Here is a 144179-nt window from a genome sequence, read left to right as displayed (position 1 = left end):
TTTTATTTAACATATCATTATAAAAATATTATACTTATTATTATAGTTATTAACGTAATAAGGCCGATAAACAACAAATAACGGCCAATCATAAGCAGCCAAGGCCGTTATTTGTTATCGGCCGTGTTGCGTTCTAGATTTTTCGTCATACTGCAGATTTTTTAGAGCAATAAACACTACTATTTAATAACAAATTTTATTGAACAATAACACAAGTAAGGATAAAAACTACATAATGTCTTATACTAAAATTCATTTTTCATGATAATGAACATGGAAATTAAAAGTGCACTTGTTGTTCTTAGAAATCTGTAATCCTTCCCAGGGATTTACAGATTTTATAGAAGAAGATGATGCTACTGAAGAATGGCAAATATTTGTATCCACTAAAGACACATTATTTTTGGAGCTATCATGAAAAAGTTGATTTGTTATTTTCATTCTTTTGGAAACTGATTTTTCTATGTAAGTTTCTGCCACTGTTGAAGACTCCCATCCTCCTAGCTCCTTTAGCGATAGTAAATCACCACCATTTTCGGCGAGCATGGTTGCTGATGATCTACGAAATGAATGCCCTGTATAACGTTCTGGATTCTCCAAGTTCAAAAATTTTGCAATTTTCTGCGGTACGCTCCCGATGGTATGTATACCGACGATTTGCTTAACACACTTGCCTTTTCTTGTAACCAATGAAAAATTTTGGATTGTCAAAGTTACGAGGACGCAGGTTGATGTATTTTTGTATAAACCATAGGCATCAAACGGAAGGCCCGTTTTGGAATAAGAAATTTCCTATCTTTCTTATTTTTAGTATTTCTTAATGAGACAAGAATATTTTTCTCCGAATCTTCGAAATCATCAACTGTGAGTGACCAAAGCTCGCTGCGCCTACAAGCTCCAAGAATACCAAGCACCAATACAATTTTTTCGAGTAACCAGGTGGAATCATCGGCATCCAGTAGAAAATTATTTATGTCATTCTCCGACAGAACTTTGGCTTTTTTTGGTGAATAACCTTCGTTTTTGCGCCTCAGAAACATGAACAGTTTACCAAATCTATGAACAAATATAATTTAGATGAGTATGATTAAATATCGAAGAATATAATGGCTTTTTACCTTGATATGTCGATGTTTTCATATACTCTCAACGCAAGCTTCAGCATGGATATCTTTGTCCACAGTGATGTAGGAGAATACATTTCAGACATTCTTTTAGCATAAGCCAGCAATACCGCTTCATTTACGCTGTTTATACTTCTATCCTGCCGCCACTTCAAAAAATTGTCATATTCCTGCTGATATCTCTCTCTGGTTATAGTCGGAAGTATAATTTTGAGTAGCCGCAGCCGCTTCCTCCTGTATTTCCAACGGAATTTCTCGCGACATCTCGCTATGGTCTATTTTCCCAATTTTTGAAAAGTCCAACTGACAATAAATAGTCATTGTTGCAGGTGACAGACGTTACGATTACCTTAGAAACTTAACGGCCGCCGGCCGTTATGATAACGTCCGGCGGACGTTATATGCATCTTTTCCATTCTGATTTTGCTTATGTTATAATAATATAACAATATAGTATGACGAAAAAAACATATTATTCAGTACTTGAATATTGAATATTGAAATTATCCTGTTAAGCCCTTACACTAGAAGAAAGTAGAAACTCCTTATAGGTTAAACTGAGCACGCAACAAAGATCGCCGCGCACAATAAGTTCTACGTCAAGCCCAAGTCTTCCAACCTGTACACAAAACGACGATTATAAAGTAACGATACCATATAAGTAACAAAGTAGCGAGTAACTAAAGTAACTAAAGTAACTAAAGTAACTAAAGTAACTAAAGTAACTAAAGTAACTAAAGTAACTAAAGTAACTAAAGTAACTAAAGTAACTAAAGTAACTAAAGTAACTAAAGTAACTAAAGTAACTAAAGTAACTAAAGTAACTAAAGTAACTAAAGTAACTAAAGTAACTAAAGTAACTAAAGTAACTAAAGTAACTAAAGTAACTAAAGTAACTAAAGTAACTAAAGTAACTAAAGTAACTAAAGTAACTAAAGTAACTAAAGTAACTAAAGTAACTAAAGTAACTAAAGTAACTAAAGTAACTAAAGTAACTAAAGTAACTAAAGTAACTAAAGTAACTAAAGTAACAAAGTAACTAAAGTAACTAAAGTAACTAAAGCAACTAAAGTAACTAAAGTAACTAAAGTAACTAAAGTAACTAAACTAAAGTAACTAAAAGTAACTAAAGTAACTAAAGTAACTAAAGTAACTAAAGTAACTAAAGTAACTAAAGTAACTAAAGTAACTAAAGTAACTAAAAGTGACTAAAGTAACTAAAGTAACTAAAGTAACTAAAGTAACTAAAGTAACTAAAGTAACTAAAGTAACTAAAGTAACTAAAGTAACTAAAGTAACTAAAGTAACTAAAGTAACTAAAGTAACTAAAGTAACTAAAGTAACTAAAGTAACTAAAGTAACTAAAGTAACTAAAGTAACTAAAGTAACTAAAGTAACTAAAGTAACTAAAGTAACTAAAGTAACTAAAGTAACTAAAGTAACTAAAGTAACTAAAGTAACTAAAGTAACTAAAAGTAACTAAAGTAACTAAAGTAACTAAAGTAACTAAAGTAACTAAAGTAACTAAAGTAACTAAAGTAACTAAAGTAACTAAAGTAACTAAAGTAACTAAAGTAACTAAAGTAACTAAAGTAACTAAAGTAACTAAAGTAACTAAAGTAACTAAAGTAACTAAAGTAACTAAAGTAACTAAAGTAACTAAAGTAACTAAAGTAACGAGTCCAAAATAACGAGTCCTATTACAAAAAGTAACTAGTAGTTACGAGTCCATATAAGTAACTAAAGTTACTACGCAATGTAATTAAACTACTACGCAATGTAATTAAATATTGGGCCGATCGGCTCAATAAAAATGTATTATTTTTACTTTTGTAACTAAATAGTTGACCGCCTAAAAATTACATGTCGTTGCGTACCCTAATTACCCTAAAAAAACTGACAAGAGAAAATCAGAAAAATGCATACTTCATTTAGAAATATGTAATAATTACTTTTATTCAAATATGCGATAATTCTTTTGAGTAGTGTATTTTGATTAAAAAAAAATGTAAAAGTGGACAACGCTATCTAAGCTTAATTATGTGACTAAACGGAACTATAAAATACAATACCATAATGCGTTTACTATTATTCTAGACAATACGACATATTTGATGAGAAAAAAAATATAAACATATTATTTAAAACAGACTATAGATTTCATATATTAGTCATCGTAATATACCATTAAGAGCAAAATATTAATTTTCAATCGTATTAAGCGCAGTATTGAAACTGTGCAGTAAACTGTTAATTTACTTTATACCCAACCAGAGACAATACAGTGCAAAGTCGAAGACAGTAAAACAGAGCAAGTTCTAAATTAACTGCCAAAGTCGTAATAATTGCCAGCAGCAGTTCGGGGATAAATTAACACAATTTTGCGACGCATATAAATATATTTGCGAGCTGGTGTCTGGACACAATTCCGACCGTTCCAAGCGTCAGAGGTCGTATGATTTGTGGTGCGCTAGGATATTATTAGGACTGGACCACTGGTCGCTGATTTATACTTTGTCAGAGTCCTATAATGGAATTTGCCGCACGTTTAGTTAGAGTTGACTACATTAAAGTAATATTGTCAAAGAAATTGAAATGAATTGGCTAAATAATACACTAGACAATTTTTTATGATTAGATATTCAGTTTTGGCCAAGAAGATATCTATATTTTTTGCATGATACCAGCCTTGTGTATATATTCTAAAAGTTACTCAACCGGTAGGACAAAATCTGCTGCCAGCTGGTGGACAAATCGTGAAGCTTTAAATGAATAAGACATGTGATTAAAAGCGGAGTCAAAAATATCGATTAGTTTCGTCATTTTCCTCAGAGTAATGTGATAATATGTTAGGATTCCTGCAAACTTTAATAGGGAATCAGCTGATTAAGAAATTCAAACAAAACTTTTATTTTATTGTTGATTGTCGTTTATTTTTGTTGTTATTTTAAGAAATTATTATTTCGATATGTTGATACATTATTTATAATTTATGATAATGCTAATTACTGTTAATTAATATTTAAAAAAGTTACATACCTATACTTTAATTTGATTTGATGCAGGTCTATAAAGGAATCATTTCATTCTTAGATTATTTTATTCTAAATTGAGTGTTCTACGAATTTTACGATATTTTATTGAAAACGTAAAACTTTACATTCTTGATTAAATTTCCAAAAAATTATTATTTTCAATTTTTTTTTTATTAAAACTTGGCATTTGCTTCAATAATATTATTTGACATTTAATATAAACATATTGTACTAAATACACCATCTAAATCTTTATTACACCAATTAAATCTTTATTAATGTAAAATATGGTCAGAGTTTTAAAATTAAGTTTGCTTTAACTTTGTTTGATAAGTGAAGAATTATAGAAACTGAAAATATCATTATTTTAACTCACGCACAAAACCCGCGTTAATTCATAAAACTTCCTAAAAGAAGTATACATGTCTAACTGTAATAATTCAAGTTCATTTCCATTAAAAAAATGTATCAGGAAAATAATTTAATTAGATAATGAAAGATTTATTTTTTATTCTGTGATCTTCAGTTAATATATGGTATTTTGAAACTAACTGGTATATCTTTCTGCTAAACAAAGCAATTAACAGTAATAATTGATAAGTTCCGGTTGAAATATGCTACCAAGTAAAAAATATGGGCTAAACTTTATCAATAACAATAATAGTCAATTTCATATTATTTTTTAGGCCAGTAAGCGAGGGTTTTAGGGTCCGAATTCTAAACAACTGCACCGATTGACGTGAAATTTTAACAGTGAATAGAGATATATGTAAGAAATAAAAGTTACATAGTAGCGATCTGTGCTTTCACCCTGGGGTTGAGTGTCACCTCTTCTCGGGGGTGAAAAATAAATCACCCATTTTAATTGCAAAAATCAATAAAGGGATGAATTCTAAGCTAAAAATGTTCTATAACATTTTTTCAGAAAATTAATATTTTCCTAGTTATTTAGGATTGAATATGTTGATTTTTTATTTAAAAACTGTATATTTTTCTGCCATATTTTATAAATAACTCAAAAACCTCGCGTTTTACCGCAAAACTCGTTTAAAGCAAAAATTAATCTTTTGGAATAACTAAACGATACATTTTTTGTTGATTATCGTAGGTGTAATAATAACCGAGTTATCTCTCTGTAAGGGTGATTTTATATTTTTCGAAAACTAACCTTTACCGTAAAATAATGGCGAAAGAACACATTTTTAGAAGAAAATGAATTTTACCTTTTTTAAAGTGCTTGGAAAGACCGTTTAAATTCTTTTTAAAAAAGTTTGTAACTCAAAAAATCGCGGAGTTATAATAAAAATAATATGGCCACCTTGTTTTTTCTGAAAAAAAATAACAACAAAATCTATGACCAAAATTATAAAAATAAAAACTAAGCGTAATACATGTACAGTTGGCTATATTTAGGTACTAACAATCGGCTTTGCAAATTCGAGCAGTTTAGAATGCCTAAATATGGAAAAAAAAAAATGAAAATAATGAAAATTTCTATTTTTTATTTTTTAAAAAGATTTATTTATTTTGACATATCTCAAAAACTACGTAAAAATGCAACAGAGTAAAATTGAAGGCCTTTTTTGCAATATTTTTGTGCTCTTTCTATTTTTCTGTAGATCTCTTTATTTCGTTTTTTAGTTTGACTTGCGTGTGAAGACCACCTTGTTTGAGCCCTTAAAACCCAAAAATCTCGTAAAAATGAATAATTCAGGATTGTTCAACTATAGAGGTTAATTTGTAGCTCGTGTAATTTCCTACAAATTTGCAGTTTTTATTTTTATGATTTTAGTCATAGATTTTGTTGTTAATTTTTTTTCCGAAAAAATCAGGTGACCATTTTATTTTTATCATAATACCGCGAGTTTTGAGGTACAAACTTAAAAGATCTTGAAAAAAGCATGCAAAAGGTCTTCTCAAGCACTTTAAAAACGTCCATATTCATTTTCTTCGAATTATATGTTCTTTCGCCATTATTTTACGGTAAAAGGGTTGCAATTTAGTTTTCGAAAAATATAAAATCACCTTGACAATGAATGTTTGTTCACACTTCAATTCGCAGACGATCAAATAATAGTTGCCAATGACAAAGATGATATGCAATATATGCTAAGAAAACTTATTGAAGAATACGGAGAATGGGGCTTGACAGTTAACATAGCCAAAACAAAATATCTATGTATAGGCGCACAAGAAGAAAACTTGAACTTGGACAACGGTCACGAAATTAAGCAGTGTCAAGAGTATGAGTACCTGGGAATTACATTTGATAACACTGGAACTGACGGCAGAGAAATAGAGAAAAGGATTATCAACGCGAAAAAAATAATCGGATGTCTAAATGGAATCTTATGGAGCAAATCAATAACAAAGCGAAGAAAATTCAATATATATGAAACCATGATAAAGAGCAACCTCCTGTATGGAGCAGAAACATGGAGAATAACTGAGAGATACAAGAAAAGGATAGAGGCCGTAGAAATGGATGTCATTCAAAGATCAATGGGAATTTCAAGACAACAACGAATAAGAAATAATATTATAAAACAACAAATGGGGGGTATAGAAGGTACGATAACACAGGATATGGAGGAAAAGCAGCTGATCTAGTACGGACATGTAGAGCGAATGAAGGACACTAGATGGCCCAAGAAAATAATCAATTGGTAACCAAAGGGCAGAAGAAAACAGGGAAGACCGAAACTGGAATGGCAAAAAAGCGTACACAAAGCGATGAGTGAAAGAAACCTGTCAACAGAGGATTGTACGAATAGAACAGGTTGAAAATTGGGTATCGGACATGGTAGAAAAACGTTCTAAACCGACTAATATATATAAAATCACCTTTACAAAGTGATAACTCGGCTATTATTACACCTACGATAATCAACAAAATTAATCGATTTGTTATTCCAAAAGCTTCATTTTTAATTTATATGAGTTTTGCGATTAAACGCAAGGTTTTCGAGTTATGTATTGGCAGAAAAATATGCAGCTTTTAGATGAAAAATCAATATTTTCAATCCTAAATAACTCGGAAAATATTATTTTTGTGAAAAAATGTTATAGAACTTTTGCTTAGAATTCTTCCCTTTATTTATTTTTTTTCAATTAAAATGGGTGATTTATTTTTCACCCTCGAGAAGGGGTGACACTCACCCTCAGGGTGAAAGCATACATCGCTACTATGTAACTTTTGTTTCTTACATATATTTCTATTCACTGTTAAAATTTCACGTCAATCGGTGCGGGTGTCAAGAATTCGGAGGTAATACCCTATTTTTATCCTTGCTTACTGGCCTATTTCTAAAATAATTCATATTTATTAGTAATAGGTAGTTTTACATTTTTTCAAAAAACTTTGATTAGAAATATTATTATTTGACTAGTTTAATTTGATTAATAAGACTAGATTAATTTAATTTAAAATAAATTTGTTCAGATTTTTTTTAGTATATTCTAGTACCAAAAAACCAAAATTATATGATAACGCACTTTGTTGAAACGAAGTTGAAGGAAGATATAGTGTATATATCACAATACTTAATCGAACTACTACAGTAATTAGAAGAAAAACAAAAAGAAAAAATACCCAAATACCTTCACCTACTACTCAACTACATAATAAATGAATATAATCTCTTATAAAACACTACACAACTACTTCTTGTATTCTACACTGATTACAGTTGAGGGTTGGAACCTTTGGTGTTACACAGCAAAATAAAACACTAAATCACCACAATACACCAAAACACTTTTACTTTTACACTGGACGCGCGTTTCGCTAACCATGTTAGCATCATCAGCAGATGATTATAAACTAAAATACAATCTACAATTGGAGCGTTTATATACTCGCTCAGTGGCTAGATCTTGCCACGTCCACTCTGTGCCCTGTTATTTTATAATTTTCTAAAAATATTCATGAGCGAGAAAAAATGTCCGGATTTAATTTGACCTCGTGTGGTATTTGGTAAGAAAATTCCACGCCAAATTGTGTATGAAAATCAAATAATTAAAATTTGATTAAAATTTATTTTTCGATTTTTGGTCGAATTGATTATTTAGTTACTATGATAACTAAGTGACACCCAAACCTAAAAAGTTTCATTTATCTATGCCTAAAAACTATTTCAGTTTTGAAGCTGTCAAGCGGCACGACAAAAAAAAATGTTTCGCTTCGGTCAAGAAAGCAAAGAAAATATTCGCCAGGAGATTAAGCAGTTGTCACCCGCGAATACTAGGAAATCGAAGTCAAGCGCATTCGAACGCAAGCGAATGAAAGCAGTTTACAAACTTTTGCGCAGAACAATCGTATGATTTCGACAGAGCGGATATACCTGTGGAAGAACTGGCGCTTATTCTTGAAGACTATGGGTTCAACATGCGAAAAATATGTGTGTTATCAAAGTTTTATGGAACTCCACAACCAAGCAGTTGCAGGAATATTTTTTCGAAAGGTATAATGGCAAATTTAATCCATTCTCTGACATAGAATTTGTGAACGCAAGAGCTGCAAAAAATGCTAAGCGTCGGAAGCTACATTTAATTCAGTCCATTCCAAGTCCTACATTTTTGCTATTAAGAAGAAAGGAGGTGTCCAAAGAATATAGAAAACATCTCAGCTTTGTAATTGAAATGTATCAAAATTATCATGTAAACAAATAAAAACCAGACTCTCAAAAAGATATTCTGTCATTATAAACGTCAAAAAATTTCCAGTATAATTCGCTGTTCAGTGCCCACAAAGAAAAGGTGATTTGTCAAAAAACACGTTTTTAATGGTTAAAAATTACAAATGTGTAATTTTCACTAGTAATACCACTAGAGGTCAAATTATTTCCGGAAATTTTTTCGAGCCCATGAATATTTTGAAAATTATCCCGAGTCGAAGACGAGGGATAATTTTCTAAAAATATTCATGAGCGAGAAAAAATGTCCGGATTTAATTTGACCTCGTGTGGTATTTGGTAAGAAAATTCCACACCAAATTGTGTTTGAAAATCAAATAATTAAAATGTGTTTTTTGCTTTTTGGTCGAATTGATTATTTAGTTACTATGACAACTAAGAGACACCCAAACTTAAAAACTATTTCAGTTTTGAAGCTGTCAAGCGGCACGGCTTAAAAAAAATGTTTCGCTTCGGTCATGAAAGCAAAGAAAATATTCGCCAGGAGATTAAGCAGTTGACACCCGCGAATACTAGGAAATCGAAGTCAAGCGTATGGAAGCAGTTTACAAACTTTCATCTCAGCTTTGTAATTGAAATGTATCAAAATTATCATGTAAACAAATAAAAACCAGACTCTCAAAAATATATTCTGTCATTATAAACGTCAAAAAATTTCCAGTATAATTCGCTGTTGGGTGCCCCAAGGAAAAAATTTTCACTTATAATATCACAAGAGCTTAAATTATTTTCGGAATTTTTTGAGGGCACGAATATTTTGAAAATTATCGAGTCGAAGACGAGGGATAATTTTCCCTAAAATATTCGTGCCCGAAAGAAAATTTCCAGGAATAATTTAAGCTTGCGTGGTATTCGGTAAGAAAATTTCACACCTAAATTTGAAAAAAAAAATATTAATCCAACATGATATTTTAAAATAATTTCAATTTGTTAAGTTGGCCAAGGTATTGATGTTTTTGACATATTATGTGTTTTGTCATGTTTGTTTGCGATTCTGTCATTAAGCTATTACTAGTTTTAAAACGTCTGTACGTAGAGTAAGAAGTGTATAGCGAAATGTCGCGATTTGGAAAAGTAAACCAACAAGTCATTAAAGAAGAAATTGAAAATATAAAACCAGATAACACCCGAAAATCAAAATCAAGTGTATGGAAACAGTTTGTTGAATTTTGTGATGAAAAGTAATAATTACAAAAAATTTCCACTAAAGTTTCGTGGCGCCTCGAAAAAATTTCCGGAAATTTTTTTAGTTGCCATGGTAACTAGTCAACATTAAAGCATGTTATTGGTTGAAAAGTAGAGGTGTGAAATTTTCACTAAAATTTATCCATCGCCATGGTGATTTGTCAAAAAACACGTTTTGATTGGTTAAAAATTACAGGTGTGGAATTTTCACTAAAATTTATCCGTTGCCATGGTGACTTGTCAAAAAAACACGTTTTGATTGGTTAAAATTTACAGCTGTGGAATTTTCTTTAAAATATAGGGTGTTATAGCATTACTTGATAAATAAGTCAGGAGTTTTAAAAGAAATGAATATTTTTTATTATAGTAGTGAACAATAAATTTTACAAACACAATCCCATATAATTGCATTATGAAAACAGTAAGATTCACTTCAAATTCAGAGTTTTGTTTGCAAAAAGGTTTGAAATGCACTCTGTTCTTCATTAGACAGACTGCAAACACGTCATAACTAATGACTTCGAAGCACACAAATGCTGAAAGCCATAATGCAGTAATTGTCCACCGCAACCGTAATGAATAGGAAATAACGTCGTAAATGGATTGTAAAGCCATAAATATAACTGAAAGAGTCTGTGAAAATATTTTTAATTAAGTATAATCTAAAAACTTCTTTTGTTGATAATATTATTTTTATTATAAATGCAATTAATATCTTTACTTTGTTTTAGTATTTCGAATAAAGAAAAAAAATCTCAAAAAGTAATATTTACAAAACAAAAATGAGATAATTTTTTATTAATTCCCTGTAATTCATATGATATTATAATTACTGTCATATTAAATATTTGTTAAGGAAGGAAGCTAAGTTAACCTCATTATCGTTTATTACATTTTGTAATTAATAATCCTGAGACACACAAGGGACTTCCCCTCTATACTGCATAATAAGCAAGAAAATCTTTGTCACAATGACAATGTAACACTATTATAAGAATGAAAGTGTGAAAGGTATATTAAACATTATGCTGAATCAAAATATCCAAATATTTCGTTTATTAAAATAAGTAATTTGCGCTATTTTAAACGAAGTGAGAATCATAGGCTCTAAAATTATGACAAAGGAATAAATTAATTAATTAAACAGGGTGTTTCAGGCTGAGAATTCGTTAAAAGCTTCTAGAGAACTACAATATCTAAATCGGGGATTTTTTGCACATAATTGTTTTACAACAAGATCTATCGATTAAAAAAAAATTCAATATGGAATACCGGAGGTTGACAGCAACTTTCTTATTTTAAATGAGTACCCTTATTTTTGATGTCAAACGCTTTATATCTAAGATTATAAACCATTTTCGAGAAAAAAAATTATTTAAAATTTTTGGAGGAAAAAACTACCTGTCAAAAAAATATATAGCCTAAACGTCAAAGTTAATGATTACCACAGCCAGTGTGACATAAAGAGAAGACATGTGACTATCAATTTCAAAAATGCAATTGTTTGATTGTCATAATATTGGCCGTAGCTCACATGTAGCAGTTTAAGCAGAAAATCGTGGTTAAGAAATTACTCGACTTTTTGAAACACCCGTTTGATTTTTTAAAAAATTTCAAAACATGTAAAAAAACCAAATAAATTATGCTTGTCCAAGCGTTTTCCCGAAAGACTAACCGTTTTTTGACAGTTCACTCACAATCAACGGCTTTTTAAATAACAAATTCTGTAATATTTGAGGGGCGTTTTCACCCTCTTGGAATTTGAGATTCGAGAAACCCCTCCTTGTCGAACCTCTACACCCCACAGTCAATCCGTTTAGCAAAAATCAGCTTTAAACGTGAAGTAGTTTAAGCAGAATCGTGATTACTCAATGGTCATATTTTATGAAACACCCTGTATAAATTTATAAAAAATCTTAAAATATGTAAAACAACAAAATAAAATATACGTGTTTAAGAGTTTTTCCGAAAAACTCACCGGTTTTTAAATAAAAAATATTTTAATATTTGAGGGATAGTTTCACCCCCTTAGAATTCGAGTTTCGAAAAATCCCTTCTTATCGAACCTCTACACCCTAAAATCAATCCGTTTACCAAAAATCAGCTTTTTACGTCAAGCGCTTTAAGCGGGATCGTGATTAATCAATGACCAGATTTTTCGAAACACCCTGTATAGATTTTTAAAAAATCTTAAAATATGTAAAAAATCAAAATTAAATATACGCGTTTAAGCGTTTTTTTCGGAAACTTGACCGTTTTTTAAATAAAAAATATTGTAATATTTGAGGGGTGGTTTCACCCTCTTAGAACTGGTTTTTCGAAAAATCCCTTCTTATCGAACCTCTACACCCTAGAATCAACCTGTATGGCAAAATTGAGCTTCTTACGTTGAGTGGTTTGAGCAGGATCGTGATTAATCAGTATGTCAGTCTTTAAAGGATTTTTTATATTAGTATATATTATTATTTTATATATTTTATAAATCATAATATTTGATTATATATTATATTATAAATTTATTTATAAATCATAACACCTAAATATGTTGTTTTTTTATACAAACTCGTATTTTAAGATAATATTATTTTAAAAAATTGGAGGTTTAACCTATAATCTTAAAGTATACAACTTCAAGTTTTGATAGATTATTATCCTGATTTTTAATTTTATGTTTAAAAAATGAAAATTGCTTAACTGATAAAACAATCACTCTATTTCGGTTGAAAAATATAAAAATATGCTCAACTATAACATTATAGAATTAAATTAAAACGCTTTTTGTTAGAAATAATTCATTCAAAAATTTCTAAACCGTAATCAAAGCCGTGTCTGCAATAATGGTGTGCTTAAAATTCTTCGTAGAAAAGAATTTTAAAAACTTTAATAAAGAAGGAATGTTTTTGTGCTTTTTCCAAGAAATCCGGAAAATTTACATTGGAACACAAAGGCATGCATGATTATTACAGGCAATCGTGAGTGGAATTCAATAAAAACGTTTCTCGCGTTGAATGCCTCCGCTAGAAAAATATTTATCGCCTGAAAAAAGGGGGTAAAATACGGGTTATTTTAATATAATTTTTGGTATTTCCGGGAGAAAATATATTAATATACAGGGTGGTCCGAACTATATTCCGGAAACTTCGGCAGCATATTCTGCAGATAAAAAAGTTCGTATAAATATATGTCCTAAAATGCTTAGTTTCAGAGATACAGGGTGTAGAAGTTCCATTTTTATTTCGATTTTTTCCAAATAATTTAGTAACGTCAATATTTGGATAAAAATTGCTGTCAAAAAAAAGTTTTTTGACACGAGAAATTTGATTTTGATGTTAATGTGACTCCTACTAGTAGAGGGCGCCACCTACATGTGTTTTAACTGTTTTGAAGCGTAATAACTTTTTGTCCGTATCTGTATAAAACTACCGAGGGAAAAATATATATCTCCGTGACTTTTTACGTAAAAAATATTTCTTTGTAAAAATCGCTACAAGCAACCGTTCTCAAGATATTTAAAATGGAAATAGTCAATACATGTCATTATTGACAAAAAGTAAACACGACGTTGAGTAGAAAGTAATTTCACTGAAATAATAAATTTGGGAAATTTTTAAATTTTTAAACTAATCATAAATTTTTCTGCAAAAATGATGATAAAACAGTTTCTGTTGAATTTTTGGCACAAAACATTTCAAATTTATGACCTCAGTCTAATAACTATTTAGGCAACATGTTTAATTTATGTCAATAATGATTGGTATTGATAATTTCGATTTCAAATATCTCGAAAACCATTATTCGTAGCGATTTTTATCAAGACCTTTTTTACGTAAAAAACGTCATGAATGCATATTTTTTTACTCAGTAGTTTTATACAGGTACGGACGAAAAGTTATTACTCTTCAAACCAGTTAAAAAATATGTAGGTGGCGCCCTCTACTAGTAGGAGTCGTATTGACATTAAAATCCCAAATTTATCATGTCAAAAAACTCCCATACATGAATTTTCATCCAAATATTGACGTTACTGCAGAAATTATTTGGAAAAAATCGAAATAAAAATGAAACTTCTACACCCTGTATCTCCGAAATTAAGCATTTTAGGACATACACATATACGAACTTTTTTACTTATTTTTATCTGCAGAATATGCTGCCGCAGTTTTTGGTCAAATTTAAAGTGTTATATTTTTGTTATTTTTAGCCCTATTTTTATGAATTTTTTAGCACACTGTATATAATTATATCAACTTTAATTTGTAAACTCAGTTTTTTATAAACTTTAGTATTTGGCATATTATACAGGGTTAATCGAGGGGTTGTTTTTTTACCCTGACTTTAAAACATCCTGTGCAATAATTTCGTATGTAAATTTCCCTAAAATAAAATTTTACCGTCAGAACAATGTCTCCTGAGCATTTTGTTTTTTGAATCATGTCAATACATGCCTTGGTTAATTTTTAAGAGCGAAATGAACTGATCACGATCAATTTGCTATTTTTTCAACTATCATTATATTTTGATGTAATTTTTTAATATGACGAGATGGTTTTGGTGATTATTGTCGTAACGTCATAATACGCTGCGTTGGATACTCCATACCAAATTAAAAAAAACGTTACTAACAGAACTAACGATATTAAAGAAAACATCATCATCATACAAACAGAAAAACAAATATAAAATGTAAAACTACTCTAATACTTTTTATTGCCTCCCTTGGTTGCTATAACACTAAGATTGATGCTGCATATATCATATTGCGATATGTTTTCTCATTCTTCTTTAAGGACCAAGTTCATTTAATGAACCTAGTACCGCTGCGTAACCTCTAGACCTCCTATCGAGCATTTCCCAAACGTCGAACATGATGGGCAGTTCATAGTAGTATATAATTTACAATAATCACCAAAGCCGCCTTGTCATATTGAAAAATAACTTCAAAAAGAAATGATAATAGAAAAAATTGCAAATTGTTGGTGGCCAGTTCATTTCGCTCTTAAAAATTAACCAAGGCATGTATTGACATGATCTAGAATACAAAATTCTCAGGAGACATGGTTGTGACCGTAAAATTATATTTTAGGAAAATTTACACACGAAATTATTGCACAGGGTGTTTCAAAATTGGGGTAAAAAAAAGAACCACTCGATTAACCCTGTATAATATGCCAAATATTAAAATTTATAAAAAACTGTGTTTACAATAAATTAAAGTTGATATAATTAATTATATACAGCTTGCCAAAGAATTCATGAAAATAGGCCTACTATAATACTTTAAATTTGACCAATAATTTCTCCGTTGCGTTTTTTTGCATCTGAATGTATATGTTGGAGACAGATGCCGAATTCGGCCTATGTTCGAAATAATTAGACATATGGCAATTTCTCCATGGTTATAAATAGTCTTTATATAACTTCTTTGCGGAGGGGGTGAATCTTTTTTTGGTATAATATAACAACAAAAAATTAACACCCTTCGCATAGAAGTTGAAACCAATGCAATCAAAACTCTTCCGAGTAATTTTGTAGATATAGGTATGTATATTTAATTATAATCGCTATATGTCTAATTATTTCGAACACAGGCCGAATTCGGCATCTGCCTCCAACATATACAGGGTGGCGCACCTCATTCGCCTCGGTTGATTATACGAAAACGGAAAGTTGTAGAAACAAAATATTTTAGAGGTATATGTGGGGAGACAATGTGCACAATTTAAAATTATTTTGAAATATACCGAGTATTTCAGAACTAAGATCCATACCAAAGTTATATTTTTTCTTATGGAACACACACACCCGGTATTTTATCTCATTTTTGGATTCTTGGGCCCAAAAAAAGGCATTTATTATAAGGGTTAAATATGTTTAAAATCTTTAGTTTTTGAGATATTTAAAGATATTTAAATTTGCATGCTACAATAGAATAGACTATTAACACCCTGTACATTACTTTTCAGAATTAATTCTTATGCGGAGTTTAAAGGTAGAGAAATAAACTTTACTGAAAAATGGTATTGGTTTCTCAAATTTATACAGGGCTATCAAAAGTTGCTGATCTATTTTAAGGATATATTTTATATAAAAACCTTGTTATTTCAAATATAATACCCTGTATTTTTTTTAAATAAATCGAAGCAGATTTAAATGCTCTTTCAAACTATATTAGGATTTCCTATACCTATCTAGCTCAGATTTTAAATAAAACGCGATTTTTAAATAAAATTGTAGGTAATCAAGATGGCTGGTGTCGCCATGGCAATTTTCTAGTGACAGTTGGTAACTATTTTCAAAGTCGACATTAAATTATGAACATTATAATAATAATACTAATAGCTCCCGTATATAGCGTTTAACGCCTTGTGAGTTAGCTTTGTATATGGTACAGCTTGCCATACTAGAGCCGTTCGGTATACAAGGAAGGTAATGTGGCTAGCACTACGCTTCAACCGCCTATTATTACCTCAGGATTGTGAATCCCATCATGTGAAAGTACTTATTTAAGGCTGAGGTACCCAAACTATTTATACTGTAATAAAAATAGTCGGCGGATTAAATGCCGGGTGTAGGATTCGAACCCACAACCTTGAGATTGGTAGACGAGAGCCTGTACATTTACGCCACCGGGCACCTTATGGACATTATTTACATTATGGACATTATTATTTATAATTTATAACAGTTTACTTACATTTACCTACAATAGTTTAATAAGTAAGTATTCATTATTTTTATCAAGAAAAATAAAGCAGTATCTGCTGGCGGAACGAATAGATATGTTACTAGTGACATTATTTTGTGAGGAAAATTGCTTCTTGGCCTCAAGGGCTTTTGCTCAAAGATATCCAAATAGGAATCTTCCTGATAAGAGTTTCTTTGAAAAACTTCTTGTCCTATTTCGCCTGGTAGTGTGGTTTATAAAAAACCTATTAGGCATAAACCTGTCGTTGGAAGTGAAGAAAATGAATTTGCCGTAATTGGCTCTGGTAATTTTAGAAAATTCATGTATCTACAAGTCATCGTAAAATAATTCAAAGACTACTTCTTCGTTTTTCTTAATAGAATAATACACATATTTAATAAATATTATTTATTAAACTATTGTAGGTAAAAAAGTAAACTTGTATAAATTTAAATAAGTCCATAAACTAATTTCGATTTTGAAAATAGCTACTGTCACTAGAAACTTGCCATGACAACACTAGCCATCTTGACTACAATTTTATTGAAAAATCGCTTTTTATTCAAAATCTGAGCCAGATAGGTATAGGAAACTCTAATATAGTTTGAAAGAGCATTTAAATCTGCTTCAATTTATTTAAAAAAATACATAGTGTTGCATTTGAAATAACGAAGTTTTTATGTAAAGTAAATATTTAAAATAGACCAGCAATTTTTGATACTCCTGTATGCATTTAAGGAAGGAATAACATTTTTCTGTAAAGTTTATTTCTCTACCTTTAAACTCAGCACAAGAACTAATTCTGAAAAGTAATGTACAGGGTGTTAATAATCTATTTTATTGTAGCATGCAAATTTAAATATCTGTAAATATTTCAAAAACCAAAGATTTTAAACATATTTAACCCTTATAATAAATACCTTTTTTTGGGCCCAAGAATCCAAAAATGAAATAAAATACCAGGTGTTCCATAAGAAAAAATATAACTTTGGTATGGATCTTAGTTCTGAAAGACCCTGTACATTTCAAAATAATTTTAAATTGTGCACATTACCTCTCCACATATACCCATAAAATATTTTGTTTCTACATCTTTCCGTTTTCGTATAATCAACCGAGGCGAATGAGGTGCGCCACACTGTATAATCCATGACGCTAAATTTGTATATATTATTTTTGAAATACGTTCGTTTTGAATGTCTCTTTTGATCTTTTTTCTGCAATTTTCAGCCATAAAATACAACATATTTGGTTTAAATGTGGTGCATCATTTTTGTTATGTTATTTTTATATATTAAGACATCTGTTACATTTAAATATCTCTAACCACTCGTATTTTATAAATAAAATATATACTTCTGATGAACTTAATGCAGAATATAAGCATATATGTAGGGTTTCTTGGCCCCCCTTTTCCGCTACTCGCATTTTTGTTTATAAAAATATACTTATTTATAAATATTAGAAACAGATAGGGGAGAGTGGGGCAAGTGGTTTTTATTTTAAGAAATAGAAAAACGTTTATTACATAAATACTAACTTTAACTGTATTAAGTAGTAATCTACCTTAAAACATACACAAAAAATTAAATATTTGGTTAAATTTTAGATTTACAAAAAAAAAAGTCAAATGACTCACTTGCCCCAAGGTATGGGGTAAGTGAGACACCCACAGACTTAGCTAAGTTTTTGGACATGATTGACAAATTGACACTTTCCGGATTGGAGTTCTTTTGAAGAATGACCTCAACAGACGCTCTTTTTAAATTAATAGATTCTTCTTAAAGAATATTATCGGCCGCGTCGCTTTGTTGATTGGATTTTTTTTGAAGAATATTTTCAGCCGCTTCAAAATCGCTCTATTCTATTTCCATTATCCTATTTCCATTATTCGCAATTTTATGTCTATTTGTGCAGTGAACACGGATTTAAATCTGCCTAAGTTTCTAACTTTATTGAGCCCTTGACGAGTTAATCGTGACTGTATGGGTGTTCTCGGAATATTGAAGACAACACCTGCTCTTTTTAATGACATTTCCTAATTATGAACAGCTTCTAAAGCACAGTGCAGAGCATCCTCTGAATATGACCCTCTTTGTGTCTTACGCACTTAGTTCCGAAATATCTTCAACCAGCGAAAAAGAACGAATTATTTGTTTATAAACTTAAACTATTGTGGGGCAAGTGAGTCATGAAAAAGACTCACTTGCCCCAAGGTGACATTAACAATTCGAATATTTCTTTAAAAAGAAACAGGTACATTTGGCAACGTTGTACATATCAGACGTTATTACAGAGATAGAGGGTTATGTTATGAGCATAAAGAAATGTCCAATTATTGCCCTAAATTTATGAAAAAAATCTAGATAATTCGCCTTAAATATTACACCACATGATGTGGAATACGAAAAATATTTATATTTACGTTAATTTTAGCAATTTTTAGCTAGATTTTCAATAATACTATGCACTTGTTGATAGGTACGTAAACTTTACTGATTGTTGTCGGCTATGATGCCAAATGTATGAATTATTTCGAAAGACGCACTTGCCCCCTGTGCCGCACTTGCCCGACTCTCCCCTAAAAATAGTGTATATATGGTGTAAATTTTATAACAAATGTTCAACTATTAGATCTATTTAAATTGTTTCGTGAAAAGCGTGTGTTGTTTAATTTTTGTGAAATAAGATATTGTAATTTATTGAAAAAACCTCTAGGTTTTCCGCCACTAGAAAAAAAGTATTTTTTTTCTAAACCAACGGAGACTAATCTGTCAGTGGTATTATACTAACAAAACAAATTTGCCTAACGGACAAAAAATGCTTAACGTTTCAGGAAGTATCTCCTTCCGTCCTCAGAAGTAAAAAACAAGAAAACAAAGAAAAATATATTTAAAATATCTAAACACAACTATTCAAGAACACTTTAAACAAAATATAGACGAAGATGGCTGAAAACGTCTACATGGAATATAACAATGTATATTGACAATAATTATGCCCAAAAAAATGTAATACTGTTAAATATTCATCTGTCACGTACACTGAATATCAAGTGACGATGACACCTGTCCATCACTCAACTATTCGTACTATTAATGTGCAGCGCTGTCACGCACCGCATTATTATGCATTAACCATTCTCTAGCTTAATGCAAATATAATTCTCACTAAATAGAATATTTGCATCTCGGTTCTACCTACTTGGCCGTAGTTACGCCAGTTAAATCTAGACGCTGACTGAACAGTTTATGAACTGAATTACTCAAATTAATTAAAGTAATTTTAAGATATTAGAGGAAACTGTAATGACGAAATTATGCTATATTCAAAGTATTATACTACGTAACTGGGTTGACAGAATTATTTTACTGTGATTTTAGATGGAAAAGTAGAAATACTAAAGTTCTTTGAAAAAAGTTTATATAAAAGTTTTTTATTTGAAATTATTCATATCAAAAAATATATGTTTTTTCATTATTCTATTTTATTTAAATCTGGGTGTTTTTCTAGTGGCTTATACCGATAAACGAATTTTCCAAACCATAAAAAGATACTTAACATTTTAAGAGGTGTTTCTCCCCTCATTAGAAGCAAAGTACAATAGACATAAATAAAAACTTTGAAAAATAATGTAATACTAAATGTGGCCAGTTTAAGAACCCTTTCGTTTTTTAGCACAAACACACATATATATATATATATATATATATATATATATATATATATATATATATATATATATATATATATATATATATATATATATATATATATATATATATATATATATATATATATATATATATATATATATAAAAGTATATATATACATATATATATACTTTGAAAAATAATGTAATACTAAATGTGGCCAGTTTAAGAACCCTTTCGTTTTTTAGCACAAACACACATATATATATATATATATATATATATATATATATATATATATATATATATATATATATATATATATATATATATATATATATATATATATATATATATATATATATATATATATATATATATATATATATATATATATATATATATATATATATATATATAGAAAGAATATATATATATATATAGGAAAACCTAGCGGTTTTTTCAATAAATTACAATATCTTATTTCACACAAATTAAACAACACACGCTTTTCACAAAACAATTTAAATAGATCTAATAGTTGAACATTTGTTATAAAATTTTACACCATATATACACTATTTTTATCTGTTTCTAATATTTATAAATAAGTATATATTTTATTTATAAAATACGAGTGGTTAGAGATAGAAATTTAAATGTATAACAGATGTCTTAATATACATATAAAAATAACATAACAAAAATGAAGAACCACATTTAAACCTCTTTGTTGTTGTTTATATATTTGTTTATATGTTGTATTTTATGGCTGAAAATTGCAGAAAAAAGATCAAAAGATATTTATATATATATATATATATATATATATATATATATATATATATATATATATATATATATATATATATATATATATATATATATATATATACTAGCGTGTATCAGCGACTTCGTTCGCGTCGAATTAATCATTTGTAATGGTGATGATAAAGCAAAGCAATAATTTCCATTAACATGTAGAATGTAGAATGTTTAGGAGGGGAGTTAATCACCGCGACCTTATAGATCTATTGTGTGTTCCCCTTTCTTGAGTTATAACGAGTTATAACTCATCATACAGTCTCAGGGCTTTAAGAAAAGCCAGTATCTGAAACGGGTCCACAGAGGCCAGCTCTCCATGCTCGACATCAGACGTACCAAGGTTCATGGCACGAATGGTCGTCGTCTCGGCGTACTCAGTGATAAGGTGTTCTGGTGTTTCCCAATTTTCCCCACAAAATTTGCATTCGCCGTTGTTTCTCAGTTTCAGCCTACTGAGGTGTTCGTTGAGGAGACAGTGTCCTGTTAGAAACCCCGTGACAATCCGAAGATTGTTTTTACTTAAATCAAGGAAAACCTTTGATTTTTCTCGATAATAAGTTCTAAGGAACTTTTTCGAGTGTCTTAGACCGTTGGAGGACACCCATTCCAAGTTACGGATGGAGTCTTCCAGATTCTTCAGTTCCGCTTTCAGTTGGTTCCCGTTTGAAAAACAGAACGGTTCTGGTCCAGTTAGTGGAGTGTTCACTCCTTTTCTAGCTAGATCATTTGCTTTTTCATTGCCTTCTATCCCTTGGTGAGCAGACACCCAGAGTAGGAGGACTTTATTTTCTTTGCTTAATTTGTTGAGCTTCTCCAGGCATTCTTTGACCAACTTCGAATTGATGGTTACTGAGTTGATCGCGTTAAGTGCTGCTTGACTATCGGATAGGATGGCAATTTTCTGTTTTCGATAGTTCCTATCTAAGATAAATTGTACGCATCTTTCGATAGCGCAAATTTCTGCCTGAAGGATACTGGGGTAGGTGCCCATTGGTTCGGAGTATTCAGTTTTCGGCCCAAATACTCCTATCACTGTCCCTGCTTTGGTTTTGGAAGCATCAGTATACCACGTGATGGTATGGTCTTTCCATTAACATACAAACTGGATAAAATTTTCTCACATTTATGTCAGCATGAGAAAAAAACAATATGGCGATATTATTATATAACTTGGTAATATTTGGGGGTAGTTTCATCTCGTTGAAATTTGACTTTCGAAAAATCAGTTTGCCAAAAATAAGCTTTTTACGTCAAGCAGTTTAAGCAGAATCGTGGTTAAGAAATTACCCAACTTTTGGAACACCCTGTATGATTTTTTAAAAATTTCAAAATATGTAAGAAACAACAAATAAATTATGCTTGTCCAAGCGTTTTCCCGAAAGACTAACCGTTTTGAAATAACAAATATTGTAATATTTGAGGGGCGTTTTCACCCTCTTGGAATTTAAGATTCGAGAAACCCCTCCTTATTGAACCTCTACACCCCACAGACAAGCAGTTTGCCAAAAATCAGCTTTAAACGTCAAGCAGTTTTAGCAGAATCGTGATTAATCAATGGTCATACTTTATGAAACACCCTGTATAAATTTATAAAAATCTTAAAATATGTAAAACAACAAAATAAAATATACGTGTTTTAGAGTTTTTCCGAAAAACTCATCGGTTTTAAATAAAAACTATTTTAATATTTGTGGGATATTTTCATCCCCTTACAATTCGAGTTTCGAGAAATCCCTTCTTATCGAACCTGTACACCCTAAAGTCAATCTGTTTTCCAAAATCAGCTTTTTACGTCAAGCGCTTTAAGCAGGATCGTGATTAATCAATGACCAGATTTTTCGAAACACCCTGAATGCATTTTTAAAAAATCTTAAAAATATAAAAAACAAAATAAAATACACCTACGTGTTTAAGCGTTTTTTCGGAAACTTGGCCGTTTTTAAATAAAAATATTGTAGTATTTGAGGGGTGGTTTCACCCTCTTGGAACTGGAATTTCGAAAAATCCTTTCTTATCGAACCTCTACACCCTAGAATCAACCTGTATGCCAAAATTGAGCTTCTTACGTTGAGTGGTTTGAGCAGGATCGTGATTAATCAGTATGTCAGTCACTTAAGGATTTTATATATTAGTATAGATAAAACAGTTGTTTTACGTTCTAATAAACTAATATTAAATAAAATCAAACTACAAATTGTCAATTGAAAAGCATAATTAAAAATCATGCTAAGTGTCAAAATAACAAAAACATGGTTATAGAATAATTATAGGCGCACAGGTGAGCAAATTTTTAAGTCAAAAACACAATTTTCTTTTTTTTTTTTAACTTAGAATTTTTCTTATTTTTATGGTCTGTAATTATTATACAGGGTGAGTCTTAAATAAGTGCAAATGTTTTCAGGTCAGGTAGATCAATAGACGAAACATATACCGTATGATCGAAAAAAAACGGCGTTCAGTTGGCTTGGAAATGACGATCCATAACACATTTCCCATATAATTTCACATATAAAATGACAGCGATCTTCATTTCACAGCCATCGCTGACGCCGTTTTTATTCGATCATACGGTATTTGCTCTTTACCGTTTTGCAAATAAATCCAAAACAATCGAGATATTTTACTGTGAAATTTTTTCAAAAAAATGATTTTTTGGTAAAATTTTCAGAACCACCCAAGTAGCATCTATCTGACTTCGAACTAAATCTGACCTGAAGCGACTTCAGACTTTGTGCAAATTTAGGTCGGGTGCTCGTGATACGACCTGTGATGTCGCTTTCCTATTAAAAGCGACGTCGTTGGATCCGAGTCTGTAAATCCAACGATCTGTCGACGTACAAAATAACAACGTACCATTTTTATTAATTTCCCAGCGTCGTTCCACGTTGGCTTGCACGACGTACATATACTTGAACTAGCCCGACGTCTACCCGTTGTCCGAATAGGATACGTCCCACTGATAATCCCTAAACTAACGTCCAATTATATTTTGTTGTATTTTATGTTCAGATTTATAACCTAATTTACGTATCTCTATTTATGTCCGTAAATACAACCCATTAAGTAGCATTTGCGACCTAATGACATCATGAACATAACCTAATAAAAGTTTTTGTAAACAAACTTAAATTTTTATTATGCCTAAGAAAACACTAAAAAGGCATTTAGACATTTATCTACATTTTACAGAAAGAGGTCGAGGCTGCTGCAAAATAATAATAGTAGTAGTGATGTCTTGCCTCCACCCGTAAATGCTTTTTATCCGGAAGAGATGCTGCATTACACTGGTGCATCTTAATTTCATTTTTAGCTTAGGATACCAGCAGACCCCATCCTCCTCCGACATGTGAGGTTAGGCTTAAAAAGTGGCTGCCCATTTTTCTTAACGAGAAAACAAAAACTAAAATATAGTTGCACAAATCCACAAATCACTGATACGCAAAACGCAAAGTGAGGTTACGTGGCGTACGTTGGAATTATATACGTCATAATACGATTGCCGGTCGTCCGGTTTGATGACTTCGGTCGTGTGAGACGACTAATGTTGGAGACCCGGTCGGAATTGGTATATTGGTAGTTCATATTAAGTCGGACACAGAAATCCGCCATTCTTAACACGTATCCGATTGTCAGCCATTTTAAAATCGTTTTTTTAAAATTTATATTCACATTTCGATTTCTAGTAGAATAATATTGATAAGGTTGAGTTTGGGGGGAACCACAGGACAGTTTTATGATTAAACCAGCTATTAAATTAAAAAAAATATTTTGGGAGTTACTTACTTTTTTATAGATATTTTTATTTCATAAATCTACCTAATTTTGAAGGCGCTCGTTGTTTTCCGGAGTATTTTAATCAGATATATCAAGAAAGTGACTTTCGTTAACAAAACTGATGTCTGGATTAATGATTCAGAATTATTATAATATGAAATTAAATAGGCACTTATAGTTATATTCGAGGAGTGATTATGAATCCATTTATAATTAGGTAGTTTGGTTAGGTTTTTATGTATTCTTGGTAGCGAATATGAAACCAAACATAACGTAAGTGCTTAGCAACGAATTTTAAGGGACTAAAATCCAACGTAATATGACGTTGGTAATTGGTAGAATTACATTCCCTATTAGGTCAGATACCGACGTCGAGGCGACCCGAATCTGTATTCCCCATTTAGGTGCAAATAAGGGTCGTCAGGCGGTCGAACCGACGTTGGTACCCGACGGATATCAATAAATTATGTTTTTTAACTAAAACTAAAAAAAATAAAAAAAAAAATTCAAAAAATTCAAAATTTTCAAAAAAATTCCTCATGTTTCTGGGGTTACTACCCCAAAAAATATTTGCACTTATTTAAGACTCACCTTGTATAATACTATAAAGGATGTTCTTAGTAAAAATGCATTTTATACACATTCTATCATTCTAAGAATTTTATTCTTCACTAACTGTTATGATATAGTATATAAAGACCATTTTGTAAGAAACAAGCTAAGTTAAAAAAAAAAGAAAATATATGGTGTTTTCTGAAATATTAAAGAAGCGATTGGGCATACATTACTCATATCTACAGATGTCTTACCAATACATTTATTTATATTTGACTGGATTAGAGAGGTAGTACTAAAATATCTAGTATGATCTAAGGTCATAATAGTCAATTTACGTAATTTTTCGTAATTCTTGATTTATTTGTTGTTAGTCGTTAATAAAATTAAAAATTTTAAATTTCTTTGACATAAAATGTAATGAGTTAAAAATTGCAATTAAGAAATAGGAAGTTTTAGTAAATATTACAGATATTTAAAAGAGCCGCAGTCTGTTTCAAAATACCAATACTTGAAAACTAATTGGATAGCCAAGAGCAAATTTTATCAACTTTGAAAGAATGTCTTATTTAGTAAAATTTTATTGCAGCCTTAACGTATTAATTAAAATGTTTTAATTATTTTGCATTCCATTTGAAATTATTTAATTTATATACACCTAGGTAGCTTTTATAATTAAATTACAAAAAGATGCTTTTGAATTGCAAAATAATTTAACAGAAAATGTTGGTTGGGTAGAAGGTTGGTTATTTATTATAAGCATTACACTAAAGTTTATTAGAAATGTAAAAATATAATATGTCGACAGTAGTAATAATAATTATTTAATGTTAATACTGTATGACGAAAAAAAAAACCGGCGTCCAGTTGGCTTGCAAATGACGATGGCATTCCTTATATAATTTTACTTATAAAATGACAGCGATTTTCATTTCATAGCCATCGCTGACGCCGTTTTATTAGATCGTACTGTATAAAATAATTCTACTCCTTTAGAGATACTAAAATTATCACAATTATTTTATGTTAATAATTTAAATAATAAAAATATTTTGAATCAGAATAGAGAGTTAAAAGACTATTTAGTACAAAAATCTAGAAAGCTTATTAATCTATACAAATATAATTTATTGCATTCTCATTGATTCTAGATATTTCGAACATAACAGCAATTTGATTTACTTTAATTTTTTGAGAATCTTTAATAAATGTTTAAAAATTTAATCCACAGCTCTAAGGGAAATCTATATACTTCATATATTAAAAAGTCAGTTGCAAATGAACGTCAAGAATCTATACAGATTGTTAACTGGACGGTTACTTATTGGGGAACAGAATGGCAACACTGCCTATATTCCAAATGAGTACAAAGCCAAGCCGCGCCGATTCGTCCCGTCGCGTCGCGTCGTCTCTCGACGAGCGGGCCGAGGTTGCTATATTTCAACCATAAAGCTCTTGCCGCGAGTAATAAACAAATTAACAACCTGTATAGACAATATTTTATTTAAAATTTAAACTTGAAACGAAAAATGCTTGAAGTTTAATATAATATAAATGGTTTAATTTATTTTTAATTAAATTTTACTGAAAATTTATTTCTAAAAAGGTGATATATTTTATTGACTAATTTTAGACACGAAACTATATTTATACAATGGTTAATTAATTGACGAAATATTTGTTATAACATATTATCGAGAATCAACTATTTGGTTGATGAAATGAACAAAATATCTATGCAAAATATTTGCGGAAAACATTATTAAATTACATCACGTAACTTTGTAAATCTACAATGGAAACCAAAATACTTGTTAAATTAAATTGATCAGTTTATATTAAAATAATTTGATCGGTTATTGACGTTAAATAACAGACTGGTATGGTGTGGGGTTAACGATACATTCAAATTAATCTAATGAAGGTATGTTATGCAATATAACGTTTTTTTATATTTAAATATTAGGTAAATTATAAATAACTTGTTTTATTTTAAACAGCATCTACACTATGCGAGAAACAATTCGAAACATGCCAAGGTCATATTTCGTCGCCCAACTTTGACGCATTTCGAGTTGTCTTGACCCACTTCGGTTTGCCTCGACCTACATTCGATTCTAAAAAGCGCCTGAAAACTACTCGTGAGGAGGGCGAGAGGGGATTTTTTTAGCGTTTTATGTTGCCCTATTCAATTTTGTTTTGTTTTGAGCTATTTCCAAAACGTGTCGGTATCTGTACTCGAGGCAGAGTGTTTTTTTTTTCATAAATCTCAGTGAAATAAGTAAACCTAGACGTTTCTAAAATAGCTGTTGTTACGATGATATTTCGTTAATTACATCTCGTTTTATGATATGTTGATATATATTCCACAGAATTAATATTTGAACACGCGTTTATTATATGTATAGTAGATATTTACGAACAAAACTTTTCACTTAAACTGCAGGAAAAATATTGTAATTAATATTTTTATGATTTAATTATATTATAATGAATTAGAATATAGAATTGTATATGATGTGTTTGTTTGCGGCCTTAATCAATTAATTTAAGAGTAGTATTGCTTGCTGAGTAATGCTGGTAACATTATCAATATTATATCCGCTTGGAAAAATTATAAATTGACCCGATGTCAACAAAAGTATGGTCCACGGACATTATTTACAAGCAATGCTTTTTTATTGTTTTAAGAGAAATCTGTAAACGATATTTTTATTAGCACCCAGCATGGTTTGATATAAATCCATTCAACTAGTATTTATTATGCAGGGATTTAGACAATTAAAACCAGAAAAAAAACAAATTCGTAAATTAAACTTTGCTACAGACTGCAGTATAAATGTTATTTTGCCATAACCAGAAATAATAAATAATTAGACGATTTTTTAAATATTTTTTGTATATTTTGATTATGAGGCGCAATACAGTGGATTATAAGCCGATAAATGGTAGACCGCTAGTTGTAGAGAATGTATAATGTTTAGGAACCGCGACCTTACATTATACATTCTCAAGTTTCTTTAATTACCGCGACCTTACAGATCAATTGTGTGTTTCCCTTTCTTGAGTTATAATGAGTTATAACTCGTCATACAGTCTCAGGACTTTAACAAAAGCCAGTATCTGAGACGGTTCCACAGAGGGCATTCTCGACATAAGCCGTACCACAGTTCATGGCACGAATGGTCGTCGTCTCGGCGCACAGAGTGATAAGGTGTTCTGGTGTTTCCCCATTTTCCCCACAGAATCTGTATTCGCCGTTGTTTCTCAGCTTCAGCCTAGTGAGTTGTTCGTTGAGGAGACAGTGTCCTGTTAGAAACCCCATGACAATCCGAAGATTTTTTTTACTTAAATCAAGGAAAACCTTTGATTTTTCTCGGTCGTAAGTTCTGAGGAACTTTTTCGAGTGTCTTAGACCGTTGGGGGACACCAATTCCAAGTTACGGATGGAGTCTTCCAGATTCTTCAGTTCCGCTTTCAGTTGGTTCCTGTTTGGGAAACAGAACGGTTGTGGTCCAGTTAGTGGAGTGTTCGCTCCTTTTCTAGCTAAATCATTTGCTTTTTCATTACCTTGTATCCCTTATTGGTGAGCAGGCACCCAGAGTAGGAAGGCTTTATTTTCTTTGCCTAATTTTTTGTTGAGCTTCTCTAGGCATTCTTTGACCAACTTCGAATTGATGGTTGCTGAGTTAATCTAAGATAAGTTGTACGCATCTTTCGACAGAGTAGATCTCTGACTGAAGGATGCTGAGGTAGGGTGCCCATTATTTCGGGGTATTTAGTTTTCAGCACCTAGAGTAAGTAAAAAGACTTAATTTTCTTTGCTTAATTATTCAGCTTCTCTAGGCATTCTTTGATCAAATTAGAATTGATGGTTACTGAGTTGGTCGCTTTTAATACTGCTTGACTATCGGATGAGATGGCTATTTCTTGTTTCCGATAGTTCCTATCTAAGATAAGTTGTACGCATCTTTCGACAGCGTAGATCTCTGACTGAAGGATACTGGGGTAGGGTGCCTATTATTTCGGAGTATTTAGTTTTCAGCCCAACTACTCTTATCCCTGTGCCTGTTTGCTGATTTAGCTGCTGTGGCTTTTTATTGCTCAATAAAACTCAGTTAAGAATACTCAGTTAATAAACGAAATCTACAGAATTAAATTCCTAAAATGGCAATAGAACCACCAAAATTACGCAGCAATAACCCAAAAGTGTAAAAGGGCCAAGGAAAAGTTCTAATCAAAGTATTACGGTACATTAAAACTAATCTGGAACAAAATGGCATGAAACAGCATCACAACGAAACACGTGTGGGTACAAACAAAAAAAAATATTAGAGAGTTACGGTTACAACGTACGTATCAGCTATATTGAAGCTGCATATGATAATGTCTTACGGCCAAGAAAGTACGACATAATAATAGTTATTTATGGTACTAGCGTGTTATCTTACATATAAGTCATGCTGGGAAATGTTTATTGTGAGCCCTCGAGGCCGCAGGCCGAGCGGGCTCATTTTCTAAAGTGACTTATGTTATATCACACGAGTGCCATACAAAATTTTATCCAACAGCAGAACTGTTTCATGTCCAATCTCTAAAGAATAATTGATTTAAAAGAATCAACCAGTTCTACTTTCATTGCTGCGAATTAATAAATTATCAGGGTGAGTTTATGTCACTAGGCAATAAATTGCGTTTTTTTTGTAAATAATAAATAGCACTGATATTAGACGTCCGTCGTTTAGATAAATCGCCATTTTTTAACGATAAAATAGTGAATTATCAACCAGCAAATCATATTTTAAAGAAAAATGATTGAGGAAGATCTTCCGCAAGTACTTGTGCCTACAACACCCTGAGCAATACACTGACTATTGTATGAGAAGATCATCCGCTATATTACTGGCAAATGCAGGAGTGAACATGACAACGTTAAAAAGACACGGACGATGGCGATCTGTAACGGTTGCGGAAAGATATATCGAAGAGTCCATCAACAATAAAATAGAGATTGCGAAAAAGATTCAAGGTGCTGTAAGTATTCCAGAACGAGCCGTTGTTGTAATGACAGAGCCTATTTCAAGCAGTGGAGGGATAGCATCTGGAGGCATACAGTGTTTTCTAATTTCTGAGTCTACAAAAAAAATCATTTTCATTTAATGTTAATGTTAATTTAAATAAATAATTGAATTAGTAATTTATGTATAAAGCTTAATAATTTCTATAAAATGGCGTTGGACTTTGAAGTTATAACACACTAGTTTATTATAACTTCAAAAACTCACGCGTGTGTTATTATTTATTTTATATGCATGGCATACATGTGAGTAATGTCTGTATAAGTAGTTGCTGTTGGATAAAATTCTAAATTAATATACGTATTGTCAATTTTCATATAATACTAATAAATGTACTTATTGTTCACGAATGTATATAATAAAACGTGTATAGAATAAACCACACTCTTGTCGATAACAGTTGGTCCTGAAATTGAGCAATTAAAACAATAACTTTACATTTGATTGAAGGAAAGTTATACAGAACTTTTCTTTATAGGTAGCTGTTAACAGCAACTCGTCAAACTCATTGTTTATGAATTTAGTTTGAACATATCTATAGTCTAATTATTGTAGTTATGAATTTGTTTACCACACGAATTTAGTGCTTTTTTATAATAGTTGTTGGTCTGCTCGTTTAATGACAACTATAACAATAAAACAGAAACTTTTGTTTAAGATTTTCAACAGAATTAAGAAATATTTTTATGAAGCAGTTTTATATATTTATTCCATTTGTTGTAATATACAGGATTAGTTTTAAATAAGTGCAAATATTTTAGGGATAGTATATTTTGATCTCAGAAACACATCTATGAGGTTTTATTCGTTAACATTTTTTTGGAAAATTTGAAATTTTTTGAAAAACGGTTTGGATTTTTTTTGTTGGAAAAGTGTCATCATTACATCGCAAATTATTTCACAAAACTGGCAAAAACTGAGTCAGTCTGCTGCTAATTTGTAGTCGTAGAAAAATAGCGTAAAAAACTCGTTCGAAAACTTGTTTGTACACTCGTTCGACTTGTGGCTCTTGCCTGCGGCTCGAGCCAACAAACTGTCGAACTAATGTACAATAGGTCGTTTTCGAAACTCGTTGTTTAATATACTATTAAAATACCTAAAAACCGTTGACGTTCTGTTAAAATGACATTATATCAAGTTAAACTTCAAAATTAACAAGTACTACCTGGTGACACTTACTTAATAAGGTAAAACCAAAAAACTTCAGACGTTCTGTATGATTATTTTTTAATTTGCTTTTAATTTTTACATATGTTATGTTGATTTATGTTACATTCTTTAAAATCAAAGAAGCGATTGCCATGCATTTCTAACCGCTACAGATATCGCTCATGCAATACATTTATTTTTATTTGATTGTATTAGAAACGCCTTTTTTATGTTTATTTTAGAGACTATAGCTTCTTTCATTATAATTTATTAAATTAACTCAACTTAAGTCAACAGTAATTAAAAATATTGTTTTTTTTTTCAAACAAAAATTTTGTTTTGTATGCGTTTCAAACCAACCGCTTCCTTGATACTCGTTTTATTCTAGAATGTCTATCAAATTGCGACGCTGCGAAGTTACGTTTGTCTTCAAATATTAGCGGTTGTAACAAAGAAAAGACCGAAGAGACAATGCAGAGTCGCATGACAAAGGTAGAGCAATGCCTTTGTTTAGTATAAAATTGGTGGCATGATTCCCGTCCCTGTGTGAAAGAGTTTGGGCTCTATTCATTTTGGTTCTATTAACTTCGTCTCTATGTATGTGTGTCTAATTCTGATATCCAATTAGGTGTTTTAAATATTTGGGTATAGGGAGCGACCCAAATTAAATTATCATCGATTTTCAATTGAAAGGTTACTGTGACCCCATTTTCTTTGATTATATGGTATATTATATTCACATTTTACTTTTAAAAATGGTTTTAAATAAAAATAAAATACAAGATTAATGCGTAGAGTAAATATTCTAAATTTACTAATATATTTTTAAAATTCTTTTTGAAAATTTGACTAGTAGATAAAATTCCTTATTTAATTGTACATGTAGAAATACTATAAGATTAATAAAGGTAGTAAAATATAAGATTGTAGAAAAGAGTAGTAGATTACAGCTGATGGTATGTTTCACAAACCGATTAAATCAAAATTTATGTCATTATTAAGTTTTTAGCCTGTGTGACCATCGACAGACTATCATGTCTTGATATACATAAGTACACTATCGGACAAAAGTTTTTAAAATTGTGTCTTTTTTGTTAACGCAGGGACTGAGGCCATATGATGCATATGCATTGTTAAAATTAAAGATACTTAAATAGTTATTATTTAAATGAAATAATCACATGTCTCACGAAAACTTAGGATTTTATTCAGTTAAATAAAAAAATATAGGGACAAAAATAGAGAAACTAAAAATTAATATAAAAATTACCAGTACATAGTTGTTGCTAACCTAATAAAATTAATAATGGGTAGAGTAACCGTGATTAGCTTACACTTCACGACATCGCTTTGGCATAAAGTCCAATAGTTTTCTTATGGTATCTGCTTAAATGGAATTCCAGACCTCTTACAAAATTCTTATCAAATCTTTCTTATTGCTAATGTAACTTTGTCTTACCCCGCGATCTAGTTCCTCCCCACAGGTATTCGATGGGGTTAAGGTCTGGACTTTGGGCAGGAAAGTCCATACCCCTAATTTGTTCAGACAAAAACCATTCTTGTAAGACTTTCGATTTATGCCTTGGATCATTATCTTGCTGAAATATCCTGGTTAAAGGCAAATTATCATCAGCAAACCGAACCATCACTTTCTTTAAGATATCCAAATAAATAAACCAATCCATTGTTCCTTCTATTACATGCAGTGGTCCCATGTCATAGCCCGAGAAGCATCCCCACACCATGCAAGATCCACCACCATGCTTTACAGTGGCCTTGGTATACTTTGGATCAAGTATTTTTCCTTCCGGGCGATGTATCCACGATATACCGTCAGATCCAAATATATTGAATTTGCTTTCATCTGAAAACAGTACCTTTTTCCAGTCATTCGTCGACCAGTGCAAATATTTTTTTGTAGAGGTAAGTCGGACCTTCTGGTTCTTCTTACTGATGAGTGGTTTTTTGGCTGCTCTTCTGCTAAATAATCCTGCTTCCCTTAGCCTTCTTTGAATGGTCTTAGAGCTTATATTGACACCAGATATTTCACTCAAAATTTGATGTAGTTCACTCACAATCTGTCTCGTCTTCATTATTAATTGAGCTTTACCAGGATTTTAGATAGCTGTCACGTTTGATGTCACAATTTGTTTATCGAATGTGTTTTTGTAGTAGTGGTGAGTTTTTAAGATATTTTAATAGAGCTTATAGTAGGAGAGCTAGCAACGTCGGAAAAACAAGTATTTTAAGACGTCTGGCTCTTTGATATATCTTTTACTATGCTCTCTAGAACAGCATGCGGCCCGTCTGGCGGCCGGTAAACGTTGCCTTCCCTACTGCGCATCGAAAAAAGATCCTATATTTTTATTAGTCGTTTAAATTTTTTTTGTTTTTATTCACTCATCTCTATAAGCGAAAAGTTCATACCAATACCGAAAAGATCCACCACCTCCTCTTAATTTATGAATTCCTGCTCTTTCTTCTTGTTTGTTTATAACCTCCTCCTCCTCTGAATATGGGGTAACCTCCTCTCTCGGAGGAGGTATCCCATAAACTCACTACTAATATTTGTTTTTTTTTCATTATCAGAATTATTTAATATTTTACTATCAGAGTATAAACGAAAATAAAATAAAAAAGTCTTTGCCTTGACCCGGATTCGAACTCTGAACCATCGGTTCGTGGTCGGAAACTCTACGCACTGCGCTCTGGAGACATGTTCGATTTATATTCAATACTAGAAGTTATAGGACTAAATTAATAAAAAATATAGGATCTTCTTCCGATGCGCAGTAGTGAACGCAAAGTGGTATCGGCAGCCAGACGGGCCGCATGCTGTTCCAGAGAGCATAGTAAAAGATATATTAAAGAGCCAGACATCAAAATACTTTCTCGAAAACGTTGCTAGCTTTTAGACTATTATATTGACACCAGGTAGACATTGCTGCAGTTTGGTTTGAGCAAACCAGTTTTCGCAAATTAACCGCGAGTCTAAACGGCCCTTTCAATGCAAATTTCCTTTTTTTTAGATTTTTTTTTAATTTGAAGGGAACAACAAATAAATATAAAACTTACTTTGCATTCTTTTATTGAAACAGTCATTCTAAAACTATTTTAAACAGTTCCAATTTAAAATCTCGTTTTAAAAAGAGTTTAAAATAAAGTAATTTTCTTTTACAAGTTGCGGAGAAAATGTTTAATTCGAAAAATAATTTGTTTTAATTTCCTTCAAGGAAGTTTCGCAAAATTTAGTTCTAAGATTACATTTTTAAACTACAGTAATTGTTTTCAACAAGACTATTTTCTTATTTCGGGTTTTAGAAAGAATATGTTTTTTTCATACCAGTAACAAGTTACAAGTTTTAACATAAAAAGAATACAGTACTACAAAAAATAATTAGTGTTGAAATTAAAATTAATATTATTAATACATTGACGTTAAAGTAATTATGTTTAAATTAATCGAATATTTTAATTATTCAATCTTAGATTACTAAATAATGCCATAATAAGAAAGAACTGATATTATCCAAACTATCAATATCTGGTATTAATAACTTAGCGGAATTGAGTTCTATAGTTTGGAAATTTGATTGAAGCTCATTATATCCAGCTAATAGCAATTGAGTATGATGCATTGTGCGCTTAACTTATGCTTGATGTTTGTATCAAATATAGTTAGTTAATATTATAAATTGTATTAGGGAAACTAGTATTTATTATTAAGATAGTTATTATAAATATTTAGTATTTATGCGTATAGTAATATTTGTTTTTTTTTTGGACAATTTGGGAAAAAATCATGTGTAAGTAAGCCAGTTCGATGTAAACCTAAGGGAATCAATCAGGTTACATCGGCGTAAACATGTTTTTATAATAAACATTATTAATTAGACAATTAAAATTAGATCGACGTAATATGAGGATTCAAGGTGAAGTTCGTCGCAAATATCGACGGTGTATGCAACAAACCCTTTGATAACGAGAAAATGAATATAAAAAAGTATGCTCAACACAGCGAGGGTAGTAAGATGGTGAGTTTATAGTCACAATTTAATACGTCAGCGAGTTAATTAGTTGAGTTCCCAAATCGCGCAGTCCCAAAATGTTTCTGTAAGTATTTCAGCATACTCTGTCTTGGCATTTCCCAAATTGTCATTTGAATATCTGTTCTCTAGAAGCAAACTATGTTAAGTCCAAAATTATCATATCTGAGGAATTATTAGGTAGCGTAATACACTCCCAAATACTCTATGCGGCTCCATTCTGGCACACCGTAACGAGTAATAAAAGCAGAACGAAAAAACTCGCGGGGATCCACAGACTTCCTTCCATCAGAATTGCAAGTGATTACAGAACAATCTATACAGAGGCAGTAGGCTTAATCGCAGGCGTCCCATCCATAGACCTATTAATAGAGGAAAGGAAGGAAATTTACAATGAAGTACAGAAACAAATCGCGAGAGGGGACCTACTCGACAGTGGCAGGAAAGATGGGTGAGAGGAATAAAAGAAAGATGGACATACAAATTGATTCCTGATATTAGGTAATGAATATCCAGACCATGCGGAGATACTGATTACTTTGTCAGGCAAGCTCTATCGGGGCATGGTTGCTTTATGATGTATCTATACTGAAAAAAATAATGTTCATAATATTAATGAACATTGATTATTAACTGTTGTTTCATTGGGATAATGATTTTTTTTTATTATATTAATGATTTGTTAATCATAGATCAAGTCATAGATCGATGCCTGATTTACTAATAGTATGAATCTAATTTTATCAATACAGGGTGTCCCAGAAATAACTGCAAATATTTTAAGGGGTGGTAGATCTGGTCAAAAGTAACATTTTTTCTCTTTACCTTTTTTCAAAAAAAGTCCAAAATAACCGAGTTATTTTACTTTGAAAATTTCAAAAAAAAAATTTAAAATAAAAGCTAAAATTTTGAGAACCACTGGATCTTCTCTGGATTTTCTTTCATGTAAATTTAAGCTACTGCCTATGTTGCCATATTATCAAGAAATTATGTTTTTTAACTTAAAATTAAAAAAAAAATCCAAATTTTTTTTCAAAAAATTCCAAATTTTCATTTTTTTTTTTAAAAATACCTCATGGGCGTGTTTCTGAGGCCGAAATATAGTATCAGTTGAAATATTTGCACTTATTTTTGGGACACCCTGTATAATGAAAATCTGGTTATTAAATTAATGTAAGATTTTCATTAATATAAAGAACGTGTTCATTGTCCCAATGAATGCGTTCTTTATTTTAATGCTGAAATTTTAATGAACATATATTCATTATATTAATGTACTAAATCATTGATTAATGAGTTGTACATTGTGGCAATGAACAATGTTATTAATACAAGAAACACACTACATTATATTAATGTACGCGGTTATTAATATCAGGAATAAAATAATAGGACTTAAATGGTGGCCATCTTGATCGGTTACTTCGGCACTTTAATAACGTCTGTGTGGTTGTGTTACTCAGTGAGGCTTTAGTTTCATTAGAGCGGTAAATGTTTTCTTCAATATTTTAAATATTTTAAATAAAAGTCCTATCGTATTGTAGTTAATTTGTTGTGTTGTCAAATCAAATTCCGCTGTGTGAGATCTCTGGTGCGGGTATTCATTAAAACAGCGGTTTCAAAATATGTTTTAGAAGATAAAAACAAAAAGAACGAAAAAAACATAGCAACAAGTCGAGGCATGAAACTGATTATGGTAATAAGGAATTAGGTAGATACATTATATTAATGAAATCTGTTCATTGTACCAATGAATGTGTTCTTCAAATTAATGAACACTGTTCATTGATTTAATGAACTTAAAGTTCATAGAGTTAATGAATTACTTTTCATTGTGCCATTGAAATCATTCATCGACTCAACATTAATGATTTAATTCATTATATTAATGAAATTTTTCATTTTATTTATGTCGACTTTTGGTTCAGTGTAACGGAAAGGAAGAAACGCGAATCAGATAGTTGCAACTACTGTGGAAATATTGATGATGCAGAACATAAACTGTTTAGATGTACGAGATAGGATTACATTTGTAATGATTATAAAACTCATACCGGCTCAGTTTTCAATGCGGAAAATATGATAAAATATCTCACTGGGACAGAAGAAATGTGGAAACTAACTGCAGGGATAATAAGACACATATTGGAGAAAAAGGAAAATGATATAAGAAGACAGTAAACAGATAGCTATCATGGCGAAGTAATGCGGAAGCGGTTTCCACCATGATCAGTGTTAGGGAAGTGTGTTTTACTGTTTTACTGTTTTAGCTCTCTATTTATAGAGGTATAAAAGCTGAGAGCATAAAAGCGGTAAGACAGATAGCAAATATAGCAAAAGAAACAGTATAAACAGTAAAACAGACGTCAAAAAGTATGACACAGAGATTAAGCTTAAGAGAGTAAAAACAGTAAAAAAGCAAAGACAACAAAGCAGACAGCAAAATCAATAAAAGTTTTCTGTCTGGCTCAAGTGTCCACATACCTACTAATCTAGTTAATGTTAATCATCTAGTCTGCCTATCATATTTTTGATTACAATCCTTACATGAATCTAAAGTTGTGATATTTATTCTAAGATAATCTAACCTAAGGTATTTTGAGGTAAATTATACCTATACTAGCTACTGTAATTGACATTCTTAAACCACGGGTTAACTCTCTATCAAACGATTTTTACAAATAATTTGATGTGTCATTTACATACAAATGTCGAAATTTCAGAAATCGTAAATCGTGTTATCTAATTATTATACTACTAACTAATAAAGGAGGAGAACCATTAGATTCTGAAAAGTGTGAAAAATTCTGCTAAAGACTGTTCAGTCATCGTTCACCGTTAAGTCATCATTATGCGTAAATATTAGTTTTAGGGTGTGTCTGAGATCAGTTCATATTGTTTAGAAAATTTGAAGCACGTTTTTCGCCATTTATTATTCTTTTCTTGAAGTTATCTTTTAGACTGCTGAAATTACTATTTCCAAAGCATCAGAAACTTGCTCTATTATTTAATAATACTATCAATTTGTATTTTACATCGGAATATTACATCTTTGCATTGTATTTAGTTCATATACGGCGTCCACGGGCCCAAGAGCATTCTACCAGCGTCTCTTCTTCGAGAAAATAATTTATAAGCATAGCAATGAGGTCTTGTTCATTTTGATTAAATATTTGAGGCATTTTTTCAATAAAACAATTTTGTTTGACAGCAACAATCGATTTTTAATGTTGACATTGATCAATGTCCGCCAATAAAATTATAATCCCAAATCAAATGACAGTGACACTTACTAAAAAGAATATTTATGCAGTAATTTATATGGTGACGTCACTAATCTCTTTCATCTGGTTGTCAATTGATTGGGAGAGTTTGACAATATATGACGTGACCTTGAACGATGGCTCACCATTCTATACATTCCTAATGTAATAACTGTTTACACCTTTGAATAAGAAGACTAAGGAAGGAGCATATCAAAAATCTTAGGTACACCGCGATGGGCCTCAAATATGGCCGACTTAAATTCCGGTTTATCAGTGTCGTTCTAATTTTATTTAAAAAATGTAAAACTATGATGTAGGGTAGACGTGGGGTAGACTCAATAATTTGTTGTTTTATTTTACGTTGTGAATAAATGTTGGTAGTTATTAAAATTGTTATAAAAATATATAATTCTAATAAAAATAGATAAGTTATAATAAGTATTTATTAACACAAACATCCGATACGCTACTGAAGCAGGTAAGTCAAATTAACGTATCTAAATTCCTTGACATCTAATCTTTGACAAGTAATAAATAAAAGCTAAAATGGAAGAAAAAATATATAATTTAGTTAATTTAAGTGAATTTCATAAATGATCGGTTTACTACACGTATGTATATTATATAGTCACTTACTAGCGAAAAGTTGTTCCATTATTTCACTCAATTTTTGCCGAGATCTACCGCACGCTACACAACCAATATTTTAGAGTCTTTTTCGATAAATCGCGATAGTGTCACTGTTAATTTAAGTTCTGCCACAATTTCCATCTAGATTTACTACCTTTATACAACTATCAGTAGTAGAATAAATAATAAATAACATAAAATAAGCTCCGTAAAGACTGACAAATCCACAAAATTTCAAATCAAATTCAGATGTGTCAAATGAATCGTCAAACAGAACTGTCAAGGATCCCCACCCTAGAGAGCTTTTATGGTGGCTTTTCCGCCCACCATGCATGAATACATGGATAGCATTATGCTCCTTCCTTAGTCTTCTTATTCAAAGGTTTACACAAGACACTTGCCGTGCATAACCATTTATAATATGAATAATTTGAAAAATAAATTACCTGGTATTTTATTAGCTATCAGTGATGGACAATATTATCAAAATATTTTATATATTTTTATTAAATTTTAAATATTTATTTTTCTATTTATTGTTAATATTTATTAGAACCTAACATCGATAAATTTTAACTATGGAAGTAAAATATTGTTTTCATTGTCAATTTAAACCGCAAATCTAAAATGCAATATTATTTATTTATGGTGGTAATTTTATTTACTCGAATATAGTTCCGTTATGGCCAGGTTGGGATTTAATGTGTTTTCATTTGGCACAAAAATGACATAAACATAAAAAAACAAAATAATGGGTATCGTGTTTTTTACAAATAAATTATTGTGCAAAAATAGAATTTTTTTAAATAATTGTTATTATTGACATGTTATAAATTTTTAACAACTGCATTTCTAAAGCTTAACACTGAGTTTAGTTTAAAATGTCTTTGTTGGTTTATACAGGGTGGTCCAAATTATATTCGGGAAACATCGGCAGCATATTCTGCAGATAAAAATCAGTAAAAAAGTTCGTATAAATGTTTCTCCGAAGACGCTTAGTGTCGGAGACAGCGGCGGCTCGTCAGGGTAGCCGCCCTAAAATTTTGGCAGAATTTAAGCGGTTTATTACATTACATTATTTACTATTAATGTTGCCAATACATAAAAATACTGTTAATACACGGAAGTGTGTTTTAATAATCAATATTATTTTAATATTTGTGGTCTTGTATATTAAAATATTCACTATCGCTGGCGTACGCTGACTGTGCCGCTGCGTTAGAAAACAAAATAATTTTGACCGTTGGAGTGCCCTTGTTCGGCGATTTCTGCATCGTCTACTATCAGAGTCAATGCACGACGTACGGCAGTCTTCTGTCTCTGTCTAACTTATCGTGCGGTAGCGACGCGACATAAGTCGGAGTTGTATCGTATTAAGGCGGGGCTTAGGCGAAATATCCGGTCGCCTTCGCATGAAGTCGTGGAGGCTTAGTCAGGGGCGTAGATAGGTGTATGCTATGGGGGTGGTACTATGATTAAGTCGCAAAAAAAATCACCGTCGGAATTTTTTTGTCGAATTAAAACGACGGCGATTTTTTTGTCTTCAAAAAGATATAAAAACATAACACAAAAATTAAAATATAGATTTGTAAATAACATAAACAAAAATGAAACAACGACGTTTATTAGTTAATTTTCTATAAACTATAAATAAAAAACTCTAAACTATAAAAAAATTATAAAAACTATAAACTATAAATAAAACTACAAAACAAAATCAAGTTTTCTAGTACGCTGTTTGGAAAACCTATCAATAACAGCATCAACATTTTTTTCAATATCTTTATGGATATTGATTAGAGTTAACCCCACTAATCTGTCCTGGCCAATAAGAACACTTTGTGTGCTTTTAATTAGGTCGAACATATTATAAACGATAAATCAACATAATTAAAAGCATACAAAGTGTTCTTATATGTCGGATATTAATTTAAAAAAATCCTTTCATAGCGAATGACTATTTCAATTCTCGAATCTCGTCAAGCGTCAGGGGGGGGTACTGTCCCCCTTATCTACGCCCTTGGGCTTAGTTGTTAAGGGTATATTCCCGACATTTCATAAGGGGATATATAACATTTCGTTAAGGGGATTTTCATATGATTCATTATACGTAGCATTTAAACCTTTTATACGAAAATTCAAAAAACGTTTAAAGCAAATTGGAAAAAATTTTTCGGGCTTGTCCGAGATTATTCAAAATGATATAACTGGTTGTATTTCAGAACACGCCACAGAAATAAAAGAATCCAAAATAAAAAAGCGCGTTATTTTATTCGGTGCATGAACAGATATTAGATACAGAAAAGTCTCAGTATGCTATTTCAATTCGATATGTTAATAAAAGCGGCTAAGTCAAATATCTTCGCGAATTTTATTTTATGAAATATTAGATTAGATAACATTGTTATACATTTAGAAATAAGGTTTGCAGATAGGTACTCGTAGGTCTCAATTATTTTTATTTATCTCTTGCAGACCCGAAATTTAAAGAATCCTGTAAAAAAATTTCCAACGCATTTAACATCTGATTTAAGAAATTTGTTATATTGATACATTTCCGTCGCATTTAATAGTGATTTAACAAACAAAAAATGTTAATGACCAACGTAAATTAATGAATAAATTGCAGGTATTAATAATAGATAGGATAATTCCGATTATAAAACAATTTAAGGATTCCTGGAAATTCTGGATTTAATCCTGGAAATATATTTCCAAAGGCTTTCAAATTGTTTGTTTTGTTTGTTACTACACGATTTACAAGTACTTGGGTTGAGAGACATTTCTCATGTTTGAAATGCATTCAAATTTATAGTATCTAGAGATTCCATGAAAAATAAACTTTTATCGTCACTTTCAATATAAAAAGATCTTTTCACAGCTCTTCAATGATGATTTTACTGATATAATAATAAATAACTTTTCTATATTAAGAGACCAACTCATCAATTTAATATATAAAACATAATTATTCTTTCTCTCAATACTACCAATTTTTAAGTTTGCGTAAATAAATAAAAATAAAATAAAGTTCTATGATGTACTCACTCCATAGTGATTCCATAGTAATAGATAAAAAAAACATATACTTATACATTATGTCAATCATTACGTTGAATGCTGTCATTTTTGCTTTAGTTTTGTCCTAAATATTCTTGAGTTATGTTTTTAACCCAGAGATAACATATATTTAAAAACTGGGTTAGGGTATTATGTAAATTAGGGGGGGGGCGCAACTAAAATTTTGTCGCCTACCCAGTCACTCGGATCACGAGCCGCTACTGGTCGGAGATACAGGGTACCATTTTTATTCGATTTTTGCCAAATAATTTCTGAAGCAACGTCAATATTCGAATGAAAGTTGATGTCTGGGAGTTTTTTGACATGAGAAATTTGATTTTGATGTCAATTTCACTCCTATTTGTAGGGGGCGCCACTTACGTGTTCTTTAACTGTTTTAAAAAGTAACTTTTAGTAAACTCTTGGTAAAAATTGCTACGAGAAACCGTTCTCAAGATATTTAGAATGGAAATGGTCAATACATGTCATTATTAACAAAAAATAAACATGTTGAGTACCTAGATAATTATTTGACTGAAATGATAAAATCGGAAACTTTATATATTTTTTATAAACATGAACAATTATGATAAAACAGTTTCTGTTAAATCTTTGCCACAAAAACATTTTAAATTTATGATTTTAGTCTAATAACTGTTTAGTCAATATGTTTTATTTATGTCAATGCCGACAGGGATTGAGAAATTCGATTCCAAATATCTCGAGAACTATTACTCGTAGCGATTTTTAACAAGAGCCCTTTTCTACGTCAAAAACGTCGTAAATGTACATTTTTTTACTCAGTAGTTACTCATACAGGTACCGAAGAAAAGTTATTAGTCTTCAAACCAGTTAAAAACAAGTAGGTGGTGCCCACTACAACAGAGGCGGATACAGGAGATTATTTTAGGGGGAAGGGATTTATTTTAGCAGGGTCGAAATAAAAAGTAATGTAGAATATGCTTTTTAGAGCGCCATTTTTAACCCAAAAGCGTAATATTTAAGCCAATTTATAGATTTTAGGGAGGGCCTTGGCCCCATGGGTCCCCCCTCTGTATCCGTCACTGCTCTACAAGCAGGAGTCATATTGACATCAAAATCAAATTTCTCATATCAAAAAACTCCCAGACACCAATTTTCATCTAAATATTGACGTTACTTCAGAAATTATTGGGAAAAATCACAAAATAAAAATGAAACTGCTACACTCTATATCTGAGAAACTAAGCATTTTAGGACATACATTTATACAAACTTGTTTACTTCTTTTTATCTGCAGAATATGCTGCCGAAGTTTCGGGAATAGAGTTCGGACCACCCTGTATATTAATTTTTTTTCTTATTAGCAATATATCTTAATATTAATTATTTGAGTATTGAAGGACTATTTGAGAAGTAACAATTTTTAATTAAAATTTTATTTACTGATATAAAAACTAAGTTTACTAGTTTTATGATGCGCAAATAAAACCTCAATTTGCAGTCAAACTTTCAGTTCGCTCTTAATGCTGGCGTAATTGAAAATATGAGTTTATGTAACTTTAAATTAAAAGCGAAGTATAACTTTTAACTAGGTAAATTTAGTATACTTCAAAACCAAGAAATCTACTAGTATACTTTTGAAAAAAGAAAAATATTTTTGATATAACCTGCCAGATGTAATTTTTTAATAAATATACATATACCGTTTGAATTCTGCACTGACTGCAATTTTTTTCCAATTCTAGGACAGCATAAACAAAGGAGTTAATTAATAATAAAAAAAGCGGTATATATTTCCATTTGTTTGTTACAGTTTTTTTTAAATTCGCAACATTAATAAATAAATAAATAAATCTTTATTCATCGTTGGAGTATACAAACAGATATAAATATAAATATATACTTCTGCAACTCATAAGACTAGTCAGAGAAAAAGTAGAAAAAAGAGAAAAAGTACTTAAATTACACCTAAAAATCTAAAAATTCCTTTACCGAATAGAATACATTATTCAATAAGAATCTCCGCAGTTTGTTTTTGTAATTATCCTGATCCAAATTGGGCACAATTTTAGAAATCTTATTAAAACATTTTATGCCTAAGTATGACGGTGCATTCTGACTCACAATCAGCCTTGAGTATGGTAGATGTAGATCACTGGCAAAGCTAGTCTCATGAGAATGATAATCACTGTTTAATTGAAACTTATTTCTGTTAGTATATATATTCAAAATTAATTGATAAATGTACATGTTAGGAAGTGACATTATGTTATGCATTCTAAATAGTGGTCTGCAAGATGTGTCAGGTGATACATTAAGCATATACCTTAAAATCTTTTTTTGCATGTTGAAAGCCTTTTGACAGTGAGAGGAGGATCCCCAGGATATCAGACCATACTGAAGGATCGACTGTACTAGGCCAAAGTAAACAAGTCTCAGTATATCCATACTAACATTTGTACGTAGCGTTCTAATTAAGAAACACTGCTAAGTTTTGTACATAAAATATCTATGTGAATAGACCATGTTAGTTTTTGGTCCAAATTAAGACCCAGAAATTTCACTACGCTATCATTTCTTATTGACTGTCCTTCAACTGTTACATATAGGCTGTAGTCCACACTAACATTTTTTGGGAGAAATCGTATAAGAGCTGTCTTTTGAGAATTTAATATAAGGCCGTTATTAGTGCAATATTTATTAAAATTATTAGAAATCTTATTACATTTTGTATCCTCAAATTATTATTTTGGGATTTAGCGTATTGTACTTTATTTTATAAATTTGTAATAATTGTTTATATTTCAATGTATAGAATTCATTGTTTAAGTTTTTTTCAAGTTCTTTCATTTCACATAACATGCTATGTAACTCCTTAATTTCAGGGGATAACCAGTTCTTTCTCTTTCTTTTTATGTTATTTCTCATTATTGGAAAAGTACAATTATAATGAAAGAGCAAAGTATTATAAAATGCAGCAAACCCACCCTGAAAAGTTTCAGCGATATATGTATCCGCCCATTGCTCATTTTCAATAACATTATAAAAAATATTCATATTTGTCTTATTTAATTTTCTACAATAAATATATGAATCTGTCCTTAATGTTTGATATTTAAAATTAAATTTACATAACTGATATCTATGATCTGAATAAAAAACTGACGATACAGCTAACACTTCACAGTCCAGCACATTAGAAAATATATTGTCAACAAAAAACAAGTTGAGCTCGAGCCCTGTACTCTAGTAGCTTCATTAATATGGGATGATATATCATATTCTAATAATAAATTTAATAAATCTTTTTATTACCTGACTCCCCAAATAAATTGATGTTTACATCACCACACATTATATACTGATCATTACTATTATAAATGGATCCTAAAAGGTCATTTAATTTTTTTAAAAATTCAGCCACAGGACTGTCAGGGGTTCTGTAGACAGACAGTACATACAAATTGAATTTCAATATTTCATTTTTTAGTACCAAAGCACATGCCTCAAATTCTTTTTCAATAGATTTTGTGTACACTATTTTATGAGCTTGAATATTTGATTTAACAATTAAACAAACACCACCGCGATTATTTTGCCGACAGAAAGCAGATACAATTTTATACCTCTCTGGACATACAAAGTCAAGTTCACTATCCTTACACCAGTGTTCTACGAGTGACACAATATCTGGGTCCTCTTGATTGAGTGTTATATTTAGCGCACTTTTTTTTCCCTGCATACAAGCTATGTTCAAATTCATCACCCTTAATTTACATTTCACGTCAAATTCTGCTTCTTCAAAGATTTCGTAAGATTTCTCTGTTTCAAGAGATTGGGAAATCGTAGTCTCGTTTGTGTTCGTTGTGTACTTTTCTATATTTGAGTTTTGCGTTCTAAAAAATCTTGGTAATTAATACTCTCTTTAAATCTTGTTAGCCTTCGTTGGTATACAGGGCAGCTCTTGTCTCGTGCTGAATGATTGAAGTCACTCAAATTAAATTTGTCACAATTTCCACACTTGTATTCGACTACATTACAGTTTTTAAATGAATGACAACCCCCACATTTATGGCAACATTCCTTTTCACTGCAATATTTTGCCACGTGGCCAAAGCCACAACAGCTAAAGCACATAGCGAGGTTGAAATGCTCTTGTATATACACTGTAGTCAAGTCAAAATTAATTTTCCCTTTTTTCAGAAACCACTTTGCAATGTGTGGTGATGCTTGAATTATCCAATTTTCTTTTACTGGATTTTGTAGGTTCTTTTAGCTACAATTTTTATTTCTTGTGCTATATCTGTGATTGAAAGTTCACTGTTGTATTTCTGTAGTTCTTCAATAAATTCTTCATTCTGAATGCCCTTCTCTATACCGGTTATTACAAACATGGGATCAGTTGTTAATGTTTCCCTATATTTATTTTTTTATTTTGCCGTATTGCCAGTTTTAATTGTTCTTGCTGGTTCATTAAAGCTTTCAACTATCACAGCTCCACTTTTAGTTTTCTGTACTCTTTTAAAACCCTCTTTTAAGCCATTCGGTTTTAACTCTGACTTTAAAATCTTTATGGCTTCTTTGGAGTCTTTTATGTCATCTATTTGGATAACAATTTCGTGTCTTTTTTAGTTTCTGGGGTTTTCCATGAGATATCTTGGATTTCATTACTGGTTGACTTTGATTGATTTGATTTTTGATTTGTATTCAAAATGCTAGCATATGTATCCTTATTTTTCTTTTTATTGACATAGTTCCCTCCATTTAAGTTAATTTCTCGATCGACCTTTGTTGTATTTCCTGCGTATGCAGTTTTTAGGTTTTTAATTTTTTTTTTCTTGTTGATTTAAAATATTCTTGTTTTCCAGTGTTCCATACCTAACGGCGAGGAGAGTTATATATTTGTGTAAATTATTGTGAGCCTCTTTAATGGAGGAGTAACAGTTTTCCACCGATTCTAAGTTGGACGGAGGCCTTTTAACGGCCTCATATATTTTGTCCATTTTCACAAAAATTTGCATCAAAAAATTTTCATTATAGATATTACAGGAATCAGTGGAATACACTATAGATTCGCCAAATTGCCTCTTCTTGTTTATTTGTATGTCGGGACTGGATTCAGATCTCTGTATTTTTGTAATTGGTTGTTCTTTTTCGGAAATATCCTTTATAGGACTTCTGCATACAGAATGTCGGGGTTTAAAAACTTCATCCATTTCAATATCGCTGTTTATAATTGTACCACCTTGTATCTCCCGTTCAAATTTATCAATAGTACTTTTTGCCGCTTTGTTTTTATCAGCTGTACTGCATTCCTCTTGGTTCGTTTTTATGTCGGCTGTAAATGTTTTCAATTTTGCTGGTAGTATACTTGCCGAATGGCTCCTTGTTTTCCTAATTATTCTTTCTGCGTTTTTATTTTTATCTTTTGCAGTTTTACACTTATCACCACCACTCTCTACTTGCATACTTAGTAGTAATTATAACGCTTTTTATACTACACGATATTAAAGAGCGATAAAAAAACACGTCCGTATCGCATCAGAAAATCGACAACAATTTAATAAATAATAAATATATTCATCCTAAACAATATTTATATTAAAAATCCTAAGTACGGGGTCAAAGGGGTAAGTTTTTGGAGGAAAATATCCTTGTATCTTTTGAGTTGTCCACCCGGTTTCCTCTTACTGTCTACAAGCTCACCGTAAAGGCCGCCACACACTGGCGTGGATGTGTGTCATACACGAATGTCATACGTGTATGCATGTAGTAGTGGCGTATGCATGCATTATTAAAAAAGAGAAGCAAATTTAAAAAACATCATCAAACACGTACCCAATGGGTAAAGGAATGGCTTTTAAAGCTCAGTTTCTTAATCGTCAGTGTTGCTGACTGATATTCGAGGAACTTCTTGATCTTTGCAAAATAAGAATAAATCATAATACCATAGGTGCGTAACGTATATTTCATCTGTTCCTGTTTCTGAACGTTTTGATTCTTCGATTTTTTTAATTTCTCTTCGGAAACTTCCACGAATAATATTTATTTTAGCCTTAACGCTTTTTTTTGTTGAGGTTGGTTCAACCTCTTGTTTTTTCAGTAATGTTCCATACTCTGCATCTTTTTTTGTTCTATTCATATATTCTTTACATTTAGTTTTCCACAAACACGGGAAACTTTTATAAAGTTCAATAAACTCCCTAATAAAATCTTTTAAATAGCTCCTTAAATCAGACATTTGGAAGGAAATAGCACGATTGATACAAATCTTAAAAATTTGGGCGAGGCACTGGATCTAAAAATAAACTAAGAATGATAAGAATTTCGTCCACACACCGACATACATGTATGTATGTTGATGTTTGCGCGTTGATGAATTCAATTCCGAACAGAAAACTTGTGCGACGCACATGTGTGTCAAATTTTAACCACACACTAGCGAATATCAACGCACAAGCATGAATGAAGTTCTTGAATGACACACATCCATGCCAGTCTGTGGTCGCCTTAAAGCAGAGATTTTGGTAGGCGGTTTTCTGGCCTTCTACACACGTGACTATAGCCCATCTTAAGCGGGATTTTGTAATCATGACAATGCTCTCGCAGCTAGTTTTTCCCAAGCACCGATACGTTTGAGACATGGTGAAACCATTTGATTCTTAAGAGTTGTCTAAGGTGTCTCTGATGCAACTTGTTTAATGCGTTCATGTGTCTGCGGTACGGCACCCAGGTTTTGCTTCCATATAACATGGTGGCGATTATTATTGATCGGGACACAGCAAGTGTCGTTTTTTGCTCAAGTCGTGATTGTAGAAAACCCTGTCTTTAAATTTCCGAAATTCTCTTGAGGTGCTACTAATCCTGTGTTGAATGTCAGAGTAGATATTGGCCTTTTCCGAAATCAAACTGCCGAGATAATTGAATTTCGCTGCATATTCCAATAGTTCTCCGATTTTTATAGCATTGTTGTGATCTTCCGGGGGAGTGCACATGATTTTAATTTTATCGATGTTCAGCCTAAGGCCCAAAGTCACGTATGCCCAGATACATGCTCGTATGCACAGGTACATTTCTTGTAATTGCTGTAACGTTTTTGCAACTTGAGCGCGTATCAATAGGCGTCATCAGCGTATTGAAGTTCTGTGATGAATTTTGTACCACGTGTCTTTTTATGTTAAACACACCGCCGTCGAATCTATATCTAATGAAAATAATCCATATCTAATTCATTCCTCTTTCCTGCAGTTTGCTCTCAACTATAATGGAGAGTGCTGCCATGAATATGCTGAATAGGAGAAGCGCTAAGACACTTCCTTGCCTAACTCATGTATTTGTTAGGAAGGGATCGCTCAGTGATCCATGATGGTGACACTCTTAATTTGTTGTTGTTATGGAAGCTTTTACACACTGTAAGAAATTTGTTGGGTACTCCGAACTTTTTCATAATTGCCCAAAGTGCATCTTTGTTTACAGAGTCGAAGGCTTTTGTTAGGTCGATGAATACAACATAAAGTTTACACTGCTGCTCTTTTACTTTTTCCTGTAGTTGGCGGAAGAAGAATATCGAATCGACGATGACGCGGTTGTTGCGAAAACGCGTTTGCGAGAATCGTCAGAAGACCTTCTAGACCGTTAATTATTCAAATTAAAGAACAAGGTAAGTTTTGCAAATCTAAGATTTGTCAGCATTTATGGGACACAAGGCACAAATTAGATTTAAACAATAAAAAAAATTATAATAAAAGAATCTATAATTATTAAATCGAAGCATGCAAGTAGTAGACAAGTTATATTTCAAATCGGAGTAAAAACATCTTTCAAAAAAAACTTACAAGACATACGGGTGTTCCATTAAAAAAGTGAAGTTATAAATTTTCTTTATCTTTCTGATCGTCTTGTGTTTATTTTTATAAGATGGTATGAAAGCTGGTCTTCATCATCTCTACTTTTCTTAGTGAACCATTGAAGAAAACACAGGACTTGGTCCTAACGTACGAAGAAGAAGAACAAGAGAAAACAAGAATTACTCGCCAAAAAAAATATAGGTACTCAATTATTTTTTTTTTGTTATTTTCTAACCATGTATTTATTAATAGCAATTTTAAATTACCTAAAAATCAATTGATTCTGTCTATAGTTTTTTTCCCGCTCCAATCAGGTTGATAAATTGCTTAAAACCAACGTAGCTGTCAGTTACGTTAAATGAATAAATTTAATGGAGTATCAAACTTTCGAAAGTTTTATGGATTTTTTCTTTAGGGAAATGCGGAGGCTAAAGCAATTTAACGGTTTTTATTTGTGATTTTCTTGATGGTTTGTGTGGGTGTTAGGAATATTATACGTTGACAAAAAATTAAAGCGGTTTTATTTTTAGTCCTTGATTTATATTGAAATTTAAATAAAAGATGAAATTTTAATTAAAAAGACTTTTAACGATAACTATAAACGACAAAAACAAATATTTTAAATCTTTGAAAATGCTAGGACCGAGGCTAGGACTAAGTGCTAGACAATTTTATTGTTGAAATTTTACACAACGTTTTGACTTCATATTATGTATTATTAGTCGTTATACAGTATGTCCCGGATTTGTCTTTTTCTTCATAAAAATGTTTTGCTTGTTTTAAAATGGTCAATCCCGTTCTAAGAATCAAAACGTTTCTATGGTAATATAATTTCATTTTCATTCTTTGGTAGATTGTTATTGATATAATTTTAATTAACGACATAGTTTTTTCTGTTTTAAATGTTAATAAAGCACAACACATTTTTATTTAGGTCAATGCTACAGAAAGGGTGATAATATTTATCGGAAAATATGATACTTTAATGACAGCAAAAATATGACGTTAATCATAATTAATAATAATCATCTGTCAAAAAATTAAATCGAAATTATATTGCCATAGAAAAGCCTTTTGACTTTTAGGACTTCAATTATAATCATAGACTAATGTCATTTCGCTTAGTAGATTGGGTCCGTCATTTAGAGCCACCTGGTGATCCGGAAGAAACTAATGGAGGGTTTTAGCATAACAAAATTTTAGCGTCCCGTTACTTATTAACGCTAACTAAAACGGTAACGTTATTCAAGGGCAAAATTATTCTTTGTAAAATATAAAATAATAAATTATAGACTTTTTTTTAAATTACTTTTTTACTTAAAATTATGAATACATACATTTTCTGGCCTAACACCAACAATAGAGCACATAGCGCCTATTTTTTTGATTGAACAATCTGGTAAAAATACTATAGACTACTAATTAACTGTAACTAAAAATACTATATATTTATATTACCAGCTATATGCACTTACTTATTTATGATTAAACTATTTTTTATTTGGTTCATAAATTTATCATTTTTAAAATATCAAAATGACTAATAAAAAAGTTTAGTATCTAACACGAAAATGATGATCGACTATAAATATCAGAATGCACCTAAATTGCGATAAATCACCCAATCTGGCCACACTGTGCGGATCTGCGGATTGTAAAGTTGTACGGTCCGGCTAAACGCAAGTGTAAAAAACATATCGAAAATAGAAACAAGTAAAAATATTTATATAGAGCATTCGGAAAAATGTACGACAGACCTGATAAGCCGAGACAAAAAGATTATTCAAACTGTGATGGGCATGCAACAGGACATTCGTAGCCGAATAGGCACGTAAAGCTGATGGGATTGATGGAAAGCATGCCATTAAAAAAAAGAGTACGGGCCCGTAAGGTAGCTTGTAATATGGTAGATCAAATATACAGGGTGGCGCACCTCATTTACCTCGGTTGATTATACAAAAACGAAAAGATGTAGAAACAAAATATTTTATGGGTACATGTAGAAGATGGCTGGTGTCGCCATGGCAATTTTTTAGTGACACTTAGTAGCTATTTTCAAAATCGACATTAGTTTATGGAGCTTATTTAAATTTATAACAGATTAATTTTTATTTAATTTACCTACAATACAGTTCAATAAGTAAGTATTTATTATTTTATCAAGAAAAATGAAGCAGTGGGTATTTACTGGCGATGGCGGATGGAATGGATATGTTACTAGTAATTTTATTTTGTGAAGAAAATTGCTTATTGGCCTGAAGAGTTTATGCCTAAAGATATCCAAATAGGAATTTTTTTGACAAGCGTTCCTTTGAAAAACTACTTTTCCCATTTCGCAGAGCTGATAGTGTGGTATATGAAAAACTATTATGCAGAAACCTGTCGTAGGAAGTGAAGAAAATTAATTTGCCTTAATTGGTGCTTTTATAGAAAATACAATATATCTACAAATCATCGTAATATAAATCAAAGAACTACTTCTTCGTTTTTCTTGATAAAATAATAAATACTTACTTAAATAATAAAAGTAAACTGTTACAAATTTAAATATCTGCTTCGACTTATTTTAAAATATACATATGGTGTTGCTTTTCAAATAACGAAGTTTTTGTGTAAAATTATAAATTGCTGATCTATTTAAAATAGACCAGCAGTTTTTGATACCCCTGTATACATCTTATGAAGCAATCAAATTTTTTAGTAAAGTTTATTTCTCTGGCTTATCACACAAGAATTAATTCTGAAAAGTAATGTTCAGGGTGTTGACAAACTTTTTTATTATAGCATGCATATTTAAATATCTTTAAATATCTCAAAAACCAAAGCTTTTAAAGATATTAAACACCTATAATAAATACCTTATTTCATGCTCAAAAATCCAAAAATGACATAAAATACAGGGTGTTCAGTAAGAAAAAAATTTACATTGGTATGGATCTTAGTTCTTTGACACACTTTGTACATTTGAAAATAATTTTAAATTATCCACATTGCTTCTCAACCATAGACTTAAAATAAAATATAGACTACACTATTTACATCTCAACGCGGACAAACAATCTTTTTTGTACACATGTTTACTTCTGGGTACAGTCGACCGAGCCTTCCTCATCCAGCCTATGTTGTCACGTCTTTAATATTATCAATATTTTTTTTCTTGTTATACACATATATTGAGATATTAATACTACATTTTAATAAAGTAGGTTTTAATATTCCATAGATGTATTAAATAGTCCTTATACTACTAAATTATAAGTCGGATACTGTTTAAAAAGAATAAGTTCTTTACAATGTGACAACACCGATTAGAGGCGAGGGAGCCTATTCATTCATTTATTACCTTGTAGTACGTGTTGCACGTGTGCGGTAAAGCTTTGTTGCCGCTGTCTCCCCGGCTGTATTAATGCATTTTCTTGATAATCCATTTTCTTCATAATCCATTTTCGCATTTCAACGCATTTTCTTCATAATCCATTTAAGTCTTGAAACGACTTTTGACCAGTAGGCAACTCTCAATTTACCCATTGGGAGTCAGTGGCGTTGTTCTAGAAAGGCGCTTATTTAGATAATATTTCAGTAAAATGTAAAATCTGAATTTTTTCTCTTACATTACATTATTTACTTACTTACATTGTAACAAAATCATAATTATAACCCTGTTAATAATTAATAATGTTTTTATTAAAAATTCATTCCTGTATATTCTAAAATTATCTTCAGAATCTAAAATAACATACAAGAATTTTAAAATGATATTACATTATGAAACAATATTTTTTAATATACCGGGTCGTCTCAAAAGTGGCTCACCCCTATAATTTTTTTATTTTTTCAGATAAAAAAAACAGATTTGTATGTTAGTAGGTATATGACATAAATTAGGATTTATTGACGTATTCAATTGTTTTTGGTGTCTTCCTGTTTCACCGAAATGATTACATCTTTTGATTTTTAAAGGCACCCTCGGTATATTGCTACTTTATTCGATAAAAAATAACACTCTGAATAGAATGATATATCATATGTCAACTTTTGACATTGTCGTTTAAAAACAAATCCTATTTTAAATTTCAATCCAGGGTGCCATGGTGTTGTTAAAAACACTAAGTTTTAATTAAGGAGCCTTGGAAAAATAGTTTTGATCGTCTAATGGGTTTCGTGTCTTGTCTAGGCCGATTAAAAGATGTACAAATCGTATTTTTAATCATACATATGTCAATTTTTTCAAATGGAACAAGGGTGACTCATTAGTATATTTGGAAAAAGCATTTTCTTATGAATATATTGATACCACACACTTGGTACTGTATGATCGAGAAAAAACGGCGTCAGCGATGGCTATGGAATGAAGATCGCTGTCATTTTATATATAAATTTATATGGGAAATGTCATCGATGTTCATTTCCCAGCCAACTGGACGCCATTTTTTTTCGATCATACGGTATTTTGAGTCAAATTGTCGTTATGAACCGCGTGTTACAATTACAATTAAACCATATGCAAAAATGTCAAAAGTTGACATATGATATGTCATTCTATTCAGAGTGTCATTTTCTATCGAATAAAGTAGAAATATACCGAGGGTGCCGTTTAAAAATTAAAAGTTATAGTCATTTCCGGTGAAACAGGAAGTGACCAAAAACAATTGAATGCGTCAGTCAATCCTAATTTATGTCATATACTAACATACTAAATCTTTTTTTTTATTTGAAAATATAAAAAAATTATGGGGATGAGCCACTTTTGGGACGCATCAGGTACAATAAAGACAGTACCGAGTTAAATAAATGTAGTTTTCATTTTATCCACTTTCTTGCTTTAATGGAACAGATTTATGTTTTCTCTAATTTACATAAGACATCACTTAACCAGAAAAAAAAATTACAACAATCATATTTTTTTTTCTCTCCCTGTCGCCGATTCTATTATATCTGTGGAATAGATCCTGTTTTGATTAATATTAGGGGTTGTAAATGTTTGACTAAAATTAATAATTTATTATTAATTTCAAAAATTACGTAATTTCGATTATAAAATTTCTTCTATAACGTGTATTTTATTATTTCTTTCATTTTTGGACTCTAAGACGTTTTTTCTAAACTTTTACTTAAAAAAACTGTCCTAAATCTTAATAAAATATAAAAAAGTTTAAATACGATATATTTTTAATTTAATTATAGCTTCATTAAAATAAAAAAATACCCCTATGATACGGAGAGTTCAGGTGTACTTGAGAAACGAAAGACAGTGTTGTGTTTCTCGGCAGAGTCGTCAGGGAACGACCGTTACGACAGAGACAACCTATCTATCGCTCGTGTCGCACTCGTTATAACCTAAAACAATAACACAACAATAACAAGATATTGTCTGACCGCATGTTCCAGCTATTTATGAATGAGATGCTCAATCTATATTTTATTTTAAGTCTATGTTCTCAACATACACCCATAAAACATTTTGTTTCTACATCTTTCCCTTTTCGTATAATCAACCGATGCGAACGAGGTGCTCCACCCTGTATATCACATCAAAAAAACGTGTATTCTGAAATCCAGATTCTGTAGTCAATTAAAATATCTATTTACCAATTTATCTCAATTTTTTTAAATCCAAAAGATCGTTACTAAGTCCATTAAATTGAAGCGTTAAATATTCTTAAATAAAAAGCAGCTTAGCAGTTTAAAATTAAGCCTTCGCATCGATAAAAACTGTCTCTTAAAATATTTAAACTTTTCCTGAGATTTTCTGAGAAAAAGAATAAAGGAATAAAGCAAAATCCTCCGACAGTGGGCAGGTAATAAAGTTCTGAAAGGTTATTCTTTCCGTTTCGTGGTTTGCGTTCCCTAAATCGAAATGTCTGTTTCTCGTTTAGGAGGGACTCGAACTCGTTTGGGCGAAAGTTTGTTCCGCATGCAATAAGCAGTTAGAATCGATAAAGGCTTGTTTCAATTTGGGCATAGGAGAAATCACGGGTGTTTTTTCACACAGTTCAGGAGAACCGTCTATTTAAAATCAAACATACCAAGTGATCAACAATAATTAAAAGAGTTGGCTATTCTTATTTTGCTCATATGGTTGCAATAAGTTTAAGGGATTCGAATATTAATCGGCTGTTTTAATATGATTATTTTTTTGACGATATTTAAAATTATTTCTCATAGTAATGTGGGTCTAATCAAAACGAGATGAGAAACAAATGGATTTAAACTGAAGTTTTTCTTTTCGAATTTAATTTTTGAATAAGTATTACAGTTGGTGGTTGGAACCTTTGGATTTACAATAGGAAAATTAAACACTAATTCACCACAATACAACAGAACAATTTACTTTTAACACTGGGCGCTAGTCCTGTCGGCATATTTTTAAACGGCGTCCATGATCGCGATTCGGTTCTAAACTCCAGACGATATCGCGAAATTTATTAATGGGATGCTCGTAATCAGCATTCAGGATCGCAAATTTTGTTTGTCAACACAAATTAAGCGAGCTAAAAATATTTTTTTTTCAAGCGGCCACCCCTTCCAATAACAACCACACATATTGCTGCTTAACTTTGGTGATCGTACGAAAAAATAGACGTGGACGTGCTGTTGATTCATAAAATTTTCGATTATTACAAAGGAATATAAAGTAAAACCTAAAATCGTGTCGAGAAATCAAGAGAAAATAGATTCCCAGATGACACTATTTTATGTTCATCTAACTTACACGCTTATGCAAATTACTTAAAACAAAATTGAGACATAATATAATTTTCGTAGAACTCAATATAAATTTCTAATACCAACTTTTTTAAAAAAAATGTGTCCTTAACTATAAAAAATATTCAAAAAGGAACTAAGTTACAATTTTCTTGATCTTTTACTATAAAAAGTCAAATATTACCTAGAAAGAAACTGCACAAAGTGTAGTTTTTATTTCAAATTTTTGAAGTAAAGCTGGCCATGCATTTTCTAAGCATTGGGTAAAATGTCCTAGAAATTTAAAACGTTACGTAACTTTATTCATTTCAGCCATTTTTTGGTTTCGATTTATAATCTGTTTTTTTTAAGTTAATTTGTTTTGAGTAATTAGTCTTGTTAATTTCTGTAGCTTACCTCAAGTTCTTCCTTTTTAACGAAATGTGTACTAATAATTTCTTTATCTATTAACTTATACTCGTGGTTTGGGGGCAAATTTTTTTTTGCATAATATTATTTAGTGCTATATTCTTTGGTAGACATCTGCACTTGCAAATTTTGCGATCTTGAATGCTGATTATGAGCAACCAATCAACAAATTTCGCGATATCGTCTGCTGTTGATAAGAGGAGTTAAGGCAGTTAAAATTTGGAATCACGATGCTATTTACTAGATTCTATAATTATTTCCATTTAATTCCATTTATATGATTCTAAATAATTTGTAAAGTGTTAACGTTGAAATTAAGCGTAAAAACCACTTCAAAAATTTTGGCATTTGGTCGTTACATTGAATTACACCAGCAGAAAAAAAATAAAAATGTAAATAAAAATAAGATGTTTCAACTCAGAAACTGTAAGTTAAAAGACCAGTGAGGCCTCTAAGGATAGAGCTAGTGGAGCTCTATATTCTCCCCATTTAAACTGTATTTCGAAAATGCATAGTTTCAGAGAAATTTAATTTAAAAATTTTGATTGTCGATTTTCTAGATTCCCTTAATACTTTTTCCACTTTTCTCACCTGGTACGGTTAGAAGATGAGTTTTTGGTTTAAATTAATTGTGGTGTGACATTTTAAACTTAAACATTTTTACAAGCAGACAATGCAATCGAACATTGTTCTTTTTAGAACATCTTTTAGTGAAAAGTGTAGAAGATAGCTTAATAGCCGTTGCAAAAAATTCACCGCAAGCTTATTAGGCTATTTTGAGCGGCAAAGCGGTAAACGTTTATGTCCCTTAATTGCTGTTAAGGAAGACAATTTTGTTAATGTAAATAATAACTGTTTATACATTAAAATAAAAACACTAAATCACCACAATACACCAAAACACTTTTACTTTTACACTGGACGCGCGTTTCGCTAACCATGTTAGCATCATCAGCAGATGATTATAAACTGAAAAGTTTATAATCATCTGCTGATGATTTATAATAATCTGCTGATGATGCTAACATGGTTAGCGAAACGCGCGTCCAGTGTAAAAGTAAAAGTGTTTTGGTGTATTGTGGTGATTTAGTGTTTTTATTTTGCTGTTTAACACCAAAGGTTCCAACCCTCAACTGTAATCTTTATACATTGTAACGTTTTTAGTTCGTTACATGTTTTTTATATAGGATATATGATGTCTGGCGTATCGTCACCGGATTCCGTATCGTTCAGGCCTGATAATTTGTTTGAGGCGCTTGGCGTAAATTTTGGCGTTCTCTAGTCGACAACCCTGTTGTCGTTTCACTGCTCTGTGGACATCGTTTCAAGGTTTCGCTCTCCGCTATATAACCTCACTTTTTGGTTTGCCGTTCGATCGCCATCAATAACCCGGCTTTTAGAAATAGTAATTTAAATCTTGCTGCTTAACTTGAATCAGCTGCTATTTCGAAGCTACAGGTAAAGATGAGATATTATCTTTTTAGATTCGTTATTATTACTGAAGTAGCGTAATATGGTAAAGAATATAGCGAATATAGCGTAAGTCCCATGCTGCTTTACTCCTATTTTTAAGGCTAGTCGATAGTTACGGCTGTATTGATTCATGGTGTCCTCACCTGGCTCCCTTTGTTGAATTGGCCAACAGTAGAGCCGAGAGACAGTGCAGAGGTACAAGTCCGGCCTCACGCTGTACTGTTTGAAGCAGGATTATCTCAAGAACAAACAGCAACAAAAGTTTAGATTTAAGTTCTTGTTTTATGTTTTACATTTTCAATATTTTCAATCTTGAATAATATCATACAGATTTTAAGCTTAGTGGTTAACCTTTTTATGTCAGTTTAGTATTTAAAATATGATTTAGATCTTAGGTTTCATTACGAACATATCTTGTAATAGTATTACTTTCTGTATATGTCTATTGCGTGATTTTAAAGATGAATTACCGGACATAGATTCTAGAATCTACGGCTTGCAAGATCTCATATTTAATATCTCATATCTCATATATAATATCGTATAAAATATAACAAATTAAATAAAGTAATGCTATCTTCTATATATTTTCTAAAGCTTTATCTATATTGTATTTTTCCATAGACTTTTTCATAGAATATATTTAATATTATTTTTAACATAACTTTACTTGACATATAACCACTATAATTACTAGAGTTTAACAATGTTATTTACTATCAACAGAGTCCATGAATAAATATAGTCATTAATTTTAAGTAATATACAACTGTGTTTCCTTTTTCTGTATATGCCTGGCGCCCAATATCTATATCTTTTGTTTATTGTTATTAATTAGTTTTCTTTCCAGTCAAATACAGTATCCACGACTGCTCTCCGATGAAAAGCTGCCGTTCGCAGTGGTAATGTTAAAAAAAGGTTATAATATTTATAATTAATTTATTTTTGTTTCCTAAAATACTTTGATTAAAAGCAAATATGTGAAAGTGGGCAACGCTGTGCCGGTCAAGCTTAATCACGTGACTAAATTTTTTTTTATATGAACTATAATATATCACTGTGAGGTTTTGGATCACAAGCGATACTCTGTATTTGGGAAAGCAAGGCTAGAACTGGAGGAATTGTGCTCCCATCCTATCTAGGACCTACACTAACTGTTGAGGAGCACAGGGTTAGAAAACCGGGTGTAGACATAGGAAGGAGATGAAAACAATAGACTTAGAGGTCGCATTTATAGCGTTTTTTAAACCACTACCACTGCGAACGGCAGCTTTTCATCGGAGAGCAGTCGTGGATAAGGTATTTCACTGGAAAGAACACTAATTAATAACACTAATAAATCGAAAATAGAAATATTGGGCGCCAGGCATAAACAGAGAAAGAAGACACAGTTGTTTATTACTTAAAACTAGTGACTATGTTCATTCATGATGTATTCTGATGGTAAATAGCATTATACAATTTTAATATTATAGTGGTTATATGTCGAGTAAAAAAAGCTATGTTAGAAATAATATTAAATATATTCAATGAAAAGACTATAAAAAATACCATACATGTAAAGTTATAGAAAATGTATAAAAGGTAGCATTACTTTAATTAATTTGATATATTAGATTCTAGAATCTATGTTTGGTTATTCATCTGTTAAAATAGCGCAATAATAATATCTATAGAAAGTAATACTATTACAAGACGTAATGTAATGAAACCTAAGATCTAAATCATATTTTAAATACTAAATCGACATGAATGTTCTTAACGATCTAACCACTAAACATAGTCTGTACGATATTATTTAAGATGTACGTTATTATGTTAAGACTGAAAACGTTTTAAATGTAAAATGTAAAACTAGAACTTAAATGTACACTTAGCTGTTCTTTATGCGATCGTGCTTCAAACAGTAACGTGAGGTGTGAGGTGAGCGCGCATCCCTGTACTGTCTCTCGGCTATCCTGTTGGCCAATACAACAAAAGAGGCCAGAATGAGGACACCATGAATCAATACAGCCGTAACTATTGACTAGGCTTAGAAATGGAAAAGAAGCAGCATGGGGCTCAAGCTACATCCACGCTGGGGCACTCTATATATAAGATAAACCATCCCTACATGGGACACTCGTCCACAGGACATCCGTACATAGGGCATCCAACCATAGGACCCTAAAATACGAAACTCGTGTTTAAAACCTACCAAAGTGTAATAAACACAATAAACCTACCTCGAATTACTTCCGAGGGCTCAATAATAAACAAAGAAACTGTCCTTTCTTCCATGTAACATTCTGGAGGACAAAAGAAAAGGAACGCCAACGTGCCAGCAAAATACAAATACAAGTTAAGTTGGGACATCCAAAACTCTACCCTAAAAATATACAGTAATAATATCGAATCTAAAAGGATAATATCTCATCTTTACCTGTTGCTTTGAATTAGCAGCTGATTCAGATTATGCAGCAAGATTTAAATAATTACCATTTCTAAAAGCCGGAATAGTGTGTTGGTGATGGCTACAGAGCGGCAAAAGCAAAAGTGAGTCCACAGCGCAGAGAGCGAACCTTGAAGCGATGTTGACAGCGCTTCCACAGAGCAGTCAAACGATAACAGGGTTGTGGACTAGAGAACGTAAAAATTACGCCAAGCGCGTCAAATAAATTATCCGGCCTGAACGATAGGGAATCCGGTGATGATACGCCAGACATCATATATCATATACATGTAACGACCTAAAAACGTTACACATTGTTTTGGTATAGGACGTCCTCTTGATAGCGATGAAAACAAATCAAATTTTCGAAATTTGCCCGAGGTGTGTGAATACACTATATTTTGACTTCCATCATCTTCAAAAACTGTTTCGCAAGGAACTTCGAGTAGTGTAGAAAACTTGAATTAGTGTACTGAATATAAACTACGCAAAACAAAAGTATATACTGTGAGTGGAAGTCTACTTGCATGTACTTTTGGTTTTGAACTAGATTGTAACTAAATAATAAATACCAACCTACCTTATTTGGAACACTCATTAATGATAGTCATTTATTTTGGCAACCTTGACTTACCTAAAACAAAACAAAAAATTAACAATATTTTCAAAATTTGAATTACACTCAGATGAAAAAAAATTCAACGGAGAAGTTTTTGGTCAAATTTAGAGTAATATATTTTTGTTATTTTTAGCCCTATATTTCATGAATTTTTTAGTAAGGTGTGTATAATTATATCACCTGTAATTTGTGAACTAAATTTATTATAATCTTTAGTATTTGGCATATTATACAGGGTTAATCGAAGAGTTGTTTTTTTACCTTAACTTTAAAACACCCTGTGTAATAATTTCGTTTGTAAATTTTCCTAAAATATAAATTTACGGTGAGAACTATGACTCCTGAGCATTTTGTTTTTTGATTTATGTCAATACATGCTTTGATTAATTTGTAAGATCGAAATGAACTGATCACGATCAGTTTGCAATTTTTTCAATTATATCATTATTTTTATGTAATTCTTTAATATGACGAGATGGTTTTGGCTTAACGTCATATTACTCTGTACTAAATATTCTATACTAAATTAAAAAAAAAATGTTAAAGACTAACGATACCGCGCTGGTTTTAATAAATATTATTAACAATATTTAAGAAAACATCTCAAGTATAAAAAAAGAAAAAAAATTGTTGCTACATATATCATATTTTGTTATGTTTCCCAATTCTTCTTTAAGGACCAAGCGAAGTTCATTTAATGAAGCTGGTAGCGCTTTGCGATCTCTAACCATAGTTCATAGTAGTATATAGTTCACAATAATCACCAAAGCCGCTTTGTCATATTAAAAAATAACTTCAAAAAGAAATAATAATTTAAAAAACTGCAAATTGTTGGTGGCAAGTTCATTTCGCTCTTAAAAATTAACGGAGGCATGTTAATTGACTTGATCCAAAAAACAAAATGCTCAGGAGACACGTGACCGTAAAATTATATTTTAGTAAAATTTATAGACGAAAATGTATACCCTGTATAATATGCCAACTACTAAAGTTTGTAAAAAAACTATGAATTAAAGTTGATATAAAATATTATATACAGCTTGCTAAAAAATAGAGCTAAAAATAACAAAAATATAACAGTTTAAATTTGATCAAAAATTTCTCCGTTGCGTGTTTTTACATCTGAGTGTATTATTTTGTAGACTGATTGTTATATTTATAAAATATAAAAATATATTTTTAGATATTTCTCCTGAAATTTGAACATTTTCAAAGATTGATTTTCTTGTAACTAAACTAATATTTGAGTATCCTGTTATATAACAAAACTTTGTATTGTGCAGCAATGTTTTCTTAGAAATTATATCTCAAACGAACTACAATAAGTATTGTTTTTCCTCTGACTGTATCTGCAGTCAACATTAACGAAACTTCTCGAGCCGTTTGCAATCTTATTCGGACTGGATGTTACAATCGATAGTTTCTCAGAGATAACAGAGCGAGCGCTTTGTTGCAGCTCACTGCTCTGTTCAAATCATAACAGTTATTGAACTGTCCTAAATTACAAAGAGCAAAACTTACGTCAAGTGCGGTTGTTATTGGATGATAAAGCCGGGTTCAGACAGCTGCAACATTAAATCATTCGCTTGATGTTTGTTATAGTTGATATGTCCTAAGAATAATCCTTTTTTAATTTGTAAAAGAATATATGTTTGTTTCTGTTCTAACTGTTACGTTTGGTACGTTTTTTTAAACGACACAAACTCGACGTATTAACTCATCTGGATAAAGTGCCTAAATATAATTTGAAATTATTCAGTATGATTCACTAATGTCGAGGTAGATGTCGTCATGAGTCAATCAAAAATTAGCAGTTTTTCTTAACTTTAATTAAATAGGATTTATACGTTTATCTGTTTAAATACATTTTCTCGGAGAATATAACTTTTTTTGGTCGCTATACATTTTATCAGTTATTTATTTAAAATTATTATAAAACGGTTAAAAAATTCTAGTAATAATTAATAATAACTAAATAATATATTTTTGAAATATGCAAGATTTGTGCAACTGTGCAATTTGGTATATTAAATATTATATTATATAAATAATTAATACGGTTTATTTAATTTTTACAGGAAGAAACAATAAAACTAGAATCGCAACCAATTAAGTTATGAGAGAAACGTTATAAACATTTTTTTTTAAATAATATATTTAATAAATATGCAGGATTTGTGCAACTGTGCATTTTGATATAATAACTATTATATTACATAAATAAATAATTAATAATATTTATTTAATTTTTACAGAAAGAAACAATAAAACAAGAATCGTAACCAAATAAGGTATGAGATAAACGTTATAAACAATTTTTTTTAAATTTAGAAATATGCAGGATTTTTGCAACTGTGCAATTTGATATACAGGGTGGCCCATCGAAAACGTTCCGCAAGGCATAACGGCCAGGGTAATTTTTTCAGAAAATTCAAAAACACGTCAATTTTGTTTGTGAGGGGGACAACTTTTGCCCCAAAAATGATTGCAAAATCTTCACCCCTCTAAGCGGGGGTGTCATCCCCCAACTTTTTTCAAATGGGAAGGGGGGTCAAGTGGTACCGCAATGAAAAGGGCTTTTTATTCTCTATACTTTTCCGCTTCGTTTTTGAAAATCGGTCCAGTCATTGAGAAAATATGAAGGATTGAAATTTCAAAAGTTTATTTAAACATTTATCAGAGTAAATGATAAGGATAAATTCCTTCGACCCATTTGCTGTTTTTTCTTATTATTTCTAGATGTTTACGCATTTTTTCACTTGCAACAAGGTTGAACGATCAGGTGCGGCAGTTGCTAGATAGCTGTTCTGTGACTTGTGCGTTGAAGTTCTTCTCAATATCGTTAAACTTTTTAACAAGTATGGTGTACTCACTTGCAGAAAAAGTGGAAATAATCGAACTTTATTTTAAAAATAATGAATGTAGCAATCGGGTTCCGCAGATATTCAATGAATGCCATCCTGAAAAACACCTTTATGGCAAAATTGTTTGCGAGTTAGTAGCAAAATTTTGCGAAACTGGTTCCGTTATGAATAAAAAGAGGCAGGGGGAAAACCCTGTAGTAAATGAAGCTATGGAGGTATTCGTATTGGGCCAAGTTGCCATGGATAGTACGCTGAGTACAAGAAAATTAGCCAAAGCAAAATTAGGCGGCGTGAATCGTACCAGTGTCCAAAGGATATTAAAAAAACACTAGTTCCACCCGTACAAAATTCAGTTGGTACAAGAACTCAACGAAGACGATCTTGATCGTCGCTTGCAATTTTGTGAAACTGTGAGTGAACGAGTGGCGAATGATAATAATTTCCTATTTAATGTGTGTTTTTCGGATGAGTGTACTTTCTTTTTGAACGGTGTAGTTAATCGGCATAACTGTCGGTATTGGGCTGAGGGTTTTTTCACGAGGTGCACACACAAAACCCTCAGAAATTGAACGTGTGGGCTGGTATTTTTGGAAATTCTATTTTGGGCCAGTTTAACGATATTGGGAAGAACTTCAACGCACAAGTCACAGAACAGCTATCTAGCAACTGCCGCACCTGATCGTTCAACCTTGTGGCAAGTGAAAAAATGCGTAAACATCTAGAAATTTATCCTTATCATTTACTCTGATAAATGTTTAAATAAACTTTTCAAATTTCAATCCTTCATATTTTCTCAATGCCTCGATCGATTTTCAAAAACGAAGTGTGAAAGTATAGAGAATAAAAAGCTCTTTTCATTGCGGTACCACTTGACCCCCCTTCCCATTTGAAAAAAGTTGGGGGATGACACCCCCGCTTAGAGGGTTGAAGATTTTGCAATCATTTTTGGGACAAAAGTTGTCCCCCTCACAAAAAAAATTGACGTGTTTTTGGATTTTTTGAAGAAAAAAAAAATATCCTGGCCGTTATGCCTTGCGGAACGTTTTCGATGGGCCACCCTGTATAAAATATTATATTATATAAATAATTAATAGTATTTATTTAATTTTTACAGAAAGAAACAATAAAATGAAACTCGTAAGCAGATAAGTTCTGAGAGAAAAGTTTTTTTTAAACACAGTGCAAAAATTGCGTTAATCCTATTTTTTTTACTGTAAAAATGCTCTCTGCCAATACTTGTTTATGGAATTAATGTATTACAATTATTGTATTAATCTGCAAATTTCACGTTAAAACACATCAGTCTGTTTAATAACCTAACGATAAGTTTGTAGTACAAGATTTTATTCTAAATTTTTAATTAAATATTTTTATAAAATTAAGTGATATAAAAATTACCCTTAACAAGGTATATTTTTAGAAAATATAAACATTTTAATAATCAAAATAATATGATTTATATTTAATAAAAATATTTTTATTTGTCAGTAGTATAAATAGGTAAGAATATCTTCTTGAACATGTCAAAGATTCAAGCCTGCTTCACCTACGTAACCTTAGATGGAGCTGAACGCCAAAGTAGGGTTCTATATAAAATATATATAGTATACAGAAGCGTAAAAAAAGCCTTTATTTTCTGCATTAAGTTCATCAGACCGTAGGAAATAGCAACCATCATCGACGACCGGTTTCGGGGATTAATACCCATCATCAAGACTACTTTGCTGAATCCTTCGATCTGACAAAAAAACCGCAGAAATCTCACTACTAAAATAGCGAGAACTAGATGCTCTCGCCATCTAGCGGCAGTCACACATATCGTTCGAATCGTACCACCAAGGAAGATTCCAGTAAAGTCGGCCTGATGATGGGGATACATTTCTCAAACCGGATGGCTGTTTCCTTTGGTCTCGTGAACAAAATTTCATTCAAAATGTTTTCAATGACGACGCATCACCCAGTATAATCTTTTTAAATAGAAAATATATAAAATGGTTATCCTAACCGCTTAAGTTATGATAAATGTTTCACAAAAAAAAATGTTAAACTGGTTAAGCACAAAACATCTTATTTTTTACAATATTAAGCTTTTATCTTATATTAGCCTTAAAAATGTATTTATGAAAATAATGTTAATATAATTATCGTAATATTAAATATTACTTTAATGTAAATATTCTCTGAGTACTTGAGTATGTATTTAATTAAATTGTTTATTAAACTATAAGTGCATAATTAATACTAATCATTTAAGAATTATTCTTCTTAACATCATTAATTTCTAGAAAATATAAAAACACTAGCGTGTACCAGCGACTTTGTTCTCGTCGAATTAATTATTTGTAATGGTGATGATAAAGCAACGCAAGAAATTCCATTACCATACAAACTGGATAAAATTTTCTCACATTTATGTCAGCATGAGAAAAAACAATATGGCAATATTTTTATATAACTTGGTAATATTAGAGGGGTAGTTTCATCTCGTTGGAATTTGACTTTCGAAAAATCCGTTTGCCAAAAATAAGCTTTTTACGTCAAGCAGTTTAAGCAGAATCGTGGTTAAGAAATTACCCAACTTTTTGGAACACCCTGTATGATTTTTTAAGAAATTTCAAAATATGTAAAAAACCAAATAAATTATGCTTGTCCAAGCGTTTTCCCGAAAGACTAACCGTTTTTTAAATAACAAATATTGTAATATTTGAGGGGCGTTTTCACCCTCTTGGAATTTGAGATTTAAGAAACCCCTCCTTATCGAACCTCTACACCCCACAGTCAACCCTTTTGCCAAAAATCAGCTTTAAACGTCAAGCAGTTTAAGCAGAATCGTGATTACTCAGTAGTCATATTTTATGAAACACCCTGTATAAATTTATAAAAAAATCTTAAAATATGTAAAACAACAAAATAAAATATACGTGTTTAAGAGTTATTTCGAAAAACTCACCGGTTTTTAAATAAAAAATATTTTAATATTTGAGGGATACTTTAACCCCCTTAGAATTCGAGTTTCGAAAAATCCCTTCTTATCAATCCCCTAGACACCCTAAAGTCAATCTGTTTTTCAAAAATCAGCTTTTTACGTCAAGCGCTTTAAGCAGGATCGTGATTAATCTATGACCAGATTTTTCGAAACACCCTGTATACATTTTCAAAAAATCTTAAAATATGGAATAAAACAAAATAAAGTATACGTGTTTAAGCGTTTTTTCAGAAACTTGACTGTTTTTTAAATAAAAATATTGTAATATTTGAGGGGTGGTTTCACCCTCTTGGAACTGGAATTTCGAAAAATCCCTTCTTATCGAAGCTCTACACCCTAGAATCAACCTGTATGCCAAAATTGAGCTTCTTACGTTGAGTGGTTTGACCAGGATCGTGATTGATCAGTATGTCAGTCACTTAAGGATTTTATACAGGGTGTTTCAAAACAAATGCGAAAAACTTCAGGGGATGATTCCTTGTTCAAAATAAAGGGTAGTTTGCTTCATAAACGTTGGGTCAAAAGTCAACCATTAGGGAGATATCGCGGTACAAAGATGGCGGAAAAATAATGTTTTTATTTTTTATCTTGAAAACGGAAAGAGATAGACTAATGAAATTTTATGGAAGCATTACTGTTATGAAAACACACTTTCTGGTAATTTTTTCACTTTTTTAAAATGAGTGGAAGGGGTTGAAATAAACTACCCCTATCATTCTTGTTAACGAAATTTAAAGAAAAATCTTATCAAACACATGCAAAAAAAATAATTTGGATAGTTTAGTTTGTTTAGAAACTTTTTTATCGCTTGTATTTTTTTTATAAAACTCACCGATTTCAAATTAAAAAATAAAATGTAAAGCATTACATGTCAGGACAAAAAACATTTTTTGATCAAGAATCTAGTGGGCTGCTGTAATTTTTTTAGGAAAAAATCTTGTCGGCCGCTGTTACTTTTAGGATGTTCGTAATAACTATCCAAATTAATTTTTTTGCATGTGTTTGAAAAGATTTTTCTTTAAATTTCGTTAACTAGAATGATAGGGGCAGTTTATCCACTCATTTTAAAAAAATGAAAAAATTACCAGAAAGTGTGTTTTCATAGCAGTAATGGTTCCGTAAAATTTCATTAGTCTATATCTTTCCGTTTTCAAGATAAAAAATAAAAACACTATTTTTCCGCCATCTTTGTACCGCGATATCTCTCTAATGGTTGACTTTTGACCCAACGTTTATAAAACAAACTACCCTTTATTTTGAATAAGGAATCACCCCCTGAAGTTTTTCGCATTTGTTTTGAAACACCCTGTATATTAGTATAGATTCTAATAATTCAAAGAAATCATATAATGTGTGTTATTTTATATTTAAAATATTTCCTGTCACTAAAATAAATAAAAATATTATGTATGTTGTTACAGACTCGTTTTACAAATTCCTTTACCCTCCTTTAAAGCAGGGCTTTAACGTTCCTACAAATTAAGACCGACAAATAGATCGCAAACTGTAAAACAGGGAAGCGTGGCGTACAACTCGAAATTTGAAATTCAATTCGTGTTCTACTTAAACAGTGATGGGTCTGCGCTAGCTCTTTTCAATTTATTCCCTGTTTCCGGCTGTGCTTTTTCGCCGCCAGACGTTGTAGTACATGTTTGTTTGCAAACTAATAAAACCCATTATTTGGCCTATGCAGAATAAGGGGTTTTTGTCGTAAGATGTAAAAAAAATATTTCTATATTTTACATAATTACATAAATTTAGTACCAAGAATAGTTAGGTTAGATTAGATTGCTGGTGTTTAGGATCCTCTTTGATCCCTTACTCGGAGGCCTTGGGCCCATTGCAATACCCCTGGATTATTGATCCAAACATTCCTCTCGTTCTTCCTTTGCGTTAAAGCACTTCCAGGTTTCTGCAAGATTCCCTCTGGCTTCCGCTGCTTCCTCTAGTCCTTGCAAAATAACTTACCCTAAAGGTTTAAAGCGTCAGTATTTCAGTGCTAGTGGCACAGCAGGTGCTCTATGGTTTCTTCTTTATTTCCGCGTCGTCGTTCGAAATCTTCACGAGGTTTACCCCCGTTGAGTAGTTTCCAGGCACACCTACAATTATGCTTAATAAGTTAGTTTTTCTGCACGAGTAGTTATTTTTTCTTTTTGCTATCTACCACTGGCCACAGTATTCGAGCTGTTCTTACAGTGTTGCCACATCTCTTGCTGCTTGGCTTTATTGGTAATTCCTATAGCTTGTTTCAGTACATTTATCGACACAAGTGGTAGATCATATGCCACGGCGTCTCCCTTGGCCTACTCTTTCACGAGTCGGTCCCTTTCTTGGTTGTCCACCACATCGCTGTGGCCTGGCCCCCAGTATAGAGGGACTCCGCTTTGACACAGCCAGGACAGTGCTTCTTGGCAGTCCATAACAATTTTCGATTTCATTGATTGCATGGTGATACTTGCTAAAGCGCCAAAGCCTCTCAAGCTGACAGAGTATATTACGATATCTTCTATTGGTCTATCAGCGATTTTCTCTCGTATACAACTGGCGATTATAGCGTAAACTCTGCTTGTAGGACATTACAGCCATCCAATAGCCTTAAAGATCATCGGATGTCTAACCAAGGATAATAGAGATTAATATTCTCCGAGTCTGTGTAAAAAGTTTCTTAAAAAATTATGTACGATGAACTTAGACTGGGTTAAATCACAACTTATTACATCATTTCTAGTATAATTAAGTGGTATATAAGAAAGCCTTAATTTCTTACTGAATTAATATAAGCTTATATCTTCTTGGTTACGCGAACCATAAACAGAGTCATAACTCTCTTGGGGCATTATTAACGGGAATTAAGATGTCATAATTCCCTCTATCTTTTATAGATAACAGCCATAAAATACGAGTACCTACAATAGAGAGAGAGAGAGAGAGATATTTGGGTAATAATGTAAAATGAAAATGGACACTCATCTAACTACTCTAATAATAATTCATTTACATCACTAATGTCACAAATAATAATTTACAGAACATTTTCATCGCAATCCCCTACTACAATATGTTCCTGTCCCAATTATTGATGGTATTTTTTATGTTTTTTTTTAATAAAAGTAAATGGGTTTACTTTTATGGAAGTAAAGCTTGTCGTGTTTCTTCAGATTTTTTAATATTTTCTCCATTTTAATGGAAACGTACTCGAACGTGTGCAGTAACCAGGCAATAATGTTCCTATCATCAGCGTTAATACAAATATACTGGAAGATTAATAAATGCAACATTTGTTCGTTTTAAAATGGGAGAAAATATACTAAATTCAGTAAGAAACAAAATTATTTATGTACCACGAAAATTATAAAGTGTTAATAATCTCGGGCAATCATTGTCCCATGGGCTATAGGTCCTCGGGACAGAAATTTTGCCTTTGGTAATTAGCACACTTATAATTCCAAAAATAAAAATTATATATAATAACACTTTAACTTAAGTTGAACTATTCAATTAAATAATACAATTAAACACTACTTCAAAAAGAAAAAAAAAACGAAAAAAAGACGAAACTCTACAAAATTATTAAATTTATTAAAATACAGATAGACTGGGATATAACAATATACAGTAAAACTAAATAAATCATAGAAAATAAAAGACTAATTGACTGAAATTTCTCTTAAAATGAATCATAAATTCTTACTACAAATATAATTTTCTATTTTACAAATTTGTTGAGCTATATCTATCCAAGTCACATTTATTCCCAAGAAAATCTAAAATATTACAAGTACAAATAGTATGTTGATGGCACGATCATTTTTCTTGACCGCGATAAGAAAATAAATCAAATTCCATCCCAATTTATCAAGAACTTACAAGTAATGATTTTAATAACTTCCACTACATCAGTACGGTAGAGTGGTTGCTACGTTGCTGTTCGCAAAATATATAGGAAAAATAAATTTTCCATCACTTGCATTCGTAAGTAATAACCGGTACGTCAAATCTCCTGCGCTTTTATACAAGGCCGATTTATATTGTTTTCCTTTTCATTTAACGTGTGCTGGGTAGTAAGACAGAAACTAATATTGTTTTATAATATTAAATAGTAATATTGTAATCGCCAAATATTTTTCGATGCACGTCATCAATTATACCGTATTGACACTAAAGTCTATAAACCTGACTAAATGAAACTTTAGCAAAAATGTTTAAATCTTCATTTTACTTTATAGAGCAAACGATTGTAACAGATATTTTATTTAGATAGATTAGCTGATTAGCTGCAAAAATTAGTTTAAAACTAATTTTATTATCGCTACGTTAGTCACATTGCGCCGTGTTCAGCAATGTTGTCCTTTATTATTTGACAATTATCCAAGTAATTATCCTAATCAGTCATTATTTTATATAATATCGTGTTTCTGTTAAATCTTTGTGAGTAATTCTCGTTTTTTTCGCCTATTTTCATAGTCTTCTTTTAAAAATTGCAGTTTTAAGCACAAACAGTTCTTTTAAGAACTAAATTTTCGAGTTTTTATATTGCATTTCCTGAAATTGTGTGTTGAAAATAGGCCGAAGCATTTAAACAATAGAAGCAAAGAGCTTGTAGCTTCCCTGTTTTTTTTTAACTATTTTGAACGAGAACGTGACTATAAAGGTCCTTTATTACCCTTGACTGTAGTCAGAAAAGTAAGGTTGATTGAGAAGTACATTATACTTATAAGTATATATTTCAAAGTCAGTTTTTATTAAATTCTGTGATTATTAGTTTGTGCATTAATAGCACCCTCTTACTTGTTATTACCACTTATGACGTTGTAAGATGTACATCAATAAATAAATAACCCCATAATAACGCTTATAATAATCTTCACAATGGACTAGTTTTTGCCAATATGTAATAAGTAACATAAGCTATAAAACTATAGCGTTTTTTTTAAACATTACTACTGCGAACGGCAGCTTTTCCTTGGTAGAGCAGTCGTGGATAAGGTATTTCACTGGAAAGAACCTAACTAACAATAATAAATCAAAAATACAAATATTGGGTGCCAGAATGAGGACACCATGAATCAATACAGCCGTAACTACTGACTAGGCTTAGAAATGGGGACGAAGCAGCATGGGGCTTACGCTACATCGATACTGTGGCAATATGGGGACACTACCCGTACCTTGGATACTGTCCGTACCTTGGACATCCAACCATAAGATAATGTCCGTAATTTGAACATCCGTCCATAAGACCCTAAAAATACGAAACTCTTGTTTAAAATCAAACAAGGTCTAATAAACAAAATAAACCTACCTCGAAATACTTCCGAGGGCTCTATAATAAACAAAGGCAATTGTCCTTTCTCCCAATACACATTCTGGAGGACAAAAGCAAAGGATCGCCAACGTGCCAACAAAATACAAATACAAGTTAAGTTGGGACATCCAAAACTCTACCCTAAAAATATCCAGTAATAATATCGAATCTAAAAGGATAATATCTCATCTTTATCTGTTGCTTTGAAATAGCAGCTGATTCAGATTATACAGCAAGATTTAAATAATTACCATTTCTAAAAGTCGGGATGGTGTGTTGGTGATGGCTACAGAGCGACAAAAACAAAAGTGAGTCCACAGCGCAGAGAGCGAAACCTTGAAGCGATGTTGACAGCGCCTCCACAGAGCAGTCAAACGGTAACAGGGTTGTGGACTAGAGAACGTAAAAAATGACGCCAATCGTGCCAAATAAATTATCAGACCTGAACGACACGGAATCCGGTGACGATACGCCAGACATCATATACAAAGATACGTAACGAACTAAAAACGTTACAAAACAAATAAATAAGTTGATCACTAAAATATTAGTTATTAATATAAAAATAAAACTCTTACATATTTTTAAAAAATGATATAATAAATATGTTGTTTGTCAATTTTAAATCAAGATTCATCTCATAAATCCATCACAATCTGGCAGCGCTCTCGCCATCGCTTGTCACTCAAAGTTAATCACGTGCATCGGAAATTGTTTTGCGATTACCCTATAATACATATTTATTTTCACATTTTGTTGATCAGGTGATTAATAAAATGATGTGATTTTATTAAAGTTTTATAAAAATTATAAAATGTAAATAATATCTATCACCATCATCATCATCTTTTTCAACCAGCTTATTCAACCATGTTCAATTATGGTGTAACCTAACCTCCCTTACATACTCTCTTTGTAGTTTAGCCCATTGTTGTCTATTGTTGGCTATGCAGGCCCAACTTATCCCTGCTAATTTCCTAATATCATGGTCCCATCTGCATCTCAGGTTCGGTCTTCTTCTAGGTCTCTTTATTCCTTTGTGGGTACCATGCTGAAATTTTTGTGGTCCATCTTAATTATCTGTTCTTCTTGCCAGGTGTCCTGCCCATTGCCATTTGAGGGATTTGACTCTGTGGATGACATCTATTACCTTGGACTTTTGTCGTATCCACTCTATTCTTTTACGGTCTCTCTTGGTTATTCCCAGCATATTTCGTTCTATTGAGCGTTGCGCGACCTGCAGTTTCCTTATGACGTCCGTTTTAAGTGTCCAGGTTTTGCATACATGGGTCATAACTGGTAGTACACATTAGGCGAATGTTTTCTTCTTTAGATAGAGTGGCATTCCAGATTTAAATATGATTGAGTACTCTATGCTAACTTAATTCTTCTGTGGATAGTAGAGATCCGGTGAGAGGTGTGTATTAGTTGTCCCAAATATACAATATATTCTTCTACTATTTCCAGTGTGTACATTACTTTAGTTTTTGCTAAATTCATTTTGAGATGAATCTATCTTTGTATAAATAATATCTATATCTTGGCAAAATATCCAGATTTTTTTTTAATTATAAAAGGGTGCTGAGATTATAAGTAATCTTTAATACATTATTGTGTTGTCCTGCTTCTAGTGTCTCTCACAAATTATAATTTAACTGTTAAACAAAACAGATTTGTCTGATTTTCCTTTCCATTTAATTTTCATCATACACTAATACCAAAACTAAGACAATTTGTAGAGAGATAAGCATTTCAATTTGCATAATTGTTTTACTTAATACGGTTGATCTTAAGTCGAATAATATTTATCAGTATTAGATACGCACCGTTTAACATTTTATATAAACTTTATACGAAGGCAAGCATGGCATTATAGATTAGTTACACTAATCTATTTAAATTATAATACCCCACAACTTGTTTATAATAAATTAGCCTTTTATTTATTAACTTGCCATTATTAAAACATTTTATGTCATTGCAAACAAGTGGTTTTGAAACAAAAATTAATTATTCTATTATTATTATTTTTGTTTCTATTACTCTTATACTAATTAGAATAACTATGCCTTACTTTTCAACAACATCAGTTAACGGAAGTTGTGATATTATCATTATTTTGAATTACCACCCGACAAATATAAAAATTATAAATGATTTAGAATAAAGATTTAATACTAGAGGTAACCTGCTTCCACCTCTTATGGCACCATAAAACCATTAATCTGCGCTGTCTAATAGAGAATATATAATAAATAAGATTTATTTTTCATATCAACATGGGTCCGATTTTACTTTGTTTCGTAGCTACAGGGTGTTAAAGTCTTAATATTTTTTCGATTTATTATAATTTTCTTCCAAGTACTTTTAGCGTTCCGAATAAAATTTTGAGGGTAAAAGTTACTATAAATGCTACATATTTTAAAACTTAAAAATGTCAACATATTCACCAGGAACGTGCACATGGGTTATCATTGAAATATTTTTTTAAGAAAAGCATGTACGCCACTGACTTTTTTTCTTGACTCGATTTCTAAGATACGTTTAATGGCGTAAACCGCCTGTTAATATTTTCACTGCCAACAGAAATACCGTTTTTTTTAATTTTTTACCATTTTGAAAATTGCCTATAACATTTTTATTTCGCGGAAATTCTGTAAAAATGTTCTTAAGGCACTTTTTTAAGCACAATCCAGTGGCGTAGACAGTTTTTTACTATGCTTGCTCTTTTTGTCAGAAATAGTAAAAAATATAATTTTTTAAATGGAAATCGTAGTTGGCTGTGGTCTGAAAAAATGCTGGCGTTTAACCCTTTCCAACGATATCAAGTTATGGGTATCTATTTTTAAGAATGAGAGAAATATTAGGATTTTTATCTTTATATCGAAGCGGGCTTTGATTTTGAGTTGACCTATTTGCCTAATTAATTTTATCACAATTTAATATTCTATATTATTATTTATATGCATAATTAAAGATTTTTGAAAAGGTAAATTAACATTCTATTAATATTAGTAATTGTAAATATTAGTATTAGTAATTACAACTGAAATCGATACAATAAACAAAGAACAAAACTAAAAAAAAACGTATTTTTTGAGTGACGAATATAGTTTTCTAAAAAAAGATGTTCAAATAGAGCATCTCCTTGTTCAATACACAAGAAACATCTTTTGCGCACAGAGTTACAACGATTTATTAGGCGAACTGGTTTAATAAGCCCAAAAGCTTGTCTAGTAGCCTTCTGCAATTCTTCTCACGTCTCAATTGTTTTTGCCTTATATACAAGGTCTTTTAATTTCCCCCATAAAATAGTCACAAGGAGTTAAATCACAGGACCTAGCAGGCTATGATATTATGTGCTCCTTGGTTCAACCCAATTCTCTCTAAATTCTCCATTTAATCTGAACTTTACCGTGGCGTTTTAATTATAATTGGTAATACTAATATAGAATGTTGATTTACCTTTTCAAATTTTTTTAATTATGCAGATAAATAATAATATAGAATATTAAAGTGTGATAAATAATTAGACAACTAGCTCAAAAAATCAAGGCCCGCTTCGATAAAAAGATAAAAAACCTAATATTTCTTTCATTCTTAGAAATAAATACACTTAACTTTGTATTGTTGCAAAGGGTTAAACGCCGGCATTTTTTTAAGTTCATAGCCAACTATAATTTCCATTTAAAAAAAACATTTTGTATTATTTCTGACAAAAAGAGCATGTATAGAAAAAAACTGACTACGCCACTAGATTGTGCTTAAAAAAGTGCCTTAAGAATGTTTTTACAGAATTTTATTATTCCGAGAAATACAAAAGTTATTGGGAATTTTCCAAATGGCAAAAAATTCAAAAAGACCCCGTATCTCAGTTGGCAGTGAAAATATCAAGAGGCGGTTTACGCCATTAAACGTGTGTCAAAAATCGAGCCCATGACGTCTATGTCGGTTTTGCTCTATCTAGTCAGGAAATAGGTTTTCTCGCTTAAAACAGACCAATTTTGACCACCCTGTACTTACGTCCCTCATGAATTTATCCACACGTTTTTATTATTAAAATATGTAGCACTTATACTAACTTTTACCCTCAGAATTTCATTCGAATCATTAAAAGTACTTATTAAGGAAATTATAATAAATCGAAAAAATATTAAGACAACACCCTGTAGCTACGATACAAAGCAGAATCGGACCTATGTTGATATAAAAAATAAATCTTATTTTTACGTGAGGAATCTTCCCACGAGAGATGGCACATATTTTTTGAAACACCCTGTATATCGAAGAATATTGGCGTTGCAATTTCTATGTTAAACATTATGTTGGGCCACATCAAATCAATGTTTGCTTAGTCAATATTTTATACATGTTATTTTATATTATGTGACTTTCTTTTTTATTTTATTACGTTCGTAGGATAATTATTTATTGAAGAAAAGGCATAATCCAAAAAAACATATTTACGATTTTTTTTATATTTTCGTTCGACTTTTAAAAGAAATTAAATTTTATGAAAACATCTCGTTATCAATCAGTATCAAATAAAAAGACGGCCTGAGTCATAATTTTACAAGCATATCCATATAAAAAAGACTCATAAAATATTTATTACAAAGATGATGTTTCTTCTAAAAGCAAACGATTTTTCTTGCCCGGATCAATAATGTAACTGTTCGGAAAACATCATTATTAGGATAGTTAAAAAAAACTTGTTTTGACGCTTGAAAAATTACTCGCGAGGAAAGAGAAAAAAACACAGCATCAAAAACATCAATCAGGATACGTATTCGGTAAAGTTGCGAGAAAAACTTTACGAAATCAATTCTAGCAAAACTCGGTTCGTTGCATTTGTTAGTATTCATGACAGGCCATTCAAAGTTCGTCTATATCTAATTGCCCCCTTTTATAAGTAATGAGAGCTAAAACTTTTCGAGTTTGACTGCCGATATTTTTGCGGAAAGCCTATTCCCGGAAACTGGCAATTTTAAAACAATAATAATTAATTTAAATTGCAAGAAGTAGATTTATTTTTACAATAATAATAAATGGACCTTTTGTTGATTAATCGTTTTATTATTTTAGTAATTTACTTCCTATATTTTTGCTATAAATCACTATTGAAGATATTAAGGATATTTTTAATTTTGTTTACTTGTATTACAAATTTGTAAAGAAAAGTTCGTCACATACAAATATATTATGCATACAAAAAAACATTGGACAGAACAAGAATATAGAACTTGGATAACATAATTTTTAGAATAATTTTGTCAGGTATATTCTATTTGGATCATATAAATATTTTATAGGTATTATAAGATTTGTTATAATAACGAACAATACAACACGCATTTTTTTTCTATTTTTATTTGCTGTTTTTCTTATCTCTATAAACTTTATCACAATAGCTGGTAGTATACCCTATGCCATTGTGTTATTTTAGAAAGAATTATGAGTAGAATAGTATTAAACAATGTGTTAATAGAATATATATCGTTATACACTCACCGGCACGATAAACGGGTACTTTAAAATTTTGATGTATTTTAAAGGATAAATTATATAATTATATTAATTAGTATATTAATATATTTTGTTTTAGTGGGCCGAATTTGATGATTTTTTAAGCAATTTGTAGCTAAATTATTTGGATTTTTAGTGTCTCTTTCTAAATTCAGAACGAAGTTTCCTTCTGTCAATTATACGAGAGAAAACAAAATGTTGATATTTTGGTGAAAGTTTGAATCACCCTGAGGGATACGTTAGCAATGCAAGGAATTTAAAAATAATTTTATCATCTAGCTACATCTTTTCTCAATAGTTTGCTTTTTGATTCATCTCAATAAGTGTATTTTTATTGGAGATATTTGTCTTTAATTAAGACAGCAAAGATTTACAGCAATTTTAGCATTAATTTTGGGTCCTCATCAACACACTTATAAAATAGTGTTTACTGTTTTTTGTAATGTCACTGTTATTGAAAAGTCATATTACTATTGTTTATTGGCGTTAACCTTAGTAGATATAGTTTTAAATACTAAAATATCGACTATTGCCGCTTTAATTGATCATGGCAGAGATCAACTTTTGGACTTAAAACCATATCTGCCAGAGTAACTGCACAACAGACAATAATAATATGATTTTTCAAAGATAGTGACACTACATAAACACTATTTTATAGGTATGTTGACTAGGACCAAAGGCAAAGGCATTCTTTTGATATAAAAAATATGAAAAAATGCTACTGCCGCCTTCAAAAGCAAATATCTCCAAAAGAAATACTATTATTGAAATGAATCAAAAAACAAATTGTTGAAAAAAGGTACACCTAGGTGATAAAATAATTGTTACAATTTTTGGTTTGTTGACGTACTCCACAGGGTGTTCCAAACTTTAACCAAAATATCAACATTTAGTTTTTCGTCGCATAATTGACAGATGGGAACTTCCTTAATTTAAAAAGCGATACTAAAAAGTTAAATAATAATAACTACAAATTGCTTAAAAAATTATCTAAATCGGTCAACTAGAACACAATATATAAAACTTTAAAATATATGAAAATTTTAAGTGCCCCCGTTTTTCGTGCCGGTGAGTGTAGATATATAAATGATCACCTTAAAATTTGTAAATGTCAAATTAAAATTTGTAAATGTCAACTTAATTCTACTCTTCTTTTGGCTTTAATATAAAAAAATTAAAACTAGCTTAACTTGTCAAAGTTAAAAAATATCTCGTTCGAATGGAACAAACTAATCAAAACTGCAAAAACCAAACCATGGCCAAACTCCAATCCGTAACCGTATCCGTCATAAAGTTTTATGAGAAACTTTATGAAATCAATTTTGACGAAGTTCCGCCCGAACCCACTTGTTAGTATTCATGACAATGTACAGTACGTCTGTCCGATCTGTAGCTACAGGGTATCCGTGAGAGGGAAAACGATATTATCTTGATATTTTTCGTAAAAAATTAGACGACGCGTCCCATCAATAAAAATTCGACAAATTTGCAAGTAGCCAATAAAATGAGTGGGCGGAGCGATTTGCGGTGGCGTACTCGTCAAGTCGACGTATAAAATATATTGCTGTTTATTTAAATGTTTTTTGTTTGCATTCCTTTCATAGATACAGATCCAGTAGACGTACTTTATCTGTTGTTATATACAAAATATAATTAAAAAATAAATAAAACTGTATCTAGAAAAATATTTCAAAAATTCTCTTCTATCATTATCTTTTTTACAAATTGGCCCCACGTTGGGCGCTAATTTTTCGTTAAAAGTAATAAAGAAAATGAATAAATACGGCTGTACCGAGAAAAATATTTCAGCCATGGTAATTAAAATGGAATTTAATAATAAATTTAAATTTAATAGTAATAAGTAAAAGAAGAATTATTATTAATTTTCAGACGGAAATTTGATATATCAAAACTACTCACAACAAAAATGCCACAAAAATCGTAAAAAAACTTATTAAATTGACTCAAAATGGCGTCCGTGTCTTATGATTTCTCTCAAACGAGATCCCAATGATCACCTTAAAATTTGTAAATGGTCACGTTAAAATATGTAAATAATTAACGATTTTCAAAATAATTCTATTGAAAAATCGTTCCGTTTCTTTCTTCCTGCTTTCATTGACAAATTAATTCTACTATTCTTTTTGCTTTAATATTAATAAAATTAAATTAAAACTAGCTTAACTTGTTAAAATCTCATTCAAGCAGAACAAACTAATCGAAACTATGAAAAACAAAACACGACCAACCTCCAATCCGTAACCGTATCCGTCATAAAGTTTTACGAGAAACTTTATGAAATCAATTCTGGACGAAGTTGAGTTGCGTCCGAACGCCATTTGTTACTATTGATGACAATGTGTCTGTAGTTATATACAAAAAATAAATAAAACTGTATATAGAAAAATATTTCAACAACGGTAACTAAAATGGAATTTAATAATGAATATCAATTGAAATTTTGAATGTCGTTTGCGAATTAAATCAGTCATTTGATGATCTTTTTTATAAATTGGCCCCACGTTGGGCGCCAATTTTTCATTTAAAAATAGCAAAGAAAATAAATAAATACGACTGTACCGAGAAAAATATTTCAACTATGGTAATTAAAATGGAATTTAATAATGAATTTAAATTTGATAGTAATAAATACAGAAGAATTATTATTAATTTTCAGAAGGAAATTTGATATATCAAAACTACACATAATAAAAATGCCACAAAAATCGTAAAAAAAACTTATTAAATTGACTCAAAATGACGTCCGTGTCTTATGATTTTTCTCAAACGAGATCCCAATGATCACATTAAAATTTGTAAATGGTCACGTTAAAATAAGTAAATAATTAACGATTTTCAAAATAATTCTATTGAAAAATCGTTCCGTTTCTTCCTTCCTGCTTTCATTGACAAATTAATTCTACTATTCTTTTCGCTATAATATAAAAAAATTAAATTAAAACTAGCTTAACTTGTTAAAATCTCATCCAAACCGAACAAACTAATCGAAACTATGAAAAACAAAACACGGCCAAACTCCAATCCGTAACCGTATCCGTCATAAAGTTTTACGAGAAACTTCACGAAATCAATTCTGACGAAGTTGCGCCCGAACGCATTTGTTAGTATTCATGACAGGCGGTCCTGAGTTGGCCCATTTTTAATCGCTGCCGTTTTATGGATATGGATTAATTAGTTTAACTTAAAATGGTAAATTGACTCAAAATGGCGTCTGTGTCTTATGATTTTTCTCAAACGAGATCCCAATGATTACCTTAAAATTTGTAAATGGTCACGTTAAAATAAGTAAATAATTAACAATTTTCAAAATAATTCTATTGAAAAATCGTTCGCTTTCGTTTAAATTTTTAATTCAAATTCCTGCTTTCATTGAAAAATTAATTCTAATAACTAGCTAAACTACAGTACATCTGTCCGTTCTGTAGCTACGGGGTATCCGTGAGAGGGGAAACCATGGGGAAACAATATTCTCTCCATGTTTTTCGTAAAAAATTAAACGACGCGTCCCATCAATAAAAATTCGACAAATTTGCAAGTAGCCGATAAAATGAGTGGGCGGAGCGATTTGAGGTGACGATACGTCAAGTCGACGTATAAAATATATTGTTGTTTATTTAAATGTTTTTTGTCCGCATTCCTTTCATAGACACAGATCCAGCAGACGTACTGTAGCTTAGCTTGTCAAAATCTCGAACGAATCTTTGAACGGAACAAACTAATAGAAACTTTGACAAACAAAACACGACAAAACTACAATCCGTAACCGTATCCGTCATAAAGTTTTCTGAGAAACTTTATAAAATCAATTCTGACGAAGTTCCGCCCGAACCCATTAGTTAATATTCGTGACAATTTGTCTGTGGTTATATACAAAAAATAATTAAAAAATAAGTAAAACTGTATCTAGAAAAATATTTCAACAATGTTAACTAAAATGAAATTTAATAATGAATATAAATTGAAATTTTGAATGTCTTTTGAGAGTTAAATGAGTCATTTCATGTCTTTTCTATTATTATATTTTTTACAAATTGGTCCCACGTTGGGCGCCAATTTTTCAAACAATTTTTGAAATCCCAATAATTACCTTAAAATTTGTAAATGGTCACGTTAAAATAAGTAAATAATAAACAATTTTCAAAATAATTCTATTGAAAAATGGTTCATCTTCTTCAAATTCCTGCTTTCATTGACAAATTAATTTTACTATTCTTTTCGCTTTAATATTAAAAAAATTAAATTAAAACTAGCTTAACTTGTTAAAATCTCATTCAAGCAGAACAAACTAATCGAAACTATGAAAAACAAAACACGACCAAACTCCAATCCGTAACCGTATCCGTCATAAAGTTTTACGAGAAACTTTATGAAATCAATTCTTAATAAGTTACGCCAGAACGCATTTGTTAGTATTCATGACAGGCGGTCCTGAGTTGGCCCATTTTTAATCGTTGCCGTTTTATGGATATGGATTAATTAGTTTTCACGGCTGAAGCGCCATTTTGCCGAAACTACGTTCAGAAACGGTAAATCAGGGCGGAATGCCACCGTCCGTTCCTCCTCACGCTTGGCGTCTGCGAATGGATTTCATGTAGTCGTGATATAACATTCCGGGCATAGCCATAAGGTATAGATCAATGGTCTATAATTCGCGACAAGGCAGAATTATTAAGCTGTATTAGCAAACGACTTTAAAGTAGTAAAGATATACAGGGTGACAAAAAATAGTATATCTAACTTTGATGGGTGATTCTACAGATAAAAATTAAACAAAAAGTTGCAGGCTTAAAAAACGAGATAAAATTTCGAAAAAAAAATCCAAACCAAACCAAGCCATAAATTTTGACCCTAAATTAAATGGTGATACTGAAAAATTATCTGAAAAAGCGAAAAGGGTAGTTTTTGCAAGGGTAGGGGGTTGTTTCGTGAATAACTTTTTTGAGGTTATTTTTTTTGCAACGTGGGTTCATTTTTTGAAAACTACATACTTTTTCCTACAAAAGAAGGTACTCTTGTTGCATATCGCCCAGAGCGATGGTTTTCGAGAAAATTGAAGGCAAAGAATTTGCTCTGATGGGCTGCTAACTGGCTAATCAACATAAACTTATGAAATTTATGGCGGTTCAAAAGTAACCTACTAGTTATCAAATAATTAATTGAAAAATCAAAATTTCATGATTTTTAAAACATCTTATTGCTTTAAAAAACGAAATAATCCACTAGCTTTCTACTTCTGGGGCCACTTTGAAAGCTTTGGTTTACTCAGTGCCGATTAATACTGAAGAGCAACTACGGCAACGCATTATTGACTGTTCCAATCAAATTTGGACAACACCAAGGATATTCCACAAGGTACGCAGATCTTGGAGCAGATATCTGCATTGAAATGAATGGTGGTCACTTTAAACATTTACTATGAATGAATTAAGGAATACATTATTTTAATAAGGAATTTTGGTAATTGCTTTATTTCGTTTTTAAAGCAATAAGATGTTTTAAAAATCATGAAATTTTGATTTTCCAATTAATTATTTAATAACTACTTGAGTACTTTTGAACCGCCATAACTTTCATAAGTTTATGTTGATTAACCAGGTAGCAACCCATCGGAGCCTTCAATTTTCTCGAAAACCATCATTCTGGGCGTTGTGCAACAAGAGTACCTTTTTTGTAGGAAAAAGTATGTAGTTTTCAAAAAATAAACCCACGTTGCAAAAAAAACAACCTCAAAAAAGTTATTCACGAACCAACCCCCTACCCTTGCAAAAACTACCCTTTTCGCTTTTCCAAATAATTTTTCAGTATCACCATTTGATTTCGGGTCAAAATTTATGGCAGAGGATTTTTTTTCGAAATTTTGTCTCATTTTTTAAACCTGCAATTTCAAAACAACCGTTTTTTAAATTCACCCTTTCAGTGCCCCTAACTCCCTTAATATGCATTTTCCGCCCTATACTTATAGGAACTTTTTTTACTACTTTTAGGAGTACTATCACTCCCTGATTTTTTTTACACCATTTCAATGACACCCTGTGGATACCGTAATTTGAATAAATGAAAATTAAAGGTAGGCTTTTATTTGATGTAAAAAAGTCTTCGTTTATTTCGAGACAGTGAATGGTTTTCAAGATATTTGCGTTTAAAGGTTCTGATGCATCGATTTTAGCATTAGCGAAATCAGGTGATTAATTTATTTAAAATTTCTTTACATTTTATCATTTCACTAATACTAAAATCGATGCATCGTAACTTTAAAACGCAAATATCTTGAAAACCGTTCATCTTCTCGAACTAAACGAAGAGCACCTGTTTTACATAAAAAAACTCTAACTTTTTATTTAATTTTTGAAATTATTGTTTCTAAAAAGTACCACCAGTAGTACTCTCTACTCTAGTAAAAAGTACCCTTTGGCATTAAAATATGTGTAAGGGTACGAAATTTCAAGAAAAACGGTTTACAAATATTCCTAAAAATAAACAAAATATACTATTTGTATTTAACTCTTCGGAGGCTCTAACTTCTTTGGGAAGCATTTTAGGGCATATGTTCATAGGAAGTTTTTGTTTTATTTCTATCTGTAGAATCACCCACCAAGTTAAATACACTATTTTTTTAACACCCTGTATATCGTGTATCAGCTGGCCAGGGAGATTTGTTTACCATTTGTTTTATACAAAAAAAAATATTAAAAATTAGATATAACTGTATCTAGAAAAATATTTAAATAATGTTAATTAAAACGGAATTTAATAATAAATCTAAATTGAAATTTGTAATAACAAAGAGTTTGGGAATTAAATGATTCAACTAGTTTCAATTGTTTTATTTTCTTTTTTACAAATTGGCCCCACGTTGGGCGCCAATGTATCTTTAATATCTATCGTTATACAATCACATCTGAACAGCATTTAAACATGACATGGTTCGTGTCATTAATACCTATCCCTCAACCCCGTACAATAATGTAGACAGTACTTAGTATTTGGTGTCTCGCCGTCGAGTAGTTAAAGAGCTTGCAGAGTTATTCTTCTGTATTTATTTTGAATAAAATGTTTCTGTTTATTTCATATTCTACGTTGAAGTTATTATTTAAATAATAGTCGTTATATGAAGAGGAAATTAGGTTTAATATAAATCAACTTAATTTAGTGATTTAGAAACAACTATAGCTAAAAATAATATTATTTCTCATATTTCTCATAACATCGTATGCACAGGGTGATTCAAACTTCCCTTGGCTTGTAACAGGAAAAGGAAAACTGCAAATACAAATTTCGAAGACAGGATTTGAATAGCAGTGTATAAGGTATATTTTTTCGTATTTAAACATTTTTCAACTTTTTTCAAAATGGTGGAAATGACGTCAAAAAAAAATATTTTTTTTACAAAGTCATAATTTTTTTTTCATATTCTGAAAGAACATATTTTTTTAAACAACTTTTATTAAAAAAAAAATTCTCTATCTTTATTTGGTTACAAGCTATAAGACTCTAAAGATTTCTATTTTTTTATTTTATTGCATTATGTCGTTTATGGTGCCCGGTAGCGTAGAGCTACAGGCTCTCGTCTACCACTCTCAAGGTGTGGGTTCGAATCCCACACCCGACTATTTTTATTAAAATAAAAATAGTTTGGGTACCTAGGTCGACTCAGCCTTAAATGAGTACCTGGGATTCACAATCCTGAGGTAATAATAGGCGGTTGAAGCGTAGTGCTAGCCACATTACCTTCCTTGTATACCGAACGGCTCTACCGTATGGCAAGCTGTACCTTGCTACTCCCAAGGCGTTAAACGCTATATACGGGAGCTATTATTATTATATGTCGTTTTTTGTTTTAAACAATAACTTCGCATTTATTGTTGATAATGTTAATTTACCAAAAAAAGATACTAATGACAAAATATTTGGTTTAATCAGCTTAAAACGCTCATTTGTTACCTGGCCGACTTAATTCTTATCACGGGGTGAGTTGAGATTTTTTAAAATTTTAAATTTAGAGTCCCATAGCTTGTAACCAAATAAAGATAGAAAAAAAACTTTTTTAATAAAAGTTGTTTAAAAAAATATGTTCTTTCAGAATATGAAAAAAAATTATGACTTTGTGAAAACATATTTTTTTTATACTTTACACTCTACTATTCAAATCCTGTCTGCGAAATTTGTATTTGCAGTTTTTCTTTTCCTGTTATAAGCCAAGGGCGGGAAATTTGAGTCACCCTGTACATAAACCATGCTAAACAAATTTTATTTAATTTGATTATATAACGACGAAAGGATTTCGTCCTATTTAAATAATTCCTTACTAATTTAGTGTATATATAATTTTGTAAATTTTAAAAAAGTTATTAAAAATATTTATAAGCAAAAAAGGTATTTCTAAGTGATTGTGGTTATGGATTTTTCAGGTTCTTTAAGTAGAAGAAATAGAGATATAATAGCTCTAACAATACATTAAAATACAACATAAATAATAAAACAAAAGCTACTTCAAAACACCGGTCCCCAATAGATCAAATAGATCAACACAAGTTAAGCGACGTTAGACGATGCAAGCGTCACAAAAAAGGTCTGGAAAATCGGTCGTGCTGTGTTCCATGGCAAGAGTGTAAAATCTATTGACACACACTGCTCATTCACGCCAGTTCGAAGCTGGATGAGATTAGATATCTCGCGGGTAAGAGTCGATTTAGACACTTGTCAAGTCGGTAGGTCATTGACAATATCGGCTGGTTGAAATCCGCGTAAATAAAGTAGGCTTCCTCCAGATTAGCCTCAGCAGGATAAAGCAGACGCTAACTTAAAATACTCTTTACTCTTTTCATGTTTATTTTCTCACAAAAATTATTGCTAAAATATTTTCGAACTGTACGAAATGCTAGTCCCGAGTGAAATCCCGAAAAGGCAGCTTAGTTAATTCAATAACAAAATAGTAGATTGTAGATGTTGATTGTATGGAAAAGGAGAAGTTAAAAAATACTACCTTATAAGTCTACGTTGTCCCCTTTTTTGGGATATATCTCATCATACAGTCTCAGGACCAAACCAAACCAGTATCTGAGATCAAGAAAGTACCAAAGTTTATGGCACAAATGGTTGTCGTCTTGGCGCACTCAGCGTTGAAGTGTTCTAATGTTTCCCCATTTTCCTCCACAGAATCGGTATTCACCGTTATTTCTTAGCTTCAATCTGAGGAGACAGTGTCCTGTTAAAAACCCCGTGACAAACTGAAGATTGTTGTTATTTAAATCAATGCAAATCTTTGATTTTCCTCCATCGTAAGTCCTGAGAAATTTCTACGAGTGTCTTGGACTGTTGCAGGATTCCCATCCTAGGTTACGGATGGAGTCTGCTAGGTTCTTGAGTTCTGCTTTAAGTTGGTTCCCATTTGGAAAGTTAAACGGTTCTGGTCCAGATAGTGGAGTGTTCGCTCCTTTTCTAGCTAGATCATTTGCAGTTTTATTGCCTTCTATCCCTTGGTGAGCGGGAATATGGGAACTTCAGACATTCTTTGACCAACTTCGAATTGGTGGTTACTGAGTTGATCGCTTTTAGTACTGCTTGACTATCGGATAAGATGGCTATTTCGTTTCTATCTAAGTTGAACGCATCTTTCTATAGCGTAAATTTCTGCCTGAAGAATGCCGGCTGTAGGTGCTCATTGCTTCGGGTATAGCTTTTGGTTCAACTACTCCTATTCCTGTTTCTACTTTGGTTTTGAAAGCATCAGTTAACTATGTTATGGTATGATATTTTAACTACTGAGAAAACATTTCTCTCTTCCAATTCTTTTTGTTGATCAATTTTGTTGCTCTAACAATTAGTAACATCTACATACAATCTAAAAAATTGATCTAATTTTGGCATATTACAAACAATACAATTATTTAATAAAAAGTTATAATTAGAAACCAGAAATTCCTGTTTTCATCCGCTTAATAAGATTCGCTAAAAGATTTTTAAACCGCACAAAATGCCTGTCACGGTAAAAGCATTCCACTCATTTAATCCCATAATCTGAAAACCGTAGTGCCTCGGTGCATTCCGCCGAGCGATATAAAAGCAATATTTCTACTTTGAAAACTGACGCAGGTGTAGTCTAGACACTTAGCAGTTTTGGCGTAAAGAGATACCCCGAACAACTTTTAAACTTTAAACTTATATATGGATAATGTAGGATAAGTCTTTAAGTAGTTCAACAAAAACTTTGTTATAGGTCTTAAAATTAAATAAGCGTCAGGAACAACTACGGAAACTAATTTATCTATCGTGAAGGAGAATTACCATATTTATACGACGAAAATGTAGAAAGAATTTGTAATTTATATAAGGAAATATGTCTTTATTTTTATATATTGTTACGTTTTTCGTCGGTTCCGTGTGGATAGAAAGTCGCAATTTATTTAAACACTGTTTATTTAAAACTAATTAACAAAAACAATAACGATAAAAGACTTATAGAACTAGTTACAAACGATTTATAACTAAGAATTTATTTTGAATTTTAGCGCGTCAACTGCACTCGTCGATTTATAACTGCCCTCTCTAGGCCACAGCCGCCGGCTTTCATACCTACAGCTAAAGATTACTAAAATAGTCCATAGATCGTTAGGTGCATAGAGAAGGTTTCGAATGTTCTCGTATGTACTTCTCCATTCCAGTGGGACTCGATTCTTCTCGAATCTTCGAATGAATCATTACGGTGTCTATTCTTTAATGCGATGTTAAGGTCATCCGAGGGCGGGCCATATAGTTAGGTTAGGTCGAATCCACACCGGTCCGCAACAATATGTTTTTTAGCACTTATAATGATTATATTTTTTTAGCTATGAGTGAGGTTTGTAATAAACAACTTACTCTTCGAAAAAGTCTTCTAGATATTTCATACATACACACTGCCATTACTCGCTGACGAGTATTTGACACGCATCAAAAGATGGTCACGCAAGGCGTTTTCTTTCATGAGCTTTTCTGTGACTGAAAAGCCCGATCGTGATGTTATCTCCCTACCGCACTCCGGACATTCAAGAATCTCGTTGCTTTGTTGCCTCTTTACTTTTTGGTTGTCGCTGTTAACTGAGTTTACAACTCTTCTCCATTGAGTTCTATTTATTAATCCCCTTAAGTTTTCGTGGAAAATGTCCTTGTATCTTTTGAGTTGTCCACCCGGCCTCCCCTTACCGTATACAAGCTCACCGTAAAGCAGAGATTTTGGTATGCGGTTTTCTTGCATTCTGCATACGTGACCAGGCCATTTTGTAACCATGACTCCAATACTCTCGCAGTTAGCTTTTTCAAGGACCGATACGTTTGAAACACGATGGAACCATCGGATTCTTAAGAGTTGTCTAAGGTTGTCTGTTGCAACTTGTTTAATGCCTTCATGTGTCGGCGGTACGGCACCCAGGTTTCGCTCCCATATAACAAGGTAGGGATTATAATTGCTCGGTACACTGCAAGTTTTGCTTTTGTACTCAAGTTATGATTGTAGAAAACCCTGTCTTTTAACTTCCAGAATGCTCTTGAGGCGCTACTAATCCTGTGCTGAATTTCAGAGTCGATATTGGCCTTTTCCGAAATCAAACTGCCGAGGTAATTGAATTCCGCTACATATTCCTATACCTCCTCTCCGATTTTTATAGCATTGTTGTGATCTTCCGGGGGAGTGCACATGATTTTGGTTTTGTCGATGTTTAGCTTAAGGCCCAAAGCTTCGTATGCCCAGGTATATGTGCCCAACATTTCTTGTAAATGTTGCAATATGTTTGCAACTAGAGCGCAGTCATCAGCGTATTGAAGTTCTGTGAGGAATTTTGTACGTGTTTTTGCCCTGAGTCTTTTTATGTTGAACAGACCGCCGTCGTATCTGTATCTAATGCCCAATCCTCTCTCCTGCAGTTTGCTGTCTACTATAATGGAGAGCGCTGCCATGAATATGTTGAATAGGAGAGGCTCTAAGACACATCCCTGCCTAACTCCTGTATTTGTTAGGAAGGAAGGAATTTCAGTAATCCATGATGTGACACTCTTGACTTGTTGTTGTTATGGAGGCTTTTACATACTGTAAGAAATTTGTTGGGTATTCTGAACTTTTTCATCATTGCCCAAAGTGCATCCCTGTTCACAGAGTCGAAGGCTTTTGTTAGGTCGATGAATGCAACATAAAGTTTAGACTGGTGCTCTTTTACTTTTTCCTGTAGTTGGCGGCTGAAAGTGCACACTCACTGAGGCGACCCGAGGCGAGTTTGTACTTTGTAAATAATAAAAAAAAGTAAACCAATATATCATGCATTATTTTCATCAAGAAATATATATTTAATTAATACGTGGAGTAATACAACAGAAAAAACATCAACAGAAGAAGTATACCAAAAAAAAACAAAAGAACTAAACAAGACATTTACATTAATAAAATATCATAATGTATTACTTAAAATAAACTAATAAAAAAATATTTCTTTAAAAACTAACAAACAAATACACACTTACCAAACTAGAAAAAAATCAGACATCAGAAAAACCAAAAAAACTCAAAAGAAAAACTTTTACAAAAACTAACAACAGAAACTACCACAATATATAACATGTTACCAAAAAAATTAACGCAATTAAATTATAAAAAATAAAACAAAATACAAACGTGATATTTGAGAAGAGCGTATAAACGTAGACGATATAGACCAATTTATTAAAAAGAACAATGCCTTCGATACCACCTGCCTAGGGAGAGTCTTACAAGTCTTCAAATTGTTTGATGAAGGACGCAACCAACTGCCACGAAGATACAGCTTACTAAATAATAGTGTTGAATTGTATAATATTTTTAAACAGTTTTATATATTTTAGTTAATAAATATTTACGTATTTATTTTAATATAAAAAATTAAAATTGCTTATCGTACTCAATACAAATTTGCCTTCTATTTTGAAATAAACTTATTTCCTGTTTTCAATATATGTTTCACTCAACTTTTGAGTTATTGTCCTTGAATACTCTGTTTGAAATACATAAATATAAAGAGAAAATTTCCTGTTTACAAAAATGAAACATCCCAAGCAGTACGTATGCTAAATTTATCGCTAAATTTATTTTGTCTCGTATTACATATTTTACTGTAGAAAATATTTACTGGTATGAATAAGGACGCCACCCCTTGTTTTGCTCTTATTGTAAGCTTAACTCTTGACGGCGACTGTCAAAACTTTCGGAAACGTAGAAATAAATTATTATTCCATATGTTTTACGTTATTCATGCTCCGAGAAATGTGATATATTTTGACAATTTATGTAAATATCTTTGTTATATGTGTATGGGTTTATATCTCCCTAATATTCTTTATTACATTTTGAATATAACAACCTCAGCATTAGGCAAAATTACGAACAAAAGATTTTTTTAAAGACAAATTTTAGAATAGCAATTTCAATAATATCGACATATATTCAATATTAATTTTATTTACAAGGTCTTGCCATGCGTTATTTTTTTTTATTTTTTAATAATACAAAGAATGTTTAACATCCCATAATATAGGCAACTTTTCACATTCTTTAATTAATAATAACGAATTAATCCACTCCATAATTTTAATAAAGAAAACGAAAAAAAAATCAAACACACACGCACGAACGCAGACAAAACAAATTGCCGGTGCAAACTGAGCGTTCGCGCACACATAAAATCCCTTTGAGCACGGACCAAAAACCGACACCAGACGGCTTCGCGGCTGCTCGCGCACGGACAGATTCAGAGTGAGCGTGCGCGAACAGCCGTTTACACTTGAGCATTCGCGGAGGATCAGTGCGTGCGTGCTCAGGTCTAAACGCACCATTAGATTGAGACGCAATTGAATTTTTAATCGAACATCTCTTAATTATTCAAATGTTTTAAATAAATATCAGGCGGCTTAACCGCCCCACAAGAGCCCTCTCTTTTTTGTGGTTGACTGATCAGCGATGCTTCACGGTGGAGTTTTCAACACAAGCCAATTTTTTAATGTAGTTTTTTTATGCAGGTCTCTTGTACCACGTTATGAAGGTCTCATGTACCACGTTAAATACCATGCCTGAGGAAGGAATAAATAAATTCCGAAAGCTTGACAATTAACAAAGTGTATTAATTCTTTGTCAAACCCTTCCGACTGCTACCCCACTAGTTCCTAGATTTTCTATAATAAAATATATATATTTATCAGTCTCTTTAAGTCATCTCATTAAGATACGAAGTTTTAAATTACAAATTTTATAAACAGCATCTTGCTATTTATAGCTTCTCTTGAAGTTACATTTCATATAATATTTATTAACTTTAAATAGCATATAAAGACGTTCCTGAATCAATTTACATTACCGCACTGACTAAGTCAAATTGGAGCACACAAGATTAAGCTAATGTAAACGTTTGCGTCGTCTTGTTTTATAGGAGCTCTCCAAATTAATGTTTGTCGTGGTTCTAATTCCAATTTAAGCCCTGTTGTGCCACTAAACATAGCTTCGTCCTAATTAAATATTTTATTGTGTATGTGTTCTTTACCTTTAATTGGTTAGGCGGTATAATAGTTCTTTTGATTGTTGTATATAATAATATGCAATTTTTTTTATACAGGGTTGTAAGAGTTTCCTACGATGTTCTCTATGGGTATCTCGGAAACTACTTGAGATAGAGAGTCGATTAAACAGGGAAATAACTGCAGTTTTGTGGGGTCACAAATATGCGCCTTTCAAATTTTTAAAAAAGATTATGGCTTCCTAGATATTTCGAAAAAAAAATTTGGCTATTTTAAAAATTGTCTCTTATTCCATCATAATTTATTTTAGACAAAAAGTTTTCAGATATAAGTTGTAGATAATCACATCTTTAATGAGTGCGTGTGTTCTTCGACTTTTTCTAAAGTCTGTCATTTTTGACATATGACACAAACATATGTTTTTTTAAATGGAAACCCTAGTTGGCCATGACTTCATAAAAAGCGCCATTTTTTAAGTTTTTCAGCGATATAAGCTATAATATATGTTTTTCGAAAAATTATTGAGTTATAGCCAATTCTTACCTTTCTTGACTCATTTCACTTAGTTGGTATGGTATTTTTGTTCTGTTATGATTTATAACTTAAAAAAGACAGAATATATTATAATGAGGTTTAAACGGTTCTTTACAATTAATATTACACAAACTAAAACTTAAAATATTATCACTACATACACTTTAAGTTATTTTAGAAAAAGTTCAAAAAATTCGCCATTGTTTTGGGTACATAAATGTATCTTTTTAAAACTGAATTACTAGCTATTCTCACAGAACGACCAGTCGAGTTAATTAAACTTCTCCCGTACCGTCTCTTTGAGTGCCTCTCTTAATTGATGAGTTCTTTTGTAAATCTTTTTAACCATATCGCGTAAAAAAATCTAAAATGGATAGGTCATAGTCCTCAATCGAGGAGATCTATGCAATTGGCCCACCTCTTCCTATCCCTGAGTTGGGGGGGGGGGTCAAGTTAAAGTCATGTTAGAGCCACTCTATTAATGCGCGAGTGTCTAAATTTAACTTTTCTAACATGTCTTAAAAACCGTTCTCTAAAAAACGTAAATAACGTTCACCGGTCAACGTATCCTCGAAAACGTATGGCCAAGAAAAGTTGAACCAATAATCCTATACTCTCCTCACATCCAAACTTTAATTTACAAAGTTTGGATGTGACAATTACCCATTTCTGAGAGCAACGACGATTGAAATTGTTTCCATAGCTAAACTAAGTGAAATTGTTTAAAAATAAAAAGAATTGAAGAAACTACCATCTGAATCCCCAACGGGAAATTTAAATTCCAGTTAGTCATCCCGGCGACGAATATGTTGCCATGGTTGGCAACAATAAATTTAAAAATCGCACCCTTGATTAAGTGACTAAAAATTTAATTCGTATCGCTTATAAAACACGCCATATTTTCTAGAAAAAAAATCATAAACTTATATACTAATAACTTTAAGATTTTTTGGATTTCTGGGCCAGTGGCTAAATACCCAAGGCTTTTCAAGAAACGACTCAATTAAAAAGAAGTAGAAAAAAGACTCAAAGTCTCGGTCTCAACGTTTATATTAAGTTAAACAGTAACTCTGTTTAACTTAATATAAACGTCTGAGTCTTTTTTCTACTTCTTTTTAATTTAAACCAGGTCTCTTTAAGAAGAATGGACGCCTTCTTTAGAAGAAATGAGTCGCCACAAACCTATATAAATTTAAAAAAAAATATAATGGACTTTCTGGACTACACACAACCAAAATTATATGGAATCATATTATTTTTCATAATTTTTGAGACGTATGAAAAAATTTTGTGTTTATGAATAAAACTCAGTCCTTACCAATGCCTTTTAATGAAAAATAATCCATATAGCAATAAAAAAAATAACCAGTTCCCAAAATAAACAAAATTGTATTTTTTGTTTTCTAAAACGAAATTAAGATTTAATGGCCAAAAAGCAAGAACAAAAAGAAAATTGATAATTTTAATATTCCTTGTTGCCACCCCTAGCCCTTATGCAAGCTTCTATGCGCGCTGGCATGCTTCTTATTAAATTGTCAGTGTTGTCTTGGAGTATGTTTTCCCATTCTGCTAATGCTGCCTCAATAAGCTGTGCAAGATTTCCTAGATTGTTTCGACGAGCTCTAACCCTTCTTTTGAGCTAGTCCCACAAGTGTTCGATAGGGTTTAGATCTGGTGAACATGCAGACCAGTCCAAAACTACGACACCTTCCGTTTCAAGACATTCTCTAGTCACTCTGCTGGTATGGGAAGGAGCACTATCGTGCATAAAGTTAAAATTATCCCCAATTGCAGCTCTCCAATGAATAACGATTAGCTCTAGCACCAAATCAACATATCTCCGACCCGTTAAAGTTTATTGAAGTGGTAACAATGGAGTTTTTGCTACCATTAGAATACCTCCCCAGAACATTACGGTTCCTTCTTTATATCTTGGTACAGATTTGGCAGCCTGAAGTCTCGCTAATCTTTCTGGAGCTCTAAGAACCCGAATTCGATAGTTATCTGATCTTAGGCCAATTCTGGTCTTATCCGAAAAAAGAACATTTTGTCAATTCTCAGTTATCCAGTTTTGATGTTGAAGGTATCAATTTAGCAGGTCAATTTTATTTTGCCGAGATAACTGTGGGATCCGTAACTCTCTCCTATTGTAATACACCTTCGAGCACGAAGATTTTTTCTTATGGTTTCAACTGAAACGTTCACACCTGTAGCTGCCAAAAGTTGTCTTTGTAGCTCTGGATGAGAAACATTGGGATTTATTATAGCATTTTGGCACACAAGGCGGTCTTGTTGTTCAGTTGTGACTCTTTGTCTGGGCCTATCCTTCTGTGTTCCTAATTCCAAGTACCTTGCATATGTTTTCGATACAACACCCTGGGTAACGCCTACTATCTCTGCTACGTCTCTTTGGAGCATTCCTTGTTCGGTGAGAGCAATAATTCTTCCCCTCTATACATCTGTTAATCCAACATAAGGCATTTTTTTATTCTTTTTGAATCGAATGAAAATTACCGGACAATCGTGATTTTACTACTGAACACAAAATTCAAAAGAAAATAAATCGCGGCAGTCGGTTATTTTTTTTTCATATTTAATTACAACAAAAAGCCTTATCTTAAAGTTGTATACCAATTTTTATCCTTGCAAGAAATTTTGTCAAAAATAAAGAGTGATTCCATATAAGTTTGGTTGTGTGTACTTTGTACAAAAACGGTATTTTTGACAACTTCCTTGCTTTTTTTGAAGTGTTTGCTAATAAAAGTTATTAAAAATTCGTAACCGATTAGACATACATTGATAAAAATAATGACACAGTTAATGAGGACAAAAAACGTAATTTTATAAAAAATAAATTTAATAGTTTTCTGTTCTGATTTCTTGTGACTATCTATATCCTATCTACTGACTGTAAAACCATTAATAATAACCTGCGCTGTCTTAAAAAAGCATCCAGCATTAATTCACTGTCCTCTCTAAATGTATTTCCGGGTCCGGTCCGAACAAGACCATTATTCATCCATGGCTCCGGTCACCTCTGATCTGCGGGATATCCACTTATCTAACGTTGATGTATTTTGTTATCTGTCAGATAAGGTTTTTTGTGGTACTTTTTGAGGATGTTCTAAATTGTTATATTTTATAAAGATTTTTTTCATTTAATATTACCAGGAGATACATATTTTATAGTAATTTAGTTAGTGAATTAATTATCCCAAGTAGGCATTTTGAACACATTTTAGGTATAATTTTTAATAATTGTGTCTGTTTTTTTACACAAAATGGTAACGGTATGCCACAAATAGGAAACATTTTCGAAATTTATATATTATTATGTTATATGGCTTTCTTACATGTGTTTCCAATGTGGTGACACTAGCCGTTTCCTAAAATGTTTCGATACGGAATCAAAACTTTTAGAAGAAATGTTTTGAAACATTTTCTGCAATTTGTGTCCAATATGTTCCCTTTATCAGCAGTTTTTATATTTGACAGAATATCAAATAAATTATGGAAACTTTTCAGGCACAAAACGGGTACGAAATCTGTAAATGTGAGCCACATCTGTTTCTTAAATGTTAATAGCGAAACCATATATTGGTAAAATGTTTCGAAACAAAAAGCGATTTATGTTATGAAACATATGTATCAAAAATATGACAACACTGTTTCGCAATGCTTCTTAGCAGAGATTTTGTTTCGATTTTGTGTCTAAAAATGCTACTTGGGTATTAAATATTATCTATTAATAGTAATATATATATATATATATATATACAGGGTGTCCCAGAAATGAGTGCAGATATTTTAACTGGTAGTATAGTTCAACCCCAGAAACACGCCTATGAGGTTTTTTTTGCGAAAAAAAAATGTTGAAAATTTTATATTTTTCTTGACATTTTCCGGAAAATGTTGAAAAACTTTTGAGTGCCACTGTTCACTCCCCGGGAAATTCGTTTACCGGGCATAGAGAGTGTCGGAGAGAATGCAACGTTGCCACCTCCTACCATACCCACATTCTGCATGTTTATCTATAAATTCAATTATTTTAAGTTGCTACAGAAAAAAATACGAAAATTTATTTTATTCATATTAGTGTAGATTGCTCTAATAATTCTAGAGAAACGCGCAATATTTTAAATACTTTTTACAGTGGAGTAAACTGAAAAAATAAATCTTAACAATTATAGCTTCTTTTTTCGCCATATTAGGAAATATTTTCAATCGTTTCAATAAACAATTATAACCTTTAATGTTTAGTTAGAGCTTACCCTTTTAATGAAAGTGTTTTTTATCCAGCACATACAGGGTGTCCCAGAAATAAGTGCAAATATTTTAACTGGTAGTATAGTTCAAAAAGAGAACCCCCAGAAACACGCCTATAAGGTTTTTTTTGCGAAAAAAAAATGTTGAAAATTTAAAATTTTTCTTGACATTTTCCGGGAAATTTGAAAAAACTTTTTAGTGCCTTGCAGTGTTGTAACCTCCTATGTTATCCACATTCTACATAGTTCTACATTTATAAATTCATAGAAAAATTTCTACTCAAAAATTAAGAATGTTAAATTTTTATCAGTGCTCATTATTAATAATTATTATAGAAAAAAAACACATTAATTATTTTTAGTACTTACCCTTTCAATGAAAACTTAACAAAAACCACCGAAAATTAACTAAAACATTACGTTTATGACGTTTACGAAAATGATTCATTATATTATTCACAACCAGGTCACAAAAAAGAAATTCCTAAAATGTTTATCGTAATTTAGAATTCAATATTTGTTTTCTTTCATGTTTCTCTGTTTTATTTGAACCACTGATTTACAAAACACCTTGAAAAGCGCACATTACTTTGAATACCTCTCTTATCGCTACTTTACGAACTACTTTCAATTTAAGACATGTTTCACTCAACAATTTTAAATACGTATTTTGTTTTTTCGCTATTTTTTCGATGTATTTTGACAGCCCGACCGTCGCGCGTTGGCCAAGAGTGCCACGTGTGAACTGGTCCTTTGAGCCGCGCCGTCGTGGCAGGCTTGCGTCAGACGACGATGTTAAGCAACGTTGCCGTAGTTACAACAATTTCAAATTCAAGAGATTCGAAGCAATCAAATTTGTATTAAATTTTAAAAATAAAACAGAGAACATGAAAGGAAACAAACAAAACGAAAATGAATTGATTATTCGTCGGGCTGTTTTCGATATATTGAATTCTGAATTACGATAAACAATTTAGAAATTTTTTTTTGTGACCTTATCAATAATCAATTCATTTGTGTTTTGTTTGTTTCCTTTCATGTTTTTCTGTTTTATTTTTAAAATTTAATAAGAATTTGATTGCTTCGAGTGTCTTGAATTTGAAATTGTTGAAACTACGGCAACCTCGCATGACGCAAGCTCGACACGCCGGCGCGACAAAGAAGCACTGGGCAGTTACCAACCAGTGATGCGTGGCTGTCTTGGCCGACGGATGTTTGGGCTGTTGACGGAATTGTCGAAATACATCGAAAAAATAGCGAAAAAGCAAAATACGTATTTAAAATTGTTGAGTGAAACATGTATTTTCTTAGATTGAAAGTAGTTCGTAAAGTGGCGGTAAGAGACAATAATTCTCAACATTTATTCATTCAGAAAGATATTCAAAGTAATGTGTAATGTGTGCTTTTCAAGGTGTTTTGTAAATCAGTGGTTCAAATTGTGATGAAGCCTATACGAAAATAATGTGTTAAATTAAAAATGGGGACTGTTATTTTAGCAGTTTTTATAATAGCACGTACAAGTAAAGCAGCACAATGAAGTGTATTTTAGTTAAGTGTGTATCGAAAAAGAGAACTGTCGCAGTTACATCGATCTGTCATAAGTATCTTTTTAATGTTGGGTAAGTTTTTTAATTTAACTTTTAAACATTTAACTTTTAATTTATTTTATGTAATAATATCACAATCTTAAAAATGTAATGCATCTCTGCAAACTCCTCAGGTGTTGTGATTTTATGACTTACTTGTAAACATATACTTTCTTGTCCATATGGCAACACAGTGCGTCGAATTAACTGAAATCCGGGCTTGATCCGGGTAATTGGATGTAGTTGGCAATATCTGCCGGCGGTTCTCAAAATGTTGCGATTATTTTTTGAATTTTCAAAGTTAAATAACTCAGTTATTTTCAATTTATTTTAAAAATGGTAAAGAGAAAATATGTTTATTTTGACCAGATCTACCACCTCTTAAAATATCTGCACTCATTTCTGGGACACCCTGTATATATATATATATATATATATATATATATATATATATATATATATATATATATATATATATATATATATATATATATATATATATATATATATATATATATATATATATATATATATATATATATATATATATATATATATATATGTATATATGGTGCCCGGTGGCGTAGAGGTACAGGCTCTCATCTACCAATCTCAAGGTAGTGGGTTCGAATCTCACACCCGGAATTTCATCAGCCGACTGACTAAATTAAAATAAAAATAGTTTGGGTACCTAGGTCGACTCAGTCTTAAATGAGTACTTGGGATTCACAATCCTGAGGTAATAATAGGCGGTTGAAGCGTAGTGCTAGCCACATTACCTTCCTTGTATACCGAACGGCTCTAGTATGGCAAGCTGTACCTTGCTACTCCCAAGGCGTTAAACGCTATATACGGGAGCTATTATTATTATTATTATTAATAGTAATATAGAAATCAAATATTGGTTATTTTATCCTTACAGAGAATCTATTTTTTAGTTGCAACTGGGGATAATTTCATTTATTAGTAAAGATAGAACATTGCGGTGTATACGAAATCCCTTGGAGTAGTTTTATTATAAATTTTTATATTTTGGGAAAACCCAATATAATTTTTATTTTTGCCAATTATTATATTTGCTAGTTGTTGGTTATCTTTAGTGTTAGAGCAGCAAAATAAAACACTAATTCTAGACATTATCATTCGTTTTGACATTTTAGTTTTGTATTACGAGTTTTTTGTTTAAATGAATTGTGTTGTGATATTTTAAGCTTAAAAATTTTTACTAGCAGACCTTGCAGTCGAATGTTGTTCTTTTTAGAACCTCTTTTAGTGCGAAATATACAAGATAGTTTAATAGCCATAAAAAACTCATTGCAACTTTATTAGAATATTTTGAACAGGAAAGCGGTAGTAATGGCGCTTTATGTCCTTTAACTGCTGTTAATGGGCTGAGTTTTGTTGATGAAAATAATAATTGTTTTTTTTTATATTCACAGGGTTTTTCAAAAAATATGTGTCATCTTTCGTGGGAAGATTTTTCACGTAAAAATAAGATTTATTTTTCATATCAACATAAGTCCGATTCTGCTTTCTTTCCCAGCTACAGGGTGTTAAAGACCTAATATTTTTTCGATTTATTATACTTTTCTTTCAAGTACTTTTAGCGTTTCGAATGAAATTTTGAAGGTAAAAGTTACTATAAATGTGACATATTTTAAGGCTACAAAAGTGTCGCCATTCACCAGGGACGTGCATATGGGTTATCACTGGAATATTTTTCTAAAAAAAAAGCATGTACGGCAATGATTTTTTTTTCTTTTGTTAGCGAAATAGTGTAAGCAGTTTAATATCGATTAAAAGTTGTCTCTAAATATTTTGTCGTTTTCGGCCTCCTTGATGAGATAAACGCAATTTTATTAATTTGCCTTGATCCAAGTCTAAGAGCAACTTTTCAAAAAATTTGAATTTTAATAATATCATTAACTTGAGAAAGTTTTAAATAAGTACCTAGCGATTTCTCATCAAAAAATATGAAAAAAAGTTCCTATAAACATGGGTATGGAAATGCATAGTTTTAGAGTTGCAGGATGTTAAAACTTTTTAAAATTAGTTTTTTTTTGTAATTATCTTTAATACCATAATTTTATTATTTGAAATTGCTGTATGCTGGAATAATAGTAATAATAACTAATAGTAATAATATTTAATAATAAATTAGGTAAAATATATAATTTATTAATTTCATTTTTATTTTAATTTTATTAATTGTGATTAATAAAATTGCGTTGATCTCATCAAGATAGCCGAATTCGACAAAATATCAAGAATACCTTTTAATTGGTATTAAACTGCCTAAACAATTTTGATATCAAAAGAAAAAAAGTTATTGGCGCGCATGATTTTTTTGAGAAACATTCCAGTGATAACCCATATGCACGTCGCTGATAAATTTATCGACACTTTTTTAGCATTAAAATATGAAGCACTTATAGTAATTTTTATCCTCAAAATTTCATTGAAATCACTAAAAGTACTTTTAATTAAAGTAGAAAAATTAATAAGACTTTAACACCCTGTAGCTACGAAACAAAGCAGAATCGGACCTATGTTGATATGAAAAATAAACCTTATTTTTACATGAGGAATCTCCCCACGAGAGATGGCACATATTTTTTGGAACACCATGTATAATTAATTTATGTTTGTTTCCTAAAATATTTTGATTAAAAGAAAATATGTAAAAGTGGGCAACGCTGTGCCGGTCAAGCTTAATCACGTGACTAAAAGTTTATTTGATATGAACTATAAGTAAAAAATATACTTTGAATATTTCTAAAATAACTTGTAATTCAAAATTAAATGCACCGAACTTAAATCTCTACTACAATACTACCACAAATATAGTGTTCTTATACTTATTGTTCTTTTTCCTAAAATAAACAGAAAAAGCTCCACCATTATTTCCCTAGCGTATATAAAAAGAACTCCTTTGAAATACTATTCCTGGATGCAGAAAAAGATTGCGTTCGTTTTATTTTCCGTTCTATCCAGAGAGAAAATCCCTGTATCGAGTGAACTTTATCACCGTATCAAAGGAGTTTGGCACGACATAGTTCCCACCTTTCTGATTCAATAAATACCATCAAAGTAGCAAATAAATCTCAAAACTTTCGGCAAATATATCAGACAGGCTGAGATATATTTCTTTCTAAAAGAAGTTTCAGTCGAGAAAGTTTCTGCGTTATTTTGAGAGAATAGGTGTGCGAGAACAGCAATTGTTGGTGCTGGTTATACAAAAAACATTTCTTTATTCACTTAACTTATTGTCTTAAAGATTGAAGAACAAGCCGGTTTCAGGGCAGGCCACTCATGCATTGGTAATATTTTTCCAATAACTCAGCAGAAAAAGTCCAAAAATAAATATAACACTAATAAAAAAAAGTACAGCAACTTTACTGCAATTGTTCCGCAAGAATTAAAATAGGCCCAACTCTATCTGAATTATTCCCAATATCAAAAGGTCTAAAACAGTGTTGTTGTCTGTCCCCAACTTTATTTAAAATCTACCTCTATCAGAAGCTCTTAAGCGCTGGCGCAAGAAGTGTTCTCAGATGGAAATATCTATTATTAATGACAACCTTTCTCTGCATACTCTGCATTTCGCCGATGAGCAGATAGTAATGGACCCAGATAAAGAAGACCTAGAATACATGACCAGAAAACTGATAGAAGGGACTGGAGCTAAACAAGAAAAAGACAAGATACAGTTGGTGGCGAGTTGGAAGACCTAGTATTAAATAGCAATATAAAAATTGAAGCTTGCGAAGAATATATTATGTATTTAGGGGTAAAAATCGCAAGCAAAGGGATGCAAAAAGGAAATCGAAGAACGGATTGGTAAAGACAGAAAGGTGATAGGAACGCTAAACTCGGTGCTTTGGTCTAGGGATATCTCGGATCACAGAAAAAAACTGATCTCTAACGCGATTCTGCAAAGCAAAATGCTATATGGCTCTGAGGTATGGCAGTTAAGCTAAAAACATAAAAAGAAGTTGCTGTCAACCGAAATGGGCTTTTAGAATCTCCCGAATCTCCCGTTTAGACAGAATTAGGAACGCGAGAATACGTGAAAAAATTAAGGTGGAGGGTAACATTGTACAAGATATACAAGAAAAACAACTGCAGTGTACGGCTATGTACAACGAATGGCTGACGATAGAATACCAAAGCAAGTGGACACCTACAGACAGACGTAAACGATGTCGACTTGAACTTTCCTGGAATCAAGGAATGAGCGATGTCAACAGAGCGTTGTCAGAAAGGAACCTACTACCAGGAGATTGGGACAACAGACAAAGGAGGTGCATGGAGAACGGGGGGCGATGAAGGACCCTGTAAAACCGGACATACATACGTACCTATTGTCTGAATGCTTTTTGATACTTGCTAACTAAATAAAAATAAATATGTAAATTCTCTGTAAATTTTACGTAATGTAGTGTCTGAGTGATACTTGGCGAGAGAGGCATTGGCAAGACTCCTGGACGTATATTTGGTAAGCCCAAGCAAGACGTCCTTATTTGAAAATGCAGTGAAAAGCAAAATAAACTCACGTTTTTATAGGTCCCAAGCCACACTAATATCCTTGCCAACACAATGGCAGATGAAGCTGCTCAGCAAGCTACTAGAAGAGATACCATTGATTTCCCTTATATTAGTAAATATGATCTTAAAGTACTACTACATAAACAGAGCTGCAAGCTCACAGAAAACTTAAGTCTTTTTTTGATTTAAATAATTATAATGGCAAGTCAATGTCCATGGTTTTCCAAAGCTTCCTTAAGTCTTAAAATTTAAGTCTTTTTGAAAATGACTTGTGATTTAAATCTTTATTGCAAAATAGAAAAAAAAAGTCTGTTTAGGAAAGTCTTAAGTCATTAAAAATATTTTTTTTAAAAGGCTTTAGTCAGATTTTTATATATTTTTATGATAATTTTTTAACAGCAGCATTTCTTATTAAACTGTTAGGCGGCAGCCAAGCAGCAGAATAAAAACAATGCTAAATACCGCTAGTAAATAAAATATTAGTTTTTCGGAACCGGTTTTGATTATTTGTCGGTTACGCTTGCGTAGTGAGTCTGTTGTCTTTCAAGGGACACTTCGACTCCCTTATATAGCCCGCAAGACGAAAGAAAGAAATTTATCTCGAATATAATGAAGAGTACCTTAAAATCTTCCAATCCTCCACCCTTAGCCGTCGATATATTCATAGTGATTAAAACACATCACCACTTTTTAATAGACATGCATTCGATGACATTTATCTGTAATGGATACCTAAAAAGTACTACAAGATCGGTTAAATTTTATAAAAAATACATTTTTTTGTGTTTGTAGTTGTTCTGAAAATTAACCATTTTAGTTTATGTGGTTTTAGTCTTATCTGTATCTTCTTCTTCTTCGGGTTCCATCTCCTAATGGAGGTTGGAAATCATCATGGCAATTCTAACTTTGTTAACCGCTGCTCTGAATAACTGGTTTGAAGTCATTCCAAACCATTCTCTCAAATTCTTGAGCCATGATGTTCTTCTTCTTCCTTGGCTCCTTCTGCCCTTTATCTTTCCTTCTATTATGTTCTGCAGCAGGGCATATTTAGGTCCTCTCATTATGTGTCCAAAGTACTCAAGTTTTCTCTTTTTCAGAGACTTTTTACTTTTTAGATGTATATAAATATAAAAGAAATACCTAAGATCTTTTTCATTTGTTTTTCGAGTGCTTGAAAAAAAAGATTTGAAGATGTTTATTTTTTTCTCATTCTAGAGAATATTTCCACATGATTAAAGCTACACGTTCACTGGTGCGATCATGGCCGCGATCACGGCCGCGATCACGATCATGATCAGGGCAGCGATAACATCATCTATTCGATCATTCTTATATAATCGATTATTCTATCACACACCAACGTGTTCACGTTCACCGCCGTACCTATACACATTCTTAAATATTTACCTACAGTATTTAAACTTAACCAATAAAAATGTAGACATATGTACTATCCAATCCAATTGCAACTCCAATTTTGTCTCAAACCTTTTATTTTTAATTCTATTATTTCTGTAACTTGGTTCGGATAAATCATATAGAATTTTGTGTATTTTTACAGCCTTAATTAGCTGCTCTGTTAACTCCATTTCTAGATTGCAACAAGAAAAAACACACAAAATAACGGAAAATTCCTATCAGTTGGGTCGCGATCACGCGATCAAACTCGACAAGTTGAATCGGATCGCCACCGCAGAATAGAACGCCACCAGGCCGCCTCGTCTCCAAAATTCGATCGCGCCAATGTGAAACGGCTCATACATGCAATATGTATTCTACAGCAACTTTTGGCCGCGGCTGCGTGGAGATCGTGATCGCGGCCGTGATCGCACCAGTGTGCGTACAGCTTTAAGATCACCTTACTTGTAGAATAACCCCTAAATAATTTATTTTGCTCTTTTTAACGATGTTGCTTATATTGTACTTCTAGCTCAACTACTCAGTTTGTACCAGAATAATATAGGAAAGTATCAGTTCTCATAGAACAGAATCTTACAGTAGAGCTGTAAGTACATGAAAAGCTAGTTGTGAAATTTGAAATACGATCGAGTAAAGCCATACTCTATTTTTATTGCTCTAAAGCATAATTATACTCATTTAAAATAATACTTTTGAAATACTGTTCCTATTTTCAAACAACATTTATTTTTATTTCCTTTCGCCGAGGAAATACTTGTATCCAGTAAATTTTATGATGGTACCAAGGGACTCTTTAATACGAGATCTTTCCACCTCCCTGCGTTCGGACTCATTAAATATTATAAATTAAATTTTATAACAATTTTTATAGTTTCTATAACAAATAAATTTTAAAAGTTTCGACAAATATATCTTGATTTGAAATATATTTCCTTATAGGAGAAGTTTTTATCGGAAAAGTTCTCAAAGCGTAGTTTACTTTCAGCAAATTGGTGGGAAAACAGCAATAACTGTGAAATTGTGTTACACAAAAGGTCTTCTTTTTTACTTGTTATAACTTCGGTGTAAACTACGTGTTGTTGTGGATTTAATTTTTTGTTTGTTTTACAACTATTGTTATTCATTGGATGTGGAGGTGAATACTAATGAGTATTCACCTGATTTTTGGTAAAGTTATTTAGATTAAGATTAAAATAAATTAATAATAAATTAATTATAAATATATAAACAGTTATTATTTACATCAACAAAACTCACCTCCTAAACAGCACTTAAGAGTCATAAAGGGCCATTACTGCCGCTTTCTAAATATTCTAATAAAGTTGCGATGGGTTTTTACGGCTATTAAGCAATATTGTACCCTTCGCACTAAAAGAGGTTCTAAAAAGAACAATGTTCGACTGCAAGGTCTGCTAGTAAAATTTTTTAAATTTAAAGTATCACAACACAAATCATTTTAACTAAAAACTCGTTATAAAAACCTAAACTATAGAAATTTTAAAACATTTTCCGATGCACGTCATCAACTTTGAGTGGCAAGCGATGGCGACAGCGCTGCCAGATTGTGATAGATTTATGAGATGAATCTTAATTTAAAAGTGACAAACAATATATATTTAGTATATAATTTTTATTTTATTTTGATTAATTGAATATTTAAATTTTATATAATTTTTTTAAGGCAGCAGTTAGCCGCTACAAATTGAAATAAGTAGAAATAACTTTAGTGCTTACCAATCATTCTTACTTCTCTGACGGCATTCAAGGGTAATAAAGGACCTTTATTGTCACGTTCGCGCTCAAAATATTTTATCAGGGAAGCTACCGCTTTGCTTCGACTGTTTAAAGGCTTCGGCGTATTTTTAATCCACAATTTTAAAAAATGCAGTAAAAAATCTTGAAAATTTAGTTCTTAAAATAACTTTTTGTGCTTAGAAGAACGATTTAAGAAAAAAAAACTATGAAAAATGGCAAAAACGAGAATTATTCCCAAAAATTCAACAACACGATATTATACAAAATAATGACTGTCACTAGGATAATTGTCAAATAATACACGACAACATTGCTGAACATGGCGCAATGTAACCAACAAGGCGATAATAAAAATCAGTTTAAACTAATTTTTGCAGCTTTAATCTAAATAAAATATATGTTACAATCATTTGCTCTATAAAGTATAATGAAGAGCTGCTTGGTATTTTAATTTAGTCAACAAATTTAAACATTTTTGCTAAAATTTCATTTACTCAGGTTTATAGGTTTTAGTGTCAATTTCGATGTGATTTATGACGTGCATCGGAAAATGTTTTAAAATTTCTAAAAAAAGTGTAATAACGAATGAAAATGTCAGGAAATAAATAAATAAATGTGGCAACTTGACATTTTTTTACAGCAGAGCTACCACCTGAATCCCGAGCGCAAAATTTAAATTCCAGTTAGTCAGCACGGCGCCGAATATGTCAATGGTTGGCAACAATGAATTTAAAAATCGCGCCATCGATTAAGTAACTAAAAGTTTAATTAATATCAAATTTGGATTGGAAGAAAGAAACGCTTACTCAGCATATAAAAGACCATACCATCAGGTGGTATATTGATGCTTCCAAAACCAAAGCAGGGACAGGGATAGGAGTATTTGGGCCGAAAACTGAATACTCCGAACCAATGGGCACCTACCCCAGTATCCTTCAGGCAGAAATTTATCTTAGATAGGAACTATCGAAAACAGGAAATTGCCATCCTATCCGATAGTCAAGCAGCACTTAACGCGATCAACTCAGTAACCATCAATTCGAAGTTGGTCAAAGAATGCCTAGAGAAGCTCAACAAATTAGGCAAAAAAAATTAAGTCCTCCTACTCTGGGTGCCTGCTCACCAAGGGATAGAAGGCAATGAAAAAGCAAATGATCTAGCTAGAAAAGGAGCGAACACTCCACTAACTGGACCAGAACCGTTCTGTTTTCCAAACGGGAACCAACTGAAAGCGGAACTGAAGAATCTGGAAGACTCCATCCGTAACTTGGAATGGGTGTCCTCCAACGGTCTAAGACACTCGAAAAAGTTCCTTAGAACTTATGACCGAGAAAAATCAAAGGTTTTCCTTGATTTAAGTAAAAACAATCTTCGGATTGTCACGGGGTTTCTAACAGGACACTGTCTCCTCAACGAATACCTCAGTAGGCTGAAACTGAGAAACAACGGCGAATGCAGATTTTGAGGGGAAAATGGGGAAACACCAGAACACCTTATCACTGAGTGCGCCGAGACGACGACCATTCGTGCCATAAACCTTGGTACGTCTAATGTCGAGGATGGAGAGCTGGCCTCTGTGGAGCCGTCTCAGATACTGGCTTTTCTTAAAGCACTGAGACTGTATGATGAGTTATAACTCGTTATAACTCAAGAAAGGGGAACACACAATAGATCTATAAGGTGGCGGTAATTAACTCCCCTCCTAAACATTCTACATTCTACATTCTACAGCACGGCACCGAATATGTTCATGGTTGGCAACAATGAATTTAAAAATCGCGCCCTCGATTACGTTACTAAAAGTTTAATTGATACTGAATATATATTTCTATTGGCTATATTCAGAGATGGGCAAACACCCGGTATATTGAAATTTAAGTAAATATTATATACCCGGTATATACCCGCAAGTATGTTTATTTTGTAGGTTAGGTGAATAATCGTATTTTACAAGGATGTTCCCCCACAAAATTTTCTCTCAATGGGTATATACCCTACATATTCTGTGTATATACCAGGTATATTCCCAAGTTCTTTCAACCATTAGATATAATAAAAAAAAACCTAACGCCCATCACTGGCTATATATAACATTATCTGCTTGTCCGGACTAAGTCTTTTTGGAAGTCCATTTTCTACATCAAAGCAGGTGCGGATCTGGAATTGCAAGATTGAATTAGAAAAGGTCCTCCTTCTATCTTTTAATCCAACTACTCGGCGAGTTATTATTGTAAATGATAACGCTAAACGATTCCCGTAAGAAAGGAGAAGAGCGCTCGCCGTTCTCTGTGAAAGGGGACGAAACTCCACAATTTCTATAATGCTCTTAGAGCGGCAGCGTTGTTTGCTAGTTTATTGTATGAGAGACGAAGCTGTTTCATGTCGACGTCTCTCGTAAACCGATTATCTAATACAAAAATATACTAGAACGGACTGCTTTTGTACTAGACAGTAGTTGCCTTTACTATTTCAGATGAGGAAGGAAATGTAATCGTATTAAGTAAGAATACAATGTGCGTGCCAGAAAATTATTTTTTTATTTTGTGATATAATATATTAAATCTATGTAGGTGGCTTTAGACTCATTTTTTTTTGCAAAAATATTCAAAAAATGTTTAAAATGTTTAAAAAGTACGAGAGACTGTGATAGGTTGGTTAAAAATTTTACCATTTTATGAATGAAACAATCTTTACATTTTTATCTCAACAGTTTGCAGCCTCTGGCTACTAAATGTGGTCTTCCTTCGACCAAATATGGTTTGTGATTCTCAATTTGAAGGTTTATTTTATAGGTATTATTATATTTTAGATATTTTTTTACTATACCAAACCTTCTTTTCATTCCTTCTTTGCGTTAAAGCACTTCCAGCTCTTTATAAAGTTCCCGATGTCGCTGATGTTAGTTTCTGCTGCTTCCCCTATTCCTTGGACGAAGTAGTGGCGATCGGATCGCAACACAATGATCTACGAAATGTGGATCAGGTGCATTTTGCGGGATGCACTTTAGGGTGGGCATGATCCTCATAGATTGTGTATCTCAAGAATCGGCGAATTGGTTGGTGGAAATCGCACCTAAGCTTAAAAATTGGCAAGGGCCGGAACTGGTTTCAGTGAAGGGAGTAAACATCCCTAAGGATCATCACGGTCTTCACGGTCATCATGATCTTCCTGCCGATGAGCAAAGGGAAAGACACCACCTACCTGCTGAGCCTTATCCAGAGTCAGAACTTCAATGTAAGGACATCGAGTTGGCGAGTCATCAACTCGAGGAAAGAGGGTCATGGTCAGGTCCTCACAATAGGAATTGACCTCAAATCCAAGGAGGCAATATAGAAAGAAAAAAAAAAGAGAAAGAAAAGAAACATATCCTCTATTACAGATACGGGACAACACCGGTATCAGGTCTAAAGAGAGACCAAGTTAAAGAAGTGGAGAAAATGAAGACAGATCTTCCAGCCTCCACCTCACGGGTTCCTCAGCCAGAGGCAAGCTCCTCGACTGCGAAGGGCGGCACGGAGGGACAAACTCCAACCGTGGAAGGGTGTGTATACCCTGTCCCTTCTACAACAGGGGTATGATGGGTTATAGACTGTGTGATGACTCAAGGAGCACAATAGATCAAGAGGCAAAATAGACTCAAGGGGCACAATAGATCTTCAAGGTCGCAGTGACTACCCCCCAGGGATTACCCCCCTCTTACTCATTCTACATTCCCCTATTCCTTCCAAAAAACCTTGCCCTAAAGTTTTAAACCGTCGGTAATCCAGTGCCAGACAGTGGCATAGCAGGTGCTCTATGGTTTCTTTTTCCTTTCAAAACTCTCTGCAGTAGTCATCGTTGGTAATCTTCCATATCACGAGGTTTACCCCGTTGAAGCAGTTTCCTACAAAACACCTACAATTATGCGTATTAGGTTCTTGTTGCGCTATAGTAGCTGTTTTGTTTATTTACTATCTACCACTGGCCACAGTCTTCGAGTTGTAGCGCAGTCCTCACGATGTTGCCACGTCTCTTGTTGCTTGAAATTGATGGTAGTTCAGTCCTCGGCCTTTCCCCTGCTCCCCTCGCCTTGCGAGTCTATACGCTTCTTGGTTTCCCAACCACCACACTGCTGTGACCTGCAGCCAGGACAGTACTTCTCGACAGTCCATCGCAGTTTTTGATGTCACCAATAGCATTTAGAAGCATCATTAGATTCTTCTAAAAGCGCCCAAGCTGTCAGAGTGCTGCACTAATTTTTGGTCGTCTTTTTTAATTTCCATATGTAAAATTTTGTGTTTATTAAAGCAGACTTTAGAGTATTGTTAGCAGTTTGTTTAGAGTATTGTAAGTGTAGTAGAGTGTAAGTTGATTAGAGTATTGTAATGCAGTTCCGATATTACACAGTTTTCACTGACGGGGGATTTTATCAGAAATAACCCTCTATGCAAGAAAATTTCAGGAGAGAGAATATATCTTCAGCAGCATTCCTTGCGATGTGTTATTGACGTTTTTCAACCAATGGCGGTCTGAAAACAAATTATTTATCATTGTTGTTCGTAGAAAAGTGTTGAACATAAAGTAAGAATGTTAATAGACGCTGAAAGAAAACAAAACTATTTCTTTATAAATCATCTAGTTAGTTTCTAGGAAATATTCGTGGTTATCGAAAATTCATTAACGTAAATCGTAAATTTTTGGTCGTCCACTTCCTATCGTCTGTGAGCTCTAAAAGCTGAGAGATATAGAGTTAATGGGCTGGTAGTTGGCCTTCGAATATTGTTTGTCATATTCTCCAGTGGACAATTTAAATTCCAAACTGCGATAGAGTCCACTGTTTTATTTATGAACTTAAATAGTAAGCTATTGGCGTGGATCTAATGAGGCTATATTTTTTTAGAATAAGATATAACAGCTAAAATAATGAAAAGTTACACTTTGACTTATTTGGACTTGCATTGTTTGTAGCCGAAATATATAAAAGTTGCTTCCACAACTTTTAAATTAAATTGACATTTGTCATAAGCAATGAGTATGTTAACTTAAAACGAAGACTTGTTATGGATTACTTTATTTTTTGATCTTGTTATCCCTAGCAGAAAATTATATTTTGATTATACATAAGGGTCTTAAATAAGTACAAATATTTTTAGGGGTAATATATTTCGACCCCAGAAAAAAAAATTGAAAATTTGGATTTTTTTGAAAAAACTTTTTAGAATCGTAAAAAAATTAATAGAAATTTTCAGAATTTTTTTTTTATTTTTTTGTTAAAAATACAATATCTTCATAATACGGCAATATAGATAGTAGATTAAATTTACAAGAAAGAAACTTCGGAAAAGATCCAGTGGTTCCCAAAATTTAAGCAAAACTCTTTTTTTTAACTTTTCAAAGTAAAATCATCATCCTCATTTTCAGCTTATTCAAGCATTTTCAGTTATGGTGTAGCCTCTCTCACATTTTTAGATACTCTATAGTTGGGCCCATTGTTGTCTATTGATGGCAATGCGGGCCCAAGTTATCCCTGCTAATTTACTAATATCATGGTCCCATCTCAAGTTTGGCCCTCCTCTAGGTCTCTTAATTCCTCTTGGGTACCGTGCTGTAGTTTTTTTGGTCCTGTCCATCTGTTGTCTGTCCTTCTAGCCAAAGGGATTTGACTCTGTGGATGACATCTATTACCAGGGTCTTTTGTCGTATCCACTTTATTCTTTTACGATCTCTCTTGGTTATTGGTTATTCCCAGTATATTTCGTTCCATTGAGCTATGTGTGACCTGCAGCTTCCGTATAATGTGCGTTTTAAGTGTCCAGGTTTCGCATACATAGGTCATGACTGGAAATACACATTGTTCGAATGTTTTCTTCTTTAGATTGAGTGGCATTCTTTATTCAAATATGATTGAGTTTCTCCTATAAGTACTCCATATTAACTTAATTCTTCTGTTGATTTCTGGTAGTAGAGATCCCGAGCTGTGTATTAGTTGTTCCAAATATACAGGGTGGCCCATCGAAAACGTTCCGCAAGGCATAACGGCCAGGGTATTTTTTTTCAGAAAATTCAAAAACACGTCAATTTTGTTTGTGAGGGGGACAACTTTTGCCCCAAAAATTATTGCAAAATCTTCAACCCCCTAAGCAGGGGTGTCATCCCCCGATTTTTTTTCAAATGGGAAGGGGAGTCAAGGGGTACCGCAATGAAAAGGGCTTTCTATTCTCTATACTTTCCTGCTTCGTTTTTGAAGATCGGTCGAGTCGTTGGGAAAATATGAAAGATTGAAATTTGAAAAGTTTTTTAAACATTTATCAGAGTAAACGATAAGGATAAATTTCTTTGTTGTTTTTTCTTATTATTTCTAGATGTTTGCAATCGGGTTGCGCAGATATTCAATCAACGCCATCCTGACAAACACCTTTATGGCAAAATTGTTCGCCAGTTAGTAGCAAAATTTCGCGAAACTGGTTCCGTTATGAATAAAAAGAGGCAGAGGGAAAATCCTGTAGTAAATGAAGCTATGGAGGTATTTGTATTGGGCCAAGTTGCCATGGACAGTATTCTGAGTACAAGAAAATTAGCCAATAAGACCGGCGGGAATCGTACAAGTTTCCAAAGGATATTAAAAAAACACAAGTTTCCGCCCGTACAAAATTCAGTTGGTACAAGAACTCAACTTAGACGATTTGATCGTTGCTTGCAATTTTGTGAAGCTATGAGTGAACGAGTTGCGAATGATAATAATTTCCTATTTAATGTGTGTTTTTCGGATGAGTGTACTTTCTTTTTGAACGGTGTAGTTAATCGGCACAACTGTCGGTACTGGGCTGGACAACCCCAGGGTTTTTCACGAGGTGCACACACAAAATCCTCAGAAATTGAACTTGCGGGCTAGTATTTTTGGAAATTCTATTGTGGGTCAGTTTAACGATATTGAGAAGAACTTCAACGTACAAGTCACAGAACAGCTATCTAGCAACTACCGCACCTGATCGTTCAACATTGTGGCAAGTGAAAAAATGCGTAAACATCTAGAAATAATAAGAAAAAACAGCAAATTGGTCGAATTTATCCTTAATTATCATTTACTCTGATAAATGCTTAAATAAACTTTTTAAATTTCAATCCTTCATATTTTCTCAATGACTCGACCGATTTTCAAAAACGAAGCGGGGAAATATAGAAAATAGAAAGCTCATTTTATTGCGACGCCACTTGACCCCCCTTTCCATTTGAAAAGAGTTGGGGATGACACCCCCGCTTAGAGGGTTGAATATTTTGCAATCATTTTTGGGGCAGAAGTTGTCCCCCTCACAAACAAAATTGATGTGTTTTTGGATTTTTTGAAAAAATAAATACCCTGGCCGTTATGCCTTGCGGAACGTTTTCGATGGGCCACTCTGTATATATTTCTCCACTATTTCCAGTTTTGTGTTATTTATTAGAATATTTTCTGTCTACCAGTTCATTGTACATTACTCTAGTTTTTGCTGGATTTATTTTGGAACCTGCTTTATTGCTATACTGGGTGCTACAAATTCGAGATACGAGCATTGTAACGATGAAAGATTAAATATTAAAAAAAAAAACAGAGCCGGACTTGAAATTAGATTCAAATTTTATGTTCAAATTTTTAAAAACAAAAAAATATTAAGTGTGGCATATCATTGTACTCAGGAGACCAAGTTCTTTTAAAACCTGAAATAAAAAATGCAGGTCCCTATTTAAACAAATTAAGTTGGTCTATTTCACAAATTATGAGCTAATTTGACAATATAAAAATACTATCAGATAGTCCTAGTAAAGTGGCTATGAGAATGTGGAATTAGTTGCTTAATTTTCTAAAAAGTAACGACAGGAAAAAATAAAATTGATTTTCAAAAAAACCGTTTTTCCAAAAAACTCAGCAATCCTTGAAATTTTTGAAACTATTTTGATGGCATCTTGGTGAAAATCTCAAAGGGCAACTTTGTCCCAATTCGTATCTATTATGGTTACCGAGATACCAATGCTCGTACCCCGAATTTATAGCACCCGGTATATAACTTTTAAAAAATAAAAAGTATGTTAACTTTTAAAGGTGAACAAAATTTTAAATGTAAATTATTTTATTACAAACGAAGCTATTAAGATTGTCCTGAAATATATGGAGATATCGAAAATCCAATAGCGGTAATCTTTCATTGTTCACTCCATTTTCTCTTGGGCAAGGGCTTCGTGATAAAGGGTTAATAGTCTGGTAGTCGCTCGCCGTTATTGTTTTCCGTACTCTCCAGTGGACAATCTAAATTTCAGACAGCCATAATCGTTTGTTGTTCAGTTTATGAATTGAGAACGAGCCGCTGGGTGTCAAGACATTGAGGCTATAATTTTCAGTTTAATTCAAGTTTAATTTTATCGTTTAATAAACAATTAGCAGACAATGATTATATTAGAACGTAGCAAATACGTTGTTATGTCGTAAATAAATGTTGTTCAAATACTATGTAATGTTTACTTGAGAAACTGCACAACACTCTTGGTTATGGATGAATGATACCTTGATATTATCTTACAAAAAAGCAGAATATACAGGGTGGCCCATCGAAAACGTTCCGCAAGGCATAAGGGCTAGGGTATTCTTTTTTTCTAAAAATCCAAAAACACGTCGATTTTGTTTTTGAGGAGGACAACTTTTGCCCCAAAAATGATTGCTAAATCTTCAACCCTCTGAGCGGGGGTGTCATCCCCCAACTTTTTTCAAATAAAAAGGGGGGTCAAGTGGCGCCGCAATGAAAGAGCTTTCTATTCTCTATATTTCCCCGCCTCGTTTTTGAAAATCGGTCGAGTCATTGAGGAAATATGAAGGATTGAAATTTGAAAAGTTTATTTAAACATTTATCAGAGTAAATGATAAGGATAAATTCCTTCGACTAACTTGAGATTTTTTCTTATTATTTCTAGATGTTTAAGCGTTTTTTCACTTGCTTTTCAACCTTGTGTGAACAATCAGGTGCGGTAGTTGCTATAGATAGCTGTTCTGTGTCTTGTGCGTTGAAGTTCTTCTCAATATTGTTAAACTGACCTACAATAGAATTTCCAAAAATACCAGCCCACCAGTGACGGATACAGATGGGGACCGCCCCCCCCCTAAAATCTGAAAATATAGGCTTAATTAAATATTAGGCTTTTGGGTTAAAAATGGCGCCCTAAAAGGTATATTTTGCCTTATTTTTTATTTGGGCCCCCCTAAAATAAATTTCTGTATCAGCCCATGCAGCCCACACATTCAATTTCTGAGTGTTTTGTGTGTGCACCTCGTGAAAAACCCTGAGGTTGTCTTCAGCCCAGAACCGACAGTTGTGCCGATTAACTACACCGTTCAAAAAAAAAGTACACTTATCCAAAAAACACACATTAAATAGGAAATTATTATCATTCGCCACTCGTTCACTCATAGTTTCAAAAAATTGCAAGCGACAATCAAAATCGTCTTCGTTGAGTTCTTGTACCAACTGAATTTTGTACAGGTGGAACTTGCGTTTTTTTAATATCCTATGGACACTTGTACGATTCACGCCGGTCTCATTGGCTAATTTTCTTGTACTCAGCGTAACTATCCATGGCAACTTGGCCCAATACGAATACCTCCGTAGCTTTATTTACTACAGGATTTTCCCTCTGCCTCTTTTCATTCATAATGGAACCAGTTTCGCGAAATTTTGCTACTACCTCGCGAACAATTTTGCCATAAAGGTGGTTGTCAGGATGACGTTCAGTGAATATCTGCGCAACCCGATTGCCACATTCATTATTTTTAGAATAAAGTTCGATTATTTCCACTTTTTCTGCAAGTGAGTATACCATAATTATTGTTAAAAAATTTAACGATATTGAGAAGAACTTAAACGCATAAGTCACAGAACAGCTATCTAGCAATTACCGCACCTGATCGTTCAACCTTGTGGCAAGTGAAAAAATGCCTAAACATCTAGAAATATTAAGAAAAAACAGCAAATTGGTCGAAGGAATTTATCCTTATCGTTTACCCTGATAAATGTTTAAATAAACTTTTCAAATTTCAATCCTTCATATTTTTTCAATGACTCGACCGATTTTCAAAAACGAAATATAGAGAATAGAAAGCCCTTTTCATTGCGGTACCACTTGACCCCCCTTCCCATTTGAAAAAAATTGGGGGATGACACCCCCGCTTAGAGGGTTGAAGGTTTTGCAATCATTTTTGGGGCAAAAGATGTCGTTCTCACAAACAAAAAACGACGTGTTTTTGGATTTTTTGAAAAAAAGAATACCCTGGCCGTTATGCCTTGCGGAACGTTTTCGATGGGCCACCCTGTATAATAAAACGCATTAAAAATTAGATATTAATCAATGTGCTCTCTGCAACTATAACTAAGTGTTGACAGAGATATATTGTAGCGTTTTTTTTATAAACATTACCACTACGAACGGCAGCTTTTCATGGGAGAGCAGTCGTGGATAAGGTATTTCACTGGAAAGAACTAATTAACAATAATAACTCGAAAATATAAATATTGGGCGCCAGGCATGTATAGAGAAAGAAAACACAGTTGTATATTACTTAAAACTAATGGATATATTTATTCATGATGAATTCTGACGGTAAATAGCATTGTACAATTTTAATAATTATTATAGTGGTTAAATACTATTACAAGGCGTAATGTAATGAAACCTAAGATCTAAATATTGTAACTACTAAATCGACATAAATGTTCTTAATAATCTAACCACTAAATATAGTCTGTACGATATTATTCAAAATGTACGTTATTAAGTTAAGACTGAAAATGTTTTAAATGTTAAATGTAAAACTATAACTTAAATCTACACTTAGCTGTTCTTTACGTAATCTTGCTTCAAACAGTAACAGCATGAGGTGGTCTCGCATCTCTGTACTCGGCCATCTAATACAACAAAAGGGGGCCAGAGTGAGGACACCATGAATTGATAAAGCCATAACTACTGACTAGACTGAGAAATGGGAACGAAGCAGCATGGGGCTTACGCTGTATCCATACTGTAGCAATATGGGGACACTACCAGTACCTTGGAACACTACTAGGACCTTGGATAATGTCCGTAACTTGAACCATAACCTTGGACTCAGTCCGTCCATAAGACAACGGTACAGGGGAACACTACCCGTACCTTGGATACTATGTACTAGGACCTTGGATAATGCCCGTACCTTGTAAATAGTCCGTACCTTGGAAATAGTCCGTACCTTGGACCCTAAAAATATGAAACTCTTGCTTAAAACCAAACAAGGTCTAATAAACAAAATAAACCTACCTCGAATTACTTCCGAGGGCTCAATAAAAAACAAAGAAACTGTCCTTTCTTCCATGTAACATTCTGGAGGACAAAAGAAAAGGGACGCCAACGTGCCAGCAAAATATAAATACAAGTTAAGTTGGGACATCCAAAACTCTACCCTAAAAATATTCAATAATAATAACGAATCTAATAAAGATAATATCTCATCTTTACTTGTTGCTTCGAAATGGCAGCTGATTCAGATTTTGCAGCAAGATTTAAATTGCCATTTCTCAAAGCAGAATTTGCAACCGTGGCCAAAAACAAAGTGAGGTTAAAACGCAGAGAGGCGCCTTGACATATGACAAGGATCTTGACAGCGCGCGCCTCCACAGAACAGTGAAACGATAGCAGGGTTGGCGACTAGGGTAAAACTACGTAAAAATTACGCCAAGCGTGCCAAATAACTATCCGGCCTGAACGAGAGGGAATCCGGTGATGATAGGCCCCAGACATCATATATTATATATAAAAAACACATGTAACGAACTAAAAACGTTACAATATTTATATTCTATGTTGAGTATAGTGTGTGTTAAAAACAATCGGTTTTTATTTCTCTCGAATACTCATTATCAAGCTACCATTGACTGACTACATTTAAATTCGGCATAGGTATATTAATGTAGGTAGGTATAGGAAAAGAGGATAAGTATTTTCATGTTTGTATATTACCCAAATACGACTGTTCAGAATTCGTCACATCACAAACCTCAAGTGGAACTAGGTGGGATCATCTAGTCAAAATAGACAAACACAGATGGGCCAGAAAACTAAACGGCAACTATAACTCTATGCATTTTGCAAGTTGCAAGAATGTTAATAGCTTGTCTCAGAAGAGACACCAGTGGGATTATAGTGACAGAGACAAGTGTAAATTATTGCCTAAGGCTTATGTGCAGTAGTAGACAAACGTACAAGCTATGTGCTGATAATTTTGATGATAACTACTTAGCGTGATATATGTCTTTTCTGATCTTGGCTGCTTCTATTTTCAACTGTTTTGATATTGATGTATGTTGACCTGGGTAGGACGGGTTTAAACAACTATTCTCTTTTTTACTATTTTTCCCTTTACTTTTTTTTGTAAATATTCTCAATTTCCTCAGTTCAAAAATAAAAAAAGAAAAAAACGGTCACTAAGACGGCTGGGGATTGACAATAGATTATAATTTTGGCGAGGTCAATTTCTAGACGTCATTTACTAAAAATTGACATAAAATTTATCAAAAATTAACACTAATTATAAAGAGATTAAACAAGGATAGAACGTTTCCAGATACACAAATCTATTTTCAAAAAAAAATTTCTCAAATTTTAAACTACACCATTAAAAATAATTTTTACTCAATACAAAAATAAATTACAACCTTCTTACGGCCAACTCACAGTAAGTGCCATTAAAAAATAAGAAGAGTACGGACCAGTAATGATTTCTAGGGCTTGACATCGCCAACATTTTTATAGATTGTCATTCCCCAGCCGTCTTTGACACCGTTTTTGTTCGATCGCATGGTATTAGTTTAAGATTTAGAAATACGCAAATTATTGGCAAATGATAAAATTTCTCCAGAAAAATACTGCATAAAAATACTAATAATACAAATTTCTATAGTACTATATACTATAGTATAAAGTTCTAAAGTACTATAGACTATGTTGTGTCATCTTTTGATCCTAACTCCATCGCCTGCAACGTCTTTAGCTCGGGCCTCTCTGATCATGAAACAGTTTTAACTGAGTTTTCGATGAAGTTCAAAATCAAAAATGCCCCTCGTAAATTATGCCGTATTTTTTCAGAAAAGTATGCTCAAAAGTTCAGCCACTTATGTAAAACAACCAACTGGGATACTAGCTCTTATGATGTCGACACCGAATTTTCTATTTTCGTAAAAACATTAATCAGTCTAGCGTTCAAATCTTTTCCTCTTAGGCCTATAAAAAATAAGCATAATAAACCTTGGACCACTAAAGGTCTACGCATATCTTCTAAAAACATGCGTTCATTATCTCACACAAAAAAATCTCAGACAGTCTCTTCTTCCACAATTACGTAAAACTATACAGAAAAATTTATCATAAGACTATAAGAGCCGCTAAGGACCTTTATTATAATAGGAGAATAGTCAATTCTGGTAATGTTGCTAAAGAAACATGGTCTATTGTGAATGAGTTGAAAAACAAATCTTCTTCGTCTAGCAATATCTCTACCTCACCTGAGAACCTTAACGATTACTTTGTAAATGTAGCGAAAAACTTAACTAATACCATATGTCCTCCTCATGATCCACTTTCTTATCTCTCTAATGATATTGTAAACTTACACAGTTTCTTTTTTTCGCCCGTAGTTTTAGAAGAGCTTCGCAGTACAATTAATACCATCAAAAATAAATCCTCTTCTGGGACCGACGGGCTAACTTTAAAAATGTTTTCGAATCTGCCAGAAAGCACTCTGAATGATCTAACAACTTTAATAAACATCCAAAATGGTATTTTTCCAAAATGTCTTAAGACGGCAATAATCATTCCTCTGCATAAAGGAGGAGACAAAGATGAAGCTTCTAACTATCGCCCAATTGCACTCCTTCCAACGCTATCTAAGATCATAGAAAGGTTGGTTAAAAGAAGGCTGGTATCTTTTCTGTTTAAGTAAAAAATACTTATTGAATATCAATTTGGATTTCTAAGCAACAAGTCCACAAATGACGCTATGGTTTCCCTCCTTAATAAAGTTTACTCCAGCCTAAACAACCATCACTCTACAGCAACAATTTTCTGTGATTTTTCTAAGACGTTCGATTGTGTAAATCATAACATCTTAATTAATAAACTGCAGCACTATGGATTCAGGGGATCATCTCTCGAATGGTTTAAGTCGTATCTGAGCAACAGAAGTCAACTTGTGAGGGTGGATACCACGTTGTCTTCTAGCAAGCCAATAGAATGTGGAGTACCACAAGGCTCAGTACTAGGCCCTATTTTGTTTCTTCTTTTTATTAACGACATTGCTAACATAAACATCAGTGGCAAAATATGTCTTTTTGCGGACGACACTAGCTTCACTTGGAGCAACAAGGACATCACGGCACTTCATAGGATTATATCAAATGACTTAATCACCATTAAATCTTGGTGCGATTCGAACCTCCTGAGTCTCAACATTTCTAAAACTAAAGCTTTGTCGTATAAAAACTCGTTGCAGCCTTTTGTACTTAACAACACCACCATTGACGTCGTCAAGTCTGTAAAATTCTTAGGGCTTGTTGTGGACAATTCTCTGAAATGGGACATACATATCGAAGCTTTGTCGAAAAAAATTGAGCTCTGCCTGTTTTGCATTAAGGTCTGTTTCTAAGGAGCTTAACTTGTCAGTGGCTAGAACTGTTTATTATGCACTTTTTGAGTCGCACCTCAGGTATGCCCTTCCATTCTGGGGTACGTGTTGTGCGACTCAATTTGACCGCACTTTCAGGCTCCAGAAGAGAGCTGTTCGATATTCACTGGGACTAAACAGCAGAACTCATTGCCGGGACTTTTTTAAAAAATTAAAAATATTGACTCTTCCTTCCTTATTTATATTTGAATCCGTTTGCCTAATACGTAAACATGTATCAGCTTCTCAAGAAAGGCCATCTCACACTTATCCACTCAGGAACGCGGAGCAAGATCTTTATCTACCTATCCCAGGCTCAGAGTTAGTTAAAAGTTTAATATTATACTCGAAAAAAATGCACAATCACCTGCCATTTGAAATCAAATCCATAACATCATTTTTTTCATTTCGCAAAACATTGAACTCTTATTTACTAGACAAGGCTTTCTACGCCGTAAATGAATTATATTTTGAAAATCAAATTTGATCTTGTAAACACTGATCTAATGCTTGCTATTGCTATATTTACTAATGACATCGAAATTAATTTATTTAGAGGTCATTGATATTTTACTATAAACTAGCTAAATATTTTTGAATATTATTTTTATTTTTTGTTCTTTGACATTATAAACATTTATAAATGTTTATTTTAACAATAAGACTGACAATATTATTTGTATAATGTTTTGTATTATCTTTTGTTTGTTTGTTTGTGTACCTTGTTTTTTTTTACTTTGTTTGTTAGTTTATCTTTGTCTACAAATTGAAACATTTTTTGACAATAAAGGCATTTATTTATTTATTTATTTATTTAGTTTGAAAGTCCTTTAGATTACCTGATAAACTGAAGAAGTGAGACCAGACATACCAAGTAGAAAATGTCCTACTTTAAAAAATAGACTTATTTATACGTTAATCAATTAAGCTTAGCCTTAATGCAAATTTAATTCTAAGCGAAATTAATTTTCTTATAAATCACGCTCTTAAAATTCTTGGAAAGTTTTTGCGGGTATCGAAAATACATTAGCTAAAATCTTTCGTTGTTTGCTCTCTTTTCCCGGCCTGGGTCTGAAAGATAAAGGGTTAATGGTAGTCGGCCGCAGACATTACTTTCCATACTCTCCAGTAAACAATTTGAATTTCTAACCGCGATAACCGCGATAATGAACTAAAATTATTAATCAAAATAGTAGAGTATGAGTATTAGAGATGAGCAAAACTGCGATTCTCTAATCGCAGTTGAAACTGTGATTGCAAATTTTAAATCGCAGCGACTGTAATCTGCGATTGCAATTTAAATAGTATATATAAGGTTTGTTCCAACCCGCCGCAGAACCGTCACCGAACGATCACGCTCGTGCGCAGTAATTCAAATGTTTTCCAACCGAGATTTGACGGTTATCGGACGATCCTGTTTGCGTATCAACCTACCTTGGGGTCGTTTAGTTACGATTTCAGAACGGTAATTTCGGTACATGGTCCAAATTGAGAACTGTTTGGGTTGACTTGCGCATGAAAGCATATTGGCAGGGATTATCGATTTTTAACAGCTCATTCTGGTCCGGCGTCCTAATGCTCCTGTCTTAGTTATTTTTTTACGAATTCGAATAAGTGTGCGTTATACTTTTTTGCTTTGAGTTTGTGTGGAGTAAATCGTTTGGAAATTTTAATTAATTTTTTATTTATAAAATGATGTTCAAAGATTCTACCACTGCAATGAAATAACAGGAAACTACACATAACATGATCATAAAAGAGACGATAGGTAAGTGAATTAGTGAGTATACAGTTGAAACAACACTTATTAACAATTACTAGATCCTGATTCTCCATTTTAATAATAATAATAATTATTATTGCAAATTGCAAACAAAAATAACAGGGTAATGTTTTGAAATTCTAAACAAAAACAAAAAATAGATCGATACACGCACGCTTGACACTTTTGACGGTCCCGAAAACAATCCACAAAGCGTTCCAACGTTGATACTTTTTGCACCGTCACGAAACTATTCGAAGTCCGCGCATACTAACAAAGTGCAAGAAAACCGATTCAAGTACGATTTTGAAACGATCCCGAAATGCTGGTTGGAACAAACCTATAGTATCTACAGGGTCCGGCAATAATGCATCGGGCATCTGTATCTCCTAGAATAAAAAACCTGGGAATTTTGTTTAAGTGCAAACCTAAAGTATGTACTAGCATGTATTTCAGGAAAATAACTTCTATAGGGTGGCTCAAAGAAGTGTGAGTGGATCGGGATAATGTTTTTTAAATGGAACACTCTGTATATTATTGCATTTTTGGCTTCCTTTCAGATCACTTTACATAATCCTAAGACATGAGTAAATATATTTCGATAATTTCAGAGATATTAATAAATAAATAAAAATTATATATTTTTCAGCCTTTCTTAAAAAAATTATTAGTAAATACAAGAACTGTCCTGAAATCAAAACTATATTAAGTATTTACTTCAGATGGTCTGTGCTTACTTTGCTATAAATATGGAAATCGTAAATCATACAGGATGTTCAGAATTGTACGCCAAACTTTCTAAAATATGAAATATATTTTTTTTTATTTTCTAACCACTCTTGAAAAACACCCGGTATATTATTGATCGTGGCGCTAGGAAATAATACCTTCTCTATAAATAAATAATATTAGAGAGAAAATTCAATCGCAGTTTACTATAAAATGCTTCAATAGAGCACAAAATTACATTCGCAACAATATCGCAAATCGCAACTCCAAAAAAATCTAACTCGCAGTTATCAAGGTTCTAGTTTACAAAATCACAATCGCAGCAAAATCGTAAATCGCAGAAAATCGCAAATCGCAACCATAGTAATATTGGTTTGCCTAAATTGAAACACGCAAATAGAAGAAATCGCAATCGCAGTTTCTTATGAGAGCCAATTGCAGGTTGCGATTGCGATTTTAAAATCGCTGCTATTGAATTGCAGTTTGCGATTTTTTTCCCACCACTAATAAGCATGCTAAGATGTTCGTCTTTGTATATAGCTGCATATGCGAATGCTCGCAAGGTATTGGTTTATTTAAAGGTCCTAACGGAGCAGAAGCATGGAGATACCTGCCGACTGCTCCACTAAGGACTTGCTCCAGTGGAAGCAAAAACGAAAACACTCCTCCGAAATGGGGAGAGTAAAGAAACCAAGAAGCAGTCTGACTCATCTCCATCAAAGGGCAAGAGAGTGAGCGAGAACCTCTCGCCTCTTCTGCGGCAGGGAGAGAAAAAAGCCAGGATGGAAAGCCGCCCAATACCGGAAGGCAAGCAGGGACGTATCACCAGCGTTGCCGCTATTGCTGGATAAGTGAAAATGGCGGTGTTACCAAAGAATTTCTCAGAGGTTGCTCTGACCATCGACCAGCACACGTCTCTAGAAGAGGCTATACTGGACGAAGTACAACGATCTACAAAATGTGGGTCTGTTGCGTTTTGCGGGGATACACTTTCGGGTGTGCATGATCCTCATAGATTGTGTATCTCAAGAATCGGCGAATTGGTTGGTAAAAATCGCACGTAAGCTTAAAAATTAGTGACCATCACGGTCTTTGTGCCGAAGAGCAAAAGGAAAGACACCATCTATATGCTGAGCCTTATCTTGGGTCGGAACTTCAAAGTAAGGACATCGAGTTGGCGGGTCATCAGTTCGAGAGAGGAGGGTCATGGTCAGGTCCTCACAATAGGAAATGATCTTAAATCGAAGAAGACAATAGAGAAAGAAGGACACATCCTCTATTATAGATACGGGACAACACCGGTATCAGGTCTAAGGAGAGACCAAGTTAAAGAGGTGGAGAAAATGGAGACAGATCCTCCATCCTATACCTCATGGGTACCTCAGCCAGAGGCAAGCTCCTCGATTGTGAAGGGAATGGAGGGTCAAACTCCAACCATGGAAGAGTGTGTACCCTCAGAGGAAGAACATCTGTTGTCAGAGGAGGATGGGAGGATGGAAACTACTCTGTCCCCTCTACAATAGGGGTAGACTTTGTGATGAGTTATAACTCAAGGAAGGGGGGGGGGCACAATAGATGATTTCGTCCATTTAGAAGCCGAAAAAAATCTAGAATGGCTACTAAGAGTAGACAAAACACTAATTTTTACAATGCACCAAACACTTTTAAACAATGGACTCGCGCTTTGCTAATCATGTTAGCATCATCAGCAGATCATTAAATTTAAATAATTTGTATTTTTTTTTTCACTGCTCAGAGCAGGTTTAAAGCTGCCTTATCGGTCCATGGGGACAAGACAAAGTGCTATTGTTAATTACCTAGAAAGGAACGAACAATGTTAGCAGCATCAAGCAGCACAGATTTCTGCATTAGGCGGTAAGTATTTTCAGGTATTCCAATTACTTTTAATTGTTCTTTCAGGTTGACCGGGATAATTCCAATGACTGAAACAATCAAGGGGACTACCTGGACCGATTCCATTTACCATATATTTTTTATTTCTATTCTCAAATCTTGATACTTTGTTATTTTTTCTGTAAACTTGCTTTGTATATTGTTGTTGTTAGGAATAGAAATGTCAATTAGTAAAACTGTTTTTTAATTTATTTATAAGCATGATGTCCGGTCTGTTACTTCTAACGGTTTTATTTGTTAAGATTGTTTTATCCCCAGTATATATTTTGAAACTATTATTTTCGACTACGGGTGGTGGATGATATTTGTAGTAGGGCTCTTGGATTTCTCGGTCAATGTTGAATTGTTTGATGATCTCCAAGTAGATGATCGATGCGACTTTGTTGTGTCTTTCCAGATACTTTGTACTCGCCCGATTACTGCACCCTGTATAATTATTATTTGTATTATTATTATATAATTAATTTAATCATTTGCTGATATTGATATGATGGTTAGCGAAACGTGCGTCAAGTGTTAAAAATAAAGTGTCGTGGCATATTGTGTTGAAATAATGTTTTATTTTGCTGTTGTAACATTAAAGCCCGGTTGTACATTCTCGGTTCAACTGGGCTTTTAATCATTTTATAATCTTATACTGCAAGAAAAATATACCTAAATAAAATTATAGAGTTCAGCGTTGATCCGAATTATAAAACTCGAGTTTAAGCCATGTTCGTATAACCAGGCTATACAACATTAATATAATATAACAACCCAACTATAATCTTTAATCTTTAATGTCAATTGATTAGCTATCAGTCAGAATGGCGAAGAATGAAAAAGTCTTGTGGAGTCATAGGTTCTGCAGTGTACAAATCTTGGCTGAATTATGAGATAATGGTGAATAAATATATTAAAACACAGAATACCTTTTAGTGTAAAAACGATTCTTCTAAATTACATTGTTTTAAGATTAGTGTTAGAACAATTTACAAAATGTCATACACATTATTAATTAAATGTAGAACATCGCCGTCCTAAATTTATTGTGATTACTTTTTATTTTATGTCGTAGAAATTTTACAAGGCTATAACTACAAAACGCTTTGTTTATGAAGTGAAAAGGGTCATACCGCTTAGATAACGGATATTAGCTCTAGGGAAGGTTACGACGGGAGCCATTATTCTGATCGTAATTGAAACTTAGCACTACACTACAATGGCAACTTTCAGTTATTAGACCTATTATGTTTTATCGTAAAATGTCACCAGGTTTCTGAATTAATTAAATTGTCACTGATTTAATAGTGAAATAGTATCCATCCAGTCAGCAAATAATTTTTGTTGTAATGGTCTTCAAAATAGATAGTATATTAATATAGAAATATATACGTATATTTTTATCAAAAGCTACTCAAAACTACCGCAGTAGTGATGAGCAATATATCAGAAAAATCAGTGATTTAAACGCTTGATATCCAATCGAAAAGATAAAATCAGACAAAGTAGTGGTAATACAGCTAGATACAATACAATGTACAACCCTTGTATATATATAAACAAGTGTACAGCTTTAAGGTATAGCAAGCAGAGAAGACTGGATAATCGAGATTATCAAGAAACCGGTTATTTGAATAACCGGTTAAATTGTATTGGTTAATTTTATCAGGTTATTATTTTCGTTATTTATTATTTATCAGTCGTTAAAGACAATTCCAGTTAACCTATAACCGTTTTTTTACCAATAACCGCCCATCTCTACGTGGATAATTGACGCGTCCATTCAAGCTGAGTCAAACCACTAGCTTCTATGTCCCACTAGTGAACTGGCATACCCAGCAATGTTGACGTTTGTTGTCCATTAATTTCATGATTTTCAATTGTCAGCTAAATTAGAAACGTTTATTTTTAAGGTTTATTTCAAAGTTTGATTGTTGTTGGGTTTATTTTGTTAGAACGTTCTTAAAAGTAATCAGAATACTAGATAAAGCAAGAATAAGTAAAATGAATACCAAGTGTTGCGCGTTTTAATGTATTATAGGTTGTTTATTCTGTTATAATCTAATATTTACTAAAGATTTAAAATTTGTTTAAAAATTAAATTCAAATATTTTTATTTATGAAAATATATGATACTCTAATAAAAAACAATTTGATAAGCTACTAGATCTTAATTTTCACTGAATTTTATTCAGAGTGAAAGTTAGACAAACCATCCAGAAAGATGCTTACACTCGCTCTGAACCAAATTCACGAAATATTTAAATATAGCAAAAAAATTGACTCAATCTTGTTACCAATTAAACTTTTAGTTACGTAATCCAGGCCGCGATTTTTAAATTAATTGCTGCTAACCATGGAATATTCGGCGCCGGGCTGACTAATTGGAATTTAAATTTCCCGCTGACGATTCAGGTGGTAGCTCTGCTTCAAAAATGTCAAGTTGCCACATTTATTTATTTATTTCCTGACATTGTCATTCGTTTTGACACTTTTGTTTTATATTACGAGTTTTTTGTTTAAATGAATTGTGTTGTGATATTTTCAGCTTAAAAATGTTTACTAGCAGACCTTGCAGTCGAACATTATGCTTTTTGGAACCTCTTTTAGTCCGAAGTGTCTTAATAGCCGTCAAAAAAACTCATCGCAACATTGTTACAATATTTTGAACGGTAAAGCGGTAGTAATGGCCCTTTAGTGCTATTAAGAAGGTGAGTTTTGTTGATGTAAATAATACGAGTTTATATATTTATAATTAGTTTATTTTTGATTGGAAATATGTAAAAAGAAAAAATGTAAAGAAAAAATATGTAAAAAGAAAAAAAAAAGAAAATATGTAAAAGTGGGCAACGCCGTGGCGGTCAAGTTTAATCATGTTTAAGCTCATGTATAACTAAAAGTTTATTAATAAAATTATATAAGGATTCTTGCCACTTAACTGCTAATATAGAAATTCAATTCTACGCTGTTTGTCATAATGCGGATCAACCTGCTCTCACTACCGGTTTCGGAGCCCTACTCCATCATCAGGTGAGCTTGGGAGATCCACAAAATGACAACCACAGCGCAGAGATAGTGAGAGCAGGTTGATCCACATTATGACAAACACAGCGTAGAATTGAATTTCTATATTAGCAGTTAAGTGGCAAGAATCCTTATATAATTTTATTATATACCTCTACTGCAAGAAATTTGTTTTCTATTTTATAAGTTGGCTTGCCTGAAAAAAAAGCCTTTTACCATCCTTTTACTATCTATAGTTGCGCCTCGGTGTTACGAAAGTACTACCATTGCACGCAGGCCGCTATCTCCCGTTCGGGACTTAATATCTAACCGATACTTTCCGACAAGTCGGAATTAACTATCTCTGCACTGTGGTTGTCATTTTGTGGATCTCCCAAGCTCACCTGATGATGGAGTAGGGCTCCGAAACCGGTAGTGAGAGCAGGTTGATCCGCATTATGACAAACACAGCGTAGAATTGAATTTCTATATTAGCAGTTAAGTGGCAAGAATCCTTATATAATTTTATTATATACCTCTACTGCAAGAAATTTGTTTTCTATTTTATAATTTGGCTTGCCTGAAAAAAAGCCTTTTACCATCCCTTTACTATCGATAGTTGCGCCTCGGTGGTACGAAAGTACTACCATTGCACGCAGGCCGCTATCTCCCGTTCGGGACTTAATATCTAACCGATACCTTCCAACAAGTCGGAAGAAGAAGTTAACTATCTCTGCGCTGTGGTTGTCATTATGTGGATCTCCCAAGCTCACCTGATGATGGAGTAGGGCTCCGAAACCGGTAGTGAGAGCAGGTTGATCTGCATTATGACAAAGACAGCGTAGAATTGAATTTCTATATTAGCAGTTAAGTGGCAAGAATCCTTATATAATTTTATTATATACCTCTACTGTAAGAAATTTGTTTCTATTTTAAAAGTTTATTATTTGATATGAATTATACCTGCTTTTTTCCCCTAGCCCTTCATTTATCAATTTTAAATAAAACTTGTATACTTCAAACTAAAAACAAAGAGGTGAGAAAAAGATGAAAGCGTCGAGGTTTTCCTGAACGCTGTTAATAACAAGTTTAACAAAAATTGCCGCAAATAATGAGGTGATTTTTTAACGGTGAAAAACTCTGCGGGTATCAAGTCCTGGAAGCCAATTAACAAGACTGGAAATACTCGAGTCATTTTTACCCTAAATGAGTAATGACAGAGTAGGCTACGTTCTCTGCAGGCGGTTTTCGGGCGGACGGTTTCTTCATCATGGAAAATTTTGCCAGCGAAAATTATAAACCTGAGAAGCCTCTGTTTCGGTAAACAGATTAAATAAAATGTCAAAATATTAATTTTAAGGTGCGGAACAAAAGAATAGTTTTAAATGTTTTAAAGGGTCTTAAATCTGAGACACTGAGTACAAAATAATATTGTTAACGGGTGAGTTACTGTACTTGATATTTTTGAAATAAATATATTAAAAATAATTTATAATTAATTCATACGACGCGGAAGTTTCAAGGAGAACGACAGTTTGTATTGAAATGAAATTTTGTGAGTATACCGGGTGCGTCTCAAAAGTGGTTCACCCCTATAACTTTTTTATTTTTCTCACTTAAAAAACAAGATTTGGTATGTTAGAACATGACATAAATTAGGATTGATTGACGTATTCAATTGTTTTCGGTCACTTCCGGTTTCACCGGAAATGACTACAACTTTTGATATTTAAATGGCACCCTCAGTATTTTTTACTATATTCGATAGAAAATAACACCCTGAATAGAATGACATATCATATTTCAACTTTTGACATTTTCGCATATGGTTTATTTGAAATTATAATCTGCGCTTCGTAACGAAAATTTGACTCGAAATACCAAGTGAGTGGTATCAAATTATTCGTAAAAAAAATGCTTTTTCCAAATATGCTTAAGAGCCACCCTTGTTCCATTTGAAAAAAATGAGATATGATTAAAAATACGATTTGAGTATTTTCTAACTGGCCAGAACAACACACTAAAAACATTAGACGATCAAATCTATTTTTCCAAGGCTCCTTGATTATGAATTAGTGTTTTTGACATAGTCATAACACTCTAGATTGAATTTTAAAATGCGATTTTTTATTAAGCGAGAACGTCAAAAGTTGACATATGATATGTCATTCTATTCAGAATGTCATTTTCTATCGAATAAAGTAAAAAAATACCGAGGGTGCCATTTAAAAATCAAAAGTTTTAGTAATTTTTGGTGAAACAGGAAGTGACCAAAAACAATTGAATACGTCTATCGATTCTAATTTACGTATGTCATATACTAACATACCAAATCTCGTTTTTTTATCTGAAAAATAAAAAAGTTATAGGAGCGAGCCACTTTTGAGAAGCACCCGGTATGTAGGTTACTTTAGAGCATTTTTTAAAAGTATATAGAGTTCTACAGTGTATCCCCCAAAAAATTTCACATCAAAGTAGTTTTTGTTTGTATGGAATACCCTATATATTAATTGATTTTCGGATTCTAGAAAAAACTTAACTAGGTGAACTTAATAGCATAAAATTACAATATAGCGTTTTTCACATATTTAACATTTTCTAAAAATTAAGACAAATTTTAAATTTCAATAAAAGCTACCTAAATTGGAATTAAAAACTGAATTAAATTGGAAACTCGGTATGTCCTAATGTGTAGTTAAAATAACTATTGTACTTTAAATCAAATTAAAATCTGACCTAAAATGTCATACAGGGTGAGACAAAATTAACGTTGAACATTGGTCACATTTAAAAACAAGTTACTCTTTTTTATTTTAAATGAAACACCCAATATATTATTCCGATATTTAATGGGAAATTAATGTTTCTTTAAAATATTATTAAGCTTATTTACCCCTCAAACAAAGCATTGTCTAGATATATTTATTTTTATAATTTAGTCTCTCAGTAGATCTTTATTACTTGATATCCATATATTTATAAAGTAACCATCTCGGTAACCATATTGTCTCCAAACAACATTCTGTGAAGCCGAGCCGGTAAAATGGGTATATAAATCCTCTGTAGGAATTTGCATAAGTTGCTCAGGTAGGCCTGCTCTAGCGTAGTGCGCAAGCCTGGATTTTGAATTATCGATCGGATAACTAGATCAATAAGAGACTAGACCATAGATTTAGGAAGAACAGATATCACATTTTGCATTTTAACCCGATCAAACAATCGGAGGTTGACTACGTACTGTAAAAACCAACTGATATAGAGAAGGCGACATTGCCACATCTCAAATTTGCGCCTATCTACTTAGTTTGATTTGCAGAAAAGTGAACTTAAAACCTTCACCGTATATCAATAAATCTCAATTTCTTAATTAAATTAATAGTTTATTTTTAAAGAAGCATACGTTATAATATGTTATTAACCAGACGATATATGCGTTACTATTAAAAGACATGTTTACTGTTTAATGTGCTGAAACGTCTAGAACTATTGGCAACGTCGCTGCTGGTCTTCCAGAATGAAATGAGCCGTCCGTCCCACCAGCCCTCGCGACGGCCCTTGGTCCGTTATAGCGTACTACGTTTAGCTTACAGTGTGTTTGAAGTCGGAATCAAGTCCGAAGTGAACTTTTCAGTGTTTTTCAGTAGTTTTTGCTTTTGTTTAACGTACTTTTGAATCTACGAATTTTCAATATGGTACGAGAGTGTCAAATGTGTGGAAAAATAAGCTCAAATTACCCGAATTTGTCTTTTCACAGGTAGGTATTGTGTCCGCGCGCGCCGTAATCGCCGTACATAGGCGTCCCACGAGGGAGCCTCTCACAATTAAAATAATTTCTAATTATATTTGTTGAATTTTGAGCTATTAAAACAAGAACGTATTAGCCGGTAATTGAATTATAATTCGTCTCAATTACTACTTAACTGTTGTAGATAATAACAAACTTGAATATAAACGTTGCATTTGAAACTTTATTATAAGCCAGAAAGTGACATTTTTTAACTTAAAATTGCGTCATATTTTGGTCATTATATACGATATTCTAAAGAAATTTTGCTCAACAAATAAACAAAGATGTTTACCCGCCCTTTTTAACATTTTATTGCATTATTATATCTGCCCCTTCGGCTTCGTTTAAACAATTTTTTACCACCGTACAAATACCTCTTCCTAGAGTTATTTGTACGGTGTGTTTACCTTTTTTTTAGAATGGGGCGAACTGTAAATAATTCTTAGGCTACTAGTTTTATAGATCCGGAGTAGACTATATACAGAATGACCCAGGCCTCCAAAAAAGCTTTTTACCTATTACATTTTAGGTTTGTAATTTTTATTTCAATTTTTTACATAAGATGGGGGCCATTGTAACGCACATTTTCAAAATATTTTTGTCAACATACAGGGTGATTCTCGGGGTGATTGAAACCGCAATACATATGCTTAATACAGTTCATGAAGATTGGGACATTTAATTAAAATTTGATTGTCTGATGAAGCTACCTTTAATAGTAATAGATTTGTAAATAAACGTAATATTCATTATTATGCGACAGAAATCCCATACTGTAGCACACAGATTTGATACTTTTAATGATAAATGCCTTCTGTTGAGAAACTAAAAGGTAATTGCCTCGTATCAGAGCCATCATAATACAAGAAGAAGACCGAAAGTCAAATCTTGTCTTATATTTTCAAAAAAACACAATTTTCTCATTAAATATTGGTTTTAGGTATAGGAAGTTATTAATAATACAAGATTAAACAACTATTATATAGTACTTTACAGGAAGCTATCGACTGCGAACTAACTAAATCGTTACTAATTACTAATTTTAAAAAGTTCTTTTTAAGATCAAAAAAGGTAAAACTAAAACCATCATTTGAGATTAAACGGGAAGTTCTAAATAATGTTGCCTATTCTAAACAAGAAAAATTTATTTATAAGTTTTATAACATCTCTAATTAAATTTGGACGAAAATAATATTTCTGTTTGCTGTAGGTAATTTTCTCACGGAAAATACGTAAATAAAAATTACTTTTTAAGTCAAAAAAAGTCAAAAGGACAAGTTATTCCAAAAAAGGACTGTCCTTTTCAAAAAAGGACAGGTGGCAACCCTAGGTATTTCTGGAATGGAAATTTAATGGCAAATCTACAACTTTAGTTTGAAAATATGTTCCGGCCACCTATGTTTACAAAAATGTCTAAAATGTGCTTTTCCATTGCCTTCATATTCTGAAAAAAAAATTGAAAGAAAAGTCACCAACCACAAACCTAATATAGAACTGTTTCGGAAGCCTGAGTCACCCTGTAAATATTCAAAAGTAACTGAAAGTTTATATAGAATTAACTGAAAGTTTAAATTGAAAATCGACGTTGGAGCGATTTTCGAAAACTACCTACTAACGTTTCAACATAAGTATATGTGGGATATTAATTATATTATTATATTAGACCTTATAACAAAACTCATCTGACGAAAAAGTGTTAATGTAGTATATTAATATGGAGTAAACATTTTACTAATTACTTTACTTTTACTTTACTAATTAAATTCGTTCCAAAAACGATACGCCACTGGCCATTAGAACAATCCAAATGCGCCTAGTTGCCGGGGTCGGAAATTTTAGACTTCTCTGTCTCTTCTGTCCTTGTTTGACACATTGGAATGTTTGATACACTACCAACGAGTATTTATGAATGAGATGTTCGGTCTATATTTATAATGTCTTTGGACTAGACGCTAGCACCAGCTCACCAAACCAAACCAGCTGTTCATTCGTACGGCTTCGTCCAATTTCGTACGGCTTTCGTTTGCGCTCCCGTTCGACAATTGGCTAATCCTCAGTCAATCTCAATCAATCTTAATCGATATTCGGAATTTTAGAGTTGCGCTATTGCTCCAGTGTCTGCCTAACAGAAGAACTTATGTGACAGGTTATCTAGTTCTCTTTTACTCGGCTTCAACTCCAACAAATTGCAAGGATAGGCGATAATATGTATATTATAGTTTATATGTATATGTTGATATCTAGGAATCTCTCTTTCAAAAAATATCTAGGTGACTGATATCGGAGATAGAAAACTAATCTCTGTACAACCGTCTCAGATACTGGCTTTTGTCAAAGCCCTGAGACTGTATGATGAGTTGATAATTTCCTACAATAATTTACAATCATAATATGGTAGTATATTATAGTACCACTTTATATTCTTAATGGTAGCACAATATTGTATTGTAACCCAAGATAGCCAACCGAACGTCAGGTAGATATGCTCGTAAACTCTAATAATATGCTACTACACTCATCGGCATGAAAAACGAGCACTCTAAAATTTTCATGTATTTTAAAGTTTTATACAGGGTGGTCCGAACTGTATTCCGGCACCTTCGGCAGCATGTTTTACTGATAAAAATAAGTAAAAAAGTTCATATAAATGTATGTCCTAAAATGCTTAGTTTCGGTGATACAGGGTGTAGAAGTTTCATTTTTATTTCGATTTTTTACAAATAATTTCTGAAGTAATGTCAATATTTGGATGAAAATTGGTGTCTGGGAGTTTTTTGACATGAGAAATTTGATTTTGATGTCAATATGACTCCTGTTTGTAGGGGGCGCCACCTTTATGTATTTTACCTGTTTTGAAGAGTAATAACTTTTTGTCCGTACCTGTATAAAATTACTGAGTCAAAAAATATACATTTACGTGATTTTCTACGTAAAAAATGTATCTTGGTAAAAATCGCTACGAGCAACCGTTCTCAAGATATTTACAATGGAAATAGTTAATACATGTCATAATTGACTAAAAATAAACATGTTGAGTAGATAGTTTAGAGAAATATGGAAACTTTTTATTTTTTTAAACTAATCATAAATTTTTCTTTGAAAAAATGATGATAAAACAGTTTCTGTTGAACTTTTAGCACAAAAACATTTCAAATTTATGATTTTAGTCTAATAACTAATTAGTCAACATGTTTAATTTATGTCAATGATGACAGGTATTGGTAATTTCGATATCAAATATCTCGAGAACCATTACCTGTACCGATTTTTACCAAGAGACCTTTTTTACGTAAAAAACTTCGTAAATGTATATTTTTTAACTAGCTAGTTTTATACAGGTACGGACGAAAACTACACGAGAACACTAAAACCATACCGATAGGCAGGGGCGTTCGTCAAGGAGATACTATATCACCGAAATTATTTACCGCCGTTTTGGAGAGTGCCTTTAAAAAACTCGACTGGGAGGGGAAGGGACTGATGATTGATGGCAAGAACCTCACAAATTTGCGTTTTGCTGATGACATTGTTTTATTATCCGACAACCTAAGGGATACTGAAGTGATGCTCTGAGAATTGCGGGAGGTGTGTATCGGGGTTGGTCTGAAGATCAACTTCTCAAAAACCAAATTCATGACCAACCTGGTTCCCAGTGGAAATATTGTTGTGGGTGACAGTGAGGTGGAGCTTGTGGATAGGTATAACTACCTGGGACACGAGATACAGATCACAAGAGACAATCAGACATGCGAACTGAAGAGACGTATAACCCTGTCTTGGGCCGCCTATGGAAAGTTAAAAGATGTGTTTAAGGGCGACCAGCCAATCTGCCTAAAACGAAAGGTTTTCAACCAATGTGTACTACCGGTTATGACGTATGGAGCTGAGACCTTAACACTGACCATCGCATCTGCTAAGAGGCTCAGAGTGGCACAGCGACGAATGGAAAGATCAATGCTTGGAGTGTCTTTGCGGGATCATATAAGCAACGAGGATATACGTGCGAGAACAGGCGTCATCGACGTTGTGTCACGAATCGCTACACTCAAGTGGAAGTGGGCTGGACATGTGGCTCGAGTGACCGATGGTAGGTGGACCAAAACACTGCTCGAATGGAGACCGAGAGCTGACAAAAGAAACCAGGGAAGGCCACCAACACGATGGACTGACGACATAAAAAGGATCACCAATAACTGGATCCAGAGCGCACAAAATAGGCAACAGTGGGCGCAAATGGGGGAGGCCTATGTCCAGCAGTGGACGCAAAGGGCTGGCTGATGATGATGACGGACGAAAAGTTATTACTCTTCAAACCAGTTAAAAAATACGATACGTAGGGGGCGCCCTCTACAAGTAGGAGCCATATTGACATCAAAATCAGATTTCTTATGTCAAAAACCTTCCAAACACCAATCTTCATCCAAATATTGATGATACTTCAGAAATTATTTGGAAAAAATCGAAATAAAAATGAAACTTCTACACCCTGTATCTCCGAAACTTAGCATTTTAGGACATACATTTATATGAATTTTTTAATTATTTTTATCTGCAGAACATGTCGCCGAAGTTTCCGGAATACAGTTCGGACCACCCTGTATATTATGTTTTAGAAGACCAATGAATTTGATGATTTTTAAGCAGTTTGTAGCTTATTTATTTGACTTTTTAGTACCTCTTTCTAAATTAAAAATAAAAGTTGCTATCTGTAAATTATACAAGGGAAAAGAAAATATTCATATTTTGTTGAAAGACTGTGGAGTATGTTAAAAAAGCAAGAAATTTAAAAATTATTTTATCATCTAGGTATATCCTTTCTCGACAGTTTGATTTTTGATTCGTCTCAATAGCTTTATTTCTTTTGGAGATACTCGCTCTTGAAGAAGACACTAACATTTTTTTCGTATTTTTTTTTATTAAAACCACGCCTTTGCATTTGGTCCTAGTCAACAAACCTGTGTGTTTATAATTTATGTATTATGTTTATATATTATGTCGCTGTCTTTGAAAAATTATATTGTTATTGTCTGTTGGGCAGTTACTCTAGCAAATATGGTTTTAAGTCTAAAAGTTAATATCTACAATGATCAATTAAAGCAACAATAGCCGATACTTCAGAACTTTAAACCATCTTTACTAGAGTAAACGTTAATAAACAATAATAATATGCCTTTTCAATGACAGTGACATTACAAAAACAATAAACACTATTTTATAAGTGTGTTGATGAGAGTCCAAAATTAATGCTAAAATTGCTAAGTCATTACTATCTTATTCAAAAGCGAATATCTCCAATAAAAATAAAGCTCTGAGATGAATCAAAAAACAAACTATCAAGCAGAGACATATTATAGTTAACATATTCCAAGGGGTGTTTCAAACTTTCATTAAAATATCAACATTATATGTTTTACCTCGTATAATTGACGGATGGAAACTTTCATTTTTAATTTAGAAAGAAATAATAAAAAGTCAAATAATCAGATACAAATTGCTTAAAAAATCATCAAAATTGGCCCACAAGAACAAAATATATTAAACTTTAAAATACATAAAAATTTCAAGGTACCCGTTTTTCGTACATCAGGCGCTTCTAATGCAGATCGTAAATAATTTCAATACTATTCAATAAAATAGATTTATTTTATAGTATTTTCAAAAGTAACATAATACAATATTTTTGTAAAGCTGAATTCCCTAATACAGGATGCTACAAATTCAAGGTACGACCATTGGTATCTCGGAAACCGTAATAGATACGAAGATGGTTAAATTGGGGCAAAGTTGCGACTTGGGATTTTCACCAAGATAATAATAATAATAATAATAGCTCCCGTATATAGCGTTTAACGCCTTGGGAGTAGCAAGGTACAGCATACTAGAGCCGTTCGGTATACAAGGAAGGTAATGTGGCTAGCACTACGCTTCAACCGCCTATTATTACCTCAGGATTGTGAATCCCAAGTACTCATTTAAGGCTGAGTCGACCTAGGTACCCAAACTATTTTTATTTTAATAAAAATAGTCGGCTGATGCAATGCCGGGTGTGGGAATCGAACCCACTACCTTGAGATTGGTAGACGAGAGCCTGTACCTCTACGCCACCGGGCACCTGTTCACCAAGATGCCATCAAAAAAGTTTTAAAAATTTCAAGGATTGCTGAGTTTTTTGGGAAAAACAGATTTTTTTGAAAACCAATTTTCTTTTTTCTTGTCACTATTTTTTTAGAAAATCAAAAAACTAATTACACATTCTCGTGGCCACTTTATTAGGCCTATCGGATAGTATTTTTAGATTAGCCGATAATTTGTGAGATACAGAGGCCAACTTTATTTTTTTAAATACAGACCTGCATTTTTTATTTTATGTTTTGAAAGACCTCGGTCTCCTGAGTACAATGATATGCCACACTTAACATTTTTTTGTTTCGGACATTTGAATATAATTTATTTATGTCCGGCTCTGTTTTTTTAATATTCAATCTATTAATTACGATATTTAATCTATTCATCGTTATTGATAAGCTTTTAGACTTAACAATGACGTGTAGTAAAACATTGATAACATAAAATCAAATGCAATAAAATAATATAAAATAAGACGTATAAATATAATATAATACAAACAATCAAATACATCTCAACATTTACAATAAATAGTATTGGAAAATGCATTCGGAAGTATAAGAAGAAAGTTCAAAGAGTTATAAATAAAATTGAACGAAAAATAAATCTGTGCATTATAGGGAGGGTGGTAACCCTTTCGAACATGTAGAGCATTAGAATCTAGTTTGTGGAAGTTGATTTATTTATAATAACTAGATACGACTAATATTATGCATATTATTAGATCGCACACTGAGATATTTCCAAATTCACAATAAAGTAAAAATTAATATCTTTAAATTGCTGACCTGGATATTATTTATTTGAATCTTCCAATTGGCTCTATTTTCCTTATTCAATGTTAATTAGTAATTAGCTATTGTTGCGATGAATATAATCAGATGAAATAATTTTAAAAAGTCGGACTTGGAATTATTTTAAATAATAATTAAATAGTTTTGTTGTTGTTAAGGTATTCAAAACAAAAAAAGTATAAAGTGTGACATATCATTGTATTCAGGAGACTGAGTTCTTTCAAAACCTGGAATATAAAATGTAGGTCTATATTTAAAAAAATTAAGTTGGTCTCTGTATCTCACAAATTGCCAGCTAATTTAAAAATCTAAAAACACTATCAGATAGGCCTAATAAAGTGGCCATGAGAATATGCAATTAGTTTTTTGATTTTCTAAAAAATAACAACAGGAAAAAATAAAATTGATTTTCAAAAAAATCCGTTTTTCCCAAAGAACTCAGCAATCCTTGAAATCTTTAAAACTTTTTTGATGGCATCTCGGTGAACATCGCAAACCGCAACTTTGCCCCAATTTAACCATCTTCGTATCTATTAATGTTTCCGAGATACCAATGCTCGAATTTGTAGCACCTTGTATATATTCCCTAACCCTAACCTAACCTAATATATTAGGGTACGCATAGCTCAAAAAGTTCCAATCAAAAGAGTAAATTCTGTCTTTCATCCTGCTCCATTACTTCCAGCTTGTTCAACTTATCACATTTTTAACTTACCTGCCCCAAAGTTTAACTGAAAAAAGGTTAAACCTACTGGAATTGATCTATAAATTTACTTTCTTAATGGTTATCGATTTCGGTGTTAACTGGCGAACATTTTCGAACTTGTGCTTGCGATTTCTTTAATAAAATGCTCTCGTATAAAAATCCGATCTCAGGATTTACAACTTTAAGGGCTGTAAAGAAAATTAGTGGCTGAAGGAAAGAACTGTATGAAACAGAGAAGAAAAAGTCTGAATTTCTTGTTATAAACTTTTATAACTAATTTAATGGTATTGAAAAGATAAAACTCACCATGTTTCACCATGTAATTTTATTGCTGTATGACCTCAGTGAAAACTTTAGAAATTATTAAATTTATAAAACCTTTATAAGGCTTGCGTGAGAAAAGTTATGACATATGCGATAGAGACTAGAGCAGAGAACACAATAACATAACGGCTCCCAAGAACAACAAAAATGCGAACACTAAGATCAATTACAGGATATACCTTATATGACCGGAAAAGAAGTGAGGATATAAGGACATGTGAAGTACAGGATGTAGTAAGATAGGCAAGAAACAGGAGAAGGGAGTGGAGAGACCATGTGGACAGCCAAACGATGTATGATGACAAACGACTGGTTAGCGAAAATCGCTAAGGAGAAAACATCCAACACGCCTCGACCGCCGGGACGACCACGTATAAGATGGTATAAATGCTGGTCTTCATCATCCCAACTGTTCTTAGGAAACCATTGAAGAAAACACAGGACTTGGTTCTAACGTACGAAGACGAAGAAGAAGATATTTCTTTCTGTATATCTTGTAACGTTTTTAGTTCGTTACATGTCTTTTTTTATATATAATATATGATGTCTGGCCTATCATCACCGGATTCCCTCTCGTTCAGGCCGGATAGTTTATTTGACGCGTAATTTTTACGTTCCCTAGTCGCCAACCCTGTTATCGTTCGACACAACCCTGTTATTGCTCTGAGGAGGCGCTGTCAACATCGCTTCTGTCAACTCTCCGTGCTTAACCTCACTTTGTTTTGACGCTCTGTTGTATCCCAGCTTTTAGAAATGGTGATTATTTAAATCTTGCTGTATAATCTGAATCAGCTGCTATTTCAAAGCAACAGGTAAAGATGAAATATTATTCTTTTAGATTCGATATTATAATTGAATATTTTTAGGGTAGAGTTACGGATGTCCCAACTTGTATTTGTGTTTTGCTGGCACGTTGGCGTCCCTTTTCTTTTGTCCTCCAGAATGTCACATGGAAGAAAGGACATGTTTATTATTTATTGAGCCCACGGAAGTATTTCGAGGTAGGTTTATTTTGTTTATTAGACCTTGTTTGGTTTTAAACAAGAGTTTCATATTTTTAGGGTCCAAGGTACGGACTGTGTCCAAGGTACGGACTATTTTCAAGATACGGACTGTGTCCAAGGTACGGACTATTTCCAAGGTACGGGTAGTGTCTTATGTAGAGACATTATCTTATGTACAGATGTCCTGTGGACGAGTGGCCCCAGTAAGAACGATTTTTTCTTACATCTAAGTGCCACAGCGTGGATGTAGCTTGAGTCCCATGCTGCTTCACTCCCATTTCTAAGCCTAGTCAGTAGCTACGGCTGTAAGGATTCATGGTGTTCTCAATCTGGCCCCTTTTGTTGTTTTGACCAACAGGATCGCCTACAGACAGTACAGAGATGCTAGACCACCTCACGCTGCTACTGTTTGAAGCAAGGTTACATAAAAGAACAGCTAAGTGTATATTTAAGTTCTAGTTTTACATTTAACATCTAAAATATTTTCAGTCTTAAACAGTAACGTACATTTTAAATAATATCGTACAGACTATATTTAGTGGTTAGATTATTAAGAACATTTATGTCGATGCAGTAGTTACAATGTGATTTAGATTTTAGGTTTCATTATATTACGCCTTGTAATAGTATTACTTTCTATAGATATTATTATTGCGCTATATTAACAGATGAATAACGAGACATAGATTCTAGAATCTACAGGTTGCAACACATCAGATTTAACACCGCATAAAATTTAACAATTTAAATAAAGAAATGCTACTTTTCTTATATTTTCTATAACGTTACACGCATTGTATTTTTTCATAGTCTTTTCATAGAACATATTTAATATTATTTACATATATAGTTTTACTCAACAAATAACCACTATAATAATTATTAAAATTGTACAATGCTATTTACCATCAGAATTCATCATGAATAAATATAGTCATTAGTTTTAAGTAATATACAACTGTGTTTTCTTTCTCTGTACATGCCTGGCGCCCAATATCTATTTTTTTGTTTATTGTTCTTAATTAGTTTTCTTTCCAGTGAAATACCTTATCCACGACTGCTCTCCGATGAAAAGCTGCCGTTCGCAGTGGTAGTTGTTTAAAAAACGCTACAATCTCCTTTATCCAATTAGGGGCAACGGCTCAGCTACATTAAAACACCGGTTTCTGATCGACCACCGAAGTTAAGCGACGTTAGATGATGCGAGTGGATGGACGGGTGACTATCTGAAAGCTCTGTGGTGCTGTTGTTCCATGAGAAGGGTGCAAAAACTATTTACATTGCTCATTAACGCCCTTTCAAGGTCGGATGAGATTGGATATCTCGTGAGCAAGAGTATTGACTCTCGACAAGTCATTAATAATGCCGTGGATCGCGGTTGGGATAAAATTTAAACAAAGTAGACCTCGTCCAGATTAACCTTCGAAGCCACAAGAAATACCACCCATATCATTTACTTGCCAACTTATTTAGTTTAAAAGTTGAAACCAGCATCATGGTACTGAAGTATACCAAATTTGAAACCAATCGAACGTAACTAAGACATCTTAATATGGTCTATATTATGGTACTACTCTACACATATGGCCAAAAATTATTGCATATTTCGTTTAAAAATATACGGAAAGGAATTTAAAGAATCTTTTTTATACAGAGCTTTGATAATCTGTAATATTTTTTTTTTGTTAAAATGGAACAATGTTTATCGTTCAGACCCAATATTATTTTTCCCAATTCTTGCACTTTTCGATTTGTGGTCTCTTGGGTTTCAGAAGAAATTTGACCATTGTTTTGGCCTTAAAATGCCTAGAAAC

The sequence above is a fragment of the Sitophilus oryzae genome, unplaced genomic scaffold (genome assembly GCF_002938485.1).
Source record: "Sitophilus oryzae breed Bouriz unplaced genomic scaffold, Soryzae_2.0 scaffold_1193_pilon_pilon, whole genome shotgun sequence".
NCBI lineage: Eukaryota > Metazoa > Arthropoda > Insecta > Coleoptera > Curculionidae > Sitophilus > Sitophilus oryzae.
The sequence above is the reverse complement of the archived record's forward strand: the minus strand, read 5'-3'. Positions refer to the sequence as shown.